Here is a 144179-nt window from a genome sequence, read left to right as displayed (position 1 = left end):
ATAGCAGTTAGTTGTCTTCAAGCAGGTGTCAGGCCTACAGCGTGTACTCTGCCAACCTCTGCCAGTGCACATTGCCACTCATATCTGGTGTCACAATAGCGTGCATTTAAAACCCAAAAACGTTTTTCACTGTTATAGATTGAATAGCAGTTAGTTGTCTTCAAGCGGGTGTCAGGCCTACAGCGTGTACTCTGCCAACCTCTGCCAGTGCACATTGCCACTCATATCTGGTGTCACAATAGTGTGCATTTAAAACCCCAAAACTTTTTTCACTGTTATAGATTGAATAGCAGTTAGTTGTCTTCAAGCGGGTGTCAGGCCTACAGCGTGTACTCTGCCAACCTCTGCCAGTGCACATTGCCACTCATATCTGGTGTCACAACAGCGTGCATTTAAAACCAAAAAACATTTTTCACTGTTATAGATTGAATAGCATTTAGTTGTCTTCAAGCAGGTGTCAGGCCTAGAGCGTGTACTCTTCCAACCTCTGCCAGTGCACATTGCCACTCATATCTGGTGTCACAATAGCGTGCATTTAAAACCCCAAAACTTGTTTCACTGTTATAGATTGAATAGCAGTTAGTTGTCTTCAAGCGGGTGTCAGGCCTACAGCGTGTACTCTGCCAACCTCTGCCAGTGCACATTGCCACTCATATCTGGTGTCACAATAGCGTGCATTTAAAACCAAATTTTTTTTACAGTGTTATAGATTGAATAGCAGTTAGTTGTCTTCAAGCAGGTGTGTCAGGCCTATAGCATGTACTCTGCCAACCTCTGCCAGTGCACAGTGCCACTCATATCTGGTCTGGTGTCACAATAGCGTGCATTTAAAAACCCAAAAACTTTTTTCACTGTTATAGATAGAATAGCAGTTAGTTGTCTTCAAGCGGGTGTCAGGCCTACAGCGTGTACTCTGCCAACCTCTGCCAGCGCACATTGCCACTCATATCTGGTGTCACAATAGCGTGCATTTAAAACCCAAAAACGTTTTTCACTGTTATAGATTGAATAGCAGTTAGTTGTCTTCAAGCGGGTGTCAGGCCTACAGCGTGTACTCTGCCAACCTCTGCCAGTGCACATTGCCACTCATATCTGGTGTCACAATAGCTTGCATTTAAGAACCCAAAAACGTTTTTTTTCACTGTAATAGATTGAATAGCAGTTAGTTGTCTGCAAGCGTCTGTGTGTCAGGCCAACAGCGTGTACTCTGCCAGCCTCTGCCAGTGCACATTGCCACTCATATCTGGTGTAACAATAGCGTGCATTTAAAACCAAATTTTTTTTTACAGTGTTATAGATTGAATAGCAGTTAGTTGTCTTCAAGCGGGTGTGTGAGGCCTATAGCGTGTACTCTGCCAACCTCTGCCAGTGCACATTGCCACTCATATCTGGTGTCACAATAGCATGCATTTAAAACCCAAAAACTTGTTTCACTGTTATAGATTGAATAGCAGTTAGTTGTCTTCAAGCGGGTGTCAGGCCTACAGCGTGTACTCTGCCAACCTCTGCCAGTGCACATTGCCACTCATATCTGGTGTCACAATAGCATGCATTTAAAACCCAAAAAAACTTTTTCACTGTTATAGATTGAATAGCAGTTAGTTGTCTTCAAGCAGGTGTCAGGCCTACAGCGTGTACTCTGCCAACCTCTGCCAGTGCACATTGCCACTCATATCTGGTGTAACAATAGCGTGCATTTAAAACCAAATTTTTTTTACAGTGTTATAGATTGAATAGCAGTTAGTTGTCTTCAAGCGGGTGTGTCAGGCCTATAGCGTGTACTCTGCCAACCTCTGCCAGTGCACATTGCCACTCATATCTGGTGTCACAATAGCATGCATTTAAAACCCAAAAACCTGTTTCACTGTTATAGATTGAATAGCAGTTAGTTGTCTTCAAGCGGGTGTCAGGCCTACAGCGTGTACTCTGCCAACCTCTGCCAGTGCACATTGCCACTCATATCTGTTGTCACAATAGCATGCATTTAAAACCCAAAAAACCTTTTTCACTGTTATAGATTGAATAGCAGTTAGTTGTCTTCAAGCAGGTGTCAGGCCTACAGCGTGTACTCTGCCAACCTCTGCCAGTGCACATTGCCACTCATATCTGGTGTCACAATAGCGTGCATTTAAAACCCAAAAACGTTTTTCACTGTTATAGATTGAATAGCAGTTAGTTGTCTTCAAGCGGGTGTCAGGCCTACAGCGTGTACTCTGCCAACCTCTGCCAGTGCACATTGCCACTCATATCTGGTGTCACAATAGTGTGCATTTAAAACCCCAAAACTTTTTTCACTGTTATAGATTGAATAGCAGTTAGTTGTCTTCAAGCGGGTGTCAGGCCTACAGCGTGTACTCTGCCAACCTCTGCCAGTGCACATTGCCACTCATATCTGGTGTCACAACAGCGTGCATTTAAAACCAAAAAACATTTTTCACTGTTATAGATTGAATAGCATTTAGTTGTCTTCAAGCAGGTGTCAGGCCTAGAGCGTGTACTCTTCCAACCTCTGCCAGTGCACATTGCCACTCATATCTGTTGTCACAATAGCATGCATTTAAAACCCCAAAACTTGTTTCACTGTTATAGATTGAATAGCAGTTAGTTGTCTTCAAGCAGGTGTCAGGCCTACAGCGTGTACTCTGCCAACCTCTGCCAGTGCACATTGCCACTCATATCTGGTGTCACAATAGCGTGCATTTAAAACCAAAAAACTTTTTTCACCGTTATAGATTGAATAGCAGTTAGTTGTCTTCAAGCGGGTGTCAGGCCTACACCGTGTACTCTGCTAACCTCTGCAAGTGCACATTGCCACTCATATCTGGTGTCACAATAGCGTGCATTTAAAACCCAAAAACGTTTTTCACTGTTATAGATTGAATAGCATTTAGTTGTCTTCAAGCAGGTGTCAGGCCTAGAGCGTGTACTCTTCCAACCTCTGCCAGTGCACATTGCCACTCATATCTGGTGTCACAATAGCGTGCATTTAAAACCCCAAAACTTGTTTCACTGTTATAGATTGAATAGCAGTTAGTTGTCTTCAAGCCGGTGTCAGGCCTACAGCGTGTACACTGCCAACCTCTGCCAGTGCACATTGCCACTCATATCTGGTGTCACAATAGCGTGCATTTAAAACCAAATTTTTTTTACAGTGTTATAGATTGAATAGCAGTTAGTTGTCTTCAAGCAGGTGTGTCAGGCCTATAGCATGTACTCTGCCAACCTCTGCCAGTGCACAGTGCCACTCATATCTGGTCTGGTGTCACAATAGCGTGCATTTAAAAACCCAAAAACTTTTTTCACTGTTATAGATAGAATAGCAGTTAGTTGTCTTCAAGCGGGTGTCAGGCCTACAGCGTGTACTCTGCCAACCTCTGCCAGTGCACATTGCCACTCATATCTGGTGTCACAATAGCGTGCATTTAAAACCCAAAAACGTTTTTCACTGTTATAGATTGAATAGCAGTTAGTTGTATTCAAGCGGGTGTCAGGCCTACAGCGTGTACTCTGCCAACCACTGCCAGTGCACATTGCCACTCATATCTGGTGTCACAATAGCGTGCATTTAAAACCAAAAAACTTTTTTCACCGTTATAGATTGAATAGCAGTTAGTTGTCTTCAAGCGGGTGTCAGGCCTACACCGTGTACTCTGCTAACCTCTGCAAGTGCACATTGCCACTCATATCTGGTGTCACAATAGCGTGCATTTAAAACCCAAAAACGTTTTTCACTGTTATAGATTGAATAGCAGTTAGTTGTCTTCAAGCTGGTGTCAGGCCTACAGCGTGTACTCTGCCAACCTCTGCCAGTGCACATTGCCACTCATATCTGGTGTCACAATAGCGTGCATTTAAAACCAAAAAACCTTTTTCACTGTTATAGATTAAATAGCAGTTAGTTTTCTTCAAGCGGGTGTGTCAGGCCTACAGCGTGTACTCTGCCAACCTCTGCCACTGCACAGTGCCACTCATATCTGGTCTCACAGTAGCTTGCACGCATAGTACCACTAATCAAAAAAAAAATGACAGGCAGAGGCAGGCTACCCCGCAGGGGCCATCGTGGTCGTGGTGCTGTGATTCCCTTTTGCCCTAGAATAATGCCCAGTTTTCAGAGGCCACGTACCCTGAACTTGAAAAGTTCTGAGGACATAGTTGACTGGCTAACACAGGACACCCAATCTTCTACAGCTTCCGCTCAGAACCTTGACGCACCATCCTCCTCCAGCTTAGCTTTGGGCACCTCTCAAGATACCACTCACCCGCCTGCCACCACCACCAACACAAGCACCACAGCCGCTTCACTTTATCTGTCAGAGGAGTTATTTACACATCCGTTTGAAGAAATGAGTTATGCACAACCATTATTGCCAGAGGATGTAGATAACAGGGATATGTCTCAGTCATGCAGCATTACACACATGGACGTACGGTGTGATGATGATGATGTTGTACCCGCTGCTGCTTCCTTTGCTGAGTTGTCAGATACAAGTGAAGCGGTTGATGATGACGATGCGTCCATGGACGTCGCGTGGGTGCCCGCTCAGCAAGAAGAAGAACAGGGCGAAAGTTCAGATGGGGAGAAAGAGAGGAGGAGGAGACGAGTTGGAAGCAGGGGGAGGTCGTCGCAGGGAGCTAGTGGCACAGTCAGACAGCATGCATCGGAACCCGGGGTCAGCCCGACAGCACGCCAATCAACGCATGCTGTGTCCACCACAAGAATGCCGTCATTGCAGAGCTCAGCAGTGTGGAATTTTTTTTGTGTGTCTGCCTCTGACAACAGCGATGCCATTTGCAACCTGTGCCAAAAGAAACTGAGTCGTGGGAAGTCCAACACCCACCTAGGTACAACTGCTTTGCATAGGCACATGATCGCACATCACAAATGCCTATGGGATCAACACATGAGTACAAGCAGCACACAAACTCAAAGCCGCCATCCTCCTCCTGGTCCAGCATCTTCAGCCACATCAACCACTGCTGTCCTCCTTGCCCCCTCTCAACCATTCGCCACTCCATCTCTCGCCTTGAGCAGTTCCCGCTCATCTGCCCACAGTCAGGCGTCTGTCAAGGACATGTTTGAGCGTAAGAAGCCAATGTCAGAAAGTCACCCCCTTGCCCAGCGTCTGACAGCTGGCTTGTCTGAACTATTAGCCCGCCAGCTTTTACCATACAAGCTGGTGGAGTCTGAGGCATTCAAAAAATTTGTAGCTATTGGGACACCGTAGTGGAAGGTACCCGGACGAAATTTCTTTTCACAAAAGGCAATCCCCAACCTGTACTCGATTGTGCAAAAGGAAGTAATGGCATGTCTGGCACACAGTGTTGGGGCAAGGGTCCATCTGACCACTGATACCTGGTCTGCAAAGCATGGTCAGGGCAGGTATATCACCTACACTGCGCATTGGGTAAACCTGCTGACGGCTGCCAAGCATGGAATGCGTGGCTCTGCAGAGGAGTTGGTGACACTGCCACGACTTGCAGGCAGGCCTGCTGCCACCTCCTCTACTCCTCCTACTCCATCCTCTTCCATAACCTCCTCGGCTGAGTCCTCTTCTGCTGCTGCGTCTTGCTCCACATCAACGGCACCCCCCCAGCTCCCAATGTACTATTCCACATCCCGGATACGGCAGTGTCACGCCGTCTTGGGTTTGACTTGCTTGAAAGCTGAGAGTCACACCGGACAAGCACTCCTGTTCGCCCTGAACGCACAGGTGGAAAAGTGGCTGACTCCGCAGCAACTGGAGATCGGCAAAGTGGTTTGTGACAACGGAACAAATTTGTTGGCGGCATTGAAGTTGGGCAAGTTGACACATGTGCCGTGCATGGCACATGTGTGTAATCTGATCGTACAACGCTTTGTGCATAAGTACACAGGCTTACAGGACGTCCTGAAGCAGGCCAGGAAGGTGTGTGGCCATTTCAGGCGTTCCTACATGGCCATGGCGCACTTTGCAGATATCCAGCGGTGAAACAACATGCCAGTGAGGCGCTTGATTTGCGACAGCCCGACACGTTGGAATTCAACACTCCTAATGTTTGACCGCCTGCTCCAACAAGAAAAAGCCGTTAATGAATATTTGTATGACCGGGGTGCTAGGACAGCCTTGTTACTGGACGCTCATGTGCAATGCCTGTAGGCTCATGCGTCCTTTTGAGGAGTTGACAAACCTAGTCAGTCGCACCGAAGGCACCATCAGCGACATCATACCATTTGTTTTCTTCCTGGAGCGTGCCCTGCGAAGAGTGCTGGATCAGGCCGTAGATGAGCGTGAAGAGGAAGAGGAAGAGTTGTGGTCACCATCACCACCAGAAACAGCCTTATCAGCATCGCTTGCTGGACCTGCGGCAACGCTGGAAGAGGATTGTGAGGAAGAGGAGTCAGAGGAGGAATGTGGCGAGGAGGAGGAGGAGGAGGAAGACCAACCTCAACAGGCATCTCAAGGTGCTCGTTGTCACCTATCTGGTACCCGTGGTGTTGTACGTGGCTGAGGGGAAGAACATACCTTCATTGAGATCACTGAGTAGGAGGAACGGGAAATGAGTAGCTCGGCATCCAACCTTGTGACAATGGGGTCTTTCATGCTGTCGTGCCTGTTGAGGGACCCTTGTATAAAAAGGCTGAAGGTGAACGACCTGTACTGGGTGTCCACGCTACTAGACCCCCGGTATAAGCAGAAAGTGGCGAATTACAACAAGTCGGAAAGGATGCAGCATTTGCAAAATAAATTAAAAAGTATGCTTTACACAGCGAATAAGGGTGATGTCACAGCACAACGGGAATCTAACAGGGGAAGTGTAGCGATACTTACCCTTTCCAGGGGCTGGCCGGGGTCCTCTGTTCAAGCCGCGCGCTGTTCTGCTGCTGCACGAGCCGTGCGCGGCTCATCCGAAGGCAGGAACAGGAAGGCGGGCAGTGACCGCGAGAAGCGTTCACATGTCCCGCCTGACTCTAAGAGCGTGCCGCGGGTTTCGGGCACGCTCTTAAAGGGACAGTGGGAGCCTAAATTGGAAAAGGCCTCCCATTGGCCCCTGTCATGCCACACTCCCCATACACTTACCTTTTGGGGGCGTGGAGATGACAGGGACCAATCAAAATAGATGTTTAGTTATTTATACTCACCTTTTTCCCTTGGTTCCTTGCCCTATCGTGGTCTCTGTTTCAGTTCCCTTTAGCGCTTGTTGTGTTCAGTTGTGTTCCTTCGTACTTGACCTTGGCTTTGTTTTCTGACTACGTTATCTCTTTAACAAAATGTAAATGTAATATGGACTGACAGTGAGAAATAAATATACCCAATGGGATGAAATAACAGTAGGGCTGCGTCACATACAAGGGAGCGACTTATTAAATGAAACCGAAAAGATATAACTGGTATGTGAGCGCTCCAATTAATTATGCAGATCTACATAACAATCAAGATGAAAATATCAATAAACTTAAAAATGACCAATCTCGCCGAGATCACCACAATGACCACCATAAACCACAATTGAATGTACTGGGTGAGTCTTATCTGAATCAGAATACTCTACACATATATATAAGAGTATAACAAAATATCATTTATTGTATAATAAACCAATCATAAAAAATGAAACAACATCTCAAAACGTCCAGTATCAGATGTAATCGTGATGAATAGTAAGGGGCCCCTTATTCATATTTTTGTCGACAAAGGACTGATGTAAAAAATCCGAGATGTGCACATTAGCTTAAAAACTATATGTGAACTCAAAAAAGTTCAAGCAGTAGGCTCCAGTCCAGTCCGTGAAAAAATATATAAGTGGATAAACGGATAGTGCCCAGACGACCAAGCCGTCTTACGGAGAGGGAGCTCAAACACCAGCCAAACACCCTGGTCAAGACTAAGAGGGAAGCGATAGGGATGGCCCCAAAGGTAAAAAATCACATCCAGATATGGAAAACTATGGGGATATCACTTCAGCAACTTACCCTATCCGTCCGACCATCGGGTGAGAAACTGGGAGCACATAAACTCCAAACCGTGAGGGCTGCAGGAAAAAGGCCGTTCTCGCCAGGTCGCTTGCCGAAAATCAATGGCGGGTCGTAAAGGACGAATCGGCTGGGAAGTTCAAATCCGTCGGCGGTGTGGTGAGGTAGCAGACAGCACGTCTACGCGTTTCGTCCTAGCTGGAGGACTTTTTCAAGACAATGTCTGCTGTCTAAGAGCCGGGTTTATATACCCACTCTTAATTGATTCATAGAATGGTCATGATTGTTAATTGATTCATAGAATGGTCATGATTGTTAATTGATAAACTGAGATCATTACAGATCTAAAGTAAATGGTCATAATTGTTAATTGATAAACTGAGATCATTACAGATCTAAAATAAAATATGCTGCAAGTGGATAGAAAAACACAAAATATAATAAATAAAAACATATATCCTTATTAGGACAATCTCATATTATTAACATCGAAAAATTATATATATATAGACATAAAATAAAGATTAAAAATATATTTTTATTTTTACTTTTATTTTTACTAATAAAGTATTTCAATCTCAAGTTTAACAGAGATAATTAATCAATCTTGATTTGTGAGCCTTTTTTTAAAAATAATAATAATGATAATATAGTTCAATTGTTTTATAAAAATCTGTAATTTATATATATTAGATTAGGAACAAGAACATTAAAATAAATGTTGAGCACTATATTTTTGTATATATATTTATATGTATAATTAAGAAAAAGAACATTGGAAAAAAATGCTGAACACTCATATAGGATTCATATAAGTGTTAAAGAGACCCCATGGTCTCTTTAACACTTATATGAATCCTATATGAGTGTTCAGCATTTTTTTCCAATGTTCTTTTTCTTAATTATACATATAAATATATATACAAAAATATAGTGCTCAACATTTATTTTAATGTTCTTGTTCCTAATCTAATATATATAAATAACAGATTTTTATAAAACAATTGAACTATATTATCATTATTATTATTTTTAAAAAAAGGCTCACAAATCAAGATTGATTAATTATCTCTGTTAAACTTGAGATTGAAATACTTTATTAGTAAAAATAAAAGTAAAAATAAAAATATATTTTTAATCTTTATTTTATGTCTATATATATATAATTTTTCGATGTTAATAATATGAGATTGTCCTAATAAGGATATATGTTTTTATTTATTATATTTTGTGTTTTTCTATCCACTTGCAGCATATTTTATTTTAGATCTGTAATGATCTCAGTTTATCAATTAACAATTATGACCATTTACTTTAGATCTGTAATGATCTCAGTTTATCAATTAACAATCATGACCATTCTATGAATCAATTAACAATCATGACCATTCTATGAATCAATTAAGAGTGGGTATATAAACCCGGCTCTTAGACAGCAGACATTGTCTTGAAAAAGTCCTCCAGCTAGGACGAAACGCGTAGACGTGCTGTCTGCTACCTCACCACACCGCCGACGGATTTGAACTTCCCAGCCGATTCGTCCTTTACGACCCGCCATTGATTTTCGGCAAGCGACCTGGCGAGAACGGCCTTTTTCCTGCAGCCCTCACGGTTTGGAGTTTATGTGCTCCCAGTTTCTCACCCGATGGTCGGACGGATAGGGTAAGTTGCTGAAGTGATATCCCCATAGTTTTCCATATCTGGATGTGATTTTTTACCTTTGGGGCCATCCCTATCGCTTCCCTCTTAGTCTTGACCAGGGTGTTTGGCTGGTGTTTGAGCTCCCTCTCCGTAAGACGGCTTGGTCGTCTGGGCACTATCCGTTTATCCACTTATATATTTTTTCACGGACTGGACTGGAGCCTACTGCTTGAACTTTTTTGAGTTCACATATAGTTTTTAAGCTAATGTGCACATCTCGGATTTTTTACATCAGTCCTTTGTCGACAAGAATATGAATAAGGGGCCCCTTACTATTCATCACGATTACATCTGATACTGGACGTTTTGAGATGTTGTTTCATTTTTTATGATTGGTTTATTATACAATAAATGATATTTTGTTATACTCTTATATATATGTGTAGAGTATTCTGATTCAGATAAGACTCACCCAGTACATTCAATTGTGGTTTATGGTGGTCATTGTGGTGATCTCGGCGAGATTGGTCATTTTTAAGTTTATTGATATTTTCATCTTGATTGTTATGTAGATCTGCATAATTAATTGGAGCGCTCACATACCAGTTATATCTTTACGTTATCTCTTTATCCTTATCTGTTCTGTTAGCCGGCTTGCTGTTTACTGTGTACCAGACCGGGGCTAGTCCTAGTTTTCGCTGTCTCTTTGTGCCCTTGACCTCGGATTGTTCCTGACTCCTATATACATCGAGTCCGGCCACTCTAACGTCCGGGAGACGTATCTCCCCTCTGTGTTGTCTTCTGTTTAGCTGAATCCTGCGTGTTGGGGTATATTTTCATTACATTACGATAGGGCCATGGACCCCGCAGATTTAGCTCAGCAAATGGCATCCCATGAGGCTAGATTTGTAGAGCAGGATCACTGTATAGATCAGATAGCCCAGGCTCTCCAGACGCTCTTATCTAGAACTATTCCAGCAACCACACCTAACCCTCCTACACCTCTTCTTCCTGAAGTATCTACTTTGTCTAATACTTCGGCCTATTTAACACCTCCTCCTAGGTATGGAGGGGACTCTAAGACATGCAGAGGTTTCATTAATCAAATAGAATTCCATTTTGATATGTATCCACGTTCATTTCCCACAGAAAGGTCTAAGGTGGGGTTCTTTATGCACCAACTTACCGATAAAGCACTTGAGTGGGCAAACCCTATTTGGGAGGCTAATGGACCTATGGTGCATGATTTCAACAGTTTTCTTATGGCTTATCGTAGAACTTTTGACACAATGAAAAGGTCAAAAAATGCCGCAAGAGCATTAATGAGAATTAAACAGGTTTCTAGGTCTGTGGCTGACTATGCTATTCAGTTTTGTACCCTTGCTTTACAGGTAGGAGAAGGGATGGACTTTGCCTATACTGTGGTAGGAGAGACCATATGGTAAAGGAATGTCCTTTGCTTCCGGAAAACTCTCGCACCTAAGACCTTATAGGGGACTGGCCTTGGGTGTGATGTCTAAGTCTCCTAAATTGCCTCCTAACCGTTTGCTTCTTCCTGTTTCTTTACATATGGGAGAGAGTTGTATAGCTGAGCACATATACGCTCTGGTTGACTCCAGGGCAGCTGAAAATTTCATAGACTCTGGTTTTGTTAAGAAAAACAACATTCCCATCAGAGAGAAGGAGACACCCTTGGCCGTTGAAGCCATAGATGGTAGACCATTAAGTTCTCCAGTTGTTACTCATGAAACTGTACTGTACCATTACACATGTATACAGGGGGTTTTACACTTTGAAACCATTCGGTTCCAGGTCATCACCTCTCCCTCTTCTCACGTCGTGTTAGGGTACCCATGGTTACGTGCCCACAATCCCATTTTTGACTGGGAGTCAGGGCAAATAAAATCATGGAGCGAAGCCTGCCACAAATCTTGTACTATTGAAGTCACCCTTTTGAATTCTATTAATGTTCCTACTACTCCTCCTTTGTCTACGGTTATACCACCTCAGTATTTATTTCTTAAGACTGTCTTCGATAAAAGGGAGGCTGACAATTACCGCCTCACAGACCCTATGATTGTGGTATCGATTTATTGCCTGGCACTATACCTCCAAAGGGCAGGGTGTACCCTTTATCTGTTCAAGAAAACCGTGTCATGGAAGAGTATATTAAGAAAAGGGGTTTATTAGGAGATCCTCTTCTCTGGCTGGAGCAGGGTTCTTTTTTGTATCAAAGAAAGAAGGTGATTTAGACCGTGTATTGATTATAGAGGTCTAAATAAAATCACTATCAAAAATGCATATCCTATACCTTTAATCACGGAATTGTTCGACAGGCTCAAACATGCGACTGTATTTACCAAATTGGATCTTAGAGGTGCATACAATTTATTACGTATTAAGAAAGACCATGAATGGAAGACGGCATTCAACACTAGATCTGGCCATTACGAGTATACTGTTGTGCCATTTGGTCTCTGTAATGCCCCAGCAGTATTTCAAGAATTTATTAATGATGTCTTAAGAGACTTTATTCACACATTTGTAATTGTGTACTTGGATGACATATTAATATATTCTACAGATTTACACACTCATCACAGACATGTTACTACAGTTCTGAAGACCCTTCTTGCTAATGGTCTTTATTGTAAACTGGAAAAATGACCAATGTTGTCTTCTGTTTAGCCGAATCCTGCGTGTTGGGGTATATTTTCATTACAGGAAGAGGTGAAAGTAATCCCCCTCCTCCCACGACCACGCCGGCAAGGACAGGACGCTTTAAAGACGTGTTGTTGATGGAGGACAAGTCCTATGCATCGCCACAGCCCTTCGGGATCCACCCTTAGAGAACGACTCGACCGACAGGTAGCGCAGACTACCTCGCCTTAACTGCAGATATCGACACTCTGAGGAGCGATGAACCCCTTCACTACTGGGTGTGCAGGCTTGACCTGTGGCCTGAGCTATCCCAATTTGCTATAGAACTTCTGGCCTGCCCCGCTTCAAGTGTCCTGTCAGAAAGGACCTTCAGTGCAGCATGAGGTATTGTCACTGAGAAGAGAAGTCGCCTAGGTCAAAAAAGTCTAGATTACCTCACCTTTATTAAGATGAATGAGGGATGGATCCCGAAGGGACTGACAGTGGGCGATACATTCGACTAAAAAAGGCCTGATGAGATGAGCTGCCTTGGGCTAAAAATGGTCCACACGCTGCTGTATTTTAGCTCTGAATGCCGGTTGACTTGCGTGACTTATCCGCCACCAACTCGGGTTCAAGCCGCAATGTTTTAGGGCACTTTCTGCCTGGGAAACAAACATCAATCTTTCTGGCCGCTGCTACAGCAGCGGCTGCAACAATACCTAATTTTTCAGGCATGTGTACATGCGTAATTTTTCGGGCCTCTGGTGCTGCACTGTGGCTTCAAAAACCAAACCAAAAAAAGGCACATAACAGGGATTAAACTGATAGGAATAGTACTACTTAACACACCACTCCTATCTGGTGGCACATTAGATTGCACGCGCAGTGCCCCAAATTTGAAGTAGGAGGACCGACCAAGCATTTTTTTCCATCTCCCGGTTCCTAAAATCGATGCCATATACACGTCCCCCGATAGGGCGCAAGCTCGTTATTCTCTTGGGCACCAGCTCGTTATTCTCTTTTTCACTTCACTAGGGACACTTTACTGCACTATGGGCACTTAGACCCACTCTTTGTCTTGCACAGTGTTATTCCTAGCCAGCATCTGATAGATTGAGCTTTAGCTTAGAACACCCTTGAAGGTGTTTAAGGAGATTAGGGCTAGTTTAGAGGATTCTTCTTAGACCTCTATGAGTCTTTATAGCCCTTCTACCTATCCAGCATTTCTGGAAACTAGCTAAGAGAAAGGGTGGCTGTGTGTCTGTGATACATTTAACTTTATATCACCTTATTGACACTTGTTATGACAGCATCACTCCGGTCTCCATACTCTCTGCCTATACCCATCTATTTAGAGGGAATTCCCTTGCCCCTTGCAATATTATATAATAGGTAATAGTATTACCATTATTACACAATTAGCCACTATAGGGGAATGAGTATAGTATCCCTTTGTTATTTAAAAATGATACAATAAAGACTTTTGTCCATTACTCAATTTACTTTAACAAAGGGTACTAACCACAGTATTAGGAAGCATTACTCTGCTTTCCCTTTCTCCCTCGATTATACACCTATTATACATGCTCACTAGGATTTGTAGGTATCACTTTATTATAGTTGTCTAACCTTTTTCTATGCCAGTTTTAGATCTCCTTCTTGGGAGATTTTTTCTTTTTTCAGTTTATTAGCCTACCTGGGTACAAGCCCTCGGTGGGGCTGGCACCACCACCTGACCACATTTCCTCGTTTCTTCCACTCATACCGCTTTTATCATCTTTGAAGGGGTTTGGCGAAACAAGGAAATAGTTCTCTACTCGTAAAAGGGATTAAACTGATAAGAATAGTACTACTTAACACACCTTATAATAACGCAGAGAGAGGCAACGCAGAGAGAGGAGTCTGAAGAAGAGGAATCAGAGGAGGAAGGTGGCTTTGAGGAGGTGGAAGACCAAACACAGCAGGCGTCCCAGGGGGCTTGTTGTCACCTTTCGGGGACCCTTGGTGTTGTACTTGGCTGGGTGGAGGAAGAGACCTTTGTGGCGGAACCAACCTCGCCACTGAGAACTGGAGAAGCCTGGTTGCTTGCCTCCTGCCCAGTGATTATGGTCCCTGGGAGGTATTGCCCTTTAAGGGACTGAATTGGGGCTTATGGACTGCTACCATAAGGTACTGACCCTTTAAGAACTACTTTTGGACATGTGGATTGATATAATACTGTCCCTAGCCCTTTAAATACTTTGGGGACAGATTGGTACTTTTGTATATGGCACTTCAGACACAGTCGAAGTTGTCGAAGCTGTCGAAGCTGTCGAAGCGGTCGAAGCTGTCGAAGTTACCGAAGTTGTCGAAGTCGTCGAAGCGGCCGGTATCGGACAAAGGACCACGTGGCGGCGGCCATTTTAACTTCGAACACCGCCGACCCTTAACATCAACTCCACTTCGACACTTCGACCAAAGTCGAAGTACAGGCACACTTCGAATGGGACTTAGCCGTTTTTATGCCGGGAATTGACCGACCGCACAGCCCAAATCTATGGAACGGTTTTGGGCAAGAAAATGTGCTTGCGGTCGGTCATAAAAGGACTTCCGTGTAACTTTTGATCCACTGGAGGGATTTGCCTGAATTTTGGAAGTGTTTATGTTTAAAGTATGCTGAGTCTGAATATGTGATTTGTATGTGAATGTGATGTATGGTTTTGAAGTTACAGATATTGTGTAAAAGTTATGTTTTAAACTGTATAATAAGTGGATTATCTCTCAGGCTAAGGGGACGGGATGTGTGGGTTGTACCATATCTCGGATTGGTTATTTTATGCCTCCCCCTGGGTGTGGCCTGTATGTGTGAGATGGAAATAAAAGCCAGGCTGGATGAGCCAGTCGAGAGTTCCTGTTTTACCCTCAAAGTGAAGTGTCGTCTCATTATTGGGGGAAGGATTTATTGCATGCTGTTCCAGTTGACTGCTAGGAGTACAAGCCTATTCGTATGGTTCCTATTCAATGGTCTACAGCATTCATATGCTTGGGAGAATTTAAAAGGTTTCTTGGATTCGGTGATTGTGGTGTCTGCCAGAGTGCTTGGAGTCCTCAGGAAGCACTAGGAGCATCCTTTAACGGAGGTACCAAGTCGGGGTGCCAGGCGATCCGTTACAACCTTCAATGACATCAGTGAGGACAAGGAACGGACATGGCTAGCTTGGTATCCAACCTTGTGCAAATGGTGAGTTTGCGGTTGTGCAAATGGACTGTTTGCGGTTGTTTGCGGCGCGTTAAACGGGGAGTTTGGTCTGTCACTGTGAAGCAGGCGTATCCCTTACACTACCTGATCGATACAACATCATACAGTAGGTCCCCCCCCTCATTATTTTTATGGCCCCCACCCACCGCTCACGGGTGGGGGCGGGCGGGAAGACAGTAGGTCCCCCATTGTGATTTATGGCTCCCACCCACCTGCAGGGGTGGGGGCTGGGGGGGAGAACAGTGCCCCCCCCTTATCCTTATTTACTGAATATTCCCCTGTATAACAATGTTTGGCATTTAGTGAATATTCCCTATTCTGCTCTGTGTCAGTGTGTATCAGGGACTCTGAGGACAGTTGTCAATCCATATCTGCCAAGTGACCCTATGTAGGAGGAACAGTCCCTATTCTGCTCTGTGTCAGTGTGTATCAGGGTCCCTGAGGACAGGTGTCAATCCATATCTGCCAAGTGACCCTATGTAGGGGGAACAGTCCCTATTCTGCTCTGTGTCAGTGTGTATCAGGGTCTCTGAGGACATGTGTCAATCCATATCTGCCAAGTGGCCCTATGTTGGGGGAACAGTCCCTATTCTGCTCTGTGTCAGTGTGTATCAGGGTCCCTGAGGACAGGTGTCAATCCATATCTGCCAAGTGACCCTATGAAGGGGGAACAGTCCCTATTCTGCTCTGTGTCAGTGTGTATCAGGGTCCCTGAGGACAGGTGTCAATCCATATCTGCCAAGTGACCCTATGTAGGGGGAACAGTCCCTATTCTGCTCTGTGTCGGTGTGTATCAGGGTCTCTGAGGACAGGTGTCAATCCATATGTCAAGGTGTCAATATGTCATATGTCAGGTGTCAATCCATATCCATTGTGATTTAGGAATGTTAGGTGATTTATGCCCTTTATGGATTAAAACCAGACTCTGCATCAACTGTGTAATTTTCCATGGGAGTTTTGCCATGGACCCCCCTCCGGCATGCCACAGTCCAGGTGTTAGTCCCCTTGAAACAACTTTTCCATCACTATTGTGGCCAGAAAGAGTCCCTGTGGGTTTTAAACTTCGCCTGCCCATTGAAGTCTATGGCGGTTTGCCCAGTTCGCCAGTTCGCAAACATTTGCGGAAGTTCGCGTTTGCGAACCAAAATTTTATGTTCACGACATCACTACTTCACATCAATTGCTTGGAACTCCTGGCGGGCTCCTTCGCCATCCCCAGCCTTACACCCACCAACATCACCTGTTGTGTCCTACGCAAAATGGATAATGTGTCAGCGGTGAGGTAAATAAATCACCAGAGTGGCACGAAATCGAAAAAAAATCAAAAACGGGGTGCAAGAGAATACTGAGAACAGGCAGCAGCTGAAATAGCCTGCCCTTCGGTGGGTCTCTGCTCAGATCTCAAGCTGGTTTTAGCTCATCTTGTGCCATTACAGAGAGAACATATCTGAAACATAGCAGACTGGTCCCACCCATATGGGCAGTCCAGATCCGAAATTCCAACAAGTTCCCTCTGCACGAGAGACACAGCAACCCCAGACGATCGTTTCAGCCTTGTTAGGCATCATCAGTGAGGCATAGCTGATATCTCTCTAGGCACCATGAGCAAGGGGTCCATGTCTGGATTACCCTTTAAACTTGTGGAGAGCAAAAACGGGGTGCTAGAGAATACTGAGAATTTTAGCTCTCCTCGCCAAAGAGTTTGGGCACTTTTGTCTCCACGACAACATCTCGGTAATTGCAGAACATATTCCTGGACTGAATAACTCCATGGCGGATTGGAATTCCAGATACCTCTGGGACTCGGGAGATTGGAAGCTAGACAGGCAAACCTTTCATCACCTGCGGACACGGAGGGGACAGTTGGACATTGAGCTATTTTCTTCTCGACTGAACACACAGCTTTCGAGGTTTTACAGCTGGCGATCAGACCCGGCAACCCTAGTGTTCGAGGCGTTCATGCAGAAGCGGCTACAGACAAGGCATTATGCATTCCCACAATTCAATCTCATACCTCGGACCCTCATGCATCTCAGGCGGCACCGATGTTCCATGGTCTTAGTCACCCACTTATGGAGGACACACTCGTGGTTCCCCAGACTTCTGGAGATGTTGATGGATTTCCCGCCTTTGCTCCTGGACCTACCGGAGATGCTGACCAATCCAGATGGGAACTCGCACCATCTAGTGGACAGAGGTTTGTTACGCCTAATGGCTTGGTTCCTTTCCATGGACCCTGGACCATCTCTGATGTTCCACAGTCGACTCTCAAACTTTTGGCAGAGGCATGGGCACCAGGCACTAGAAACGCATACCACTTAGAATAGAGATCATGGACTAGCTGATGCCTGGTGAGGGAGGTGGATCCCATATCTGCCCCTCTGAATAAGATACTAAATTTTCTCACATCCATGTTTAACACAGGCAAGGCATACCGCACGATCAATGTTCATAGATCGGCTATATGGACAGGACACAGGAATTACAGCTGAAAATCATCCTTTTATTTGTCGCCTTATGAAAGGGATTGCATTGTCGAGACCTCCAATGGCTAGATACTCTGCCTTTTGAGACGTCAACATAGTCCTTAATTTCTTGGACAATTGGCCGGTAAATCAAGAACTCTCACTTCAACAACTTTCGGCGAAGTTACTCATCCTCCTTTGCCTAATTTAATGTAAATGGGTTTCAGATGTCAGGACTCTGGACTGGAACGCCATCACCTTCCAACCAGGCGGAGTTTCTTTCAACATTTCTCAGAGAACTAAGTCATCGACCAAACAAGTGGTTTATCCAGAATTTCCTAACAAACCTAAACTGTGTCCAGTACTATGTCTGAAAGAATATCTGGATTGCACGACTCCTCTTCGATCTCCTCAGGAAAGTGCTTTATTTATTTCTCTTCAGAAACCCCATCTTCCACTTTGGCCCGTTGGACCAGATGGATGCTACAGCTGGGATAGATGTATCAAGCTTTTCACCCCATTCTGTGCACCCAAGGCTTCGACGATAGGTTGTCATTTGGATGATATCCGGAAGGCGGACAATTGGTCTAACGAATCTGTGTTTCAAGACTTTTACTGTTGTCCCATCGAACATTTTTCTTTACGGATTATTGCTCAGCTTTAAAACTGCATAATATGAGCCTCCGTGTCTGTAATAAAATTCCAAGATTTTACTATTTACATAATGTAAAGTCATGATTTTATTAACGACACGTAGGCGAGTATTATTCCCTACCGCCCATGGAGGGTGTATACATCTATTCTTTTTATTGCTCCAGGTCTATGGTAAGTTGCATACGGATTGGTTAAGTTCATTTCACAGATTGACTAGTTAGGATTTGGTCGGGGAAGGGTTATCTGTAAGCGGTATATTACGTAGATTCGAGACTATAGATGATTGGTGATATTAGTTTTAAGATGAGATTTTACCATATATTTCACTTTCTCTTACAGCCTGAATGGGATATATGGATGGTTCATTGTTGCCTCTTGGTTATTTTCGTTAAGTCTTCTGAAGGTCGCAGGAGAAAGAGGAAGAACAGGATGTGACAGTTTACTTTGTATGGACACCTGTACCCTGATTGGCTGCCCTGTTTACAGACAGATTTATAATGTTATTTGTTAAATTACTTCGTTTTTTCTGTCAAATGTTTTGCTACCAAGCGAATAAAATAGAAAGAGAATACATAATACTCGCCTCTGTGTCGTTAATAAAATCATTACTTTACGTCATGTAAATAGTAAAATCTTAAATCTTTATTTGCATGGTGACTGGGAATCATAAAAAGCCTAACCTACAACAAATGTGGTGCGCATTGTCATCTATCACTTCCACTAGTACATCAGCTACTATAGATTTTAATTTGTAGCATGTTCAACAAGAGTGATGAAAGACAAAAGTGCGTATCATTTGCAAGGTTTTGCCCATTTTCAATTTGTATCGAGACCTGAAATGTAAATTTGAGTTCCCAAACATCAAGCAAAATGTTGAACTGAGTCCCTGTGTACAATAATTTTCATTAAAGGGACACTATAGGCAGCCAAAATACTTCATCTCATTGAAATGTTCTGGGTACAGTGTCACAGCCCCCTTAACCCTGCAATGTAAAACAATGTAAAACGTCAGCGGATGATAAGACAGACCCAGAGCCGACGGGTTCGGAGCTGGAATTTGGTGTGAGTTTTAAAAGTGTTTTTAACCCTTTCATTGCCACGGAGGGGGGGGGGAGGGGGCTGAGGGACACTATAGTGTTAGGAACACAGCTTTGAATACCTAACACTAAAAAATAAAGCAAAGCTCTAATTCACTCATGCTCAAAATGATGTTTTTTCCTATTATCTAAATTCCAAGAAATATATTTTTTCCACTAGAATACATTTGAAATGAGCATCGTCCTGGATTATTTTAATGTATTTGCATATATTTATGCAATTGCTATGCAAAACTGTCTAACAATAGCCATGTGTTAACATTCAGTAACATGACATACACTGCCTGCTTTGGTTTGCTAACTCCAAGTTCTGCCACTGGCAAATATAATGTATAATATTCTGCATCAGTGATTAGATTTTCCAAGCATTTTGATTCATACAAAGTAATTATTAATGAAAGTGACAAGTAGATGACTGTAGATTCAATATGGCATATATTTGCCTACAATCATAGAATCACCAGTAGATTACGTGTGTCTAAAGCATTGTCCTCAAAGGGCAATATTTTGAAAAAAATGTCAGTCACTCCCCTCTCTGACCTTGAAAAAGCTGTACATTTTCCCTAAAGCCAAAACCACAAGAAAAATGCAAGATTATACACACAATAATTTTTCCTTTGTTTGCATATGTTACTTATTAAACTGCCTCTACAAGGATCAGATGGACTATGGAACTATTTTCTTCCAGCTGTCACTAGAGCCTCTGGCTGGTTGTGGTTGATGGAAATTGTGCTGTAACAATATGTGCTGGGAGATAGGTTTCCCTCCCACACATTATGCAATCAGTAGATTTTGCCTTTATAAAATAATGAACTAGCCAACTAAAACCGCACTTACCAAAACTATGACTCTAGGCACCAAAGCCATTTCATCTTAATAAAATGATTTTGGTGCAAAGATGTTTTACCTCTTTTTAGACTATGTAAAATACTGCTATTTCAGAGATGACGCATTCATGATGACTCTGAATGCTGTAAATGGATTTCATAGAGACATCTGATAGATATGTCATTATTTTCCCAGAGCTTCTCTGTGAGAACCATTGGACTGTATTGAAAGGAAGAACCATATCTTCACTGGAGGTGGAGTGACTGCTCTGTAGAGATTCACCCAGCACTGGAATAAAAGTGACTTGCCCCAAGGCCAGTTTCCTCAATGCACACACACACCCAAACACTGACCCATGCAGACACACACACTCTGATCCATGCAGACACACACACTCTGACCCAAGCAGACACACACATTATCCATACATACACCCAAACACTAAACCATACATACACCCAAACACTGACCCATACAGACATGCGCACACTGACCCATGAAGACACACACACTAACTGAGGAAGACATACACACTCATAATCCCATGCAGACACATACTGACCCATTCAGATCTATGTGGGTATCCAGTGGTCTTTGTGGGTGCTTGGTGGCTTGTCACTGGCCACACAGGTGGCTGGCACATGGGTTGGGCAAGCATCTCCTGGTTTGGCAGGACCCTTGCTTGGCAGACTGGTGGTTGACTAGGTAAACCCTTGGCTTGGGAAGGCTGGTGACAGGGCTAAGCTGGCACTGGACCCTGTTTGAGATTATTTGGAGGGTGAAAAGGGCAGGCTATGTGAGCAAGGTGGAGTCAGGCAGAACAGGGTAACTGCTCTTGGCTGGGCTGCTTGTCTTCTCCCGGCCCTGGCTAAAACACTATCACACATAATCAGTTACTGCTCAATTCAAATTAGATTTATACATCATGACTCATTCTTTCACGAACATTTGATGTCATTAATTTCCATAAATATCTCAAGTGCTGCATATCTCAAGTGCTGCAGGTTAATTTGTAATTTTTGTTTACTGTGCCAGAGAAGGAGATTTTAGTGGAGCTGAGCCCGGCAGGGATCTTTCATGTAAAATTGTTATGGTGTATTGGAAATTGCAATACTAACTTAATCCTGGATTTAACAATTTCTGAATAAATTGTGACTCTATTTGATTAAAGTTCAAGCATACCCGTAGAAAACCCTAACAATCCTTGTCACCAAGGATTATACTCTATTGAACCAATTGTGGAGATTAAAATCCAAATTGCGAATTCAGGTAAAAATGTCCAAAATGTATAGAGTTGTAAATTGTTTTCAATATGCCAAGATTTGACTGTGGGGTCTACTCACTAAACACCAAATTGTAGTAAATCGAAAACGGATTAAAAAAACTTAAGGAACAATACCTGATCTACAAATCATGACAAATTTCATCTAAATTGTCTGGTTTTCAAAGTGCTACATCTAGATACTCTGTGAATAATTATTTGTGACTATAGTTGAGCTGGATTTTTTTTCCAAATCAATTGTTTTTGTCTAAACATTGCCCCTCTGTTTTCAATTCACCACAATTCAGTGTTTACTAAATAAACCTCCATATAGTGAACAAAAGCAAAATTGTAGGTGATTTTCTCAAACTGCAAAACCTAGAAAGGCAATCAATATTCCAGTATATCTGAGTGAATGTCCACCCTGATCTTAAAGTTCTGACCGATCAGCAGATGTAAGTAATGTTACTGTTTCCAGTAACTAGCACCCATATTTAGTATATTGGGGCTACATTTTATGGCACAAATGTGAATAAAAGATTTGTATGACTATTCTGTCCACCAACACATTAACACAATAACTGACAACACTTGATAATTGAGGGGATATTACAATAGGCTAAAGTAATTAATATAATATAGTTACATAGTAGTCTAGATTGAAAAAAAAGACTTAAGTTCATCAAGTAACAATTTATACACATTACTGGGTAAGTGTTGCAAGAAGTGAGATTTGCTTGTCAGAGCAATTTGATTGGTTAGTGCCCAAGCAACAAATCACAGTGGTCATACTGAACATTCAAAATATGAGAAGCTCTGTAAAAAGGCTTTTACTCCTTGAAAGCACTGTCTGTACTGAGCACTCAGTAGGCTCACATGAAAATCATTTTATGTGTTAAAGAACAAAAGAAGTGTGCTAGAGAGGGACTGGGATGAATAAAATACTAGAAGTAGACACCAGAATACCACAAGACACTTCCAGAATAGGAACTAGATTAACAAAAAATAATAAATTCTTTATTGGTATTAAAAACAATAGTAATGCAAAAGAATAGTGCTCGTGTACTACAGGTGTACTAAGCGATAGGTGTAAGGACAATAGCTCTAGCTAAGGATACCAAAACCATGTATGGTGGAAAAGTACCTTATTTTTCGCTCCATATGACGCAACACACCATAAGACGCACCTAGTTTTTAGAGGAGGAAACCCAGAAAAAAAATATTCTGAACAAACTGTCCCATAGTGTTTCTTTATACCCCCCCTTCCCTGTCCCATAGTGTTCCTTACCACCCACTCCCCTTTCCTGTCCCATAGTGATCTTTAAACCCCCCTCCCCTGTCCCATACTGATCTTTAAACCCCCCTCCCCTGTCCCATAGTGATTTTTAACCCCCCCTCCCCTATAGTGATTTTTAACCCCTCCTCCCCTGTCCCATAGTGTTCTTTAACCCCCCTCCCCTGTCCCATAGTGTCCTTTAACCCCCCTCCTCTGTCCCATAGTGTTCTTTTACCCCCCTCCTATTGTCCAATAGTGTTCTCCCCCCCTTGTCCAATAGTGTTCCCCGCCCTCCCCGTCCCATAGTGTTCTTCCCCCCCTCCCCTTGTCCAATAGTGTTCTCCCCCCTCCCCTTGTCCCATAGTGTTCTCCACCCTCTCATCACAGTGTCTCCCCCCTCCCCTCATCCCATAGTGTCCCCCCTCCCCTTGTCCCATAGTGATCTTTCCCTCCCATAGTGTCCCCCCTCTCCTTGTCCCATAGGGATCTTTACCTCCCATTGTGTCCCCCCCTCATTACAGAGAGTCACATCACCTAATATGCTTAATTGGTAGTAGGCTTTCGAGCCTATACAGCTTGGAGTAAGACAACATGCATAAAGAGGATGATGTGGTCAAAATACTCATTTGCCTAATAATTCTGCACTCCCTGTATAGCAAATAAAAATAGCTCACATAGGCTAGCTCAATAGGTATATTTTTTAAAGATAGTATCAAAGAGGCGTTATATCACTGGACTAGTATAGCTATAGCTATTAAGCAGTGTTGGGCTGCCCAATAAGAGTAACAAAATAGTGGGAGATTGTAAGATATTGCTGATAGTAAGGGATGTAAAACCCACTATACTCCTAGAATTACTAGTGTGTTATATAACCTCTGGATATGAGGCTGAGCACGTGCACTCAACGTCTTTGGTCGACCATGGCGAGGCCTGTTCTGAGTGGAACCTGTCCTGTGAAAGCACTGTATAGTCTTGCCCACTGTGCTGCAGCTCAGTTTCAGGGTCTTGGAAATCTTCTTATAGCCTAGGCCATCTTTATGTAGAGCAACAATTCTTTTTTTCAGATCCTCAGAGAGTTCTTTGCCATGAGGTGCCATGCTGAACTTCCAGTGACCAGTATGAGAGCGATAACACCAAATTTAACACACCTGCTCCCCATTCACACCTGAGACCTTGTAACACTAATGAGTCACATGCCACCGGGGAGGAAAAATGGCTAATTGGGCCAAATTTGGACATTTCCACTTAGGGGTGTACTCACATTTGTTGCCAATGGTTTAGACATTAGTGGCTGTGTGTTGAGTTATTTTGAGGAGCAGCAAATTTACACTGTTATACAGACTGTACACTTAATTCTTTATATTGTAGCAGAGTGTCATTTCTTCAGTGTTGTCACATGAAAAGATATAATAAAATATTTACACAAATGTGAGGGGTGTACTCACTTTTGGGAGATGCTGCATATATATATGTATATATGGAAGGCTGGGCCTGTAGTTGTGGGAGGGGCATGATTTCCCATACCTGGACTTCCGGCTGCAGCAGATCACTATTTTGCTTATCTTCCTGGTGGTTACCGTACCTGCTCTTGGAGTGCCTCCCCATTCCTGGTTCAAGTTTCCAGCTGTCCAAGGCCTCCGGGATACTTCCCCTCTCCTCCGGTCGCTTCCACTTACTGTCCCGAAGCTGCAGTAACAGTGAGTTGGTTGACCTTCGCGACCCTGTCGCAGGCGCACAGCGTCATCATGGGCTCATACTTACCTCTGTTTCATATGCATTCGTATAGTCTTTCGTTAAACTTCCAAACGAACGTACAGTTCAGTAGTTTGTCCTCTATTTTACTGCTTGTCTGTTCGCATACTTTGGCTTTCGTGGGATTGCGCTCACCCGTTCGGCAGTTAGTTCGTACGCACGAACAATACTTATGATTGTCACTAACATGTGTGTTATAGGGTTTCGTTGTCCTGGAGCGTTCGGTTGTTATGCGGCTCTTTGCTTCTTTTTTGGAGCCGTTCGTATAATTACAGCCGAATGCCCTATTTTAATAATAGGAATTCCTAGAGTCCATGCGGACATTCGTATAATTACAAGAATATGCTTGGTAGGCTACTGACCCCTAGAGGTCAAAGAAGAGTACTGCACGTGTTATACATTTTGATTAAAATAATGGGTTTAAAAAGTTAAATTAAACTGCGCTTTATTGCTATTTTTGATTCTACCGTTTGATATGTTATAAATATTTTATAGGTTGCTGGGCTTGAACCTTCTTTTTGCTGTGCCTCTGAGATTTTCAAGCCTCATAGGTTCTGATTGACTCAGGTTTCAATTGTCAACTCAATTTAGGTGGGTTCTGTTAACTTTTTGTCAGTTAATAGTCAGTTATGCTCTCTTTGAAGTTCTAATATTTGCCATGTTATATATTACAGATTGAAGTCACTCTGCCATATTCCCTATCATCTCCTCTCTTTCGATTCCTACAATATTACATCAGTTAGTGGTTTAGATTTGTCTTGAGGATCCACATTCTGTCCTTCACTGCTCGGATAATCTAACGGTTTCCTTTTATGTTACTAGGTGCTAGGCCCTACTGGTTATACTACCAATTACGCTCTACCGGGCTTATTTTTAGGCATAGTCTATTGGCTGGTAGGTATTCCATATTACACAGAAATAAGGTATACAAATTATACCAAACAAGTGGAGCCCTCTATACAGTAGAGGGGTTTACTCACCCCTTTGGTACAGTGACAGTCTTGAAAAACTTGAATGTACATATAAAAGGAAACAAAAAAACAAGAAACAAAAAAATATAGTGCAGATGTTCCAAAAATGGATAATTGGTAGTAAGTAATGACTGAAACCACTCACATGGACAGGAGCCTATATGGTATTGGCTCCGTAAAAGGATCCCTTATGCTCTTAGGGCAGCAACACACCCCTTTATCCCAGGTAGTGTCCCTACAGGAGTATACAATGAGAAGAAAAGCAGAAAAACAACTGTGTAGAATTGCACATACTATAATGGTATTATGAGATATAAATAGTTGTGCTCACCTTCTGCAGAGCCCTGAAATCCCGGCTCTGAAGTTGATAAACAATGTGCTACTTTAGAGGGGGAATTGCACTCTCCCCAATGGAGTTCCTGATGGCTAGAAAGGACTTTGGACTAAAGTATAAAATAGTAAATATACATTTATTAACAATCCATTAAAAACAAAATAAATGGGTACTTAGAAAGTAAAAAAGTAAAAGTCCAATAAAAAGTCCAGAATAATCAGCTTAACGCGTTTCACTCTATGAGCTTCCTCAGTAGCTACTGAGGAAGCTCATAGAGTGAAACGCGTTTATCTGATTTTTCTGGAGGCAGCTACTGAAGAAGCTTTATTTATTGGATCTTTTTACTTTCTAAGTACCTATTTATTTTGTTTTTAATGCATTGTTAATAAATGTATATTTACTATTTTATACTTTAGTCCAAAGTCCTTTCTAGCCATCAGGAACTCCATTGGGGAGAAAAAAAATCTTCACCCATGGAGGGCTCCGCGCAGACTGAGCTCTGCAGGGTGGGGGAAGGCTTATAAAGCCTTGCCCCACCCTGCAATTAGGCTCAGAGCACTCTCAATGGTGGGTTTAAGCCAACCAATCAGAGTGCTCTGACAGGTAAATGAAAGTGCTCTGACAGGTAAACGTTTCTACATTTACCTGTCACAGCACTCTGATTGGTTGGCTTGAAATCCACCAATCAGAGTGCTCTGTGTCATTTTACACAGCGTGGTAAAGTTCTTTGGAATTTTCCCACGCTGTGTAATTTGACTCATAACACTCTGGTTACTTAATCCACCAATCAGAGTGTTATGAGTTAAATTACACAGCGTGGGAAAATTCCAGAGAACTTTCCCACGCTGTGTAAAATTACACAGAGCACTCTGATTGGCTGGATTTTAATTTAGGGCCCCCACCCACCGCACAGGGCTGGGGGCCAGGGAGGAGGACATTAGGTCCCCCCCTAATTAGTATTTAGGGCCCCCATCCACCGCTTAGGGGTGGGGGCCAGTGGGGAGGACATTAGGTGACCCCCCTCTTTCTAATTTAGGGCCCCCACGCACCGCACAGGGGTGGGGGCCAAAGTGAGGACAATAGGTCCCCCCCCCATTATTTTACTTTAGGGCCCCCACTTCCGCTCAGGGGTGGGAGCCAGGGGGGGGGGCAATATTAATATTCACCTTCGTATCATTAATAAAATCATAGTAAGATAAAGGAAACCGAACTCACCATGCTGCCAAGGTGCACCGGATCCAGGAATGGCCAAACCCCACGTCAGATATGTGAAATCAAGTAGTGGTCCAGGCACTCAAGGTGATAGCCAAAAATGCAGTTTTATTGGAGCAAAAAACAGCAACATTTCAACCCCACCGGGTTAATCTTGAAAGAGACCTGGTGGGGTCAAAACTGTACTGTTTTTCCTCCAATAAAACAGCTTTTTTTGGCTATCACCTTGAGTTCCTGGACCACTGTTTGATTTCATATATTAATAAAATCATGACTTTACATCATGTTAATAGTAAAATCTGGAAATTTGGGGTGATCTCTCACTAGGACAGATTAATCGAATAAAATGTATATATCACCCCTGAGTAGCCCCACCACCCAGACCTAAATAATCAAATAATGTTTATATTTATATGAACAATTAATCCACTCTTGAGTGGCTTCACCACTCAGACACGATGGGTCTGCCCTTTGCATTCCAACTAGGTACGGGTTAAAATGGCCTCGAGCTGGAGACCCCAAATAAAAGGGTTAATAGTGCTCACTGCATGAGCCCCAAAGTTTGTTGGCACTTTTCTTAGTGATCACTATACCTGGAGAGAACTGCCCTCCTTATGCCATGGACTTTTTGGTTCTGTCAAACAGGAGTACTCCGCCAAAGGCCTTGGGATACCTAATAAAACAGACACTAACATACAATATGAGGTTAAATATGCATACCAATTTATTAGAACAAAGCAAGGGTTCATATAAGCTTGCAAATAGAAGTTTCAAGACTTCAGAGTAATAAGGGGTTCATATCATTAAGCAAACAGGTTGAGACATTTTGTTCACTCATATTGCAGAAAAATATTTTTTTATCATGAGAGGGTTTCTTCTTTTTAGTGCTAGAACATTCGAACGTACATGCAGATTGCATGTTTTTTCTTTTATCTACAATGCTTACATAGCAATAAACTGGTCTGAACTTGCTCTAGCTAGAAATATAAGGGTCTTTTAAGGACACAGTAGCAGAATAGTATATTTAAACCTACAAACACAGAAGATTGTCGTAAAATAAATTCATGGCAAAAGTTCCAAAAACGCAGTTAGCCAAATGGCCAATACCCAATGAAAAAGCATTTTCCAATTAACCAGTCAGAGGCCGGAGTAATGGAAGTACAGGATCACGTCTTTATTGCAATAGAAAGAGAAGCAGTAAATGGTTCTCAGCAGCATAGAGTTTGAAATTTTGCATATATATATATATATATATATATATATACACACACACACACACACACACACACACAAGTTATCAGTTACAAACAAAGAAATGTTAGTTATTACCACCCACTTTCTACCAATTCTCACAAACTAATATACATACTCTTATTAAACATTTATCTTGCAAGGAGGCTGATACATCTGAGAACATCTGTTGGTATTGAGTGCAAACAAGCCTAGGTGCAACAAGACTAGGTGCAACAAGTGAACGTCTCACTGAAAAACATAATTTTATTAAAAACAGATGCTCCTATTATGCATTCTGTCTTTATTTTCTCTCAGCAACAAAGAAGACATTTATGAGAAAAAAAATCATCAGTATAACACAAACATTGCCTAGAAACACTGCAATCAATCATAAAACAGTATAGGCCATACAAAGTGTGACATTCATAGACTCCTCCTCTTTCTTTGCTGCTCCCTCTGACCAGTTAAATACTCCGCTACAGGTGGAATGCATACTTCCTTATAGTGAAACGCAAACGCCCATGGATACAATTGGAGTGAATCGCCAAACCGGAAGTGACATCACACCAACTGCCGAAACCGGAAGTGACATCACGGAAGCAAAACAACCCGGGAAATTTGATTACCCACAGCTGCATCAAGAAATTAACGCCCTGGGAAGCACCAATGAGAAGAATCCAGCATCAATATAAAAGAAAGGACTCAGGGGGGAGGGATTTTACTGCTTACTTTTTATTGTATATCTGTATTTGTAACTGCTGTTACACATTCGAATACCAGGAGGACCCTGAAGAAGTCCATTTGGACGAAACGCGTAGGACCTGGTACCATAACAGCTTGTACATATATTTATTCTTTATATTTTTAAATATATTCCAACTCAATTTTCCTGGGAGCAGAAGCAGTGATTTCGCCCCCCACCTACATCAGGGGAGGCACCCTTGGGCGTTATTAATTCATCCATCCTGTGAGTTATATATAATACAGCGCATTTGTACCCTGTTATACAGTGTTACACTATTATTTGTTCCATATTTTTTTGTAGATCCACAGCTGCATCCTCAATTTTGTGTATACCTATTCTATATTGGAGGGATTATTGCTGGGATATCCCTGGAGGAAGCTGTAACCACTGTCTAATAAGATAAGTGTTTCTCACCTCCTTGTTTTATGTGCAAGGGTGATTGTTTTTGTTCTATATATACAGTTAAATACTCCCTCTTACTTCTCCACTTATAGTTTTGATATAATTGTATATGCTTTTGTGACTGACTCCCTGACTACCGCTCGACTGTCCATACTGTGGCAGTGCAAGGTCTGCGGGTGGCCTCTGGCTACGAATTTCATGGTCTTTGACGCTCTCTGAAGCGTGCCGTGCACATGCGTGACTTTCTCGGTGGCTGTCTTTACTCTTGACCCACCGCGCGTGTGAATACTCCTCCTAGGGCCACCTTTTTTGGTTGCCGTCGCTGCGTATGCGCTCTTGCGGCAGCCATGTTTAAATTCCATCCGTTAGCCATGCCCCCAAAAGAGCACAATTTACGGAGCCTCTTGCTGGACACAATCCCTACCTCTCCCTGGTACACTCTCAGCCTGATTTGTCTAGTATAGTGAGTTATTTGTTGTATGTGTGGTTGGATTACTCAATCCATCAAACCACCTATCTCCTTTAGCTTTTTTACCTTTTCGGGTTTCTGGGCTTAGTTGCTTGTTTATCGTTCTGTTGTGCCACTGGGGCTTCTGTGTAGTGTTGCCCATGTGCTACTATTGTATTTGCTTCTGTGCAAACCTATTGTGCCTGCCTATGCTATATAATGCAGAACAGAGGTATTGGTCCCTCTGGATCTGCATTTCCCCTGCCTGGGGATTCCCCCTCTGACAGGGATGCTAGAGATGGTACCACTCTTATCAGAGGAGTTGCAATCGCTCCTAGAATTCACTATGACACACTCCCTTATGAAGGCATGTCCTCTTCTATTACACACTCTATTACTTAGGCTTTTATATAGGCGCTGAGCAGTAGCCCGCACAGTGTTTTCAGACCCAAATGGTCATTAAACCGTCTCAATCCGGTGCGCAAAGCTCTCCGTAAGCAGTAGCATACGGTAACCCCTCCACCTAAACAGGTCACTCCTGTCACAAATGACATGCATAAAGCTTTCCAATATGGCTCGCTACCTACACTCAAAAGAGCCCTGACCAGGCAAAATTGTCCAAATTGGAACAAAGTCAAGGGGAGAGTTCAGAGGATCCATACATGAACCCGTATAGTGAGGACGGCTCTGAATTTGATGGTTCAAATGAGAAACCAATCTTTTCTGCCTAGAAAGGTGAAGCACAGGGCTCTGAGCCTTCTGAGATGAACGAGGGCAGAGATCTCCAGGACCTACAGGATAACCACCTATGGGACCTGGACGATCTATGTCACCCTTGTTTGGCTGAATGTGAGCCTCCCAAGAACATTGCTCAATACCTCGCGCTTAGAGTTTGCAAACTCCTGTCTAAAGAGGGTTGCAGTAAATATAAAGGTTGAATGTTCATGACCTATTCCCCCGGATGTGGTTGGGAAAACCCCTGTTGTTGATTTTCAGATGGTTCAATTCCTAGGAAACGGCTTGACTTCTCATTGAAGAACTGTCAAGTTAAATTCTTGCACACCCTGGGCCCTTTAACAAAGTTGTACTAACTTATTGAGTCCGCTCAATCAGGTGACATACCTTTTGACTTTGACGTGGCTAAGGGTTGGTAACAACAATTAGTTTGCCTTGTGGGCAATGCTAATACTGCCATCTTTTCTGAACTCTGCAAGGTGATTCTTATCAAAATCTGATCAGCATGGTGACCAATAAGCCAGGGGCGGCTGCTAAAGGCCTTTTGTTCGGGGAACCCTTCATCAAAAACCTCAGTAACGATATAAAGACGTTTACCGCGCATGACAAAGCACAAATGTCACTTAAGAGGGTGTTTGCACCCAAGGTTTTTGGAGGGGCCAGTAAAGGTAGGAACCATCTATCCGGCCATGGATTTAAAGACTGGTACAGGATCGTACCATCCATCCATCCCAACTCACAGACATTGGAGGTCTACCTCTGTAAGGTGACTGTAGTGGTACTTACCCTCTCCAGGGGCCGGCCGAGGTCCTCTGATCGCGCCGCGCGGTCCTGCTGTTGCACGAGCCGCGCGTGGCTCCTCCGACGGCAATACTAGAAAGGTGGGCAGTGACCGCAAGAAGCGGTAACGTGTCCCGCCTGACTCTAAGAACGCGCCGCGTGTCTCGGGCGCGCTCTTAAAGGGACAGTGGGAGCCTAAATCTGAAACGGTCTCCCATTGGCCCCTGTCATGCCACATTCCCCATACACTCACGTTTAGGGGGCGTGGATATGACAGGGGCCTATCAAATTGAATGTTAGGGTATTTATACTCACCTTTTTCCCTTAGTACCTTGCCCTATCGTGGTTTCTATTTCAGTTCCCTTTAGCGCTTGTTCTGTTCAGTTGTGTTCCTTCGTACTTGACCTTGGCTTTGTTTCAGACTCTGTTTATCTCTTGATCCCTATCTGTTCTGTTTGCCGGCCTACTGACTACTGTGTACCAGACCTTGGGTAGTCCTGTTTACGCTGTCTCTTTGTGCCCTTGACCTTGGATCGTTCGTGACTCTGTATTTCTCTCCTTTACGTCGAGTCCGGCCATTCTAAGGACCGGTAGATGTATCTCTGGTCTGTATTGTCATTGTTGAGCTGAATCCTGCGAGTTGGGGTATATTACCATTACAGTGACCTTCTAGTGAGTACTGCTTATGCTTATTCCTATTCTTCCCACATGGAATGGGGGGGGGGGTGAGATTGGCACTGTTTTATCAATCATGGACTGGGATAACATCAGATGTGTAGGTTTTACAGCAGTTGCAGGGGTACCATTTAGAAATCATCTCTCATCCTATACAGGCACTCCCACTTTGGGAAATGATATTGTCCATCGACAATCAAGACTTAATTATGAAGGAAATTTTGGAACTGGGGTCAAAAAACATTATTCAAGAAACACCGGATGGGTTTTGTAAGCACCCTTTTCCTGGTGCCAAAGAAAGGAGGCGGGGTCCTACCGGTCATCAATCTCTGTCCTCTGAACACTTTCATTCGATACCACCACTTCAAGATTATTATTATTGCCATTTTTATAGCGCCAACAGATTCCGTAGCGCTTTACAATATTATGAGAGGGGGAATTTAACTATAAATAGGACAATTACAAGAAAACTTACAGGAATGATAGGTTGAAGAGGACCCTGCTCAAACGAGCTTACATTCTATAGGAGGTGGGGTGTAAAACACAATAGGACAGGAATCTGCAATCAAATAAGGTGGGAGTGAGGCAGAGCTGGAGGAGAGAGTAGAGTGCTGCCCTTTAGTGGAGAGCAAGAGATGTAAGGTAGAGGTTACTCTGGGAGGCCATAAGCTTTCCTAAAGAGATGGGTTTTAAGGCACTTCTTAAAAGATGCAAGACTAGGGGAGTGTCTGATGGCAGTAGGCAGGCTATTCCATAGGAAGGGAGCTGCCCACGAGAAATCCTGCAAGCATGAGTTGGCCATATGGGTGCGAACAACGGACAGGAGAAGGTCATGGGCAGAGCGGAGAGACCGAGAAGGGACATACCTATGGATCTGTGAGGAGATATAAGAGGGGCTAGAGTTGTTCAGTGCTTTATAGGTGTGAATTAGTACCTTGAATTAACTCCTAAAGGATACAGGAAGCCAATGTAAGGACTGGCAGAGGGATGAGGTGTGAGAGAACCGACTAGAGAGGAAGATCAGTCTGGCGGCAGCATTCATTGGGGACTGTAGCGGTGCGGTACCGCTTTTGGGAAGGCCAATCAGGAGAGGGTTACAATAATCCATGCGGAAAATTACTAGAGCATGGACAAGCTCCTTGATAGCATCTTGTGTAAGAAAGGGGCGGATGCGGGCTATGTTTTTAAGATGGAATCTACAGGATTTAGCAACATACTGGATGTGAGGCTCAAAGGTGAGGCCAGAATCAAGTATGACAACAAGACAGCGCGCTTGCAAGGATGGACTGATGTGGGGACCACTAACTTGAAGGGAGAGTGAAAGAGGAGGATCAGTGTTAGGAGGAGGAAAGACAAGGAGCTCAGTTTTAGAGAGATTGAGTTTCAGAAAGCGGGAGGACATGGAAGAAAGGCAAGCAGTGACACATTGCTGGACGGCAGGAGAGAGGTCCGGGGAGGAGAGATATATCTGGGTGTCATCAGCGTACAGGTGGTAGTGGAATCCAAAAGAGGTAATAAGTTTGCCAAGAGAGGCAGTATAAAGAGAAAATAAAAGGGGACCAAGGACAGAGCCTTGGGGGACTCCAACCGAGACAGGATGAGGGGAGGAGGTATCATTAGAAAAGGAGACACTGAAAAGCGTTGGGAGAGATAAGAAAAAAACCACGAGAGGACAGAGTCACAGAGACTCTGATGGAAGGTATCCACTGCCTCCGGGACATTCTGTTGTCCTGCAGACTGGATGGTAGATTTCAGATGTTCAATGAGCCCTCCGAAAATCTCTCTCAGACAACTAGTGAGAATCATAGGGCTCCTAGCGTCTTCCATACAAGCAATCTTCCCAGGTCCTATGCATTATCGAGCTCTACAAACACTCAAAGCTTTGTATCTGCAATCTAGCCACTCTTATGAAACCTGTATCTCCCTAGACACAGAATCCAGAGAAGAACTGGAGTGGTGGCTCACCCACAAAAAGACGTGAAACGGACAACTAATTTTTGGCGCTGCTCCGGATCTAATCATAGAATCGGACACCAACTTACATGGCTGGGGCGCCAAACAGTTTGGAGTTACTGGTGGCATCCTTCGCCATTTGCAGTCGTTCTCCCAAAGACATATCTTTCTCAATTCTCCTCAAGTTAGACAATGTGTCAACTGTTTGTTATATCAATCATCTGGGAGTATCGAAATCCAGGATTTTAGCCGTTATGGCTCAAGAGTTTTGGCATTACTGCTTCCGTCATAGCATATCGGTGATAGTAAACACATTCCAGGCCTGTAAAAGTCTGTAGCGGACTGGAACTCGCTATACCTTCGGGACTCAGGAGATTGGCATCTACATCCGTTCATTTTCCACCGTCTTTCCCAGCTATGGGGACCTCGCCCCACCGATCTCTTCGTGTCTCAGCTGAACACCAAACTCCCTCGGGTCTTCAGCAGGAGGCTAAACCCAGAGGTGATGGTGACAGACACATTCCAACAGGCCTGGCCTATGCATTCCCCTATTCAGCCACATATCCAGGACTCTGGTATATCTCCGATGTGTCAAGGAGACTTTGGTTCTTATCACCTCATTCTTTAAGTCTCAATCTTGGTTCCCTAATCTATTACAGATGTTGATAGATTTTCCTTGTCTGATACTGGACAGACCTTCCCTCCTGACCAACCCAGAGGGAAAGAGTCACGACTTGATCAAGCAAGAACTGTTTGTCTGATAGCATGGGTTATTTCCGGGGATTTACGAGGATGTTTCGTAAACGACTCTCTGCATCCTGGCAAACGCTTTGACACCTGGAACTAGACCATTATACGACTCGGCCTGGAAGATGAGAGCAAGTGACGATCATTGGATCCCGTTTCTGCTCCTCTAAAGATCAATTTACATTTTCCTGCTCATCTGTTTGAGAATGGCAAGGCTTTTCATACCATCAATCTTTGTAGATCAGCAATACCAGCTGGTCAAACAGGATTGGATGGTATTCCTATCGGTAGACACCCCTTTATTTGTCCACTTCTCGTGGGAATTTGATTTTCTCGATCACTTAAACCTCACTATTCCTCCTTTTGAGACGTTAACTTGGTTTTCAATTTTTGAATGCCTGACCTTCGAACCATGAAGTTTTGCTCAAACAGATATCTGCTAAGTTACTCATGCTCTTTTGTTTTACTATTTTCTGGAGAACAAAGTCTTCCACAAAAGAGGTCTTTTATCCGAATGCATAATACTTAACCCCCATGTCATTAATAAAATCATGACTTTACATCACGTTAACAGTAAAATCTGGGAATTATATTGCCGAGCGTACGCTTTTGCCTATTAACCTTTCTATCATCAGACAGCAATCTTATCCAATACATCAGCTGGATTATATTGGTTTGCATTTCATTATTACATAACTATATGGATATTTGCCACAACTGCCACATAGCATCTCAAAATAGCCTTGGGTTTAATAATTCTGCTCCAAAAAAGGAAAAATAATAATAATTCTGCTCCAAAAAAGGAAAAAAAACAAACAAACAAGAGAACAAGCAGCTATCACAACCTTCTGAAATTCAAATTTTAGCACAAAAAAAATCATCAAAAAAATAAATCAAAGCACTGAGAGAGCAAGCAGACCATCGAGCAGTGACAATCTCTCTTCGTGAGGAAATTCAGTTTCGCGCGCATTTTTTTTTTTTTGGTAACTTCTCTGGCGCACGCGCACGCCTTTTAAGAGCCCAGGCACGTGCGTGCACAGGCTGCCCGTAGCGCGCGCACCGGGGGGGGGGGGGTCACGCATGCGCGCTGTTCGCACATGCGCTCTGCTGCCCCGAGTCCGGGCATTATTTGGCTGAGCTGGTATATGGATGATAAAAGTAATTTTGCCGATTGGGAAGAGTGTGGGATTTAAATGATTGTGTGACTGCGTGCATTCGGCAGCGCTGGCCGTATCATGGCAGGAGACACCGCTATCCCCAGGCTCCAGGTCAGTCACAGCTCCTATGTATACCTGTGTTCTGCTCAGATTAATAATCTCCCCCCGCCCCCAGATGCTTTAAAAAAAAAAAAAAAAAACTACAACTCCCATGATGCTTTCCAACTGCCAAGGCTGAGATTGCATCATGGGATTTGTAGTCCTCCACCTGGGAAGCCAGACTCCCCATCACTCCAGGCTCAGTTTTATACGATCTATTTATTCTGTGCTGGGATTTACAGCAGCAGAGGTGGCCTTAAGTAGAGCCCTAGTAGTTGCTGGACTCCAACTCCCATGATGCTCTTTCATCCTTTTAAGCTTGTAGAGCATCATAGGAGTTGTAGTTCTGCAACAACTGTGATACAGGACTAATGCTCAGCTGTGATTTATTGGTGTCATCAGTGTTTTTTTGTTTTTTGTTTTAGAATCTGAGTTAGAAATAGTAGCTAGTATGGTTTTTGTATTACATTATTTGAGTTTGTTAAATATTGGCAACGTTTTAGAAGGGGCTTATGACAACGTAGATATGAAAGAGATGGCATTCATTGGGGAAATCTTCTGTATCGATTAACGCGGCAATTTTTGGAAATAAATACTGGTAAAAATAATAGACTTTTTTTTTTATAAATTAAAAGGACAAAAAAAAAACGCTGTAGATATATCTATTTTATAGTCTGAAAATCCCTGCAAGTTAATCAGGGTATCATCTATTTCGGCTCAACTTCTGCATCAGCAATGTCAGTTTTTTCAAAATTTGGATGGCAGCAATATGGTCAGAGGGCACAGGGTCTAGGCTCCAGGCTCCTGTCACATTAGAACGGTACCCTTCTACCACCATAGCCATAAAAACAGACTACGGTGTATACTATAGAGCAGGGGTCCTCAAACTCTGGCCCCCCAGATGTTGCTGAACTACAACTCCCATGATTCTCTGGCTATCTATGTAATTCAAAGAATCATGGGGGTTGTAGTTCAGCAACATCTGGAGGGTTTGAGGACCCTTGCTATAGAGTGTCCAGTTTCAGGCTTCTATCCATCTGTCCTGTGTTGTTCCCTAGTGTTTCGTAACCAGGGGCTATTCTTACTATTCTGCTACATCCCCTTAATGACCGACCTTTGTCAAACTTTGATGTAATGTTGGCGGCATCATGAAATATGCTTTATCAGGGGGGAAAAAAAATCTGCGTAGTAAAAAGACAATCTTGCTTTATAAATAAACTTCCGAACTATATATCCGCTTACTTCCTAACCTCATAGATTGTAAAATAGTTTAAGCAAGTCTTTCTTCAACTAAAAATATCCTCATTCTAGAATTGTAAAGTGTTGCAGAATATGTTGACGCCACAAAAACAATCATACATTATTTAACCACTTCCAACCTCCACTTTGGCAGTGGTCTAGGAATTCAAAAATGTCCGAATTACATTAGCATAGAATTATCTTAGCATAAAAGGGCAGCATTTCTTTCACATTTTTACAGATTAAAGAAGCAAAGTTTATGTAATCTTAGAACTGAATCTATAAATGCGTACTTTATATTTGTTTACCCTCTTGTAGGCATTAATCCATTACTACAGTCAGGAAAAGTACTTTCATCACGTCCAGATTGCTGCTAATGAAGGTCTCAAGGAGTATGGAAATGATCCTGTCTTTCTGTTTTTCCGGGCTTTTGGGATGTTAATGGAAGGTAATTGCTCTTAGCCTTATTTCCACATTGAATGTAACCATGATTCTTTAACGTTAAATAGAATTTCACTGTTTTTTTTTTTTCTGCCTAAAATAGATAAGGTGCAGGAGTCTATCCGTGAACTGGAGTTGATAAAAGACAAGCCAGAAGTATCACTATGCACTTATATGGCGTTAATTTATGCTCACAAGAAAGCTTCACATCCAGGTAAACAGAATTTTTAAACTCCAGGCTACTCTTTGGTCTGTATAACAACTCACAGTAAAATCACTTTTTAATAAGCCTCCTCTAATTTTGTTGTCTGCCTGCTAAATAAACAATTTTTTTACACATGCTTTGTAACCGCAGCTGGTTCCCCTATTTACCACTATAACGTCTTAAAGCAATTCCTTAAATCCTAAAGAAACTGACCAGAAATTCGTTCAGCTGTTCTACTTCCTGCTTCCTAATATCCCACAAAAGGATTACTGTAGAGGTCAAACAATCAGCCACTAATCCTGTTGTGGGTGGGGGAGGTAGGTAAGTTCGGTACAAAAATTGCACGCATGCATTTTTGTTTTTTTAACTCTTTTTTTAATATTAAGTACCGGTATGTTGCACATTAAATAAAATAGAGGCTTTTCCCCCCTCTTTTTTTATTAAGTGTATTTAACATGTGGTATAGGGGCTTGGAAGAGGTACAGAAGGCAAAATAATGGTAAAGGAGTATAAATGGTTCAGTAATTCAATATTAATATTGTATATGAAACAGAGTACATTTGACAATGAGACAGTTGCATGTTAAGCATACACATAAAATAGACCTCAAATTGGGATGTACTTAAAATACATTAAAGGAGCACTCCAGACACCATAACCACTACAATGCACTGTACTTGATATGGTGCCTGGAGAACCCTGGTACCCCTCATTGTAAAGTGTCAACACATTTTTAGAATGGTTTGCCTTCTTACTGGGGTCCATGGGTGCCATCCTCGACTCCATTATTTCCTATAGAGAGTTGAATGCTCCTGTTAGCACTCCTGAGATAAGCTGTGCAATGTGGAGCTAGCCATTGGCTGAAACCATCAGCTGATCACTTTCAGCCACTGAGCTAAGCTCCGCACTGCTGGGCTTTGCTTAGGTAGAGCGTTTCTGGCTTTCCATAGTAAGTTTTGCATGTAGGGAGTAGCATCTTGCAGTCCCTAGATAAATAACACTGTTCTAAAATGGTTTCACTTCTTGCGCTAGGGGGAACAGGGCACTCCTTGCACCATAACCATATATCACACTGTAGTAGTTATGGTGTTCTAAGAGCTTCTTTTAAGTCGGGTTTAGGCAAAGGTAAGTAGTATACAAATAAGCTACTTAACCTAACAAGGTTTTCCATTCTTAAAGTTTATTTATAGCAGATCATCAGACTTTGGATGACAGCTTGAGAAGGGTGTTAGCATGTTATACTCCTAAAGATGTACTGGTCCCCGAAGACCCATATTAAATGGAACTCTTTGCAATTGTCTGATGTTACCGACATCCTCTCCTACAGTTGAATAAGCACCTACAGGTTTTTAATATGCAATTCAGTAGCAGGGTCAGTGGTAGTTTTCAATGTTGGTTGCTTTTTTAAGGATCCTTGCAAGCTGTATGAGTGCCCTATGCATGTCATGGACTTTCTAGAAGAATTAAAGAGTCTTCCAGATGGTTTTCATGGAATGCTGTCTTAGTTCCTTTCATATGATGTTCCATCTTGAAAATAAAAGCTGAGAATATAACTACAAGCCTGTATGCAGCATCCTGCAAACCAGTCCTGGCAAGAGGATACTTAGAGGTCACTGATGCCTTTGGCTGTTCAGCTGGAAAAGGGATCCAGTGTAGTGAGGAGGTTGAGTTTTCTCATCTTTGTCCTTCTGATCAAAAGAGCGTACATGTTCTGGATGTTAATATATACAAAATGCACCTTTTTATTATTATCCAATGTCACATTAAATAACGTTCAGCCTGGTGTGATGATCCTTTTAATTCTTAAAGTGTAACAGTTACTTTTGAATTTTTCATGAATATAGGATGCCTGCATATATTGCTTTTGTGATTTCAGTAAATTGCAAACAACAATATTTATATAATATTTACTTTTTTAAAATGTTATTCACTAAACCCAGAATTTTAGAAATTGTAAATCTGTATTGCAAACCTGAGGTTAATGTAGCCAAATTGGTGACTAGCTGAGTTGGCTACTGTCTTTTTCCCCTCTCAAATCAGTAATTGTAGCTTGAATTGTACCTGCTATAATGCAGTGTTATATCTTGAAATTGTTATACCTTCTTGTAGGTAAATGAGTGTTTCATTGTATTTCAAATAATTGTGTTAAAAAAAACCCCAAACAACAAACCACACACATTGAACTATACAATCTTTTACATGTAGGGAAGATTAAAAAGTTGGATACACTGTCCCTGAGAGTCCTGAAACTTTATGATAAAGAGTGTATTAAATATACCTGCCTTTTAGTATTTATTATCCTCCTCTTCGTTCTCTGATAATCAGGAAATGCCACTATTCTAAGCCTTAATATTGATGTGCAAGTACAACCTATCTGTACATGATAAATGTTCAGGGTTTCAGTAAACACAGGCACCACAGACCAACTCTGGGTTGCAGGAATGAAACAGCCACAATAAGACTATAAACACTGCCTATGCCTGCATAACCCTATGTTAGCAGAGGGATCCATTAGTTTCAGCTTACAAAAATGTACAGGAGCACATAGGACAACATAGAAAATGAAGGGCATCACATGCAATCCTCTTTGACTTCTATGTAGCATTATTCCATATATTTTTATATATGATATTATGTCTGAACTTGTAGATGCTAGTATTTTTTTTAATTTATTTTTTGTCTGGACATCTGCACTTACTTTATTGAAGAGGAGGTGCTTTTAAAACACCCAGAAATCTGTGTATTGTGGACCTTAAGAATTAGCCATTAATATGGGTACTGTGGGGGCTTGGAAACTCTTTGACTCACCTTGTATATTATTAACCTTTCCATCTTATGGCACAGGGGATAAAAATTAAAAATCTGGAGTTTTTCCATCCAGGCACCATGTCATTTTTGCTGTCAAATAAATACTCTTTTAGTGTGTACAGTGCATGCTCATGGCAAGATCATCATCCGAGAGTGGTGCAGACCCTGCTGAATCATTGCATTCATTATTTATTGCCTCACCCAAGATTCACTCAACTGGGAACAATGCTGTCATACTGTGAACCAATATGCAGGGCATTAACTGTCACACTTTATACAAGGTGATCAACACTGCAACATAAAATTAATGATGAACACATTCTAATCTGTAGAACATTGCATACTAACTAAAGAGTAATAAATGCAATTCCTCCCTGTTTAAAGTGTCATTATTTGCCACCGCAATAAATAACAGCTTAAGAGCTGTAACTATAAATATCCAGACAGAACCTTTCCCTTGGAGCAATATAGCTCATAAGATGGGCATACTCCTATTCTCCACATTAAAAAAATGCCATGGTTTAGGCCTAGTTTTTCATTGTTGAATCACTGCACTTGTCTTGTATATCCACTAAGTTTTTTTATTAAAGGGAAACTACCGACTGTTTGGCTTTTTAATGAATTGTGGTTAAGTATGGTAAAAAAAACAAAATGGAGATGAGTTGTTGGCCTCTGAGTTTATTTTGTTTATCAAACGTGTGCAACTCCTTCAAGAACCATTAAGTGGCTTACAATAATCCTCAAATAATCTTAACACTCCCAATGTTCACAAATGGAGTTCTGTGGACATCGAATAAGCTTCTGGCCAGCAGAAGATCTGGAATATGTAGATCAGTGTACTGCACTGTTCTTGAAAAGGCACATTGGGGAAATCACTGTGCAAGCTGATTGAAGCCATCTTGCAACTGTATTGTTGACCACCATGAGAGGCTGTTAAAAATACCTGGAACATGCATGTCTTGTACCAACACTGTGCATGCAGATGCCATTCATTTACTTGTACAGACAGGGGTAAAAAGCAACACAGTGCAGAATGTTTCTTGCATTATAACCTACCTAAACTGAATAAGTGCTGGTGGTGCATGCAGTGTATTTGTACTTCATCTTGAGCTATGAAAAAACATATTACTAATCAATAAACAATGTTTATATTCTTAGACCGAGAAGCTACTCAAGATTTAGATATAAAAATGAAGGAGCATCGAAAAGTGGCAGGACATCGAGCATTATACAATGCAGGATTGTTTCTCTGGCACGTCGGGCGCCATGACAAAGCTCGTGAATACGTTGACAGGATGATAAAAATATCAAACGGCAGCAGAGAAGTAAGTTAAGTAGTCTATAAAAATTGATCTGTCTGATTCTGAAATATACCAAATGTTATAAGACTCTTGAGTAATAAGTAAGGAATGGAATATAGGAATGGAGTGACGGGTGTCTATTAAGTCAGTGTATTGACATCGTGACCAAGGATTGCCATGTAAGGAGGCTGGCAGGAAGTGTTCCCAATCCAAAAATAAGGTGCGCTATACCTTTAAAACAGTTAGTATGTGTAAAACATAAAATATCATTCCATATGATATATCAATATTATAAAGTGCATGTGCAATGTGTTCCCAAGCAGGGCAACCATATTTCAGGGAGGCAGGAGCTTGGCAGGACTGGAACTTGAGTAACACTCATGAACTTCCAAGCATGACTCTGCTAGTATTCTGGAGAGGAGGTATGTTATACCACCTAAAGCAAATGAATGTGTAATGTGTCAGATGGATGGTATATTTGTTGCTTTAGTATCTGTTGTCTGTTTAGATAAACCTGCCATATGACTGAATTATTCTTCTCTGGGTTTAAAGGGACACTGATGAGGCAGTTGTGGTGTATAGATTATACCCCTATCGTCTCACTGCTCAATTCTCTGCCATTTAGAAGTTAAATCACTTTGTTTATGCACCATAGTCACACCTCCATGCTGTGACCTACGCATACTTTCTAAACATTTCCTGTAAAGAGTCAGCTAAGGTTTAAACTTCCTTTATTGCAGTCTAAGTTAGATTTTCCTATTTCTTGCTCTGTTACTAGGTCGCTAGACCTTGCAGGAGTCTCCTGTGTGTGATTAAACTTAAATTTACAGAGCAGGAGATAAAAGCATTTAGAGTGAGTTAACATGTGATTGTGGTAAACTGAAATTCAAATGCAATTTGTTGAGGCTGCAGAGACTACAAGTTATACTTTGTAAAAAAGATTGTACAAAAATAAATTGCTAAAAAGTAATGCCTTTGTTAAAACTGTGTATAAATAGAGTTTAAAGCTCCTTGCATTTGTGTGGTTTTTTTTATCGTGTTTACTTAAGTGTTTCATATTTTGAAATCAGATGCTTAAAACACATAGTAACTTTGTGATGCAGTTCTGAACATATATTACTTCTAGATGTTTGATGTTTTTGAAAAGTGTAAAGGGAAACTATAGTGCCAGGAAAGCAAACTTCTTTTGCTGGCACTATAGCCTCCCCTTTCTCGCCGTCCCCCCATCCCCATGGTGCAGAAGGGGTTAAAAAAAAACCTTCTCTCACTTACCCGGGTTCAGCGACGATGTCCCTCGGCGCTTGCTTAGGCCCATCTTCACACCCCCCTGCTAACGTGAGCCCGTGGAGGAGACCTAAGGCACATGCGCGGCAATGACCGCGCTCGAATTAAGGATTTCCCAATAGTAAAGCATTGCACAGTGCTTTTCTATGGGGTTTGAAGTGACGCAAGACGTCCCCATGCATAGCATGAGGACATCCAGCGTCAGGCGACCAAAAGTCACCTAACAGCCCGGAAGTCCCTCTAGTGGCTGTCTGGTTGACAGCCACTAGAGGTGGAGTTAACCCTGAAATGTAATTATTGCAGTTTCTTAAAAAATGCAATAATTAACTTTGCAGGGTTACGAGATCTGGGAATATGCACCCAGACCACTTTAATGAGCTGTCCTTTTTATGTGAGAATGCATCAGAACTGCATATTTATTAGACAATACGTATTATACAATAGTTTGTGAACCTAACCACCAGAACCATTTAACATCTAAAAAATAATGCAGTTTAGGTTTTTTGTATGAGAGGACATTCAATAAGAATTGCTCACTTTTCAGGGACTGGTTTTGAAGGCATGGATTGATATGACCAGTGGAAGAGAGGCTTTGGCTAAAAAGGCACTGAAGTACTTAGAGGAAGGACTCCTGGACGAAACAGATGTATTTGCCATGATGGGGAAGGTAAGATGGTTGCACAAATGCTAAATTAATTGAAATATTTATGCTTTAGATCAGTGGTTCCAAATTCAGTCCTCAATTAACCCCTAACAGTCCAGGATTTAGGGATTACTCAGTTGTGTCTAAGGTGTTTTTAGAAGAAGGGGAAAAAAACACTTTAGACCAAACAGAATAAGCCATAAATCTTGGACTGATAGGGGGTACTTGAGGACTGGATTGGAAACCCCTGCTTTACATCATATGTTACCATTAACAGGTAACCAAGGTACATGTTGTTCTGAGCACTAAATGCAGTGGAGGCAGATTTTTATTTGCGGTACAATAAACTCTTTATTTTGTTTATTTTATTTTTTTGCCTTAGTTTGCATGAATCTAAACTTTTAACTTTAAAATTGAAATCCATTTCATTTTGATTTGAGGTTAGAAAAGAAAACAAATGAGAGCAGATCCAGCACATACAAAGTCCCTGAAGAATATGTTTATTGGACACATACAAACAATGTTTTAACTTGATAAAATCCTCTAACTGGGTTGAAATTGTACTTGTATGTTTTCAATAAATCTGCGTGTTCTCAATCCTTTTTATTTGTAATTTTAATGTTTAGATTATCTGAGTCCCTAACTCTTTCTTTTATACTGTATAAAGTTACGCCCATTTTTGGGAGACAGGTGAGCTTTCATATAAAACGTATTCTGTATCATTGCAGTTGCACAGAAGGAGAATTAAGAGTTCACGTGGATCAGCATTAGATTTGCTATATGTCACACATAAAATCCATAATGTCTTCCTTGACAACTGCCATGGAATTTCAGCCCAGACAATTTCCAAATCCAGGCTCTTGAAGCCCTAACTCCATCACTATTTGTTTGAATGTTTAATGGTTGTACTGTAGTATCGGGGCTGTTAAACTTAATTCAGGACTCCATACTTACAATGTTTTAAAGGAACGCAGTATAACCAATACATCACACTATAGTCAGACTGTTTTAAAATAGTTTTACATCTTACCCAGGGTCTAGCTGTGCGTTGCTCCCCACCCCCACTGCTTCCTGTAGAGAGACAGAAGCTCCCAAGCGGTAGCTTCCATTAGCCCTGCAGTGCAGGTCTGATTCCTGAGCAGGGCTTATCTAACACAGAGAGATTACGACTGTGTCGGAAGTAGTGCAAGTGGGTAGCAGTGCTAGGCGGACCCCAGATAAGAAGCCAAGCTGTTCAAAAATAGTTTGACTACTTACAGTTTGGGGTGCAAGGGCAGTCCTGGCACCATAACTACTACAGGGTGCTGTAGTGGTTAAAATGCTCGATTCGTTCCTTTACCAACACCTTGGGATGCCTATTTCTGAGTACCCAGCAATATTCAAAGACATACAAGAGACCTTTTGGTGACTTTGCCTCTTCACATCCTGTGTCAATAGCAATTTGTTCTCAGGCTGTATTTAGAAGGACTTTGGAATCATGTAGCCCACTTAAATTCTTTAAGATACAGCACAAGAGTGTACCAAACATTTGACTATCACCAAGGTAGGATGATTTTAGAAGCATTTGTTAACAGAGATTCTTCATTATCTCTTTGCACTTTTTTCTTGTATAACCCTCTAGCTTGGAGAAAAGACAAGACAGGGGGGATATGATAGAAACATTTAAATACATAAAGGGAATCAACACAGTAAAGGAGGAGACCATATTTAAAAGAAGAAAAACTACCACAACAAGATGAGTCTTAAATTAGAGAATTTAAGTGGGCTACATGATTCTAAAGTCCTTCTAAATACAGCCTGAGAACAAATTACTATTGACATAGGATGTGGAGAGGCAAGCAAAGTCACCAAGAGGTCTCTTGTAGGTCTTTGAATATTGCTGGGTACTCAGAAATAGACATCCCAAGGTGTTGGTAAAGGAACGATTCGAGCATTTTAAAAAAATATCAGGAAGTATTACTTTACTGAGAGGGTAGTGGATGCATGGAATAGCCTTCCAGCTGAAGTGGTAGAGGTTAACACAGTAAAGGAGTTTAAGCATGCGTGGGATAGGTATAAGGCTATCCTAACTATAAGATAAGGCCAGGGACTAATGAAAGTATTTAAAAAATTGGGCAGACTAGATGGGCCGAATGGTTCTTATCTGCCGTCACATTCTATGTTTCTAACCCATGACAGTTTTGGTTATGCTGCTTAAATTGTCAATCATTTCAAGAGATTGTTGGGTAACCTGTAATCTAACATATTTGCCCTTTCCTTTGTGTTTAAGGCATACTATTTTGAGGTACGGCAAAATTATTCAGGAGCCTTGGAATCTGTGAACAAAATCATAGTGAACTATCCGAGCTTTATTCCTGCTTTTATTAAGAAAATGAAGCTTCAGCTGGCTCTGCAAGACTGGGAACAGACTGTAGACACTGCACTGAGGTTCAGTATACAAACTGTGCTTCCTCACCTCACAACTGTCAAATGCTAGCTTTTCAGATTGATAGGCATATTGGGAAACGTGTGGGCTGGTGGCATTTTCTGTTGCTCAAAAAGCAGTAAAGAATTAATTCTGAAATTAAATTGCTGAGCTGAGATGGAGCACACTAGGATTTTGGAAATAGTACAACATTTCAAATGCTTTACACAGAGTTTGAAATCTGTGTTTACATCCAAAATTTGTAGCCAGAAATTATTTCTCTACTAACGCAGGTTGTATCTGGTATAAATATAGCAGATATAGCATTTACAGTGCCCCATTCGTGTAAAAAAAAGATCACAAGTCATTCCGTTGTAGTGTGTGTGTGTGTATTTTTTTAATACTTAAGTTTAGCAAGTTTTCTTTTTTACATATGTGTGTGTCTACAATTATGTGAAAAGAGTGATATAAAAGCAATAACCATTTGTGCTGTAAAAATGACAAAATTCATGGCTTGAAAATTAATTTGCTTACCTCTGCATGCTTAATCAATAAACTGATTTACAAAAAGAAAATAAAAAAAATCACTGCTTGAGAATCTCTTGATGATGTCATATTTAAATACACTTACTGTAGGCAGAGAATTCCATACCTTTATTATTCTTGCTGTAAAGAAACATTTTCTCAGGTCGAGTGGATACTTGTCCTTCGTGTGTCCCTGTACTTTCTTTTGCTCTTTTTATATTATTATCTTGCTCTCTCATTACTGGTTCACAATATACAGATACAATGCTAATGCAGTGTATTTTATTATAACTGCACTCTTCATTTCATTATAAAGTCACCTTCGCCAGCCATTGATCATTCTAAGCACATACTGCATAAAGTGCAGGTGGATCAATGAGACCCTTAGCCAGCCTGGCAGACAGATTTTAGTTGAGGATAACATTTCTCTGCAAAATGTTGATGAAACCTCTAGTAGTTAAAGGTACCAATTCATCATGGTGGAGCAGGGCTTGATTACTGATCAAGAAAATCCTTGCAATTTACCAAACACCCACATACCATGCTTACACAATATGCTTAGCCTTAAGCAGACTACTGCTGAATACAAATTGAGCCTGCCAACTACTACTAGCACAAAGCATCTGTAAACGGTATACGTGCGTGCACTTTATTAATATAGCTACATGCCACTGGTGTCAAGCCTTTTATAAATATATATATATATATATATATATATATATATATATATATAATATGTGTTTTGAAATTTCCCACAAAGGTCAAATGACAATAGTGTGAAAATAATTAATTTCCCTGAATGAGCTCAGATGCACTCATAGGGTATTATTCACTGAACACAGTTTTGTTGTGGTAATAAAGAACATGTGAATTGTAAATGTTTTTTTCCAGTTCCGCTAAATTTGCCTGTCAGTAAATATATCTTTAGGTTTGTTTCTTCTACTTTAGCTCCATTTCAAAATATATGTATATTAGAGTTTATTTTATTTATTAATGTAAATGTGCAAATTATCAGTTAATTTGAGTAAAAGAAGAAATTCATTCACTCTAGGTAAAGTCAATAGGGTTAGAATAGACACAACTGGGTGGGATGGGAGTACCAGAGATCATGGGATATTACACAGCAGCCCTTATGAGTACACTCATAACGACCTTTCATCACACAACGGCGCCGCCATGGCACCAAATCGAAATGGTACAGGTCGGCGGACTTGCTCTGTCCACCCTGGCTTGGATTCCCAAACATAAAAGGCCGAGATATGTAAACGCCAACCCTACCACAACAGCTACACTCGCAGTATGGGACAAATACGTCACAAAGCATTATCCTGCTTCATATTTCTCCCCAGCACTACAAATCCAGGCGTTACAGGTTCTTATCCCTGGGTTTGATCATGGTCTCTGGCATGACCAAGGGATTAAATGCCTATTCCAACTGATGCCGGAGGGTCATCTGTTAACCTACGACTCCCTCTCTACAATGTTTAACTTGCCCCAAAAAGCGTATTTCGCTTACTTACAACTGCACTCGTGGGTGCGGAAACATGTTACCATAGATAAGACGCTTCAACAAGGCACTGCCATGTCATTAATGGAGAAAATATGTGTCATCAACAAACAACCGCAAAAACTATTGTCACTTTTATATAAAATATCTAGACCCCAAACATTACCTAAGACTCTGAAATTTGCACGAGCATGGGAACAAGAACTACACATAGAAATACCCAATGAAGACTGGTCAAAAATAGTATTGGCTCACAAACAGCTAACATTGAATGCGTCCCATATAGAGACAAGCAGAAAAGTGTTATACCGCTGGTACGTAGTACCGACTACACTACAGAAATATGACAGGGGGAAGTCACATTTATGTTGGAGGTGTTTTAAGGAGCCAGGTACGATGCTTCACATATGGTGGACATGCCCAAAACTGAAACCCTTCTGGGAGAGTATCTCGAATGCCATTAAAGAATCCACCGGCAACGATATACCATTCTCACCAGAAACCTACTTGTTATTAGCATTACCTCAGAAATTATGGAAAATATATTCGTATCTTATTTATCATATAATTATCGCAGCCCTTATGTCCATAGGCAAATTGTGGCTTAAGACAAATATCCCGGATGTTAACAAATGCCTGGACTTGGTTGAAACCACCAAATCTTATGAAATAACAGCAAGGCAGATGAGGACAGGGAATAAGTTCTGGCACATAGCGTGGGAAAAGTGGGATACTTGGCGACAATCAGCTCAATAGAGCGAACAATCAGGAAGCAGTGCTGGACGGGGGTCGAACCCCTAACAAACTAGCCGATCTTAAAACTCCCCTCCCCCCCCTCCCCCTTTGCCCTCCACCCCCAACCTTCCCCATTAGTTATTCACATTTCATAAAGAATGTTGGTCAAGCCTACCTGATACTAGAGGAATTGTAAGAGTTGGGTATCCAGACTGGCTGCATTATGCAACTAAGTGACTAACACTTAGACAAATGCATTAGGTTGCTTCAAAACTCGTTGGAAAAACAAGAAATTTCGGGAATGGGATATTCCCCTCTAATGCAACCACTATTACTTTATGTATGCATGTATGATTGTTAACAATGCTAATATATATGGGGAACAGTATCGTACAAGGTTGAACTATTTGTGACAAATATATGTGAAAACTGTTTTAAAAGTGTTCAATTGTGAAGAATGCTTATACATTGAAAACTCAATAAAAACTTATTACACAAAAAAAAAAGAATAGACACAACTGCATACCTGTCACTAGTGGCGGTGCGGAGACCGACACCCCTGTATGCCTGATGATGGTAGGAGTTACAGTGTGGAAAAGGACTATCAGGGTCTGGTGCAGGGTAAACACATGCCCCCTGGTTTTGAGCACCAAGGTTTGTGCGGCCACATACCGAGGCCCAGATGCAGGTACTACGGCTCCCGGGAGATACATGATATGGAGATCTCCCAAGATCTGGATATGGAGGCTCTGCAGCAGATATGTATCCAGTACTAGCAACAAGGCAAGACTAGAATAGGCACCAAACAAGATAACAAAACAAGACAAGAAGAACCCAGAACCGGAGCAGGGCAGAAAGCAAAACCCAAAATATGTACACAAGACATGAGGGAAAACAAGAACAGGAAAGGACTGTACATGAATACAAGACAAGATATAAAAGGCAAAATAAGAGGAGAAATAACTAAGTACTATATATGCAATAAACATTGGAGATTTAGGCATACAGAAATGGCCAAGTTGTATGCAGCCCACCACTGCGCCAAAGTACTCCAATTACGGTGGGTCCTAACTGCCTAGTTATGCACGACTAAAAGTACAATAATAAAACACACACAGTACTTACCTGCAAAGAAAGGAGCAGAGGAGTGAGACCACTGCTAGCAAGAGCATGCTGAAACAAAAAGGATTAATGGCAAAGGAACGGCAACAAAAAACAAACATTTAAAGGAATCCAGGAGACTGGGAATTCCCTGGACGGAATACAGGAATGAACCCAGAAAACCCAGCATAAAGAAAACCAGACATGGAATAGAAAACCAGAAAAAAACAAGAAATACCAAACAAGAATTGTAAAAAGAGTACTGGATATCAGAAGCCATGTCCGGAAATAATCTGCATGACAGGAACAGGATGTGACAATACCTCAGATATGTTATCAGACCTTTTTGTAGGGTTTAACCCCTTAAGGACGGAGGACGGTTCAGGACCGTCATCGGCATTTTTGCGTTGCCGACCGGTGACAGTCCTGAACCGTCCTAACCGTCCAATGTACTTACCCGATCGCCGTCGTTCCCCCGGCGGCGATCGGCGGTGCTCCCGGTGTGGGGAGACTACCTGCAGCCCAGACAGTCTCCCCATGGCGGTTTAGGACCCCTGTGGCCATGTGATCGCCCAACAGGGCGACCACATGGTCACAATAGGTGTCCAAGTATCTGCCTGCAGGGGGACTGTCTGTGCTGACAGGCAGTCTCCCTGCAACTGTAAAATAAAAAAAAAATTTAAAGTGAAAGTTAATAAAAAAAAAAATATTATTATATATGTGTATATATATATATGATATATAGACATATATTATACCTATATAATATATGTCTATATATCATATATATAATGTCATGCTAAGTGTATTTTTATATTAATATGTACATATATTAATATAAAAGTACACTTATAATTAATTTACACACGTGTATATATATATATAGAAGGCGTATGCCTGAAGTTGTGGGAGGGATTTTATGGCTATTTAAACCCAGCAAACCCCTTACTCACCTGTCTTCGACGATTTCGGAAATTCCCGCCTTCATTTCCGCTTCGCAGACCTCTGACGTCAGTCTGCCGCGACGCTTGTACACAGCCCGCCAGTTTTCGTGAGTATTTTCACTCGAACGGTAGCCATCCGACAGTTTTCGTCCAAACTGTAAGTACATTCAATAACCTTCGCTATAAGTATTCGTTTTCTGCATATATCATTCGACGGTATGGTTCATATGTCATAAAAAGGGGAAATACCTCTCGCACTCTGTTCGGTTAATTAGCTTAATACATTCGGCAAACACAATTCGGAGTTCACAAGTACAATCAAGTTACACCTATAAAATAATTCATTTTCATCAGTTCTCACAAACTCGGCCACAAACTGTTTCCGGGATAAACTCTGCGAGTTAACGTTTTCTTACGTAGAGAATAAATTTATATTCCCTGAAGAGCGGTTTGTGAGCCCCTTCTACTCTGTGCTGCATGTTAATTCATTCCGGGCCGTATACTGCATATAGCCTAGCGAGCTATGTATGTTAAAGTCTGTGTCTGTATCACGTAAGCTGGCCGGTGATATGACCCCAGTGTATTGGCTGCATTTGTAACAGTTACTAGTAACGGATCCAGAGGCTGCTCTGAATGCATATTGAGTCAGTAGTCTGTATCCCAGTGAAGCGGTGGACGAAGTGTAAATCACTGGGCTCCCAGGGGAGCCTGTGTATGAGGGCTGCCTAGTCTGGGCCCCTAACTCGACTTCATATGCGACCCATTTATTCTAATCCTGCAGCAGTTAGCGGGAATATCCGAGCGTGTGCTGCTGCTCTAACTTCACTCCTGCGGTTAATTGCTGCTAGGGGTATTTGTGTAGGAATTAGGAAGATTGTTTCCTTAATTTAAGAAAATCATTCAGTAGCTCATTTGCTTCAATGTCTCTCTCTCTCTCTCTCTCTCTCTCTCTCTCTCTCTCTCTCTCTCTCTGTTTTCGATACATCCCATGCAAAGAATTATGTGACCTATGATTCTCTGGTACAAACGATTGATGGCTAAAATGTCCCCCACCCTCAGCCCTTTCCTCATCCCATATAGATCTGTAATCCGTTTTGCTTCAGGTTTTGGCATTTATTTTCAAATTACTTTAGTACGTTACTGGGAAATAACCGTTCATCCATCACAACGTACAACACGTCAACCACGTTTTGGGGGTCCACTGTAACAGTGTCTTCTAGCTGCTACAACTGCAAACGACAACCTATTTTCCGTTGATGTACTTTACAATTTTTTTTTTCTCCTCCCCCTTTTTCCTCTTTCATGATGGCAGAGGAAATTCGTCAAGTACATTACGCAGTGTTCACGCTTTCATTCTGGTTAGTAAAATCCCCTTTCTTTTAAGCTTTCGTCCCCCCCCCCCCCAATCCAGACTATTAAGCATTTAATTATCCAACAGCAGGATAAGTCAATACATACATTTAACTTAAGCAGTTATACAGCGCTCTTCTAATTGGCAGAGTTTTATTTGTGGTTATATTGTTTGATGTCCTTTTGTTTCATGAGTATATATACATTTTAGATAGGAAATCATCCTCAGTATAAACGCAGATGCTCTGACTGTTATGCACGTCTTACATTCATCGGCACGCGCTTGTAGAAACACAGCTATGCATACTTGACAATTATGCCGCGCATTACTTTACTTACCTATTTAATGATCCTAACATATTCAGCGTTGCATTCAGTCCTATCATTGCCTGATTGCTTTGCCTTGTACACCTGCGCAGGCGTGCACATATGTTACTAGACAAGTGCATTTAAGTTGATACGGCAGTTCTGGTGTACAAGCCTCAGCAAAGGCAAGTACGCTTTTTTAACAGTACCATGAACGAGATCCGCATAAAAAAAAAAAAAAAAAAAAAAAAAAAAAAATATAGGTAAATTAACTCGTATTACATTACACAAAAGGCCACGATATGGCACCACAAGCCCCGAGGGCCTTACATACATTAATACACGCATTCTAGTTTAAACGTCCCGACCGTCTGGACTCTGACACGCTCACAGGGCACTCCAGTTTCGGTCAGGCTGTACGATCCTAACTCGTTACCACCCACGTTTCGTTCCATAGTACGTCCTCTCTCACTAACTAACCTTCCCTCTTAGTTAGCAACGGCTGGCTGTCAGGTTCCTAGGTGTCCACTAGTTGTTATTCCCCCTGGCTTCTTCGCCTTAGGTTAGTGGTCCCGCGAGGCCAACACCCATCCTCATACTTGGAGGTACTACGCCCCTCGGGCCAAATCATAGCTAGTCGCCTCGCATTGTGGCATAGAGAGGGCCTCATCTGTCACTCCCATTCTATCTTATGTTTAACTTTCACCGAGAGGCCGACACCCCGCCACAACGTTCAGTGGCCACGCTACCCCCTCGCGCCAACGCATAGATAGAGCCTCTCAAGCCGCTTGGCAAATAGCAGGGCCTCACCTGTCACCAACCTAGAGTAATCGTTTCGCCGCATTGCGGCACTAGCTAGTCAGCCAGCACACACTCGCACACACTCACGCTCGCACTCCTAGTAAGTTGGGGGGGACGGCACACTACAGACCCATCTCGCATAATCACTGTGTTTTGGATCCTGTAAACCAAATCAGGTATCCTAGCGCTTTATTTCGCGCTTTCGTTTCGGTTGTGAGTTACATACTCTTTCAGTAATACAAACAGTATGTCAGAACTATCTCACTAGGCTAATCCGGTGCTTTCAATACGTTATCTCTTACGGGCTAAGGGTCTGCTAGATACTTGCTTATAGCGGTACAAGGATACCAATACATATGTTACCCCAACCTGTCACTCGCTGGTGATCCTTAAATACCACATACACTACGTGCCCAGGCCAAGCTCGTAGAATCCAAGACCAGCGGTTCCTCCAACAACTTGTTTCAGGCATTTCTTACATATATTCAGTTAAATACGTATGTTGGGTCTCACGTTGCCTTTCACGTTACACGTTGTACAGGTTTGGCCTTGTATTGGACCATCGTCAGGTCCTCCAGACGCTGACGTACATACAGTGACTGCTTCCAGACTCATGTATTACAGATATACTATTTATTACTTCGCAACCTATTGGGGCCATTTAGTACGTTGAGTTCTAAATTACCATTTGTCGACTCATACTATCACTTAATTATCACGTCAACGTCACTTATACAAGCAATGCAGGATAGGCATTAGCAATCTAATTAGACCAGGTAAACAGAATTCCCACTTGTTTCATATCAAACATCGAGGCATCACTCTGCCTCCATTTCGACCAAACAAATACCATTCAAATCCTTAATCTACTAATTAGGGACTTGTCTGCATGCTTGACATTCACAGGGTCCTCCATGCGCATTCAATTCATTCATCACGCATTTGACGTTGTTCACGTTTCACTTTATTTAGGTTTAAGAAGTCCATCAGGTGTTACTTTCGGTCATGCTAGATGTTTCGTTTTAAGTTGTAACACCTTAAGCATCCTATAAACCTTTACGGTCTCAAGCCTACCGAGTAACTGCTATAGGGTACTTGCTATACAAAGACATATCGTCTTCGAATTTAAACTACAATCAAAGCTCCTTTTTTCAGGTTACTCTCTTGTGCAAACATTTCCCTACGGTGAGTCACGGCTTTGCATTCTATTCTTCAGTTCACATCACAACGGTTAGTTTCATCAGGGGCCTGTTTCAGTCCTTTTTCGCTGTGGTTCAATGCAGGTAATCACACATGTACGGTCAGGTTAACGCTTGTCCACAAGAGGTTAACACCCTGCTGCGCGTAGTTAGTACAAGGCCACATGGCTCAAATCATAGGTAGGGCCTCTCTCAAACACAGGGCTAATGGCACGGCCTCAACTCTTACGGGATAGTCCTTATCTTCACCTATTGGTACCCGTTAGCTAGCAGCTCTACTACACGAGAGATTCAATGGGCATCTGAGTTTTGCATAATTTAAACATATTACGTTTCCTTCCGCCTCACAGCATGCTATAAGAACTAGCTCCTGGTAGCGTGTTATCGTTAATAAACACTAACCCTGTCGTCTCAAGTCCCCTGCAGTATCCTCCGCCTAAGCCACTTCTGAAGTCAAGTCGGACCTTGCTTAAACGTAACGGTTAAGATAAAAGAACACGCAGTCCAGGATTCCTCTGCAGGTCAGAAAAGGTATCGATCATGCCTGGAGTTAGAGTCTACGCAGGTAAGATTTGTCTACTAATATTAAGCAAACGTACTCTACGGCTTACGATATGTGTAAGTATTGTATGTGGTTCAAGACAATAAGTGCGTTCCGATTATAATGGTTGCTTGTACAATTTTTGCCACATCTCTCAACCAGTTCATGCTATACATTCGCTCCTTGTTTATTAGTCTTGGCCTCAATCCAAATTCCTTCTCGGGACATTCATTCCGTATTAGGGCCGCCACAGCAGCCTCAAGTTGTCAAGTTCCAACTCATCTTGTAGAGAAGATGGGACGCTGGAAGTCCTCGGCATACAACCGGTACATTCCAAGTCCAGAGAAGAAACCAGGCTCACTTTCTATAATATGTCTAAATGATGTTGTTATGTTTAATAAATGTTACATACTTTTTGGCCCTCTTTTTGCAGGCCTAACCTCGCGTCGGTTTCGGCACACCTCAACCGACTCTTATATATTAAAAACTGCACACACTTTAATGTGCGCCCCTTCCATAATCCCGTACACAAATAGAAGGCGTATGCCTGAAGTTGTGGGAGGGATTTTATGGCTATTTAAACCCAGCAAACCCCTTACTCACCTGTCTTCGACGATTTCGGAAATTCCCTCCCACCACACCCTCTTTATATATCATTATATCTGGGTGGGCCCTCTTTTTGCAGGCCTAACCTCGCGTCGGTTTCGGCACACCTCAACCGACTCTTATATATTAAAAACTGCACACACTTTAATGTGCGCCCCTTCCATAATCCCGTACACAAATATAATATATATAATAACTATATATACTGTGTGTGTATATATATTATAAAATACGAATAATAAATAATTTAAATTAAAAAATTAAAAATATTAAAAAAAATTATATATCTATACGAAATTTTATTCTAACAGTATTTTGATATTAATATATATATTTATATCAAAATACACTTAGAATGAAATTGTATATATATCTATGTATATATAAATAAATAAAAAGAATGCAAACTATTCATATGTCCATATACAAAATTATATAAATATACACGTAGACTTCAAATATATAAATATGCATATATATTTAAATTCTACGTGCGTATTTATGTAATATTTTTACATAATTATTTTATTGATTGCAATTTAAGGGACCTGCCTGCCAACCCAGGCCGAAAGTCCAGAGAATTTAATTTGCTATAACTGTATTTTACCCTGTAACGTTCTACGACACCCTAAAACCTGTACATGGGGGGTACTGTTTTACTCAGGAGACTTCGCTGAACACAAATATTAGTGATTCAAAACAGTAAAACATATCACAGTGATGATATTGTCAGTGAAAGTGACTTTTTTTTTGCATTTTTCACACACAAACAGCACTTTTACTGATGATATAATTGTTGTGATACATTTTCCAGTTTTGAAACACTAATATTTGTGTTCCGCAAAGTCTCCTGAGTAGAACAGGACCCCCCATGTACAGGTTTTATAGCATTTTTGAAAGTTACAGGGTCAAATATATGGGTCAAATATTTTTACATTGAAAATGGGCAGGTTGGTTACGTTGCCTTTGAGAGCGTATGGTAGCCCAGGAATGAGAATTACCCCCATGATGGCATACCATTTGCAAAAGAAGACAACCCAAGGTATTGCAAATGGGGTATGTCCAGTCTTTTTTAGTAACCACTTAACACTGGCCAAAACTAGCGTTCAATTTAGTTTTTTACTTTTTTCACACACAAACAAATATGAACGCTAACTTTGGCCAGTGTTTGCGACTAAGTGGCTACTAAAAAAGTCTGGACATACCCCATATTGAATACCCTGGGTTGTCTACTTTAAAAAAAATATGTACATGTGGGGTGTTATTTAGCAATTTATGACAGATAATAGTAACAATGTCACTATTGATACATTTTAAAAATGTATGTTTTGAAACCGCAATATCCTACTTGTACTTATAGCCCTATAACATGCAAAAAAATAGCAAAAAGCATGTAAACACTGGGTATTTTTGAACTCAGGACAACATTTTGAATCTATTTAGCAGTTTTTTTCATTCGCTTTTGTAGATGAGTAAAAGATTTTTCACATAAAATTCAAAAAACGTGTATTTTTTTCAATTTTTCATCATATTTTTTCATTTTTTTTTAAATTAAATTACATGAGATTATATAAATAATGGTATGTAAAGAAAGCCCCTTTTGTCCTGAAAAAAACAATATATAATTTGTATGGGAACAGTAAATGAGAGAGCGGAAAATTACAGCTAAACACAAACACCACAAAAGTGTCAAAAAGATGCCTGGTCGCAAATGTACAACATCGCAAAAAAAGTCCGGTCCTTAAGGGGTTAAGGAATATGTATTTGTTGTCATGAAAACATGAGTAAACATTCTTAAAATATTACGAACGCTCCTCAAGACAGGTAGCTACTCATGAGAATGTTTACAACACTGTTTCTCTGATAGAAGGGAGCCTTTAAAAGTTACCTAGGACTTAAACAGCAAACACACAATGTAGTGTATGATCAAACTAAAAACCTCTTCGACATTGTTTTACCATATGGCATCAAATTTGAGGGCTGAACATTTTATTGTAACTGATAACTGAAAGTAGAGAAGCATGAAGCTCTTTGCAAAAAACATAGGGAATTAAGGGGCTTACTCTCTCTATAAGTTGCTGAAATAAGCTGAGAGCAATGTTAAAGGTAATGAACCAGAAGAGCATACTGTTCACAAATCATAGTTGGAGACTCTGTGATTTTCATAGTGAGAAGCGCGGAAGCGCCTCTAATGGCTATCAATGAGACAGCCACTAGAGGCTGGATTAACCCTAGTTTAACCATAGCAGCTTCTGTGAAACTGCTTTATTTACAGCTGCAGGGTTAACCCTAGCTGGACCTGGCACCCAGACCACTTCATTGAGCTGAAGTGGTCTGAGTGCCTATAGTGGTCCTTTAAGGGACAGAGAGGCGAGAGGTACACTAAGAGACAGGGAGAGGAGGTGAGGGGAGAGTAACACTAAGGGACTGGGATGGGCAGTAAGAGGTACACTAAGGGACAGGTAAGGGAGAGGAACACCATATATTCTTGAAAACAAACATCTGACTGACGTATATTTTGTGCATTTACCACTTAATAAAAAAATAAAAAAAAAATAAACATGTTCAGTTAACAGTAGATTTGTGTAGAAATTGTTTCTTTTTTTCAAAATGGTAAACGTACAGAAAATCGATATCAGTAAGTTATCGGCTATCGGCCTGAAAGTTCACGGATTATTGGTATCTGCTCTAAAATATCAATATTGGTCGATCCCTACTCCTAATATATCCCACCCTTTACAGCTGCCATTGAAACAATATAGTCAATGTTCTTCACTTCACCTGTCAGTGGTTTTAAAGGGACACTATAGTCACCTGAACAACTTCAGCTTAATGAGGTTGTTCAGGTGAGTGCTACAGCTACCCGGAGCCTTTTTCTTGTAAGCACTGTATTTTCTGAGAAAATGCAGTGTTTACATTGGAAGCTTGGAACACCTCTTGTTGCAGTCAATCAGACGGCCACCAGAGGGACTTCCGAGTTCAGAGGCCCTAAAAAGGCCTCTCGTCCGATGCATTCTGGGTGAATGCATCAGACGGGCTATCAGCACACAAAGCACTGTGAACGCGCTTTGTGTGCTGATAGCCTGTCAGCACTGCTGCGGGCGTGGCTTCAGCTGACAGCTTCAGCTTCAGCTGACAGCTGAAGCCCGAACCCACAGGGAGCTGACTGTCCACAATAGTGGTTGAAGGGGGGGGGGGGGAGACCTACTCTCCTTCCCCCCCCCGGCCCCCACCGCTGTGCGGCGGGTGGGGGCCCTAAAATTATCAATAAGGGGGACCTACTGTCCCCCCCCCCGGCCCCCACCCCTGTGCGGCGGGTGGGGGCCCTAAAATTATCAATAAGGGGGACCTACTGTCCCCCCCCCCCGGCCCCCACCCCTGTGCGGCGGGTGGGGGCCCTAAAATTAAAATTATCAATAAGGGGGGGACCTATTGTCCCCCCCCGGCCCCCACCCCTGAGCGGTGGGTGGGGGCCCTAAAATTATCGATAAGGGGGGGCCTACTGTCCCCCCCGGCCCCCACCCCTGTGCGGTGGGTGGGGGCCCTAAAATTATCAATAAGGGGGGGACCTACTGTCCCCCCCGGCCCCCACCCCTGTGCGGCGGGTGGGGGCCCTAAAATTATCAATAAGGGGGGGACCTACTGTCCCCCCCCGGCCCCCACCCCTGTGCGGCGGGTGGGGGCCCTAAAATTATCAATAAGGGGGGGACCTATTGTCCCCCCCCGGCCCCCACCCCTGAGCGGTGGGTGGGGGCCCTAAAATGATCAATAAGGGGGGGACCTACTGTCCCCCCCGGCCCCCACCCCTGAGCGGTGGGTGGGGGCCCTAAATACAAAGGGGGGGGGGACCCTAGTTAACCCTCCCCCCCCCCAAAAAAAAATTATCTCCCTACCTACCCCCCTCACCCTAAAAATAATGAGGGGGGAACATTAACTAAAAACCTGTAAAAAAATAAAAAAATAAAAAGAGATAAAAAAAAACTTACCATTCGATGTTTTCTTTCTTCTAAAATCTTCTTTCTTCAGCCCAAAAAAGGCCAAATAAAAATCCATAATAACCGACGCAATTAAAAAAAAAAAAAAAAAAAAACCGAGCGCAAAAAAAATAATCCATCTTCACCCATGGAGGGCTCCGCGCAGACTGAGCTCCGCAGGGTGGGCAAGGCTTATAAAGCCTTGCCCCGCCCTGCAATTAGGCTAAGAACACTCTGATTGGTGGGTTTAAACCAATCAGAGTGCTCTTTGTCATTTTACAAGCGTGGGAAAGTTCTTTGGAATTTTCCCACGCTTGTAAAATGACACAGAGCACTGTGATTGGATGGATTTCAAGCCATCCAATCACAGTGCTCTGTGTCATTTTACAAGCGTGGGAAAGTTCTTTGGAATTTTCCCACGCTTGTAAAATGACACAGAGCACTGTGATTGGATGGCTTGAAACCCATCCAATCACAGTGCTCTGTGTCATTTTACAAGCGTGGGGAAATTCCAAAGAACTTTCCCACGCTTGTAAAATGACAAAGAGCACTGTGATTGGATGGCTTGAAATCCATCCAATCACAGTGCTCTGTGTCATTTTACAAGCGTGGGAAAATTCCAAAGAACTTTCCCACGCTTGTAAAATGACAAAGAGCACTCTGATTGGCTCAAACCCACCAATCAGAGTGTTCTTAGCCTAATTGCAGGGCGGGGCAAGGCTTTATAAGCCTTCCCCACCCTGCGGAGCTCAGTCTGCGCGGAGCCCTCCATGGGTGAAGATGGATTATTTTTTTTTGCGCTCGGTTTTTTTTTTTTTTTTTTTAATTGCGTCGGTTATTATGGATTTTTATTTGGCCTTTTTTGGGGCTGAAGAAAGAAGATTTTAGAAGAAAGAAAACATCGAATGGTAAGTTGATTTTATCTCATTTTTTCTTTTTTACAGGTTTTTAGTTAATGGTCCCCCCTCATTATTTTTAGGGTGAGGGGGGTAGGTAGGGAGATATTTTTTTTTGGGGGGGGGGGAGGGTTAACTAGGGTCCCCCCCCCTTTGTATTTAGGGCCCCCACCCACCGCTCAGGGGTGGGGGCCGGGGGGGACAGTAGGTCCCCCCCTTATTGATCATTTTAGGGCCCCCACCCACCGCTCAGGGGTGGGGGCCGGGGGGGGACAATAGGTCCCCCCCTTATTGATAATTTTAGGGCCCCCACCCGCCGCACAGGGGTGGGGGCCGGGGGGGGACAGTAGGTCCCCCCCTTATTGATAATTTTAGGGCCCCCACCCGCCGCACAGGGGTGGGGGCCGGGGGGGGACAGTAGGTCCCCTCCTTATTGATAATTGTAGGGCCCCCACCCGCCGCTCAGGGGTGGGGGCCGGGGGGGGGACAGTAGGTCCCCCCCCTCATTGATAATTTTAGGGCCCCCACCCGCCGCACAGGGGTGGGGGCCGGGGGGGGGACAGTAGGTCCCCCCCTTGTTGATAATTGTAGGGCCCCCACCCGCCGCTCAGGGGTGGGGGCCGGGGGGGGACAGTAGGTCCCCCCCCTCATTGATAATTTTAGGGCCCCCACCCGCCGCACAGGGGTGGGGGCCGGGGGGGGACAGTAGGTCCCCCCCTTATTGATAATTTTAGGGCCCCCACCCGCCGCTCAGGGGTGGGGGCCGGGGGGGGCAGTAGGTCCCCCCCCTCATTGATAATTTTAGGGCCCCCACCCGCCGCACAGGGGTGGGGGCCGGGGGGGGACAGTAGGTCCCCCCCCTTATTGATAATTTTAGGGCCCCCACCCGCCGCTCAGGGGTGGGGGCCGGGGGGGGCAGTAGGTCCCCCCCCTCATTGATCATTTTAGGGCCCCCACCCGCCGCACAGGGGTGGGGGCCGGGGGGGGACAGTAGGTCCCCCCCCTTATTGATAATTTTAGAAAGCGAGCTGAGCTGTCAGTCAGACAGCTCAGCTCGCGAACGCGCATTCCGCGCACATGCGCGGTAAAGCGCTCAGGTTCTTCATAGGGCGGCATTCAATGCCGCTCTATGAAGAACGCGATTGGTTCAGCGCGAAGCCGTCCCATTGGGCCCCGCGATTTCGTCATTTTGACGAAAAAGGGGGCGCGGCCTAGCGGGGAGCTCGGCGCTGGAACGGAGGTAAGTTTTTAATATAAAAACACCGATTTTTTTTTTTTTAATGAATGAAAGTTCATATAAAAGCAAGAAGGAAGGCTGGGGGACCTGTCTTTCTTGCTTTTATATGGTGACTATAGAGTCCCTTTAATGTTGTGGCTGATCATTGTATATCCCTGTTGTATATTCTAAAAAGATACAAAATATGTTGGCCCAATATAATTGCTGATAATAATGCGTATTCCCTTTTAGGCTGCTACAGCAGGACAGCCATAACCTGGAAGCTCTGAGAATGTTAGCTCTTCATTATTTGTGCCGAGAGGGGAATGTACATGAGGTATGTTCATATTTTATAAACGTATGAAACTAACCATATGTTGCACAATTGTGTTGACGGCAAGGTTGGCTTCAGATCAGTTATAATATGTATTCTATATATGATGCTAGGGAAGTTAAGAATAACATTTATTATACAGATTAAATTATAAATTGATGTTAATGTCCAGGTCTCTTCTTTGGCAGTGCACGGATGCATGTGCACACTAACTACAGAGACTAGAATCTTACAGTGTATGTAATATTGTATTTCTACATTTGGTAGCATTTCAGGCTGTACAATAGTGTGAATATTACAGTATTCTCTGGAGTGAAATACACTACACTGGTAATTTATAATCTACATTGTTGGAACCACCATTTTTTTTTTTTAGAAATCGTAGTTTTCTGGCACTCCCACACTAAGCAGCTTTCCTTGGCCGGCATTTCCCTGCACGTGGGTTCTCATGGGGATCACTTACATAAAAAAAATGCTTTTCTGTCCCTTTACAGAAAGATGATGGTGGATTATGCATTGTATGTAGATCAATATATCTTTATTCAACTCATCTACCTGTTTCACCCCTGAAAATATTGCAGACGTGTTTATTTATGCTGAATACAGAAAGGAATTGCCGAAAACTATTTTTAAGGATTAAAGATAAAGTCTTATAAGTGCTAGTTCCTGCACTGTTATACTCCATATTTTGTATAGGACTCGTGGATATATTTATTCAGTGTCTTTATAAAAAATAAATAAAAGCATATTACCTCTTAAATAATGCTACATGGTTCCTGCATTCTGTAAATATATATCAGCTATATTGTAAGGTGAATACAAAAATGTGTTAGTAATCTTTTTCAAAGTTACGACAGGTTAATGTTTATAGACCTATAGCAAAGTAATGTTACTTATGTTTTATGTTTGGGGTAAGGCAGAACCATATTCAAGACAGTCAAGTTGGCAAGAAGCTTATTTTCCTTAAAGGGAAATGGAGCAGTTTTTGTGTATATATCATGAGCCTGCGGTCTCCCTTCTCAATTGCCTACTGTTTAGGAGTTTAACCATTTTGTTTATGCAGCACTAGTTACACACCACATACTTGCACAAATGTCCTAAACACATCCTATAAAGAGTTATCTAATGTTTAAATTCCTTTACTGTACATTCTGTTTAATTTAGAATTTTGTATCTCCTGCTCAGTTAATAGCCCTTTAGACCTTGTAGGAGCCTCCTGTGTGTGATTTAAAGTTCAATTTATAGAGCAGGAAATACAAGTTTCCAAAGTGAGTTAACATCTGACTGAAAAGGAAACCATTTTTTTTCATGCAGGCTGTGTGAGTCACAGCTAGGGGAGGTGTGGCTAGGGCTGTATGGACAGAAACAACAGTGTTTTAACTTATACATTGAGAAGTGAGACCGCAGGGGCGTGATCAATACACAAAAACTTCTTCTTTAAGCTTTGATGCCTATAGTATTACTTAAACATTACAATTTCACCAACAGACCTATTCCTTTTTTAGGCTACAACTAAACTGGGGGATCTGATCAATGCTTTGAACCGGTATGAACCACACAATGCTCAGCTATATTATAGCATGTCACTGGCTTTCAGCAGAATGGTAAGTATGGGCGCCATTTACAGTCAAGATTTATGACTGACATTAGCATGCTTTTGCACTGTTTATGCTGTAATGAAAGGTCAATGATATCTGTACTATTAAAAGGTTTTGCAGGTTCATAGAATCTGCAGTGTCTTCCAGACAGTAGCTAGAGGCTCTTCCTGGCTTCTTACGGATATTATCTCAGTGAAATGTTGCTGGACGCCCTCACGGTTTGCATGAGTATGTCTTAAAAATAAGCATAGAAAAACATTGAATCAATGCTTTCCTATGGGGAAAGTATAATGCACGTGGCACTCACTGCGCACAGCATTAGGTCCTCCATCGGCATGGTGTCTCTGAAGGAGGAGACTGATCCAGCTCCGAGGGATCACAGCAGTGGAAACAGGTAACTGAAAAAAGGTTTTTTTAGCCCTTTTGTGGTCGCTTTCATGGGAGCGACACACACACACCTACAGGTAAGGACAGGGGCATGCTATAGCTGTATTCCTGATGCGATAGTGTTCCTTCAACAAACAGTTTGCCAAGAAATGGCAACCAGAAATCATGTTTTTTGGTGCTTTTGGAAAGTAATGGATACATTTTATGTTTCGTTTCAGTATGCATATGCAGCATATTATTTAATGTTAAAAAAAATTTATATATTGATTTTCATTTATGGACAGGAGAAATCCGACAAATCCATTTAATGAAATATCAGATAAGCTAACCGTGTTTTAAATAGTGTGTCAATAAAGAAAGGAAACCATGTCTATGTGTTTAGTGCCGGAACCACTGCTGATAATCCTGCTTGCCATACTGCTTGTGCAAGTAGGATCTTTAGCAGAGCGACATAGACTGAAAGCTAGTCTCTTTGTTCCTTGCTTAGGCAGATGGCTCCCAGTGCTAGGTCTCCCAGTGCTACTGTGATGAGAGCTGACTAGACATAGTAAGGGCAATTTTTTTGTTTGTAAGCATGCTGTGTATGCATAATCCTGGGTTAGGCAAACATACTTTTAAAATCGTGTACATATTTTTTTCTAGAGAAGTGGTTAGTACTACAAAAGGGTTATTTTAAATTTTAGAAAGCAGGTCATGAGAGCTGTTGTTAGAAACATGCAATTGAACACTTGAAAGAAAAGCTGTATTCTGATTTTCTGCTTTACGCAAAGCATGAGAGAAATTCTGGTCAGTGATTAGAAAATGCACTGATTTTTTTTTATTTTTTTATTAATCACATTTTATTGAGGAAAAAAGTTATGTATATCAGTAGATACATTTGGGCACGCAGGCCCGCAGAAAAAACGTAAATATAAAGAGCAGGGTTAACAAAGTAAAAACTGAATACTATACATTACATATCATAAAATATTAACATTTACTGTTGCAGGCTCATGTAGCAGTTGAGCGCCAGTGTCAGGTAATGTCTCGTTCCCTCTCGGGAAGCGCATCATCGTAGCTCTTGTTAGTTATGTTAGTTCCCAGGATCAATCAACTGCGGGCTAGGTCTGGGCGAGTAGATCTATAGGCAACTGGGCCTTGTGTTCATGTTTGTTGTAATGGGTTGTTAGAGAGTGTGGGGTAGTGTGGTGTGTCAGAGTGAGGTATAACCCGAGTGGGTTCGAGGTTGTTGAGTGTGATGGAAGGGAGTGGTATTGTACGGTTAAGGAGTATACGGGAGCAAAGTAGGGTTAGCGGGGGAGCATAGTAGTGTATAGGATCCCTACGAGTTACACGTGTTCCCCCTCATAATTTCTACGGGTGTGTCGTGTCTGCCCCGATGTGTCGTGGGGGAAGCCGGTCAGAGAGGATCCCGCCTCTTCGTTTAAGCTCCTAGATCCCGGCTGGCTTGTGTAGTGGTTATATGGTTTACGTGGCGGGTCATGTATTGTCTGAGTGCGTACCTCTCGGTTAGAGCATGCTAGGGGTATCGTGGGAAAAGGTGTGTGATGATGGAGGTGTGTGAGTCGGGTCAGGTCCGGTCTCATGTGATCCGGTGGGGGTTCTATGTAAGTAGTCAGGGAGTGCGTAGTTGTGGGAGTCCCGTAGGCGAACATCAATGGGTTTCGAGTAGCTCCGAGGGTCATGGTGTGTGTTACGTCTGATTCGGTCTCAGGTGTTCTCCGCTGTCCTGCCTATCGTGGATTTACCGTCTATAAATGCTGGATCAATATGTTGGGCGTCATGCATTTGGTCGGGTGTAGGGGTCGCGTATCGTTAGGTCAGTGTCGTGTCTCCCCGTCCGTCCCGTATGGGCTAGGAGAGTTTGAAGGTTCGGCTTTTCCGTCCCGAGTATACCCATGGTCGTGTTGTTGTTATACATTACAAGTGTGTGCAGACTATGGGTGTGTGTCTGTTGGGTGGTCCTGTGTATGTGGGTATGGTCTCTAAGAGCTTTAGTTAGCCGTGTTTGTGTGTATTTCTTGTCAGAGGGATGCGGGTGATCCGTGGAGTGTGGTAGCGTCCGCGTCAGGTGGTTATGGTTGCTGTAGGTCGTATGAGTGTAAGGTTAGTGGTATTCGGGAGCTGCGTCGCCTTCCAGGTCCAGACCTCCCCTGGCAGATCCCCCCTACAGTCGCGTTCGGAAGGCGAGCCATGGTGCCCAGACAGCCGCGCATTTCGCTACCCTGCCCGTCAGTTCCGCTTGAAGTGTTTCTGCTGCTCTGATGTCGTCGACTCTGTGGATCCACTCGTCCCTGGTGGGGGCGTCTGTTGTCCTCCAGTGTGCCGGGATGAGTGACTTGGCCGCGTTCAAAAGATGGCGTAGGACTGACCTCTTGTAGGCCGAGATTGATTGTGTGGATATGTGCAGTAGGGCCAGCTCCGCCGACCATTCGGTGTCCTCTCCAATGGTCAGGCGAATATCCGATTCAATTTGTTCCCAGAATGGTGCGATAAGTCTACAGTCCCACCAGATGTGCAGGAGGGTCCCATCGTCGTCCAGACATCTCCAGCACGTCGGTGGTGTGGCAGGAAAGATCCTATGTAGTAGCGCCGGTGTTCTATACCACATGGATATCAGTTTGTAGTTTACTTCCTGATAGCGAGAGCTAGAGGAGCTCTTATGTTGCCATATTAGGGCTGTCTCCCATTGTGTCTGGGTGAAGGTCTTGTTCATGGCCCATTCCCATCGTCGTTGGAAGGTATTGGCGTTTGTTGTGGGTTCGGTCAGCAGGTACTGATAGAGATTCGAGATGGTCCTTTCAAGCGGTGTGCCTCGGGTACAGAGCTTCTCATAGCGTGTCAGTTCCCTCTGTAGTTTGTCCTTATGAGGTAGGGAGGCTAAGTAGTGTTTAAGTTGAATATACCGGAGAGTGACCATCGGGGTTCTTTGTCGGCCTTCTAGCAGTGTGTCCAGTGTCTTTATGGTGCCGTCTTGAGTGACCTTCCGTATCGGGATGTAGTCCTCGTCCCCCAAGAACCTCCAGGCTTCTGTGGGTAGTCCCCCTCCTATGTTGGGGTTGTGGGCGATTGGTATCAGGGGGCTCGGGGTCGGGGAGATCCCGTGTGTCTCCCTAAGGTTCTCCCACGTGATGAGTGTGTTTGCCACTGGACCCTCGTCTTGTCTCCTGCTGCCCCTCGTCGCCCGTCTCTGCCATACCAATGCCTTCAGTTTTGCTGTGTCGCCCTCCCTGTCCAGGTCCACCCATTGTTTGTCCGAGGTTGTCTCGTGCCACTCGAGAATACGCTGTAGTGTTGCTGCCTGGTGGTATTTTTTGAAGTCCGGCAGTGCCAGGCCCCCTCTGTGTCTGGGTAGGCACAATAGGTCGTGGCGCAGCCTAGGTCTTTCCCCCCTCCATATGTAGCGGATGACCGCCGTTTTAAGTCTCGAGAAGAATGTCGGTGGTAAAGCTATGGGTGTGGTTTGGAATAAGTAGAGGACCCTCGGGAGAATGTTCATTTTGAGGACCGCTACGCGGCCGTGCCAGGTTATATGCGAGTGTGCCCATCTGTTCAGGTCCAGTTCAATCTTTTCCAGGAGCGGTGTGAAATTAAGAGTGTAGATGTCTCGAGGGTCCGAGGGGATCCACACTCCCAAGTATTTCATCGCCTTTGTACACCAGCGGAAGGGGAATAGAGGGCCCAAGGCCTCATATTCCGCCTGTTGGGTGGTTATGTTGAGTGCCTCGCATTTTGCTAGGTTCAACTTGAATCCAGAGATCTGGCCGAATTTGTCTATTTCGGAGAGTATGCTAGGTAGTGAGATCCGTGGTTGGGAGACAAAAAATAGGAGGTCATCCGCGTATGCAGCTACTTTATGTTCCGTGTTTTGCCATGAGTATCCATGTATGTCCGGATGATTTCGGATCGCTTGTAGAAGTGGCTCCAGGGAGAGGGCGAATAGGAGAGGCGACAAGGGGCAGCCTTGTCTAGTGCCGTTCGCGATACTAAAGGTAGTAGTTAGTGCGCCGTTGACCCGTACTGACGCCCTTGGGGAGCTGTATAAGGCCGCGATCCATGTCATGGTCCGCTGTCCAACGCCCAAATGCCGGAGAGTTCGGGACATATATGACCAATCCACCCGATCAAACGCTTTTTCCGCGTCTGTGGAGAGTAATAGCAGAGGTTTCCGGTATTTCCGTGCGTGGTGTTGTATGGAAAACAAGCGTAATGTACTGTCCCGTGCCTCTCGGCCCGGGATAAATCCTGTCTGGTCAACATGGATAATGTGCGGTAGGACCCTTTGGAGTCTGGTAGCTAGGACCTTTGTGAGGAGCTTCGTATCGACGTTCAGCAGGGAGATCGGGCGATAGCTGCTGCATTGTTCTGGATTCTTCCCTGGTTTGAGTATCACCGTGATAGTAGCCGTTAAGGATTCCATGCCAAACTGTGCCCCATCTGCTATCCTGTTAATAGCTTTAGTTAGCCATGGTAGTAATAGTGGGGCGAAGTGTTTGTAATAGCCCGTGGAGAGTCCGTCCGGTCCCGGGGCCTTTCCCGATTTCGTACCTTTGAGTGCCGCGGCTAGGTCGTCGGTCGTAATTAGCTCGTCAAGCATGAGTGCCGCATCTGGGTTTATCCTCGTTCGGATGTTGTCCTGTAGGTATGTCTGTTCTTGTTGTTCCAGGGCTCGTCGATGTGGCGTGTCTCGGGGTCGGTGTAGGTTATATAGCGAGGCGTAGTAGTCCCGAAACTCCCGTGCTATGTCCTCGGGGAATTGTGAGGTGGCTCCCGAAGCCAGGCGAATCTTGCGTACCTGTGTGCGTGTTGTTTCTCCCCTTAGTAGCCGTGCTAGGTATTTTCCTCCTTTGTTCGCGTGCGTGTAAAAGAAGTTTTTCAATCTCTGGAGCGAACGTAGGTGTCGTTGTGTGAGGAGGGTTGTTAGGTTGCGTCGGGCTTCTGTGAGTTCAGTATAGATTTCGACTAGTTGAGAGCGTTTGTGTTGAAGCTCGAGGCGTGAGATGGTACCGTAAAGGGCAGACATCGCTTGTGTTGTTTCTTTTCTTTTGCGGGTTGCGATACTGATAAGGGTGCCACGTATGACACTTTTATGTGCTTCCCATACGGATACCGGAGATGTTTCGTCGGTCCCGTTTTCCTCAAAGTAGTGTTTCAAGGTTTGAGAGATCTCAGCCCGCACCGCTAGATCTTGGAGTAGGGACTCGTTTAGGCGCCAGGACCGGATCGCCGGTTTGAATAGTGGGGATTCCAGTTCTATCTGGACCGAGCCATGGTCCGACCACGTTGCTGGCTCAATGGATGCCTTTCTCAATCGCGATAGGCCTTCTTGTCGAATGAAAATATAGTCGATCCGGGAGTATCGGTTATGGATGGTCGAGTAGTATGTATAGTCTTTGCTAGCGGGGTGTAGTGTTCTCCAGCAATCGACTAAGGACAATTCCCCCAGGGACTTCCGTATGGATCTGATGTGGGTCTGAGGAAGGCTGCTGTGTCCCGTGGAGGAGTCCGTAAGTGGGTCCAAGGGGGTATTGAAGTCGCCTCCTACGATCAGGGCGCCCTCCGAGAAGTCGTGTAGTTTACGTAATGTTGTTTGTAGAAACCGTGCCTGCTTTGAGTTGGGTGCGTAAATTGATGCGAATGTGAATATTCTATCGGCTATTGTTCCCTTGAGGAAGAGGAAACGGCCCTGGTCGTCTGCCATCTTGTTTAATTCTTGGAATCCTAGGTCGGCAGCTATAAGTATCGCTACTCCTGCCCGTCGAGCCAGCGGGTGATTGTTATAGTAGTTGGTCGGGTAGTAGGTGTTACGGAGCTTGGGCGCCGCTCCGTCTCTGAAATGGGTTTCTTGGAGCATTGCGATTGATATGTGCTTCCGCCGAAGTGTCCTCAGTAGGTGGGAGCGCCGTTCTGGTATATTTAATCCTCTGCAGTTAAGCGTCATGACTGTCATAGGGGAGTTTTGGTACGCCATGGTCTCTTCCGTTACTAGGTGTTTCCGACTTCAGGAGGTCCGCCTAAGCGGCGCTAGGTACCCAGTCGGCGGCGCAGCCCCGTGAGGGTGTGTGTGTAGCGCTGTCCTATGGGTGTCCGTGTGTCCGGTCAGAGTCTATGTAGTAGTTCTCGGTTATTGTCTGTCTTGTCCCTGTTCCTTCCCCTGTAGTGCCAGCGTCCAGTCCTTTCGTGTGTGGGTTTGAGTGTGGGTGTAGGGTAGGTAGTTGTCAGGATCGGGTCAGGGATCCAACACGCAGAGTACAAAGAGTAGCAGATACGTATACCGGTCCTAAGAATGGCCGGACTTAACGTATAACTACGATAGAATGGTCAGAGACAAGCCGAGGTCGAGGGAACGAGAAGACAGGTAAGCGAAAGACAAGCCGGGTCAAGGATAACAGAAAGACAGGAGAGCAAATATCAAAGCCGGGTCGGAACCAAAAGACAAGAGAATAACAAAGCACTGTGTGACTAGGCGGACTAGAACCACGACAGGGCAATGAGTGAATGAGAGAGCCACTGTTAAGTATGCTGGTTAGAGAGAGAGGACACGCCTCCGGCGAGTCCTGATTCGTCTCCACTGATTTGAGTGACAGGGTGTTCCGGGTTGGCGTCATGACGTCGGCCTCTGAGCCTCCTGCTATAAAAGGAAGTGGCTCCCTCGCGGCCGGCGTTTGCAAGACCGTGTGAACCGCGAGGAACCGAGGAGACATGCCGTCCGGACGGATAAACTTCTAAGTCTCTACCTCTCTTAGAGGTAGAGGCTTCAGGTACCCTGACAGTAGTGTAGGTTGGGGGGTTAAAATAGGGGTGGGCAAAGGAGGCCCCCCTGTGGGGAAGTATCCCCGATGGATAGACGTTAGTACTATCCCGGTATCTCCTTCGAGAAGGAGTAACACTTACGCCTCGGCGTGAGTGACCAGGCGTCACCCCGATGACCAGATCGGTGAGTGAGTGTGCCTGTGGCTCCGTCGAGATGTTCGCGCAAGTGGTTATGTGGAGCGATGACTGGGGTCGAACCCTAGATCGTGAAGCGTGGCTAGATGTGTAGTTAGATATAGGTCAATAGTGTCCGCTCCAACCGGTTCCTAGCCCGAGTGTTGTTGATCATGGGAGATGTGGGTGTACCCAAAGGTGTCCAGTCCAGCAACATATACAAGTGAAGAAAAAAGATTAGTTAACAGCAATAACAGTTGACAAATATAAGGTCCTTAACATTTTCCGTTGGTCATATCAGCTACCACTCGTTCCCATCGTGGTTCCCTATCAAGGTGTGGATGTTTCGTTCTGTCCCCCCTTTCCTCCCCGTCCCATCCCATGTTTCTGCTGGCCTAGAACGTTATGTGTAGCGGAGTTTAAATAAGTTATGGTAGCTCGCTTTCCCCCCGTCTCCTATCCCACGTTTAGTGCCCTCAGGTGCGGGAGGTCCCACTAGGTATACGGGTATAGCATGTAGGGGTGAGTCTCGTCCCCTCGTAGGTCACCGGGGTATGCGTGGTTGTGATGTCTGTACCACAGTGAGTGGGGGCTACTGTAAGAGGTAGTGGTAGAGGTGCGGTCTAACCTGCGTCGTGGGTACCACGGTGGTTCTCGTCTCTAAGTCCCATCCCCATCCTCCCCCCCCCCGCAACGGCCCCCCCCCGTAGCGTGTTTCTTTTCCCCCTGCTACTTCTCTTATTCCTCTCCCTCCCCCCCCCGCCTCCCCCCCCCCCGCAGAGCCCCACCCCCCACTGTGCGTCCCCCAGGTTTCCCTTCTTCATCGTAATATGGTCCCAATTACAATAGTGACATACAGAGCCGACCCTCCGGATCCCCCCCACCTCCCCAACTCCCGCCCCCCTGTTTGCAGTACAGAGCTGATGTAGTGTGGTGCTAGCAAGATAATTAATGCGTGGTGTGCTTAAAAATGGCATGCATCAGCTTATGTTAACATATTGAATTCAAACAACCAGTGTTGTAAAGAAAAGCAATGATACTTATCACGTCCGATAATCAGATTCTGAGATGTAGTATATTGTTACAGTCCCGGTGTGCGAGTCAGAGAGTTCAGTCCCACAATACTGGGCCTTGAGTCAAGGCGGGGGTCCAGCCCGATGGGGGGTGATCCGTTCAGCTTGTCCCGCCATTACCCCCCGCCCCAAAAATGTCTGTTGGGAGCCCTTGAGTAGGTGACTGTGGGTCAGGCCCCGCTTGTATGGGAGAGAGGGCAAGAGGGGGGGGGGGGGGGGAAACAGAGTCCGGAGATGGCAGCAAACGTGGTCGTCAGGTAGAGCATCATCATGGAGGGATATGGGCCTAGTCCATGGCGTTTGGCAAGTGTTGCAGAGAAAATGCACTGATGAGAATAAACATGTGGTAGTCAATCAGACAGCCACTAGAGGCACTTCCTGGTTGCCTACGGACTTTGGCACTGGATATCCTCACGGTCTGCATGAGGATGTCTAGCATCAGTAAGCTTTCCTATGGGTAGAGCCTAATGCGCTTGCGTTGGATGAGGACGGAGGAGGCGGAGAGCAAACCCAGTGCTGAGCAAGTGAGAGAGACTTGCGCTGGAATCAAGTAAGTAACTTTTAGCTCGGGGGGGGGGAGAGGAAGAGGGGGCTAGGTAGGGGGGAACTAGAGGGCTCTATAGTGTTAGGAATACAGATTTGTTAGAAGTGTTATTTTATATAACTTATATAGTATTAGTGTACCTTAACTTTTTGTGATATATTGCTCGTAATCATTTCAAGAGTAATAAGTTAACATTTTTTTTTTTTTCTCTTAGTGTGAGCGTAATTCACCCATTCTCCAACAAACTCAAATTCTAGTGGAGTGTGCTTTCAACATGGCTGCTCACGATGCTTCAATCGCCACTGAGCTTGGCTACCAACATATATTGCAAGGCAAAGTGAAGGATGCTTTAAAATGGTACAGGACAGCTATGGCCCTTGATGAGAGCAGTGTGCCTGCCCTTACTGGTGAGTATATGGTCTATGTATGTGTATATATATATATATATATATATATATATATATAGTGTATATAATTCAACCCCTGCTTGATGCATTTTATTGCTGTCCAAATTAAGGCCATGTTTTAATATTGTTGGATAAGCTTTTCAAATTATTTAATATTTTTGGATACACTTTTCAAATTATTTCATATTTTTGCATAAACTTTTAAAATTGATATAACATTTTGAAAACTGTTTTGATATTTGTTGACACAGTGATAATTGTTTATATTTATATATATATATATATATATATAATACATTTTTTTACATTTTAATATTTTGAAAAATAATCTATTTAAAAGTTTATCCAAAAATCTTAAATACTTTGAAAATCTTTTTCGAAAATAAATTACATTTAGGCCTAAGTTCTAATACATAAATTATGCTTTTATTATGAACTTTGGTAGCTCTCTTTTTTTACTGACCTATTTTTGCATAATAGACCTAGTAAAACATAGTGTTTAATTTATAATTTTAGTTACAGTCAGTGATAAAATCTACTGTCAGACATTTGGTTAGTAGACTCCACTGGAGAGACAAATAAGGATATTTACTAAAGTGAGAATTGTTTGGAATCCAAAGTGAATTTCAAATTTAAGACCAAAGTAGCAAAAAGGGAAAAACAAGGAAGAGGGGGGTGCAGAAGATAAAACCGTAATATACTTATAACAGGTGAGTCTCTGGATTGGGATATAAAGCTTTTACTTACATAAAAAAATTATAGTACAATAAAACAGTAAAATATTAGCACAATGCGTTTCGACTTCTGTCTTTTTCAAAGTGCATATAGACTGACCACTCTTGGCGTCATTTAAATCAGTCCTTTCCGGAAATTCAATCTCCCGCGGAAGTAAATGGAATCGGGTGGGAGATTGAATTTCCGGAAAGGACTGATTTAAATGACGCCAAGAGTGGTCAGTCTATATGCACTTTGAAAAAGACGGAAGTCGAAACGCATTGTGCTAATATTTTACTGTTTTATTGTACTATTATTTTTTATGCAAGTAAAAGCTTTATATCCCAATCCATTTGGTCGTGGTATCCGTGGTGTGGGGAGAAACAATCTGATAACAAGACATCAGTGGAGACAGCGTGAATAAGCTTATTATTCAAAGCTTTCATAGTAAGAGCCTGCTTTCTAAGGCGCTACATATCGTGAGTGACCCATTACCTCTGATTTATATTGTATCAAAGGCTTTACAGTATTATGCTATGTATATTTTTTTATCCTTTTTAGGCTGATCCAGTGACTGACCTATTATAAGTATATTACTGTTTTATCTTCTGCACCCCCTCTTCCTTGTTTTTCCCATTTTGATGTATTTCTATAGTGCCCTTTGGTGATTTTTTGGCACCTGGGTGTTGTTGCTTTGTTCTTCTTTATTGATAGCGCCAATCTACCTATATATATATATTTCACTTGTCTAAAGGAAATATATTTTGTTTGTTTCAAAGTAGCAAAAAGTATAGCTGAATGGGAGAAGTTTTCCACTTTGCCTAATTTTAAATTCACTTTCAATTCCCAGCAATTCTCACTTTATGGAATACTAAGTTTGTGTTTCAGATTGTTGGTTTATATACAAGTGAGTGATGTTTACTTTTGTTCATGACACTTTTGTTCCTTGAGTGGAATTGTCAGTGGGTTTCATAATAAGGTTAAACATTTTAACTTGGTCAAATATGAAAGGATTGTTAAATGTTCTGTAAACCCGATGGTAGGTGTTCTAACATTTCCTTTCTCAAACACCAGTGCAAGGATAGTTTTTATTCTATTATTGCTAGAGTTGTTTTTCAGTCTCTTTGCCACGGTCTTAAAGGGAAACTCCAGTTCCAGGAAAACAATGCCGCGCATGCGCATTAGAGCTCCCCATAGGAAAGCATTGAAAATGCTTTTCAATGCTTTCCTATGGGGAATTGAGCGACGCTGGAGGTCCTCACACAGCGTGAGGACGTCCAGCGACACTCTAGCACAGGTTTTCTGTGCTATAGAGCAGGAAGTGCCCTCTAGTGGCTGTCTAGTCTAGTAGACAGCCACTAGAGGTGGAGTTAACCCTGCAAGTCAATTATTGCAGTTTATAAAACTGCAATAATTACACTTGCAGGGTTAAGGGTAGAGGGAGTTGGCACCCAGACCACTCCAATGGGCAGAAGTGGTCTGGGTGCCTGGAGTGTCCCTTTAAGTTATATGTTGTAACTATCATTGGCAGCAGATATATTCATTCAAAGGGTGTGTTTGCTGATCAATGCGTTTTGGTGATTTCCAACAAAATTTAGGCTGAAATAATAAAGTTGGACAAATATCTAAATCTAGACACTTAGACGTTTTTGGGTGATTTTAATTTTTTTGTTGGGCATGGGGTTTGTGATAGCTTTTTGACGAAGCTTTCCAAGTTCTTTTTCAAGTAACCACAACTCTTCATTTAGTGACTAGACCACATTGATTCAACTACAGTGCTAATACATGCAAAATGTGTATAGTGTCACACTGTGATTATTTGTAGGTATCATTCGATGCCAGCTCCTAGAAGGCCAGTTACAAGATGCTGATCAGCAGTTGGAATTTCTCATGGAGATTCAACAGTCCATTGGAAAATCTGCAGTAAGTTAAAGCTGATGTTTTCTGTTTGTAAGATTTTAGCTACCATTTTTTATGATTATTAGTTTCTTGTACAGTTCTAGAAGGTGTGAATTATAGATTATACTAGCTTTAGTGTAACTATAATCTTAATTTTATTAATGACAGGAGGCGAATATTTGCTTAAGTCTCTCTTTACTAAAACTCCACAGCAGCACATTAACAGAGAGAAAAACACCAAAGACAAAAACATAAGGCATCTATAAAAGGCTCCTCCTAACCAACCATTTCCTCTTTCACGCTGCGACAAGACATAAGGTACACAAAATGCAATAAACTAATAAAAGGAAGAAACATAACACAACAATGAACGCCATCTGTAAAAGGACTTCGAATAACAGATGTAATCTTGCGTTTCATCCAGCGAAACCGTCGAGATAAACGAGATAAACAGAGTCGAAAACACTGATTAGTGAATGAAATATACTGAGAAAACATAAATCCCACGGTACAGTACTGATAGTACAAAAACATAAAACCCCAGTATATAATTACTGACAATACCAATATAACAGACACCTCCCCTAACTTCCCCAGGTAGCACCCTAGACTACCATATCTAGCCCAGGCGACTCAACAACCCGTAGAAAATCAACCAACAATCAATCTAAACAAAGGGAGGGAAAGAAAAACCGGGTGGGAAATATTCGCCTCCTGTCATTAATAAAATTAAGATTATAGTTACACTAAAGCTAGTATAATCTACAATTTTATATCATGACAGGAGGCTTCATATTTGCTGTTTTAACGCTCCGACAGCAAAACCAAAGAAACATAGTCCGACGGTCTAAAGTAAAACTGGCGCAAAATCTCCTCACGGGACTGGACCGCCACATACAAAACGTCCCGAAGAGAAACAGCCGCTAACCGAATGCTCTCCAAAGGTCGCATTCACCCCGCCAGTGTCAATAACCATCTCATCCATCGAGTCGGGACAGGGGCGAAGGGCCGGACATCAGAAACACGTCTGAACGAAACCAGACACAACAAGAGGGCAAACACAGCAGAAAGCAGGCGAAGGGAAAAGTCAAGGAACCCCGGCCAAATCCCGAAGAAAACGTTAAAACCACACTTACCTCCCAGAGGGAAGAGTATATAGGTGCCGGAGGACGTACCAGCCGCATCCCACGTACAAATCTGCAGACCAGCGGGTCCTGGACGATGGGAAAAAACCTCCAAACGGAACAGGCGCCGCCTAAATAATAGACCAGCCACATTAACCAGACGGCACAACCGTCCCAAATCACCGAGGAGGGACAAGACACTCAGCTTGTTGGTCACGGGCCGGTAAAGGGCTCGGTATCCCGTCCCAAGCACCAACGACACCATGAAATCCATGCTGAGAGATAACATCTCCTCGTCTCGGGAGCCCAGGAATCCCAGAGAAGGTCCCTGGCCAATAGCGATGACGCCTCGACATACCAGGCACTCCCGAAAGAGACCAAGAGGAGTATACGAGAGGACGGTAAGAGAAGAGGATTCCGACAGGAAAGATCCAGAAGCTCCGTGAACCAGACTGATCCCGCCATAGCGGAGTCAACAACACTAAAGACACACGTCGACCTCAAACTTGAAGTAATACCTGGGGGATCGAGGCGAACGGAGGAAACACCTATGCTTCCTGAGAAAAAAACATACCCGTCGAAACGCAACCACCGCCGCGCACGCAGGGTCCGGGAGCCAACTAAAGTACGTCCGAATCTGATGGTCGTCCCGGAAGGCGAATAGACCCACCGTGAACGAACCCTTTGCGACGCTCAAGTACGAGTTAGATGGGTCGAAAGAGTTCCCAGTCGCTGGCATCCTTCCAATGTCTGGAGAACCAATCCGCCCCCAGGTTCGACTCCCACGGCAGATATTCTGTCTGTAAGGCGATGTTGCGCTGGAAGCAGAAGCTGGAAATCCCCTTCGTCACCTCCAGTGTGCGAGACCGAACGCCCCACAAGCGGTCGGTATAGTGCACCGCTGAGACCTTGTCCCTCCGAAGGAGGACGCAGCAGTCCGACAGGTGACTTGCCAGGCTCCGAACTGCCAACGAACCCGCTATCAATCCAGGCAATTGATGTGGAACTCCCGATTCCTTGTCCGACTATGGGTCGCCCGTGGACCCGGTCGCACACGTGGCACCCCAACCCCAAAGGCTTGCAGTCGATTCCAGCACAAAATCCAGGGTTGGTACGAATATTGCCTTGCCGTGCCATGCGGCCATGCGCAGAAGCCACCAGCGCAGTCCGGCCTTCACGTCCGGGAACAGAGAAATCATCCGGTCCGAAGAAGGTCACTTGCGTAGAACAGGGGCCTTCAGCCGTTGCATGGTCCAGTAGTGTAGTGGGCCCGGGATAATTGCCTGTATGCAGAGGAGGCCCACCACGCGAGCAAACATTTGAAGGGGAATACGGACTTGCCGTAATAACCTTCACATCACCTCCTGGGCGGATGCCATCTGTGCCAAAGGCAGACAGAGAACGCATTCCGTCGCATCGACCACGACACCCAAGAACTCCACCGTCTGGGAAGGTTTCAAAGCTGATTTCTTCAGAGTAACTACGAATCCAAGGAGCCCCAATAAGGAGATCGCCGAGCGCGTTTGATATCTGAGCCTGGAGGGATCTTCGCAGAGGACCAGCAAATCATCCAGAAATAACAGGAAACGGATGCCCCCAGACCAGAATCGGGTGACCACAGGTGTCCGCAGCTTGGCGAAGCACCAAGGGGCCGAGCTGAGGCCGAACGGGAGGCATGTGAATTGACGAGGGACGCCATTCCAGGAGAAGCAAAGCAACCCGCGACCGCTGTTGTCCGCCAGGACGGAGAGGTAAGCATCCCTCAGGTCCAGTCACATGAACAAGTCTCCCGGCCGGGGAAGGTCCCGAAGGAGATGAATGCCCTCCAACTTGAAGTGGTAGCAGACAACGAAGGTGTTCAATTCCCGAAATTGATCACCGGGCGGAAATCCCCCGACTTCATCTTCACTAGAAAATCGAGCTGAGGAAGCCCCCCAAATCCGGGGCTCGCTGGATAGCGCCAATGGTGAGCAGAGTCCGAACCTCCGAATCTATCAAGGAACGTTGAACTCTCGCGATGAAGGAGACAATTGGAGTTCCAACCTGCGTCAGTGGGGAGTGGAAGTCCATGACATAACCCCGTACAGTCTGATGGACCCCTGCATTTGAAGCCACTTCCTGCCACCTGTCTCTGCAGTGAAACAATCTGTCTGTATGCAATAGAGGGGAATTGAAAGTGGCAGGAGTTGTACTCACCCGTAGGAAATCTCGCTCGTCCTCTGGCACGGTCTCCACGACCTCTACCCGCCCTTCGATTGTAGGGAGGTCTGGGCTGGTATGGTGGAAAAAAGGATGGGCCACGGGATCTGTGGGGGTCCGAAGACCAGCCGGGATAACAGTGAGCGAAACACTTTCTTTAGAGAGGACTGTGCTTTATCCAGGGAAGCAAATAAATTGATGCGTTTCTGTAGCTCCTTAATGAAAGGTTCCCTGAACAGTAGGTCTTATTGCCAGGAGGCCCAATTCTTTGGACCCTAGCTCCGATAGCTTGTTGTCCATACGGAACAGAGCCGTTTACCTGCGTTCGGTGCAGAACCACATTAGCATCGCCTAGAAGGCAAATGGGGCGTAGCGCCCAATCCCGCATGACGGCTGGGTCCAGGCTCATACCATCCGTGTAGGCCACGTCCGTCAGGGCCAACATCCTGCACAAAAGGGGCCCAGCCTATCCAGCTGTTTACCTTGCGCTGAGCGGAGGCGACGCTCGACCCCTTTCGTGGGGACCCGACCCGTACGATTCAAGTACGAGGCCACCAGGGGTCAAAATCCGGGTCCCCCGCCACCTTGTCCGGCAGGACGGTCAGGGGCATTCCGCCCGTAGTTTCTTGCGGGCCTCCCTTTCCAGGGGTCTACGAATTGTGCTAAGTGGTCGGGCCGTGACCATTTTTGAGGACCTGGGGTGCCAGATAGAGCGAGGGTCAGACAGAGGATCACCTGTAGTATCTAGAAAGGTGTGGTCTCCGGGCACCACCGTGGGGGCCTCTGTTCCCGGCGCGTCTTCATCCTCCTAGCGCCAACCCGGGCCAACACTACGGTCCTCGTCCCAATCATCTTCTGCCACTGAAGGGGATTGGTCTGCCCGCCACTCGTCCAGTACGGCCATGGTAGGGGGGAGCAAGGGGGCTTCCCCCCCTGCACCCGATAGACGGCGGCGCGAGGCCGGCGAGGTTGATGACCTCGAACCATGTTGCTTCGCCGGAACCTTGCCCTACCGGGAGCGTGGTTTAGGGTCTTCGCCCTTCCAATAGCGCATTTGCGCACTTGCCTGCTCTCTCCCATGAGAGTCTGACTCAGTCGAGTCGTCTGCCAAGCGGGGGGTTCCACTCGCACCTCTGTCCGGTTGTGATTGAGGGAGGGCCCTAGCCAGGGCTGTCTCCACAGAGGCGGACCCCGCCGCATAAATCAATGCCTGCAACTTCTGCTCCTGTGCAGAGGCATCCATAATATCCGAGATGATGGTACGTGATACCTAAGGAGATAGAGAACAGGTATCACTAGTAGGCAGTAGGGGCCGCACCCCTATAGTTGGCAGAGGCAAGTATTATACGCTCAACAATCAGGGGTCCAGGAGTGGAGCCGCCAGGCCAGTAGCATGCGTAAAATGGCACAGACAACACAGGCCAAATCATGGGGCACCGACAAAGCTGGCCAATCATAAGGGCACAGACACAGCTGGCCAGCATCTGGGCGCGGGTAGCATCGGCCCAGCGGTATATGGAGGCAAAACGTAAATCCGTAGAGGTGACAGGCAGGCATAGAGGCGAGACAGGGGAAAAATCTACACAGAGGCGTGCAGATTAAAGATGTACCAGGGTCCCCAGGACAGGCCCAGAACAGCGAGGGATAGTGTCACCAAGCAGGGTCCCATGCAGGAAATATGCGGATGTAATGCATTAACCAATCCTAAATAGGCCCAGGCAGCATGCATAGTGTAAGCCACAAGGGCACAGAATCCATGCACCGAGAGTACTGCAGTCGGCAGTGTTATAGGCCAATATGCATCGCACCGCTACATGTAGCGAGACAGGGGAAAAAACCCGCACCTGGAAAAAAAACTCAAATCGCACCTTGGCCATAAAGTACCTAGGGAAGTTGAGCAGTGAAACATGGCACATAAAAAACAAAAGTGTAAATCTCAAAACATACAAGGTGGCAGAATGTGTCACAGAAAGGTATCCAGAATGCTATAGGCACATACAAAAACAAGAGTCCTGCACCCTTAAATGAAGGGCGCACATGCGGCAGGCACATCAGCAAGCCGCGCACCCCCGGACCCGGTCACGGGGGAGAGGGTGCACGGAAGCCGCATCCCGCGGCAACAGTGAGGCTCCCTGTACCCTCCCCACGCCGCCCGAGTATGGTAGAATGCGAGCGAGGCGTGGGAGGGACAGGGAAGCAGGTAGAGGATTCCCGCCTGGCGGACGAAGACGGCGGGCGGGAATCAGTACACGGCGCATGAGGGACCGCCGCAGTCGGAAGACTGCTTCTCGGCGACCGTAAAGCAAACAGGCACACGGAAAAAAACAGAAAAACATAGAGCATAAAAACGGAAAGAAAAAATAGGCAAAGTAAGAACTAAGTAAGAAATGAAAGTAATACTTCAATCACAATGCAGGAGAATGAGGGAAAAAAATATGCCTGTAAACAGTTTGTATAGTCAAAAGGGTATATATATAATAAACCCACAGCCACCCAGGAAAAACCAGGAGGCAGTGGTACTCTGACCTGTACTGTCTGCGGAGCAGCAAAGAAAGAGGAAATGGTTGGTTAGGAGGAGCCTTTTATAGATGCCTTATGTTTTTGTCTTTGGTGTTTTTCTCTCTATGTTAATGTGCTGCTGTGGAGTTCTAGTAAAGAGAGACTTAAGCAAATATGAAGCCTCCTGTCATGATATAAAATTCCATTCAACAAATTCAATACATGTCTCATACCTAGGGAAAATATGTAGGGAATTCAAATTTCCAAGTAGTTCAGACTTTTGTTATATCTGTTTATTATTAGATAGACATATTTAGAATTTCCCATAAGCCTGAACACAAAAGAATATCACAGCTCCACAGGATGTTAGTGTATCACAAAAGCCACATGTAAATAAAAGGTCAACAGCATGCATGATAGATATCAGAGATTATATCTTATATAATCAGAGATCACAGTTTATATAATGGTATAATGAAGTCAGTGTGTATTGGTTTGTAAGTTTGTAACTGCGTGTGTATTAGTGTATATCATTTGCTTTATATGTTCGTCTATACAGAACTAGGTTGTGTGCTTTTCAGTAGTGTGTGGAGCTCCACAGCATGTATAGAAATATATCATAGAGCTTTACAGCTTGTATGTTATGTATCTAGTTCTCCATAGGATTAATAATATATTAGTGAAAAAAGAGCTCCACAACATGTATATTAATGTAGCACAGAACTCCACTTACTGTATTTTTCCATGTATAAGAATATGTTTTTTTCTAAAAGATTTTTAGTCTAAAATTGGGGGTCATCTTATACATGGAATGTCACTGCAGGAGTTAAAAAACAAAACATTTGTGCCCGGGACCTGACAGTCACATGTGGTTGGAGCTCCTTCAAAAATGTAATTATTAATTTTGAGTAAGTACTTACGATACTTGCGCAGCGCAATTTGGGCACAAAACTTGGCTACTCAATGACAGAACACTCAGCTGTACTTTGGGTTTGCTACTGCCAGGTTCCTGCAGGCATAGACTGTGTTATACACCTCTGTGTCCTGCTGACGTACTTGAAGCAGAGGAGGCATTCCTCCGTGAATTTGGTCGATTTATGTGCGAGGGAGATCTTGCGTAACCGCATGTATCCTCGCATCACTCTGTACCACACCAAGACCTCGCGGCTCCGAAATACAGATAGATGCCACAGGGTGAGGCCTTGCCCGGACATCCCCCGCAGTGTACCGCAGGCAGAGGGCATCGTTGTCACCAACAGCAGGATGACGGACCAGGAAACCAGTGTCCGGACATAACCGAACCTCGGGGAGCGGCCTAAAGGAGTGGGTGGGGGCCTGGTGGGTTACCTCTTCAGCCAAACTGGACTTCAGTGCAATAGATGTTTAAAATATGTATTTCTTAATTTTGGGCTAAAAAAATAGGGATCGTCTCATACATGGAAAAATATGGTAATTTAAAATTTACATTGTACGTTTTTATACTGATCTAAACACAAATTAGTTTTTGTTAATACATTCTCCTTGTCTAGTTGTAATCCACATATAAACTTGTTATAGAACATTTCACCTATTTTCATTTACCATACTTCACTCTTCCAGGTCCATTTATATATTACATAGTGTGAACTATATTCGCTTATAAGCTGCAGTCCTCAAATTGTAATAGGGTGAATAGTAACAGTATTTCTTTTCTACAACTTAATTGTAATCGGCTTATAGTAAATAATGAAACCTGTATGTATTTATAATTGGTCTTTAACTTCCGCAGTCAACCAGCTAAACTTCTAACCAGCGCCAGCTGGACAGATAACTCTTAATTTAGACCAGTGTCCGTTTTCTTTCCTTTTTTGTTTATGAAGGAATTGTTGTATTTGCGTGCCGTGCTGGCTATGAAGAAACACAAGAAGCAGGAAGAAGTTATTCACTTGCTTAATGATGTCCTGGATACCCACTTCTCCTCCCTACAAGGGTTACCACTTGGCATTCAGTACTTTGAGAGACTCAATCCAGACTTTCTGCTTGAGATTATAAGGGAATATCTAAATTTTTGCCCAACACAAGTAAGTGCAACATAACAGTTTGTACTTTAAATTTGAAATGCTTATCATTTTAATTGCCCTTGTTAAAAAAGCGAGATTAATTTCTTATTTTATTTCAGTCTAGATAATGAATGCTGCAGTAATCTGAATATGCTATCCTAATTTAATTCAGACTTAAAGTTGTGGTTGATTTGTATAGAGGCCAGTTACAAGCATTATCTCTCCAATAATTTAACCCCTTAAGGACACAACTTCTGGAATAAAAAGGAATCATGACAGAATATTTCCGTTGTGTGTCCTTAAGGGGTTAACATTGAAATTATAGGCTTGTATGTTGTAGGCTGACAGATCCTGTGACTGAAAACCTGCTAACTGATTCAATGAAAGAAAGCTACTGTCTTGTAGCTTTGTCAATGGGTCTGATCTGCCCACTCTGTTTCTAAGTACCAGATAACCTCTACTCTGTAATGATGTTCTAGGGGAAAGTAGTGGTTTATTATAACCGAATTGCCAATAAGGCAAGTGCCTACGGTCTGGAGAAATGATCGCGCAGTGAGGCCAAAGAAAATGGATAAACATATACAGGTTCTCATGTACATGAGAATACACTCCAAGAGCACAGTAAAAGCATATATGTTAGTGCGCTCAAAATCCTTTCAACAATTCACATAGTGACTAAATATATTTAAAATGCACAATCTCTGTTCCTACACAGATAATGTATGAGTCATTCCTAGGGGTATGTGCATTGAGTAATGTATCAGAAGAAGTCCCTTGAGTTACAGTACTGAATGCCGCAAAAATACTTTTTTGATCAACATAGCATGCATTCATGGAAAGTAATAAATATGCAAAGCTACTGTCAGTAGACATGCTCAATAGATTATAGCATATAACAATGACATTGTTTTGTAATTTAAAAGTTTGTGTATTTTTACTGAGCGACTTAATGTGATTTTGTTTGAGCAAGATAGGCAACGTTTGCACAAAGTACAATATCCAAGGCAATAAGATGATTTTAACCAAATAACACTTGTCAAAATATGTCAATGGAAAAAAACAAAGACTGGCAAAGCATCATAAGAGTTGTAATTCAACAATATATGGTTATCTGTCATTTGGCACCACTGATGAATGCAGGGTTTAATTTCCCATTACCTGTAGTTATCTGCCTACAGGTGCATGGGTGATGGGGCCATGCCTGTTAATAGCCCCATACTTATTTCCTGCCAAGTGTCTGCTATTTTCTGATGGAACAGAGGCTGCTGGACTCTATGATTAATGTATTCAGTTGGAAGGCATCTGATCTGTGCATGGCCCCTTCCTTTCAGAATGAACACGGGGATCTCCTGGAGGGAGAGGACTGGCAGGAGAAGGCTCACTATGGCCAACTGAAAAAATGTCAGGGACATACACAGCTAAACATACTGCTAGCCAGACTGTAGATACACTACTGCACATACTGCAGCCCACACTGTTACACAAACATGATGCTGCCTACACTGTCCACACACAATGCTGCACATACTGCTATTACCCACACTATTACACACAGTACTATACATGCTGCTACCCACACTACTACAAACACACACCATAGACAAAACCTTTTCACACACTAATACATATGTGCACACCCTATACATACATATATACATACATGAACAAACTCCATATCTGTGTGTACATACAAAATATATTTAACCAGTCAAGTTATTATTTTTTGTTTATATTATTATTATTCGTTTGGAAGTGGGAATGGAGGTTTGCTTGAGAATTCTGTGCCTACGTGATGTAAAGCATCTGTTATGTACACCTATTACATAATGTTTTGCTGATTCCATGTGCATGTCAGTGCTGAATGTTGTGCACGTGTTTGTCTCCCAAGCCTCCTGCTCCTGGTCAGCCCATGTCTCCACTGCTAAGACATTGTGCCTCTGTCCTTGAAACCATTGTGAAGACAGCACCAGGTCTTCAGCAGGCTGTGTTCCTAATTGCAAAGGTGAAGTACTTGGCAGGTAAGTAATGGTTATGGTAAAATATCTATTCCTAAATACAAAATTTATTTATATTTGATGTTTTTCTTGTATCATGTGTTTTACTATTATGTATAAAATTATTGTGATTTGGTTTTGTTTTATTTTTCATTAGGTGATATTGCAGCAGCTCAAAGTAGTCTTCAACATTGTCTCGATCAGAATCCTTCATATGCTGATGCACATCTTCTAATGGCACAAGTGTACTTATCCCAGGATAATGTAAAACTTTGTTCTCAGTCTTTGGAACTCGCTTTGAGTTACAGTTTTGAGGTGAGTTAACTTGACATTTACCAAAACATTAATTATAGATTATGAATAAGTAGCCCTTCAGTCCTAAGAATATGAGATCAATGCCAATATTAGGTCATCTTGGCACAACCGGTGATTGTGGACTATATTTAACAAACTTTAGACTGGCTGAGTAGCTTGGGAAATCTAATCCATACAAATCTGCAGTGGCAGCATTACTCACCATAGGGTTTTGTCCCTTACTTTGTGGTGTCGGGTGATTGCAGTACTTCCAGTGTGAGACGATCTGCTGAAGCACATTATCATACTAACTCATACCAGGTGTAGACAGTATTCATTAGCTGAGAGTGTCAGCCAATGTTTAGACTCCTAGCCTGAATACTATTTAGACATAGTTGGTGTGAAAATGCAAAATATGCAACTTCTGCTTTATCAGATTAACTCACACAGAAAGAGCCATGAGTGCAATGAACCTTTCATATCTGGTAAAAAACTTAAATATTTTCACAGATCACCGGTAGCTGGCACTCGGGGACCATAAGAGCACTGTAGTGGTTATGGAGACTAAAGTGACCCTTTAACAATAATAATAAAATAGATTGCAATGGTATGTGTTTTACATGGTTTTATAAAGTTTAGTGTGTGGGTAAATATATTTACATTACAACTAGACTGGAATCTATCAGTCTAAAACTCTGGTAGTTCTGGCTCTAAATATGGGGAAATACAACATAAAACATCCAACTGAATTATTTGGAACGTTTCATCCAGGTAAATATGGAGCAAGCACTTTACTTTATGTTGATAAATGTAGGTCAGCAGGTTAAGGATAATGTTAGCATTGATTACAAGGATTTCTCTCTTATTCTGCTTAGCTTTTGTGCTTTGGATTTTACCAGGTACGGGAATTACCATTGTATAATCTAATAAAAGCCCAGACCCAGAAACGGATGGGTGAAGTGCAAGAAGCAATAAAGACACTACAGATAGCAATGAACCTACCAGGAATGAGAAAAACGGGATCCAACCTAAAATCAAAAGCAAAGAAATTAGAAATTGGTGCAAGCAACCGTGTATCCATATTTCTTGAACTTGTTGATGCTCATCGCATGAATGGAGAGCAGGTAACACAAAGCTTAAATTAGCTTCTGTCTTTAATCTACAGTCACACTCCAAAATATTTGCAAAAAAAATATTAGTTTCACACAAAACTATTTATGAAAATATATAATAGATATTTTCAAAAATCATTTTTAAAATGTAAAAAAAATAATAATAACCTTTAACCCCTTAAGGACCAAACTTTTGGAATAAAAATGAATCATGACATGTCACATGTCATGTGTCCTTAAGGGGTTAAAGGAACACTATATTTGTGAGATGTGAAAAAAAAAGTGAAATGTAGAAACCTACACCTCCTTATGGGCTGCCTCCATCTTCGTTCCCTAACAGTTATTATTATGAGCTGTGTCCTTTGCACCTAGACAAAATATTGTTGAGCATCGCCTGCATTTCAAGGTGGACCTTGGAAAGTCCTTGAGCATAGAAATTCAAGAAATCATATTTCCTAATCCATCACAGAATTCCTAGCCTGATATGCATGTGAGCACAGACAGGAATTGTGTTTTAGACTTCATTCTGAATTTCTGCAGGCACCCTTACCAATTGATGCTGTTTTAAACACAGCTTGTTATAATAAGCCATACTACGGGCTGTAATACAAAAAGATCTATAAACAGAAGCCAGACGTGGACTGCTGTTTTGACCCTATGAACCTCATCAGCATGTCGCCAGTTCTGGTATGGAATTTAAAGTCTCTCTGAGAGCATATAGCTAGGTGCTAAGAAGATTGTGGTGAGTCCAAACACAATACAATGCACCACAGTAAAATTAGAGAAATATATTATTGTGCATAACAAAGTTGGACTTTGGAAAGTCATTCTTCGGCATAAAAACTTTAAAAATCATGTTCACACAACTAACCCCGAGTTCCCAGCTTGACATGTAAATGAGCCCAGGCAAGCATTTTAGACTTAATACTGCATCTCTGCATGTACCCTTTGCAAATAGACGCTGTTTTAAACCACAGCATGGGTTGTGATCCAAAAGGACCAGTGACCACCTGACAGACAGGATAGAGAAAGCATTTTGTAGTGTTTGCCCTGGCTTTGCCTTGTCTGAACTGGAATATGTTATAGTATAAATGTAAAAGAGAACGGATAATCTCATGAAAAATATATGAACACAAACTTTTGTTTTGTTTGTTTTCAATGCTTTATTCAATAGTGTAAACTCCAGGTAAGTGACAGTAATGAAACTGTTTCTTTGCTGAAGCTGCTGTTTTGATTCCCAGGATAAAATGAAAATAAACCTGAGACAAACATGCTTTTGTTTTGGCTAAATACTACTATGATACATAGACGTGGCCAGTGCACGTTTTTGTTAGAACTTTATGTTTGTAATTCTTTACAGCACGAAGCTACCAAGGTCTTGCAAGATGCTATCAATGAATTTTCTGGCACCCCTGAAGAACTGCGCTTAGTGATTGCTAATGCTGAGCTGGCATTGGCACATGGTGATGTTGAGCAGTCTTTATCCATGCTTAGAAATATCTCTCCAGAGCAGCCCTATTTTGTGCAAGCCAAAGAGAAAATGGCTGATATTTATCTGCACTATAGAAAAGATAAGAAGCTCTATGCCAGTTGCTACAGGTCAGTAGTATTCATGTATTTTCATTTTATTTACCTTCTAGTTGTGGAAGGTTAGCTTGTCTATCCTGCTCTGCTCACTTTTTCTCCTTAACCCCTTAAGGACCGGACTGTTTTTGCGATGTTGTACATTTGCGACCAGGCATCTTTTTACACTTTTGTGGTGTTTGTGTTTAGCTGTAATTTTCCGCTCTCTCATTTACTGTTCCCATACAAATTATATATTGTTTTTTTCAGGACAAAAGGGGCTTTCTTTACATACCATTATTTATATAATCTCATGTAATTTAATTTTTTAAAAATGAAAAAATATGATGAAAAATTGAAAAAAATACATGTTTTTTTTTACTTTTATGTGAAAAATCTTTTACTCATCTACAAAAGCGAATGAAAAAAACTGCTAAATAGATTCAAAGTTTTGTTTAAAAATACCCAGTGTTTACATGCTTTTTGCTATTTTTTTGCATGTTATAGGGCTATAAGTACAAGTAGGATATTGCGGTTTCAAAACATACATTTTTAAAATGTATCAATAGTGACATTGTAACACTATTATCTGTCATAAATCTAAATTGAACGCTAATTTTGGCCAGTGTTTGTGACTAAGTGGTTACTAAAAAAGACTGGACATACCCCATTTGCAATACCTTGGGTTGTCTTCTTTTGCAAATGGTATGCCATCATGGGGGTAATTCTCATTCCTGGGCTACCATACGCTCTCAAAGGCAACGTAACCAACCTGGCCATTTTCAATGTAAAAATATTTGACCCATATATTTGACCCTGTAACTTTCAAAAATGCTAAAAAACCTGTACATGGGGGGTACTGTTATACTCAGGAGACTTTGCTGAACACAAATATTAGTGTTTCAAAACTGGAAAATGTATTACAACAATTATATCATCAGTAAAAGTGCTGTTTGTGTGTGAAAAATGCAAAAAAGTCACTTTCACGGACAATATCATCGCTGTGATATGTTTTACTGTTTTGAATCACTAATATTTGTGTTCAGCGAAGTCTCCCGAGTAAAACAGTACCCCCCATGTAAAGGTTTTAGGGTGTCGTAGAGCGTTGCAGGGTAAAATACAGTGATAACAAATTAAATTCTCTGGACTTTCAGCCTGGGTTGGCAGGCAGGTCCCTTAACCCCTTAAGGACCAAACTTCTGGAATAAAAGGGAATCATGACATGTCACACATGTCATGTGTCCTTAAGGGGTTAAATTGCAATCAATAAAATAACTTAATTATGTAAAAATATTACATAAATACGCACGTAGAATTTAAATATATATGCATATTTATATATTTGAAGTCTACGTGTATATTTATATAATTATTTATGTAATTTTGTATATGGACATATGAATAGTTTGTATTCTTTTTATTTATTTATATATACATAGATATATATACAATTTCATTCTAAGTGTATTTTGATATAAATATTTATATATTAATATCAAAATACAGTTAGAATAAAATTTCGTATAGATATATAATTTTTTTTACATTTTTATTATTTTTTTTACATGTTTAATTTAATTTAAATTACTTATTATTTGTATTTTATAATATATATATATATATATATATATATATATATATACAATATATATAGTTATTATATATATTATATATATATATACACGTGTGTAATTTAATTATAAGTGTATTTTTATATTAATATATGTACATAATAATATAAAAATACACTTAGCATGACATTATATATATGATATATAGACATATATTATATAGGTATAATATATGTCTATATATCATATATATATATATATATATATATATATATATATATATATATATATATATATATAAAAATTATTTGAAATCCCCAGCACTCACGTGTACCATAAGCCAATGCCGGGCGCCAGACCAAAGCTCCAAAATGATAAATAATCCAAATGAAATAGGCTGCTCTCCGGGCTTAAAAATTCCAATTTTTATTAAAGTTGATTAAAAGGTCGTAATTTTTAATCAACTTTAATAAAAATTGGAATTTTTAAGCCCGGAGAGCAGCCTATTTCATTTGGATTATATATATATATATATATATATATATATATATATATATATATATATATATATATATATATATATATATATATATACACATATATAATAATAATTTTTTTTTATTAACTTTAATTTTTTTTATAATTTTACACTAGCAGGGAGACTGCCTGTCAGCTCACCCTGTTGAGCGATCACATGGCCACAGGGGTCCTAATTCGCCATGGGGAGACTGTCTGGGCTGCAGGCAGTCTCCCCACAACGGGAGCACCGCCGATCGCCGCCGGGGGAACGACGGCGATCGGGTAAGTAAATCTTAAAGTTAGGACGGTTCAGGACCGTCATCGGTCGGCAATGGAAAAATGCCAATGACGGTCCTGAACCGTCGTCCGTCCGGGTTAAGGAAAGCTAGTGTTATCGATATTATTATTATTATTATTATTGCAATTTATATAGCGCCAACAGATTCCGTAGCGCTTTACAATATTATGAGAGGGGATTTAACTATAAATAGGACAATTACAAATAAACTTACAGGAACAATAGGTTGAAGAGGACCCTGCTCGATCGAGCTTACATTCTATAGGAGGTGGGGTGTAAAACACATTAGGACAGGAATTTGCAATCAAATAAGGTGGACTGCATAAGGGAAAGGTATTGTATCTATACAATCAACACTTTTTTCATCACAGGTATTTCGGATAGTGCGCAAGTAACTTTTTTTTATGTTTTTTATTTTCATTGCATGGGGCTGATGTGTACTATAGCCAGTGCTGCTGCCCAGTAGTGGCATTTTGAGCACAGGGCTTAGTTTTGTATGTTTTTACCTTTTTCATCTGACCTAACCCAAACTGAAATTCTGCCTGTTTGTTCCACAGTGACCTTCTAGTACATAGTTTGTTGTATAGACATGTCTTCCTGAATTCAAGCATTGCTTCCAGGAAACATGCAGCTTGGTTTTCCGGTTTTGAAGGAAAGAAATGACATATTGGCATAATACTAATGGGGCTATTTACTTAACTAGGAATTGGGTCGGATTGACAGATTTTAAGCCAAAATAGCCCAATTGGGAAAATTCTTCAACTCACATAAAATGTGCTTTTCACATGTTAGTTGTATCTAACTCTAAATTTAGTGAATTATGAATTATATTATGATTGTGGTTTTTTTTTCACTCCATTGTCCTGGGAGTTGAATATTAAAATTGTATTGTATATTATTGTGCTGCGTTAACAGAAAATAGTGCAATACACCAAGTATAACAAGGTCATGGTTGCAGTAAGGAGTTTTAATAATTACATCAAACCTGTTTTTTAGAGACTTGGTGGAGAAAATTCCCAGTTCCCACTCGTACCTTCTTCTAGGTGATGCTTACATGAACATTCAGGAGGTAAGTTACATTGACATATCCATGTTGTGTGCACATGTTTTGGTTGGCATATGACACCTTTTCACTGACACTCAATTTCAATGCACTCTACTCAACAAGATTAATGTAATGGTCTATAACAATACAGTTAAACTACACATGTATTAGAAGAGGGCTTGACTAATATAATTGTTCATTGCCACTGCACCCAAGACTCCCACGCACAGCAGGAACATCACAAACAGCACTCCTCTCGCCCACGTAACATCCATATCACATACAACACCCACATAACATACAGCATGCATTTGTTTCCAAATGGGCATAACAAATAGCTGCACAGAGCAGGGGGAAGTGAAGCATCAGTACATGCGATGTTGCTATGTACTGCAATTGTGTACCACAATACTGCCCAATGTGCTTTGTTTTCCCCACAAAAGTACAGCACATTTCTTTCCTTTTTGTGTACAGCGGAACAAATGTGTTGAAGATCTTAATGCCTTTAGCCAAGTTCTAGATGCCCTATCACCTCCTATTTAGCATTTGTGAAACTCAATAGTAAATATCCACATTATCTCTTTGCCGCTGAAAACAGTTGCAGGATTTTCCACTGAATTTCTTTCTCAAGTTTGGCAGTGGATGATTGGCTGTGGCAGATTTATGGGGAGTTTAAATAGTAGATTGAATAATCTCTACCTTTTAAACCTCATAATCTCTGAAATTTAAACACGAGCTAAAAAATACATTTGTAAGTTACAGATCATTTACACGAATGCACTTAATAACGTTAAATAAATAATGTTAATAATGTTAAAAGCTGCATTAGTTCTAGGTTCATATAGAACTGTGCAGTAAAGAAGCACTGTTCTTTATAGCGGACTGCGTAGTATAAGTGTCTCAAACTTTCAGTGGTTGTGGTTCTTCAAACAAATCATACAGTTAGAAATCCGCTGCTAAAGGTAAAATATGTGTATCTAGTAGCTACTTCTATTATAGCAAAGCCCGATGATCTTTACTTTAACCTGAAATGGCTGAGATATATCATCCAGTCTCGGACTTTCCACATATTGCCATGGAAAGAGTGCAATGCACCTGCAATCAACATATAGCACATAGCAAAAATATACTGTAGGTGTCCATTAAAGATAAGTATTGCATTGTTTATTTGTTCCAGTTCTTTTAACTGTGATCACTCTCTCAAAACATTACCAGACGAAGACAGGCATTGTAATCATAATGTGTCAAATTATGCACATTTTTAAACAGTCTTTTCACAAAGGCACTTATATATTTTTTGTTAGGCGTACACAAATGTGAAGAAAATTATGTTTTTAAAAACAAGATTATTTTTAGTTTTTATTCAAAGTACCAAAACAACGTTAGCTTAATGAAGCAGTTTTAGTATATAGATCAGTGGTAGGCCCTTGGCACTCCAGATGTTGTGGACTACAAGACCCCTGATGCTTTGCATAAGAGCATTACTGGAGATGCAGTCCACAATACCTGGACTGCTGAAGGTTGCCTACCCCTGGTATAGACTGTGCCCCTGCAGTATCACTGCTCAATTCTATGCCATTTCAGAATTAAATCTTTTGTTTCTTTTTTTTATTCAGCCCAATCCACAACTCCCCTGGCTGTGGCTCACACAGCCTACATGGAAAAAATGAATCATTTTCAATCAGATCTGCCAGCAAGTGTGTGTTAACTTTAGAAAGTTTTATCTCCTAATATCTGAATTGAAATTAATTACATACATGAGGCTCGAGCAGGCTATAAACAGAGACCATAAGAAATTCTAAATTAAGGGAATAATATAGCATTAAGAATACAAACCTGGGCTTAGGGCCCTTGTCCCTAGTTATATACTGTATATCCCCCTGCCAATAAATTTAATTTAAAAAAGCATTTAACTCACTTTTTGCCAACACTTCGACCCCCTTAGCCCTGCTCATCTCTCTCCCTTCTGCAAAATCAGCAAGGAGGCATGGCTTCTAGCGTGGTCTAATCCAATAGAGGAGCATTGGGGATGTGATGTGCATGTGCCCCCAGATAACTTCATCGAGAAAGGGAATGGTACTTATCTGGTGTCATCTGGTTTTGAAGTAGGTAAATAACCAAATAGACATTAAAGGAACACTATAGTCACCTAAATCACTTTAGCTAAATAAAGCAGTTTTAGTGTATAGATCATTCCCCTGCAATTTTACTGCTCAATTCACTGTCATTTAGGAGTTAAATCACTTTGTTTCTGTTTATGAAGCCCTAGCCACACCTCCCCTGGCTATGATTGCCAGAGCCTGCATGAAAAAAAAAACTGGTTTCACTTTTAAACATATGTAATTTACCTTAAATAATTGTATCTCAATCTCTAAATTGAACTTTAATCACATACAGGAGGCTCTTGCAGGGTCTAGCAAGCTATTAACATAGCAGGGGATAAGAAAATCTTAATTAAACAGAACTTGCAATAAAGAAAGCCTAAATAGGGCTCTCTTTACAGGAAGTGTTTATGGAAGGCTGTGCAAGTCACATGCAAGGAGGCGTGACTAGGGTTCATAAACAAAGGGATTTAACTCCTAAATGGCAGAGGATTGAGCAGTGAGGCTGCAGGGGCATGTTCTATACACCAAAACTGCTTCATTAAGCTAAAGTTGTTCAGGTGACTATAGTGTCCCTTTAAGACGCTAAGCCAAATGCTAATTTAACTCTTGAGCTCTTAGTGTGTGCTTTGATTCATTATAACTAATTGTGTGATATGGCCTGGTATGTTTTTTTTTTTTCCAATTTGACAATTTTTATTGGTTTTCAAGAATTAGTTCACAGTGGTCATATTTCCATCGGATCGTACAATTGCATTTCATACAGTCTTTTGTACAGTATTCAATACATTTGGTGTTATGCCTCAGGTATACAATAGGTTACAAATTCTTTAACATCTATGCAACTTATGGAGTATATGGTATCCTTGGCACATTGTCTGTTCCTGTACTCTGGCTCATGTGTGCATCAGTCATTTGAACTGATTGGCGTTGGGTATGTGAACAAACAGATTAACATATTAACTATATACATTGTGGGTTGCCTTGTGGGATCTTTTTGTGCGTGCGAGCACCTGATTTTGTAGGCCTGAAGACTCGTGTGTCGGTGTGATGTTACAGGTGTAAACGTGATCCAGTCTTGCGTGCGTTCGCCTCCCCCCAGGTTCCCACCTCTCTTCCCTGTACCTGGGATTTAGGCAGGTAGTGTAGCTTTTTTGTCACCTGTGCGTGGTGTAACATAGGTGTTCCATTGTGCTCTGGCCTCAGCGTGGACTGGCCGTGCCCGTGATTGGAGCATGGTCATTGTTTCATAGTCCAGGTTTGTTGAAACCTGTTTGATCAAGAGATGCTGCAGAGGCGTCTCTGTTGATTTCCACGCTCTAGCAATAAGCGTGTTGGCTGCGATCAATATGTGGAAGAGCAGTATAGAGTTTGGTTTGGTGTATGTATTTAATGTCATAAAAAGTAGGCACAATTCAGGTGTGAGCGATATATGTTGGTGCAGTGCTTCTGAGAGTACCTCTCCCACCATCTTCCAGTATGTTTTGATTTTAGTGCATGAGCACCATATGTGGTACATAGAGCTCCTATCTTTTTGGCACCTCCAGCACTGATCAGTGGTTCCCGGGTATATCCGCGCTAGCCTGGTCGGAACCATGTACCAACGGTATTGCAGTTTCCGCATGAGCTCCAGGTGTGAGGCACAATTGGACCTGCCTCTATGTGCTGTAAATGCCTGTTTCCAGGCAGTCTTGTCGAAGGTGCAGCCTATGTCCATCTGCCACTCGTGTACATGTGTGTCTACGGTGTCTCCCCCCTGGTTATTTAGTAGGTTGTAGGTCATTGCAAGTATTTTTCGGGGGGTGCGGTGAGAAAGGCAGGCTAGCTCAAATTGAGTCAGCTGTTGTGCTGAGGTGTCCATGTCAGTGTCGGTTAACATGGATTTCACCTGGAGGTAGGAGAATATTAGTCTGGAGGGTAATTGAAATGTGCTCTGTAGGTCGGGGAATTGCGCTAGTTGATTGTTTACGTATAGGTGTCTCACGTATGTGCATCCCCCCGACATCCACTGGCGATGGTCGAATGAGGGGTTGGCTATATGCATGCTGTGCAGGGGGGCAGCCAGGGACCAGTGTTTTCGAGAGCATAGAGTTCCCCTGTGTGCGTCCCATATTTTAAGTAAGAGGTCCGTGGGGGGCAGCTTCTCTGGCAACTCCGGTCTCAATCGCCGTGGCACCCAGAAGAGGCGATTTAACGGGATCTTGGCAGTCCAGGTGGACTCAATGTCTACCCATTGTGGTTGGTTTTCTGTCGCGTGTGAGGTGATCATTGTAGCAAGCAAAGCTGCTTTGTAGTAGAGTCGTATGTTTGGCATGCCCAGTCCCCCCCTATCTATGTGTTTGTGTAGGGTTGATGATGCTACTCTAATTTTGCGGTGTCCCCAGATAAATTTGGTAAACATCCTCTGTAGGGTGTCAATATAAGATTTGGGAAGCGCTATTTGTAAGGTCCGCAGTAAATATTGGAGCTTAGGTAGGAGGGTCATTTTAATGGCCGCTATTCTGCCCAGCCAGGAGAGGAACTTCCCCTCCCATGATTTTAATGTGGCCGACAATTTTTCAGCTAGTGTTCCATAATTGCTGTGGAACAGTGCATCAGGGTTTTTGGTGATAGTGAGTCCTAGGAAGGTAACATTATCTGTCCTCCAATCTAACGTATATGCAGTCTGTAGTGTTGTCAAGATGTCTCTGGGTATACCCACTCCTAACGCTTGGGTTTTAGTCGCGTTAAGTTTATAGTAGGACTGTTTTCCATATGTGGCCACCTCTTCTAGGAGGTTCGGTAGTGATGTCTGGGGTTGGGTCAAAGTCAATAAGATATCATCAGCAAATAAATTGGCTTTGTATTCTTTATTCCCAACGCGGACCCCGTGAATATCTGAGTTATTCCTAATTCTGGTTACTAGTGGTTCCAGCGCCACAACGTATAGCAGGGGAGATAGTGGACATCCCTGGCGCGTCCCATTGGAGATGGTAAACGGGTCGGACACGAAGCCCGCGTTTAGTACTTGTGCTGAGGGCGAACTATATAGGGCCCTGACCACTGATGTAAATTCTGTCGGGAAGCCGAACTTAGAGAGTACCCTCTCCAGAAAGGTCCAATGCAAACGGTCAAAGGCCTTTTCTGCGTCAAGGGAGAGTATCAGGCCGCCCCGATCGTCCCGTCTTAAGCTGTGCAGGAGATCTAGGACTTTGCGTGTGTTGTCTGTGCCCTGTCTGCCAGCTACAAATCCCACCTGATCATTGTGTATGATGTGGGGGAGGATGTCACTCATCCTCCTCGCGTATATTTTGGCGAACAGCTTTGCGTCTGTGTTTAAGAGCGAAATCGGTCTAAAGTTTTGGGGATGTGTGGGGGTTTTTCCCGGTTTTGGTAATGTGACAATGTGGGCAGCTAATATCTCCCTTCCAAGTGATTCGGAGTTGACTGCTTCTGTGAAAGCTTGAACTAGGTGTGGTGTTAGTGTTGTTTGGAATGTTTTGTAATAAAAATTGTCGAAGCCGTCCGGGCCAGGTGATTTCCCTGTTGGTAGAGCTCTAATAGCTTCTTCCACCTCTTTATCTGTGATGGGGTTGGACAGAGTAGTTTGTTGGGCTAGCGATAGTCGGGGTAGGTGGATTGTGTCTAGATAGGTGTTGATGCTGTCTGTCAGCGGTTGATGGGTGTTAGTGTCTTTGTTGAGGTTGTATAGGTCTGCATAATACCTGGCGAACTCATTGCTGATTTCCCGAGGCATCATACATTTTTCCCCGTTTGGTTTGAGGAGGTATGCTATTTTTTGTTTGACTTGTTGGTCCCTGAGCCTGGTGGCCAAGAGCTTGCTTGCCTTATTACCTTGCGTGTAATTTGTGGCTTTTAATTTTGTAAGGTAAAAGTTTGTACGTTCCAGTGCATGTTGTTGAACCTTCCTGGTGAGGGACACGATCTTGTCTCTCAGCTCAGTGCTGGGTGTGAGTTGGTTTTGTGTGTTTAGGTGGCACAGCTCTTGCTGCCATATTCGCAGTTGGGTTTGCGATTGTTTTTTCAAGTAAGACGCCCTCCTAATGAGCAGTCCTCTGATCACCGGCTTATGTGCGACCCATCGGGTGCTGGGGGAAATATCTGGGGTGTTGTTGTCCTCGAAGTAGTGCTGAAGGGCCATGTCTAATTCTGTTTTGAATTGTGTGTTTTGTAATAGGGACGTGTTTAAGCGCCACGGACTACGGTGTTTAAAATCGTAGAGGTCTTTAAGATCTAGGGTGAGGGGTGCATGGTCAGACCATGTGATGTCTCCTATGTCACACTTAATAATTTGGTTGAGGAAGTTACCCTGCAAGAGGAACCCATCTATCCTGGAGTAGGAGTTATGTACCGGTGAAAAGAAGGTGTAGGATTTTTCTGTGGTATGTGTCGGCCTCCATGCATCATAATAGTGATGTAGCATGAGGAGCTTTTGTATCGCCTTGCTTTGTCGTTTTAGGGTGTGATATCTAGCGCTATGGGGTGAGAGAGTGGTATCCATCTGGGGGTTCAAGACGTGGTTGAAATCCCCACAGATGATTGTTATTCCCTGCTGTATTGCTGACACTTTGTGCAGTATCTTGTGCAGAAAGTTCCGTTGGTTTGTGTTGGGTGCATACAGATTTACAATTGTGTACAGGACGTCATTAATGTGGCCTACGATTATAACATACCGTCCGTTGGAGTCAATGTCTTGTGTGACCAGTGAAAAGGATACTGCTGCACTAAACAGTACGGTGGCGCCTTTCGATTTTGTCGGGGAAGTGGCGTGGAATTGGTGTGGATATGTGGTTGTCAGTATCTTCGGGTGGTCGCCTGTGCGGAAGTGCGTTTCTTGCAGACACGCTACATCCGCTCCCTGAGACTTCATCTCCTTAGCAAGTGCATGTCGTTTGTGAGGGACATTAAGTCCTTTTACATTCAGAGAGCAAAATCTCATGGGGGGTCATCTTTCAGAATGTATGGTAATGTTATGTGTGGCTTATCTATGGTGGGGTCCGCTGCCCATCCCAGCTCAGTCCAGCTAGGCAGCGGGGTCCCCTCAGGTTGTTCAGATGGTACTCGCAGTGTGGCATATATCCCAGATGGGTAAGTAGCGTTGTGATGTGTGTGGTCAGCTCGTGTGTGAACATCCGCTGCTAAGGGGCTACCCACATAGCCCACAAACAATAAACAACGGTAATAAACATAACATTGTGGCTTATATACATTTTGCAGTATTTGGTTGTCAATGAGAGCATAGTCACAATTAAAACAATAATAACAATATAAACTTAACTGAAACAGTACTAGTGCCAATATGATGGCTTGGCTCTGCGCAGCAGTGCCGTGGGGGATGAAGCTTATGGCTTCAACAGGAGACAGGCGCTCCGCCGCGCCGGCCCATTTTGGATAAGCTTAGTGAACATAGTTATGTGACCCATTCGTGCAAATGAGGAGGGGGGAGGAAGGGGGGTGGTGGGTGGGGGAAGTGCCCTATGGCCAATATACAGTGATGAAATATGCAGTCTGTTGCGAATTCTTACAAAGTATATTCCAGTCTCCGTGACTGTGTTGGTATTTCCTTTACTTTTATTTATATATCTTTTTATTTTATTTATTTATTTATTATAATTTTTTTTTATTTATTTATTTTTTTTTTTAATGAGGAAGAGCAACATGTGAGCCCAGGTATAGGGGCTTCTAGAGTGTAAGGTAGGAGGGGTGTGGGGCAGGTGTGGGGGAACCTAGGATGGCTGTGCAATTGTCCCTTTATGTGTGTATGGGTTACCGCTTGTTTTTCCTCCACTCTGGGGACAGTCTCCGCATCTCCGGTGGTCTTTTGTGCGTGGTGGGAACTGTTATGCCCCATTCTCTCAACAGGTTGCTGCCCTCTTCTGGTGTGGAGATGGTGAAGTTTTTCCCCCCACGATGTACCAGCAGTTTAACAGGGAATCCCCACCGGTAGGCGATGTGTTGTTCTCGGAGTTGCGCTGTGATGTCTTGGTAGTCCCTCCGGCGTTTCAGCGTTGCTGGGGAGATGTCCGCAAATATCTGGATGCCGTGAAATTTATCCGGCAGGGCTCTGTTTGCTCTGCTGCCCCTTAGTATGATTTCCTTTGCATGAAAATAGTGCATACGCACCAGTATGTCCCTGGGGCTGTCCGGTGGTAAGAACCTCGGCCGTGCTGTTCTGTGGGCTCGGTCCATCAGCAGGACATCGGAAGGTAAGTCAGGGGCCAGACTTCTGAGCAGTTCCGCTATATAGGTTGGAAGGTCCGTCGCCCCAACCGTTTCTTTCACGCCCCGGAGCCTCAGGTTGTTACGCCTGGCTCTGTCTTCCATGTCGGCAAGCTTATTTTCGTATGATTCCATGCGTGCAGCGAGATCATCCACCGCGTGTGTCAGGGTGTTGTGGGCTTCGGCATGGTCCGCCATTTTATCCTCCATAGCGGAGGTTCTCGCGCCCAAATCTTGGAGGTCTTTCCTGAGGTCTCCGATGGACGTTTGTAGGGTGGTAAGGATTTTGTGGGACATGGTATCCAGCATGCCTTGTAGCAGGTCTTTAGTGAGCTGGGGCTCAGGATGTGGCGACCCGCGGGCCTGCTCTTCTTCCTCCTCTGCGCCATCTTGGCTATGTTCCAGGGGCTGGATAGTTTTCCCCTGGTGTGCTTTGGAGGTGAAGAAGTTCGCCTTTTCTTGCTTCTCGGTGGCTCTCTTGCTTTTTGCCTGGGACATGATGGTATTTTCGGATGGTATGGGTCACAATTGTGGTTATGTGGGCCTTTTGACGGCGGAGCTAGTGCTACATGCGACCGTTCTCCATGGGTGTCAGGACACGCCCCCTGGCCTGGTATGTTTTTAATAAATAAAGCTGGAAGACATCTGGTACTCGACCTCTCCTTGCTGCTATGCAAGGATTTAAAAATGACTTTAATATGAGTCAGAAAACATAAGATAACTTTTTACAATCTCTCAATTAGATTTTTGATAGTCAACATCAAATGTTAACATTTATTAAAAAAATATACATGCATTTAGTATTAACATTTTTATTCAGTTTCTCAAAGCGTTTGATTATCAGCCTCGCAGTCAACTGCCTGGTGGCAGCTGATAATATGAAGTTACTGCACATGATTGTACTTTTTCTTATGTTTTTTTTCTAAATTAGTTTTTGTTTTCTAATTTAGAACTGATAACTGATCTACTATTATCCTCTTCCACAGCCTGAAAAAGCAATTGACATTTATGAGCAAGCTTTAAAAAAGAATCCTAAAGATGGGACACTGGCAAGTAAAATTGGAAAAGCGTTAATCAAGACTCACAACTATGCAAAGGTATTTAACTTCTCTCTATGGGTTTCCTTCTGAGATGCCACCCATTATAATCCTTCAGAAATTAACAATGTCAAATTATGTTTTATAGGCCATCAGCTACTATGAAGCTGCTATAAAAAGTGGGCAACAGAATTCTCTCCGTTATGACTTAGCTGAGCTATTGTTAAAGCTAAAACAATATGAAAAAGCCGAGAAAGTGCTTAAGCAAGCATTGGATCATGAAACCGGTATGATATATGAGTGATAGTTGTTTTTCTTTCATGAAATTAAACATATATTTAGGGACACCGCATGGTGGATCCTACAACCCATTTGTAGTGTGTTGGTTATGTAGTATTTTAAAAAATCATGCAGGTAGGCTGTAGGGCTACTATGAGATCTAAATGGCAAATAGTGATATGAGCAGCAGTCAGAAAGGTGTTGGAATATGCAAGCCAATCCCTGGTGTCTCATTGAAACCCACGGGAGAAGTGATGCACACCACGCAAGCTTGTGGGATCCTATAATACATGCCATAACAGAAGGAAAAGTTATTTTTAAACTTTGTTGGTCCTTTAAAACTTGTTGGAATTACAGATTTTGACAAACTAATGACTTAACGTGACCTTTTTTGTTATTCAAACTGCTAAATACACACCAGACACACAGGAGGCTGTAGTTCACAATGATTTCCCCAGAGTATTGCTGTACTTGACTTGCAAAAATCACTGGAAATTCAGATTTGGGGATTTATTTCTTTATTTCATTTTTAAATGGCAACATAAATTAACTAAAAACCTGTCTGTGCTATCATGGCCATAACTGAATTTCATGCTTTGTGTCTGTGCTGCATACATCTGAACAGCTGTCCGTGCAGGTATACTAGCAGACAATTTAATGTTTACTAAAAACGTCAAGTTATAGTTTGCCATCATTCAGCTGTCATTAATTGGAATGGTAAAAAGGAATTTATCTTGAATTGATTGCTATTCTACAGATCTGATCATCCTTTGCTTGTTGTGTTACATTCCAAACAAACAAAATAAGTGCGCTAGAATTTAAAGTGCAAATTTTTCTTACTGCATTAAGTTTTTGACAGTAAGTGCAAAATGTGGTTTAACTTTAAGAAAGTGCAATGTGCATCTACATACTCTAAGAAAGTGCAAATTGCAGAAAAAACACTTACAAAGTGATCATGTGCATAAATATATAAAGTAAACTTACTTTACTATTTCATCTGAAGTACCCTCAAATTCAGACAATAATACATAGAAAAGAAAAATACAAAAAACATATATACTTCAGTTTGGATTGCAATTTGTGTTTTTTTTTTTAGCTAAGTACACGTTTAAGTGCTGCTATATTTATTAAGGCTATCACAATTTGGATATAAGCGCCACTTTGTCACTTGTATATTGGATTTCTATTTTGTTGTGTTACATTGTCAAATGAATTGCTTGGTGCAGTTTAATATGACATACAAAGTCACTTGCTAGTAGACTGGAATATCTCTAACCCAGCATGATGCTTTAACCATACTAGTAAACGGATTGCATTAAAGAATGTATGTGAATAATAGAGAATTTAAAAATGCTCTCATGTGGCAAATGTTTTTACCAACTTCTAGCACTAATATAAAAAAGTGATTATAAAAAATGCTAATGTAGGATATTCTATAAAGAACCAATGTGCATTATTTTTCTGTCGGCTAGTTTAATTCCGTGAGTAATAAGCTGCATTTGTATAGTTCTTTGTTGACCACTAAAGTCACAGAAGGGCAAAAAGATAACAGAAAATTCTTACCATACTTCCTGGAATTTTAATTTTCTGGCCATTCCCACAGCATCATCATCAATAGGTTAAATGCTACCACTCAGCATGCAGGACAGGAAGCAATTAAAGGGACATTATAGTCACCCAGACCACTTCAGCTCAATGAAGTGGTCTGGGTGCCAGGTCCCTCAGGTTTTAACCCTTCAGATGCAGACATAGCAGTTTTAGAGAAACTGCTATGTTTACGTTTGGGATTAATCCAGCCTCTAGTGGCTGTCTTCCTGACAGCCACTAGAGGCGCATCTGCGACGCTGAAGGCGTATTATGCCTCCATCGCGCAGAGCGTCCATAGGAAAGCATTGAGGAATGCTTTCCTATGGACACTTTGAATGCGCGCGGCACTTGCCGCGCATGCGCATTCGGCTCCAGTGACGTCGGACAGGGGGAGCTGATGTCGGACAGGGAGGAGAGGTCACCAGGGCAGAGGGAGCTCGGCGCTGGAATAAGGTAAGCTGCCTCAGGGCACTATAGTGTCAGGAAAACCGCTTTGTTTACTTGACACTATGGTGATCCTTTTAGCTTAATTTGAATAAACCCACTGCCCCACATTAGAGGTTATTAGTAAGTCTAGTTTTAAAGAAAATCCAGAAGGTAGGGACACTTGATGCAGCTATGGGAATGGCGAGGACATCAAAATTCTTCAAAGTATGGTAAACATTTTTTGTTTTTCTAGCCAACCACAGCAGCATCACTAATGGGATTACCCACACGAAAGAAGGGAGGGAGACCAAACTGCTGCAAGATATATTTGTTTTGATAAATACTGAGACACTACAGAAAGGACACTATATCTTTATTAGTATTATTAAACATACAATTTAGATGTGTTTATAATACAATTAGCATTATTCAATTATACAATATGAAGCTACCTATAAACATATAAAACACACACACTCTTCCCACTTCTCCCATCCCAGCCACTACTTTTCCTATCATTCTTATATTTATTTGCCTACTACATTATCCTTTCTTTCCTTAATTTTCCCTAATTTCTAATTTAATTAGTTCTATCTCTTGGAATATTATGCTAATATTTTAAATCTTGAGCTAGTTATAAGCTCTCTTTATATCTTTGCCAAGCTATCCACCTTTCATTATGTTCCTTGCGCCTCCCTTTATTCAAGAGTATTATCTGTTCCACTGAACAGATTTCATCAACTGTATCTATCCATTCTTTCAATGAGGGGATCTGTGATTGTCTCCAATATTTAGGAATCAATATTTTAGCAGAGTTTATTATTCTAATTGTTAGAGAACTCACATAAGACCTTATTGATTGGTTTGTATTATGAATTAATGTCAAAGCAGGATTTATATTCAGCACGCTGTCATCTATCAAATTTATTATACTTATAATTTTTTCCCAAAAAGGTTTAATAAGGGAGCATGCCCACCAAATATGTACATATGTACCCTCCTCTTCTAGGCACCCGCAAACATTGATCTATTTTACTTTTTTTTATTTTGTGTAAAAGATGGAACCCAATGCCATCTAGTCAAGACCATATATGAGTTCTCTTGTATTATAGATATTGAACATTCGTGTGTTGTTTCTGTCATTTTGTTCCATTGTTCATTTAAGAGTGTTATTCCAAAATCATCCACTTCCTAATATAATAAGGTTTATTAGACATTTAATTTTCATTTAAATTTCTATATACTTTAGAAAGTTCTTGTGAACTACATAATTTTTGACTCCCTTTTGACTCCTAAATAAATATCTCCTATAAGTATTTATGTCCATAGTCTCATTGTTCTTGAGAGTGCTCATGGCTACGGCCGGATGTAGATAGGCTCCCGAGGGTAGATAAGCTTCCTATCCAAAAATGTTTCCATCCTTTTAGGGAGGACGCACTATCAATAGGCAATGCAGCTCTTTTAGCTAGCCTGATGATTCTAGGAGCTGAATTGCAATGTTTGATTGTAAATTTAGGTAACTTTACTCTGGAGTAGGCTTCTTTTCTCTGGCTTTATCCATTCTGGGATTATTATCTCTTTGATGGTAGCCAGCAGAGGAAATAATTTCATTTGTTTCCATAGGTCTTCAAAGAATTTATCTTAAGCTTCAATCGAGGATTTCTCTTCTGTTATTCTTAAACTTTCTCTAATCATCAGAATAAGCTTCTAAATCTCTTTATTCTCTATATTTCTGAAGGATGCTCCTGACTACTGTTCTGTATCTGATCGTATGAATCTAGCTCTCCTTCTAAACTAGAGTTGGCCTTTGGTTCTCTCTTTCCTTTGGTTTGGGCTTGTGCTGTAATGGAATGGAATCCCTCTGCTATTGTTTGCTATTTACTTGTGTAGTCCAGTCTTTTAGCTCATTCGGGTCTGTATCTGTGTCTCTTGGGTTATCAGCAAGCTCTCTGAGGCATTGAATACAAAGATTCTTTCTTTGTGGAGCATTAGAATTACAGCCCACACATATGTTCGTTTTCTGATTTTTTTTTTGAAGGTGATTGTGAGGTTTTCTTGGGGCTAAAGATTTAAGCCAGTTAGGTATTGTGTTGGTTCTGCACTCTCTGCTATCCTATATCAACATTATGTAAGTGGATTACCTCTCTCTCTCTCTCTCTCTCTCTCTCTCTCTCTCTCTCATGTACAGCTGGTGAGGACATTAAAAAAATAAAGGTAACATGAAATTAATTCCATGACATTGCACCCATGAACTTACTTCGGGTGCCTGGGTGGGGGAATTTAACCTATAAGTGATGTTGCAGTGGATGGCCAGGAAAAACAATAGGAATGCAAGGGACATCACTGATAATCACTTATCTCTTTATTTGCATGCCAGACTACTAACCAAGTACATTTTGCATTCTAAAACAAGCGCATAGAATTAGAATATCCAAATGTCTTAATTAGTCCTGCTTGTATTTTTGTCAGTAAATGATCTATCTTCACTCATGGATGACAGCCGGAACCAAGTGCTACTAGCAAAAATTTACAGCAAAATGGAAAAGGCAGAAGAAGCTATAATTTCATTACAACGGGTAATTCTCTTTGATTTTTTTTTTTTAATGTATTGCCCATTTCAAGTGCCAACAAACCTCCATTGTTTCTTTGTTTAACAAAGAAATTTAAATCAGTAGCATAACCTAGAGGTCGTAACTCAGGGCAGGTGCACACTGTGATTGCTCACCTCATCTGATAGTCTTCTTTGCGTTCTGTGGAAAGCTTGTGCTGATGCAATAATGTTGTAGTGTCATCTGTTGCATGGAGGCACATCCTGGTGTTTAATGATGCCAGTGGTAGATTCTCAGATCCCAGATTCAAATCCCAACAAGATCATCTCAGCCTTCAATCCTTCTGAAGTCAATAAAATTAGTGCCTTTAAACTGGTGCCAAAAACATGTAGACTCCAGGAGCTACTTGAGAACTAGTGACAACATAAATGTACTTTTCCAGGTTAGCTACTTTGATATTATTTAACATTTTATAGTTCTTTACTCATTATAAACCATTTGCTTGAAGCATCAAAATGGCATTCCATGTGATTACTCAAAGATTGCTCACACAAGCCTAACCCCCCCCTCCCCCCCAAAAAAAAACAAAAACAAAATTCCTGTGTTTTTCCACCATACATGAAAGTTAGTATTGGTAGCATGTTTATTTTGTTTCTTACAGTTTAAACCTTTCAGTTTACTCAATACATCAAGACCAAGACCATACAATTTAAATATACACCAGAAATATAACATATGCTCCTGTTTAAAACTACAGAATAGCTTAGCTATTTATAAATACAATTAATAATAATGTATCAGGTACAGATAAAATAGGGAAAGCTGTTAAAATTATTGCATTGTACATGAATTACATACTTGACTTTTTATGTTCACTTCAAACAAAAGGGATTTGTCTTTGATGTGTAAGAGACCAGATGGCGTTTTACTGTCAAGCTGTTTAAGATTTGTTTCCAATCATCACATTATCTCTGTTTACTCATAAAGAACTAGGCCTTAAAATGAGAGCCACAGTTACAGTCATAGCATTAATTTGTTTTGTAAGCAATATATAGTCTAGACTTTAGACCATTGTTCTCATATCTTCCTAAAAGTATGTTCCTTGAGCAATATATATATATATGCAGTGTTTTCTGAAATTGACTTTTTTGTTAATATTATTTATCTGACTCCAAAACATTTTGCAGTGGGTTACATAAAGGAATATATAGTGCAAACAATTACAGAATAACAAGTTACAGGACAATGGGTGATAAGGGCCTTGATAAAAAATACATTACTGGCTAAAAGGTTAATTACCGTATATACTCGAGTATAAGCCGACCCGAATATAAGCCGAGGCCCCTAATTTTACCCCCAAAAACTGGGAAAACTTATTGACTCGAGTATAAGACTAGGGTGGGAAATGCAGCAGCTACTGGTAAATTTCTAAATAAAATTAGATCCTAAAAAAATGATATTAATTGAATTTTTATTTGCAGAGTGTGTGTATGAGTGCAGAGTGTGTGTATGAGTGCAGAGTGTGTGTATGAGTGCAGAGTGTGTGTATGAGTGCAGAGTGTGTGTATGAGTGCAGAGTGTGTGTATGAGTGCAGAGTGTGTGTATGAGTGCAGTGTGTGTGTGTGAATGCAGTGTGTATATGAGTGCAGTGTGTATATGAGTGCGTGTATGAATGCAGTGTGAGTGCAGTGTGTGCAGTGTATGTATGAGTGCAGTGTGTGTGTGTGAATGCAGTGTGTGTGTGTGTGAATGCAGTGTGTATATGAATGCAGTGTGAGTGCAGTGTGTGTGTGAATGCAGTGTGTATATGAGTGCAGTGTGTGTGTGTATGAGTGCAGTGTGTGCAGTGTATGTATGAGTGCAGTGTGTGTGTATGAATGCAGTGTGTATATGAATGCAGTGTGAGTGCAGTGTGTGTGTGTGAATGCAGTGTGTATATGAATGCAGTGTGTGTGTGTGAATGCAGTGTGTATATGAGTGCAGTATGTGTGTGTGAATGCAGTGTGTATATGAGTGCAGTGTGTGTGTGTGAATGCAGTGTGTATATGAGTGCAGTGTGTGTGTGAGTGCAGTGTGTGTGTGTGTGTGATGCACAGCCTTGGTGGGGGGTGGGCTTTTTAATATATTTTTTATTATTATTATTTTAATTTTTTTTGTTATATTATTATTATTTTTTTATTACTCTTTTTATTATTATTGTATTATTATTTTTTTTTTTTGTTATATTATTTTTTATTATTATTGTATTATTATTATTTTCATGTTTTTTGTTATATTATTATTTTTTTATTACTCTTTTTATTATTATTGTATTATTATTATTTAATTTTTTTTGGTTATATTATTAATTTATTTATTTTTATTACTATTATAATTTTTTTTGTCCCCCCTCCCTGCTTGCTAGCGTTCCAGGGAGGGGGGCTCCTTCCCTGGTGGTCCAATGGGATTGGTAGTTCAGTGGGGGGGAGGAGGGGGGCTGTGAGAGATGTTACTTACCTCTCCTGCAGCTCCTGTCAGCTCTCTCCTCCTCCACGCCGTCCGGTCAGCTCTTCTGTCAGCTCACACTGTAAGTCTCGCGAGAGCCGCGGCTCTCGCGAGATTTACACTGGGAGCTGACCGAGGTGCTGAACGGACGGCGCGGAGGAGGAGAGAGCTGACAGGAGCTGCAGGAGAGGTAAGTAACATCTCTCACAGCCCCTGTCTGTATTATGGCAATGCAAATTGCCATAATACAGACTATTGACTCGAGTATAAGCCGAGTTGGGGTTTTTCAGCACAAAAAATGTGCTGAAAAACTCGGCTTATACTCGAGTATATACGGTATTATCATTTATAAAACGCCAACAAATTCCGCTGTGCTATACAATAGGTGGACTATCGTCGGACTAGAACAGACAAGTATTTGCAACAAGACATGTATGGATGCACAGGAACAGAGGGTGTTAAGTGCCAAGCTCAAACGAGTTTACATTCTAGCGTTATTGGGGTAAAGTGACACAAGAGGTAAGGGCAGGATGTATTTCATGTACGGGAAAAAGTAGGTTGCTAGATTAATGAACAATGAATGGTTAGGGTTTTTTGGGTGACACAGTTGTAAGAGAGCAAGCTGGGTGGGTAACCAAAGTGCTGGGAGGAAAGATATTAACAGTTAACAGATATTAACAGATATTAACAGTTTAATTGCTATGCTTTCCTAAGGAAGTGGGTTTTTTGAAGGAATGGAGACTAGGTGAGAGTCTAAGGTGGGTGTCATAGGTGCGAGTGTGAGCAGAGGATAGACTCAGGTCTTTGGCAGAGCATAAAAGCCTGCATGAGGCATACTTGTACATTAGTGAGGATAGGTAGGTAGGGTCAGTGTTATGTCCAGATTTGTAAGCAAGTACCAGAATTTTAAAATTGAACTTTTAAATTTGAACTTAAATCCTACAGGACATCTGACAGACTGATGACAGAGGGGGAAGGCACAGGAGGTGACTGTAGCGGGGCAAGCTGGGAAGCAGATTACAGTAGTCCAGGCGAGGAGAGCAACATGGGCCAGCACCTTAGCCGCCTCCAGCATTAGATAGAGCAATTAAGCTACGTTTTTGAGATGGAAACCGTAGGATTTAGCGAGTGACTGGACATGAAGGGGCAAAGAGAAGCTTGAGTCAAAGAGAACTGCTAGGCAGCGAGCCTGTGAGAGAGAGAGCTGATGGTAGTGGAGTAGTAACAGAGGGGAGAAAGACAAGAAGTTATGTTTTGGACAAGTTAGGTTTAAAGAAATGAGCAGCCATCCAGTTAGAGATAACAGAGAGGCAGTCAGTGATACGAATCAAGAGGGACAGCATGAGATCAGGAGAGGACAGATAGATTTGCATGTCATTTGCATTGAATTAATATTGAAGCCAAAGGAGCTGATGATTTTATATGGGAAACAATACAGATCGAGAACAGTATCATATAGTGCCAACAAATTATGCACATCAACACAAACCGAGAATATGAGAACAGGTAAAATATCAGAGAGACCTCGATACAGGCAATTTCCCTTTGCACCAGACGTACAACACCCGACAATCACCATGACCTTCTTTGGGCCTTCTTAGCAAAGTGTTGCTGATAACCCTCTAGGCACAAGGTCCACATCTGGATCACCCTTTTAACTTATGGAGAGCCTGAGCAAATGCAAACAGAGAATATGGGAACTCTGAAAACAGGAAAACGATGAGAAATATCTCAATAGCTTACCCTTCGGTTAGGCCCTGCTCAGGTCTCAAAAATGTTTTGGCTCACTTGTGCCATTACAGACAGAACCTATACCATTTGCATATCAGACTGAGCCGGTTCATTAAAGCAGTCCAGATCCGTAGTGCACGCAGGTTCCCTCTGCACGAGGGATACAGTAACACTGGATGATTGTTTCAGTCTTCTTTTGGTCTCGCCCGTGAGGTGTAGCTTATATCCCTCTAGGCACAGTGAGCAAAGGGAGGCAGGACCTCCAATTGAATAGTATCAAAGACAATTTATTAAAAGTAAATGGTTAAAAACTCTTACTTTGCGAGTGGTGGGTTATGCTAACATAGCTACCCACATAAAAGCATGTAAACAGCAAGTATAAAATCACTTCCTGGTTTCGTCCATCCCGATCACGTGATCACTTCCGGGTCCGCCTCTCGTGTGACGCGTTTCGCCCGCCTCCACAGGCTTCCTCTGACAACGTCATTGGTGTCCAGCCCTGTCTTTTAAGTGTCTCACTCCTCCCCTTCTGTTATTTCATTGGTCCGGGGGCGTGGTTTCCTCAGAAAGGCTGGTATTATACATCCGATGGATTTTAAATCTATAGTCCAGCTTACTCATACGTGTGTAATTTTCAATCAGGTAACCAACGTTAAAGGGCTAGTGTCCAACCTATTATTGCACATAACTACTCATACAGAATGTCATATATAAATCTGTCATCATGTTAAGACTACATTGATACAAAAAATATGTAATAAAAAACTTATGTCATAAGATACAGGATCAATACAGTATAATATACAGCTTATGTGGGCAGAAACCTCACCTAGAGATCCAAGTGTAGGAAGCTGGATAATAATTGTAAGAAATATTTCTATATTGGAATAGTGAAAAAATCAAAATTACTATATTACATAATTTAAAGGGATATTCAGTTCAAATTATCACGCATTATTATTACATACCGATACATGACTCAATGCAATATAAGGATCTGTGATTATCCATCCCAAGAGAGTAATGGATACCAACTCTGGTCACTTTAGATCTATAGGAGAAGTTCTGCTGTCTTGGAGAAAAAGTTTTCTGCATAGATGCAGTCACACTATATTATATCTTTTCAAATAATATTTATACTAGAGGAGTGCTATAGATATGGCAAAAATGTGTACACTTAAAAGGAATTCATCCAATTTCAAACTCTATTCTCAGGAGGTATATATTATGCACACATCTAACTAACATGCAAGTATTGACAGCTTCTCCTCTAGAGAAAAAAGAAAAAAATGTTAAACATCATAACAAAAGTACATAACAGGCTTTGCGATTTAATTATCCATTAGAGGAAATGGCAGACCTCAAAATCACCATTTAAACCTCTAGGGAATAACGACTTCAACTTAAACACCCACCTCATCTCTTGTTTTGCTAGTTTGTTATCCAAATTCTCCCCCCTCCAATTTCTATTAACCCTTTCAATTCCAATAAACTGGAGTTTGGTCGCGTCTCCTGGATGCTTGTGTATGAAGTGCGAAGACAAAGGGTGCTCCTTGAAGCCCCTTTTAATGTTACGTAGATGTTCCTCAATGCGGATATGTATCTGTCTAGTAGTTTTCCCCACATAGTGCATGTTGCATGGACATGTGAGGACATAGACACAATTAGTGGTATGACACGTTATTAACTGTTTGATTTGATATATCTGTTTTGTGTTTCCCCCTCTTAATTCTTTTCTCACACTTTTCGGCGCTCCTGTGGTCCTGCAGGCTAGACAGTATCCGCATTGAAAAAAAAACCACGCCTTGATCCAAAAAGGTTTTAGTACGATTACCCTGTTTAAAGCTACTTCTCACGAGATGATTTTTAATACTGGGTGTCCCTCTATAAATGATCCTAGGCTTTTTGGGGACTATTTGATCCAGAAGAGGTTCCTCCTGTAAAATAAACCAATACTTATTTACAATTCTCTTCAATTCTTTATTTTTCCCTGAATAATCGAAAATAAGTGGGACCTCATTAATCTTATTCTCTCCCCCTTTGGTTTGCTTTTTATCGTTCTTTAAAAGATCATCCCTACTTACAATGCTTGTTTCCTTATATGCCTTGTCCAATACTGCTTTTGGATAGTTCTTGACTGTAAAGTCATTCATTAGCTTGTGCACCTGGGATTCATAAGAGTCTGTATTGGTGCAGTTTCTCTTAATCCTCATCATTTGTCCTTTGGGAATGTTATCCAACCAGGGACCATAGTGGCAGCTGTCGTAAAAAATAAAACTATTTACATCTACCTTCTTGAAGAAGGTTTCAGTGCAGATCTTGGTATTAGAAATAAAAATTCGCAGGTCCAAAAAATTGACCTGGCTGTCACTATGGTCCATGGTCAGTCTAACAACCCAAGAGTTTGAATTTAAATATGAAAAAAATGCAGTAAGATCCTCCCTAGAGCCTCTCCAAATCCAAAACAGATCGTCGATGTAACGGCGATAGGTGACCAAATTCTGCACCCAGCTATGTCCCGCATAAATGAAGGACTCCTCCCAATGGGACATGAATAAATTTGCATAGCTGGGTGCGAATCTGGTCCCCATCGCCGTCCCGAGGATCTGCAAATAAAACGAATCTATATGATGAAAATAGTTGTTAGTCAATATAAGATGGATGCCCTCTAAAATGAAGGCTTGATGGTTAGAGGATAAATTGGAGGTGGACAGAAAATGTTTAACGGCCTCAATGCCTTTCTGATGTGGAATGATCGAGTAGAGGGATGAGACATCCGCTGTAACAAGAATATCCCCATCCCTCCACTCTACCCCCTCCAACAGTCGGAGGATCTGACCGGTGTCCCTCAAATAAGCCTTGGTCTCTTTAACTATAGGCTGCAAAAATAGGTCGATATATTCCGACAAGGGGGCTGACACTGAACCTATGCCCGAAATGATGGGTCTTCCTGGTGGGTTGGTTTCATGCTTGTGGATCTTAGGAAGGAAGTAATACACAGGTATCCTCGGGTGCAAGACCGCCAGATATTCATACTCCGTTTTTGATATGACCTCCATCATTAGGCCCCTCCCTAAAAATTCCAAAAATATATCTTTCTTATCATTAGTTGGGTCACCTTTCAATTTGGTGTATGTAACCCCGTCATTCAGTTGCCTAAGTGATTCTTCTATGTAGTACTCCCTATCCATTATTACTATGCCACCCCCCTTGTCGGCAGGTTTGATAACGACCTCTGTGTTATCACGCAGTTCTATCAGGGCTTCTTGTTCCTCTCTATTTAAATTCATTAATTCTCTCCACCTCCCTCATCACTAGTTCCTCAAACGCATTCATTGAGTTCGTCTTACAGTTTCTTGGAAAAAATGTGGATTTCTTTTTCAATGTGGTGAAATTTCTTATTTCTGTACATTGGGTGTCACTTTGAGACTCCTCTCTTTTGTCTAATTTGTCTGCAAAAAAACGTTTCGAACATAATTTTCTTACAAACTTTTTAAGATCTATATAGACTGAAAAATTGTCTAAATTGGCAGTAGGGCAGAACTTAATCCCTCTAGCTAAAACTCTGCTTTGCATTGTAGTAAGGGAGATCTTAGAGAGGTTATATATTCCCTTAATATCTATAACCTTCCTCTTTTTCCTTCTCTGTATCTGGGTCCCCCCTCTTGTTCCTCTCTTTCTATTCTTCTTTTTAATGGGGAGCTTGGAATGTTTAATTTTATCCTTTCTTTTCTTTTTCGGTCCCATTCTAAAAAATCTTTGGGTTGTTCTCCTTGACTACAGACTGAATGCTTGTTATCAGTATGTGTATCAGATCTAGGGGGATCCGATTTTTCCACTCTAGACTGAGTGGTTTTCCAGACATTGGCGTCTGATCTGTAGTTGAGGTCTCCATTTTCTCTAAATTGTGTCTTTCTTACCTGAGTGATGTTCCTCATTCGTTGATTAGTAACCTGTTCCCCACTGTCTTTACTTGGGGTCTCATTTATCTGGGTATTATTTCTCTGACGTTGATGGGGATTATAGCCCCTCTGGTACTTTCTACTATCATTAAATGATTCTCTCCTCTTATTTTGTTGATATGTACCCATATTGCGTTGGGTATATTGTTGTTTAAATTGACGTCTGGGCTCATTATACTCTCTTTTGAAATTCCCTGATCTAGTTAAATTGTGTCGGGGTTCTGTCCATCTTCTCCTGTTCTCAAATTTTCCTCTATGAAAAGCATGTACCTTATTCTCCATATAATCCTGTTTATCCCTAAAATATTTATTTTTCTTAATCAAAATAGTCTCATTCTCCACTCTATTCATATCATTCATGATTTCCTCAGAGTGTGTCTCCATTGCCTTGGATTCTAAAAAAGGTTGTAGGAGCTCTTTAATAGATCTTATCTTACTTACTCGATCATTCCACATCAGAAAGGCATTGAGGCCGTTAAACATTTTCTGTCCACCTCCAATTTATCCTCTAACCATCAAGCCTTCATTTTAGAGGGCATCCATCTTATATTGACTAACAACTATTTTCATCATATAGATTCGTTTTATTTGCAGATCCTCGGGACGGCGATGGGGACCAGATTCGCACCCAGCTATGCAAATTTATTCATGTCCCATTGGGAGGAGTCCTTCATTTATGCGGGACATAGCTGGGTGCAGAATCTGGTCACCTATCGCCGTTACATCGACGATCTGTTTTGGATTTGGAGAGGCTCTAGGGAGGATCTTACTGCATTTTTTTCATATTTAAATTCAAACTCTTGGGTTGTTAGACTGACCATGGACCATAGTGACAGCCAGGTCAATTTTTTGGACCTGCGAATTTTTATTTCTAATACCAAGATCTGCACTGAAACCTTCTTCAAGAAGGTAGATGTAAATAGTTTTATTTTTTACGACAGCTGCCACTATGGTCCCTGGTTGGATAACATTCCCAAAGGACAAATGATGAGGATTAAGAGAAACTGCACCAATACAGACTCTTATGAATCCCAGGTGCACAAGCTAATGAATGACTTTACAGTCAAGAACTATCCAAAAGCAGTATTGGACAAGGCATATAAGGAAACAAGCATTGTAAGTAGGGATGATCTTTTAAAGAACGATAAAAAGCAAACCAAAGGGGGAGAGAATAAGATTAATGAGGTCCCACTTATTTTCGATTATTCAGGGAAAAATAAAGAATTGAAGAGAATTGTAAATAAGTATTGGTTTATTTTACAGGAGGACCCTCTTCTGGATCAAATAGTCCCCAAAAAGCCTAGGATCATTTATAGAGGGACACCCAGTATTAAAAATCATCTCGTGAGAAGTAGCTTTAAACAGGGTAATCGTACTAAAACCTTTTTGGATCAAGGCGTGGTTTTTTTTTCAATGCGGATACTGTCTAGCCTGCAGGACCACAGGAGCGCCGAAAAGTGTGAGAAAAGAATTAAGAGGGGGAAACACAAAACAGATATATCAAATCAAACAGTTAATAACGTGTCATACCACTAATTGTGTCTATGTCCTCACATGTCCATGCAACATGCACTATGTGGGGAAAACTACTAGACAGATACATATCCGCATTGAGGAACATCTACGTAACATTAAAAGGGGCTTCAAGGAGCACCCTTTGTCTTCGCACTTCATACACAAGCATCCAGGAGACGCGACCAAACTCCAGTTTATTGGAATTGAAAGGGTTAATAGAAATTGGAGGGGGGAGAATTTGGATAACAAACTAGCAAAACAAGAGATGAGGTGGGTGTTTAAGTTGAAGTCGTTATTCCCTAGAGGTTTAAATGGTGATTTTGAGGTCTGCCATTTCCTCTAATGGATAATTAAATCGCAAAGCCTGTTATGTACTTTTGTTATGATGTTTAACATTTTTTTCTTTTTTCTCTAGAGGAGAAGCTGTCAATACTTGCATGTTAGTTAGATGTGTGCATAATATATACCTCCTGAGAATAGAGTTTGAAATTGGATGAATTCCTTTTAAGTGTACACATTTTTGCCATATCTATAGCACTCCTCTAGTATAAATATTATTTGAAAAGATATAATATAGTGTGACTGCATCTATGCAGAAAACTTTTTCTCCAAGACAGCAGAACTTCTCCTATAGATCTAAAGTGACCAGAGTTGGTATCCATTACTCTCTTGGGATGGATAATCACAGATCCTTATATTGCATTGAGTCATGTATCGGTATGTAATAATAATGCGTGATAATTTGAACTGAATATCCCTTTAAATTATGTAATATAGTAATTTAGATTTTTTCACTATTCCAATATAGAAATATTTCTTACAATTATTATCCAGCTTCCTACACTTGGATCTCTAGGTGAGGTTTCTGCCCACATAAGCTGTATATTATACTGTATTGATCCTGTATCTTATGACATAAGTTTTTTATTACATATTTTTTGTATCAATGTAGTCTTAACATGATGACAGATTTATATATGACATTCTGTATGAGTAGTTATGTGCAATAATAGGTTGGACACTAGCCCTTTAACGTTGGTTACCTGATTGAAAATTACACACGTATGAGTAAGCTGGACTATAGATTTAAAATCCATCGGATGTATAATACCAGCCTTTCTGAGGAAACCACGCCCCCGGACCAATGAAATAACAGAAGGGGAGGAGTGAGACACTTAAAAGACAGGGCTGGACACCAATGACGTTGTCAGAGGAAGCCTGTGGAGGCGGGCGAAACGCGTCACACACACGTCACGAGAGAGGCGGACCCGGAAGTGATCACGTGATCGGGACGGACGAAACCAGGAAGTGATTTTATACTTGCTGTTTACATGCTTTTATGTGGGTGGCTATGTTAGCATAACCCACCACTCGCAAAGTAAGAGTTTTTAACCATTTACTTTTAATAAATTGTCTTTGATACTATTCAATTGGAGGTCCTGCCTCTCTCTGTCCTATATTGCACAGCTTTATCGGTTTCCAGTGAGCTTGGAGCCTAACCAGTGTGGGAATCTTCCCTCTTAAGTGGAGCATTGCAAACCCAGAGCCTGGGGTGATAGGGCTCTGGTAAATGTGAGTTTTTTTCCCCACATCCCCCATTTTCACATATTTTGGACCTTGTCCAGATAGTCTGCACTATATGTTGTTATTCTCTATTTACAGATCAGTTTAGCGCGCTTTCTTTGGTAAATATCTGTTATTTAATCTGTGTGTACTTCTGTATCACTGGTTTGGAGTGCTGCCATACTGTATGTTTTATATCCTATAGCGCTGACACCCTGTTGGTTCTTAACAGTGAGCAAAGGGTTCATGTGCGGATTACCCTTTTAACTTAGGGGAAGAGAATAACCGAGAAAGAGAGAATAAGACAGAGAATTCTGCCTATCGCATACTTGTATTTAATAATTTATTTTTTGTTCTCTATTTATTTTCTCTTTTATTTTCAGGCCCGGGAGCTACAGGCCAGAGTACTGAAGAGAGCTCAGATAGAGCAGCCTGATGTTATCCCAGTTCAGAAGTGTCTGACAGCAGAAATTTGTGCAGAAATTGCAAAGCATTGCACAGGCCAGCGAGATTATGAAAAAGCAATCAAATTTTACAAAGAAGCACTTGTATATTGTGAAACAGACAGTAAGGTGATTCACTCTCTCCTGTTATAATGTCAGTCTTTATTTGACAGACTTGCTTTAGATTCTTCACTCTTCCAGGATAAAGAAATAATAGGGAAACTGATACAATCTCAACATTTCTAAAAGGATGTTTATCTCCTATATCGAACAAATGTATGTTTAAGATGTCTAAAAACATAGATAAAAGTACAAATACACATTTCTGTATTTACTTCTACATTGGGACTTAGTACTTCCATTTTAGCTAACCCTGCTAACCATTGCTATAAGCTCTGCCCATTGCTATTGTCAGCATAGAGAGATCATAGTGAGATGTACAGAAATGGAATATTGCTCAGGTTTCACCAGAGCAATATTTGACCTGGCTGTACAAGGGCTGAGCTTGACTGTAATGTCATTTTCAAACTCTTTAATATGCATTTAAAAGAAAAAGGAGCATAAAATGAGAAAACATAATATTCATGTAATTTTTCATGTTTGAATAGTTTGTCGTGATTTCGGCTCTCATTTAAAGAGACAGTACTGTGACTTAAAGGATATCTCCAGACACCATAACAACTTAATCATGATTAAGTTGTTATGGTGGCAGGGGGTCCTTGGGTGTTTTCTTACCGGAAAAGGTTAAACCATTATCAAACTGTTTAACGCCAAAGGATGGCTTCTAGTTCCAATTCCCCCGGCGGCATCCAGCTTCCGCAATTGACTTTCAGGAAGTGTGCAGTGCTGCCAGGTAAGGGTCTTCTGATTGGCTAAAGTGGTCATCTGATGATCTAAGCCAATCAGTAGATCCCTATTCATAAAAATGGTATGCACCTTTTTATTTTATCTATTTTTTTTAGAAAGGAATATTGTAATAACAGCAGGGAGTGCCAGAATCTAAACCATTTAAAAAGTGCCCTCTGGCCAGCTGTTTCTTCTTGTGTTGAGTAAAATACAGCAAATATTAAAATAGCGATCAGTGACCAGAAACATTACAGTTGGAATAATAAAGCAAACACAGCCTTCTAAAGTACATGCAGATAAAGTAAATTATATATCTAATAGTTTGGGAGTACAATCATACAAACTGAAGTTAAGCATTACTGTCTCTTTAAGTAGACGTTCTAAAAACGTTTTCAAAGAACACGTTTTTAAGTATTATTCTCTGTTGATCATTCCTAATAGGTTTTGTTATTTATTTTGTGGGGAAGTAATTTACTCACCATATAGGCAGTATATATTTGAAATAGTGCATATTTTATACCATCGTACTTTATCTGTCTTCAGACAGACAATAAACGTGTTCCACTAATCGTTCACGTTTCCAATATTCTCTGCAGGTGATGTTGGAGCTAGCACACCTTTACCTCGCTCAAGATGACACAGATTCTTGCCAGCAACAGTGCGCCCTGCTTTTAAAGAATGACCAGGACAATGAATCAGCTACAATGGTGCGTGAAAATTAAAGTAACTTAAGATTAAAAAAAAAACTTCAAGATGTTTTTATTTAATTATCTCATTATCGATGAAAGGAAGGAATTCTGGCGCTTGTTTTGTATAAATTTGGCAGTTAATACTTCCCCAACCAGTGTCTCTTCTTTCTGGCCGTAGAATAGTGATACTGAAAAGGGTGTAGGGAAGCAGCGCCTTCTGAGTGCTCACAGGTCCGTATAGGTGTTGCGTGGTATATAAAAAAGAGCAATAGATCGCATATAGTGTAATATTTCTTTAGACTGATGAATAAAGTCAGTGGGTCGCTTTGGTGTCACGAGTGGATGTATTTATTTGCACGCTGCAATTCAATTGCAGCATGAAATTTTCCAGTATAGAAATTTAAATAAAACCGGATATATTGCCCAAGGAAATAAAAGGGTGAATCCTCCAAATAAAATCTTGAATGGTAAAATCAGGAAGGTCCAATTTTAGTGAAAACTAGTTTTATTTAAAGACAACTTAATCAAACCAAAATACAGCTAAAACACTTAAGCGTTTTGCTACAGAGGCTTACTCAAAGTGTTCAAAATCTGGCTTGCTAAAAATATATAAATAAAATCTGTGCTTACCTAACTAAACTAATTTTGTAAGTCGTGCTTTTTACTCCAACTTGCAATGCTGCAGATGATGGCGGACCTCATGTTCAGAAAGCAGGACTATGAGCAGGCTGTGTTCCATTTTCAGCAGCTTCTGGAACGCAAGCCAGGTATTGTTATGGGCTCGCTAAACATAAATGTGTGAGTTTGCAGAGTGCACAGGAACTGAGCTTTAATTTTCCAGGACATTTGATATGTAACTGTGTAACTGTTTAGGGAACAAAAATGAAAATTGCAGTTTAGTATTGGTTTGCAAATATTTCCCTTGCATCCTCTCAGAACTATTAATCCCCCTGGCTGTCTATAATTTGTTTAACCGACTTAGTACAGAGGCAATTGCCCAACTTAAGAAGCAAAACAAAACCTAGAATTGTTTTTCTCTTTACGTGTGCACAGACATATTATATACTATTTCTTTAAAGAGCAGAAATAGCTTTCTTTAAATATTTCTTTTAATATCCTGTGTATATATAGATATAGATATGTGTATATCTAGCACAACATTAAATATGAATAAAATGTTCTAAATTTACAAAAATGCATTGTTTTACAGTTTTGCTTATAATAATGTGTACACAGCAAGTGCAACTAAAGATAAAGAACTCAATAGATTCATGTATTAGCCTTGGTTAAATGCCTCATATGTCTAGGATCTAAATTAATTTTGATAGCTAACACTAACCCAATCTCGACCTTTCCCTTAATCCTACCCTTAACTCTAACCATACACCTAACCTGACCTTACACCTAACATTAAGCCATCATAAAATTGACCCTCCAGACCCCTAAAGCAGTGAAGACTGTGTCCTTTTTTATTTTAACAAAAAGTGAAGATTTCTATATATATTAGCACTTTTATAAATTTTGCTTGTTACACCCCCCTGGCTGTCTATCAGACAACCAGTCCTGTTACTTCCTTAGACTCATGGCAGGCTGAGAATCACTGCAGCTGGGCGCGATTGCTCGGCCGCGGTGATTTAAATAGACATAAAGGGCTATATGAGGAGAGCTCATTTTGAGCGCTGCATACAGCTCATCTGTCAGTCTGGAGCCACTAAATATGGCCCAGCTGACATAGGGGATCCCCAGGTGTTGATTAGTAACTGGGTCTCCCTGGTGAGCGTAAGGATTTAAGATTTATGAAAGGGCGTTCTAACGGCTTTGAGACAACTATTTGTAGCACTTGATGGAATGTTCTAATGCCACTAAGGGATTAAGACTTGAATATTTATTGAGTTAAAAGAACATGAGCTGTTAACTAACCTAGACAATAAGTTTCTGTGAGGAAGAGTGACATTAAACATAATGGGATTTTGATATAAACAATGTATATGTAGATCGCTCCTTAGGATAGTGACTATATGTTGTACCAGTTTTAGAAAAGTCTACAATTTAACTACATTGAGTTGTATTTCTTCTTCTAGATAACTACGCTACACTCTCTCGCTTGATTGATCTTCTAAGAAGAGCTGGAAAACTAGAAGAAATACCAAAGTTTCTGGATCTTGCAGAAAACCATTCTTCTAGAGCTAAACTAGAACCTGGGTTTCATTACTGCAAAGGGCTATACCTGTGGTATGTGAAAGCTTCATGTATCAAGTTCAGTCAAAATGCGGCCTATCGACAACAGCCTTTAGTCTTTCTTCAGCCTTTGGATTGTATTTAAAAGAAAGAATAGAATAGATTGTTTTATATAGCACCAACATTTTATGAGGCACTGTACAACAGTTAATATATATAGAAGCCCTTTAGAGTTGCAATCCTATGCAAGTGCTTGTTTTTAGGACTACCATGCAGTCTGCTTAACATCACATCGTAGTTGGATAGTATCATAGAATGTTTTTCTATAATATTAAAAGTTGTATTTCTTTCCCCAGGAACACTGGAAACCCCAATGATGCCTTACGCCATTTCAATAAAGCCCGAAAGGACAGTGACTGGGGGCAGAATGCTGTATACAACATGATTGAGATCTGTCTAAACCCAGATAACGAAACAGTCGGTGGCGAAGTATTTGACAATCTAGATGGTGATATTGGGTAAGGACATTAATACAGTGAGGGAAAAAAAGTATTTGATCCCCTGCTGATTATGAAATGATCAGTCTATAATTTTAATGTTAGGTGTATTTTAACAGTGAGAGACAGAATAACAAAAACAAAATCCAGAAAAACGCATGTCAAAAAAGTTTTGCATGATTTGCATGTCAATGAGTGAAATAAGTATTTGATCCCCTATCAATCAGCAAGATTTCTGGCTCCCAGGTGTCTTTTATACAGATAACGAGCTTAGATTAGGAGTATTCTCTTAAAGGGAGTGCTCCTAATCTCAGCTCGGTACATGTGTAAAAGACACCTGTCCACAGAAGCAATCAATCAGATTCCAAACTCTCCACCATGGCCAAGACCAAAGAGCTATCCAAGGATGTCGGGGACAAGATTGTAGACCTACACAAGGCTGGAATGGGCTACAGGACCATCGCCAAGCAGCTTGGTGAGAAGGTGACAACAGTTGGTGCGATTATTCGCAAATGGACGAAACACAAAACTGTCAGTCTCCCTCGGTCTGGTGCTCCATGCAAGATCTTACCTTGTGGAGTTTCAATGATCATGAGAATGCTGAGGAATCAGCCGAGAACTACACAGCAGGATCTTGTTAATGACCTCAGGGCAGCTGGGACCATAGTCACCAAGAAAACAATTGGTAACACACTACGCCGTAAAGGACTGAAGTGGCCTAGCCAGTCTCCAGACCTTGATCCCATGTAAAATCTGACATCAGCCTCGAAACCTTAATGACTTGGAGAGGATCTGCAAAGAGGAGTGGGACAAAATGCCTCCTGAGATGTGTGCAAACCATGTGGCCAACTACAAGAAATGTCTGACCTCTGTGATTGCCAACAAGGGTTTTGCCACCAAGTATTAGGTTGAAGGGGTCAAATACTTATTTCACTCATTGACATGCAAATCAATGTATAATTTTTTTGACATGCTTTTTTTTCTAAATTTTGTTTTTTGTTATTCTGTCTCTCACTGTCAAAATACACCTACCATTATAATTATAGACTGATCATTTGTTTGTCAGTTGGCAAACGTTCAAAATAAGCAGGGGATCAAATGCTTTTTTCCCCTCACTATAAAGTCTGCATTTTATGTTTCTGTAATCAAATACTGCACTGACATTCTTAATTCACAAAGTACCGTATATACTCGAGTATAAGCCGACCCGAATATAAGCCGAGGCCCCTAATTTTACCCCCAAAAACTGGGAAAACGTATTGACTCGAGTATAAGACTAGGGTGGGAAATGCAGCAGCTACTGGTAAGTTTCTTAATAAAATTAGATCCTAAAAAAATTACATTCATTTAATATTTATTTACAGTGTGTATATAATTAATGCTGTGTGTGTGTGTATGAGTGCAGTGTGTGTATGAGTGCAGTGTGTGTGAGTGCAGTGTGTGTGTGTATGAGTGCAGTGTGTGTGTATGAGTGCAGTGTGTATGAGTGCAGTGTGTGTGTGTATGAGTGCAGTGTGTGTGTGTATGAGTGCAGTGTGTGTGTGAGTGCAGTGTGTGTGTGTGAGTGCAGTGTGTATTAATGCAGTGTGTGTGAGTGCAGTGTGTGTATGAGTGCAGTGTGTATTAATGCAGTGTGTATGAGTGCAGTGTGTGTGTATGTGCAGTGTGTGTGTATGAGTGCAGTGTGTGTGTATGAGTGCAGTGTGTGTGTATGAGTGCAGTGTGTGTGTATGAGTGCAGTGTGTGTATGAGTGCAGTGTGTGTGTGAGTGCAGTGTGTGTGTGTGAGTGCAGTGTGTGTGTGTGTATGAATGCAGTGTGTATTAATGCAGTGTGTGTATGAGTGCAGTGTGTGTGTATGAGTGCAGTGTGTGTGTATGAGTGCAGTGTGAGTGTGTGTGATGCAGTGTGTGTTTGTGTGTGTTACAGAGCCTTGGTGGGCGGTGGGCATTTTTATTATTATTAGTTTTTTATTATTATTTTAATAATTTTTTTTGGTTATATTTTTATTTTATTATTATTATTTTTAAATTATTTTATTATTATTTAAAGATTAATTTATTTTTTTCGTCCCCCCTCCCTGCTTGATACATGGCAGGGAGGGGGGCTCTCACTCCCTGGTGGTCCAGTGGCATTGGCAGTTCAGTGGAGGAGGGCTGGCAGGAAGCGCTTACCTCTCCTGCAGCTCCTGTCAGCTCCCTTCTCCTCCGCACGGTGTCCAGTCAGCTCCCTCTGCAAGTCTCGCAGTGTAAGTCTCGCGAGAGCCGCACTATGACCCCGCGGCTCTCGCGAGACTTACACTGGGAGCTGACAGGGGAGCTGAACGGACCGGCACGGAGGAGAAGGGAGTTGACAGGAGCTGCAGGAGAGGTAAGCGCTCTCTGCCAGCCCCCCTCCTGCACAGCCCCAGTCTGTATTATGGCAATGCAAATTGCCATAATACAGACTATTGACTCGAGTATAAGTCGAGTTGGGGTCTTTCAGCACAAAAAATGTGCTGAAAAACTCGGCTTATACTCGAGTATATACGGTACCTAACTCTCTAAGACATACATATTGCTGTTTACTTCAATGTTGTAATGGGGCAATGTCAAAATTAGCAAATGGCTATGGTACACCTTACCATAATAATAAAAGACACATCTTTAGTTTGTCTGAATTTATAGATATTAATCTTCTAATAGGTCAAAAAATAAGCAGGAATTTAATTTTGCTGTCTAGTGTTTCTGAGCAGCCATTCCCTACATGTTCTTCAATAGCTTGTTCTAAACACTTGTGTCCTGTGCACATTCAGTAGAAATCCCTACTTCACATTTAGAAGAGGTTTAAACTCCATGCATGTGCATCAGTATGCGCTGCTCTTACTAAGGGAAATTGATTATTGTGTTTTTGTGAATGTTTCTTAGAAGCCCTTCCTTCATTCTTTGGGGCCACACCATTAATGAAGAACATGGCAAAGTAATCCACGGGGACACTAGATCAACTGATCTATTCTAATTCATAGTTTAACTGTGTTTAAAAGGAATTCCACAGAAAAACAAGAGTCTGTCCAACTTGCCGTACGAACTGCAGAAAAACTTCTTAAAGAGCTGAAGCCCCAGACACTTCAGGGTCATATACAGCTGAGAATCATGGAGAACTATTGCTTATTGGCAACCAAACAAAAGGCAAATGTGGAGCGTGCACTTAATACATTTACAGACGTTGCAGCAGCAGAAGTAAGCTATATTTTGCATGTGTCAAATGTAGACATTGTTCAAATGTTCTATAACTCTGTAATGTTCTGCTACCTTTACATCAAACAAGTATTTATATGGTAAAAAAACCTTCCCAAAGACTCCGTAAAAAAAATCATACTAGGATTAAAAGTTTAGATTAATCAAATATTCTGTATATCAATTGTATTAAACCTATCTTCATTTGTTGTTTAATTAAAGGACCACTATAGGCACCCATACCATTTCAGCTCAATGAAGTGTCTGGGTGCCAGGCCCCCTCAGAGAAATTGTTATGTTTACATTGCAGGGTTAATCCAGCCTCTAGTGGCTGTCTCCCTGACAGTAATGCTTTCCTATAGGCGGGTTTGAAAGCGCGAGCACCTCTAAAAAAGCTCCCACTTGGGGAGCTGACGTCGATGGAGGAGGAGAGGTCACCAGTGCCAAGGGAGCCCGGCGCTGGATTAAAGTAAGCAAATAAATTGTTAATTAACCATTTATTTGCCGCGGAACGGGGCCCTAGTCACCATTTAGGTAACCAGGCCTCTACAGCGTTAGGAATACATTTTTGTATCCCTTACGCCAGGGCTGTCCAACCTGCGGGCCCCCAGATGTTGCTGAACTACAACTCCCATGATTCCCTGGCTATCTGTTTCATTGAAAGAATCATGGGAGTTGGCAACATCTGGGGGGCCGCAGGTTGGACAGGCCTGCCTTACGCTATAGTGTTCCTTTAAAGCTCATGTGATGCACATGGGTCGTTCCACTGCATTTGAAAAGCAACCTAATCAGTAGCTCAGATCTACCAATTGCTTGAATACCTTTGCATCCCTAGGTTATACTTTCTATGCATAAAAGCTACATTACCTTTTTTTTTTTTTACACCAGCCAATACCAATTCAGAGGATTGTCCTGTGCACAATTTACCACTCCAAAAAGGAATGTAGCAATGTTTTGTCAGTTTATTATAATATTCATACTGTTATGATTTGTAAAGGAATAGCAGCTGCAGAGACCCTTAAACAAAAGTTAACAATACAATAACACAGACTGAATGGACAACTGGCTTATGCAAAATCAGTGAATGGGATACTGGAGTGCACAAATTACCACTTCACAAATACAATGTGGAAATGTTTGAGTATAGTTTTATTTTTTAAAACCAGTACCTTTTCACATTTCTTTTTGGTGCGTTTAATAGTGCAAGTTTAAAATAGCCAGTGTCATTACATGGATGTTGTAACTGTGTTGCACTGATTAGAACACTGTGCTGACCATAACACAATGCCTAATTACTGCATGAGGAATACAAGTGTTCCCTAGGCTGCCACATTTTGTCCTTTATAGAGTACAATGTAGGGTCAGGAACACAAACATGTATTCCTGACCCTATAGTGTTAAAACCACTATTTAGGTGGATTGCCACCCTTAGCTCCCTTAGAAAGGGTGGAGATGCTGAACAGCAGTGCTGTACAGTGTGCAGCACTGACCCAGGAAGCACTTCCAGTAGCCATCCAGTACATTTTACCAGTGGTTATAATTGCTAGCCATTGCTTAACCCTGTGCACCTCCTAACCACACCAAAAATAGCACTATTATGAATGGCATGTTTGTCAGTTATTTACTAAATTGTGACTTGTGACTCAAATTGTGAAAATGGAAATTGTTTGTCAGTTATTTACTAAATTGTAAATTGCAAACTTTACTAAATAGACCAGTCTACATTACACTTTTGAGCACCATTTAGCTACACTACTTAATATTTCAAGATTTTTGCCAAATATGATATGATGCTTGCTTGAGTGTAATAATATTTTGAGTGAACTATCATTAATATTGGTGTGATTTAAATACCTCCAGAAGGACCACGTTCCAGCGCTTTTGGGAATGGCCACTGCCTACATGATCTTGAAACAAACTCCAAAGGCAAGAAACCAGTTGAAACGAATTTCCAAAATGAACTGGAATCCGATAGATGCAGAAGAGTTTGAAAAGAGTTGGCTTCTTCTAGCAGATATTTATATTCAGTCCGGGAAATACGACATGGCTGGCGAGCTTCTGAAGCGATGTCTTCGGCATAACAGGGTAAGTGTCAAGTTTGATGGAAAACTTAACTGGACCTCTGGTATTGTAAATAAATATGTAAAATCTCTTAATAAAAACACTTTGGAAACATTGGTGCTTAGTATTTAATCTGCATAGAAATTTAAAATTGGGTAAGTAAATGGTTCACATAGTTTGCCGACTATCACTCGTCATCTCAGCAGCTGCAGAGGGACACCCTTTAGGTGATGGAGAGTCCCGATTTTTGTTAATGGCTCAAAACACTTTGATAAAACCCAAAAGGGACTATGTGTACCATAACCACTAAAATAAGCTCTTTAATATTCATTGGAAAGCCTACAAATTCTGCAATGTGCATATTCAAAAAAATACAATTTATCAAAGAGGAATTCTCTAAGGGCTTGTGCTGTTCCGATTCTCGAAGCAATTAAACTGACAATACAAACTGTTCTGCACAGTAGCTTATTTCTCATTTGTATCCCATACCTCAAACCCAGCAATCTAATTGGCATGCGATTCATGTTATGACTTATATTGGCTATAGCCATATTCAGGTTTTTTCTCCCTAGGTAGAGTATGAATTTGATATAGTCAGAGTCCTAGTCCATCATACAAATAATAGAGGCTATATGGTTTTCTGGCAGGTTAAATTATTTTTTTAACAAGGAAAAAAGATGGAATAGAGTTGGAATAAGTAAATGCTTAATGCTAATGCAAGTTAGCCTCATTGGCTCTTAACAGTTTATGTTAATATGGCACACATTTTAGTGAATATATCCTGAAAAAGCCAAAGAGTGGACCGGATTCTCGTTTAAAGGCACCGTAACAGGTGTACTTATCTCCTCCACTAAATACATTTAGTTTGTACTATGAAATGTTTTGCTAACTTGTGTTCCCTTTCTGTTTCTTACTATATTGCTACGGTACTCATATTTCTACATGTTTAGAGTCACAAGATATATATTATTGCTACAATTTATGATGCATGTTACATAGTAAGAGGCTTTATCTCTGAAGGTATTTTATATTGTTTGCACAGTAACACTTATTTTTTAAAAATAAAATCTTTATTAAACACAATCCATTCTTAAATGTCCGTTTATTATTATTATTATTCTTTTTGTATGGAAAGTCATTTGATGATACATAAAGTTTAGTAAAACTTGCACGATAATACATCAATACCATCAGTACCATCTTTGTGATTGATGTGCTCGCAGACTCAAAAAATAGCACGTGTATAACATCACATAGCCAGACATGTTTTTGCACAATTGAATTTCGTAACGTGTATGTATGTTCTTTCACTTGAAGACAACAAAAAAACTGCATTTTTTTTAAGAATAATAAACAGAACAAAAATTAACATTTATTCCATGTTGCTTCATTGATTAAGGTATGTTAAACGATCTGTCAGTTTACCCTTTGTATAAAAAGGTGTCACCTTACCTGTAGGGTAAATGAATCAGCTCCAGTGACCTTAGCAATATCAGTTTTTAAAATTTTGACACTCTCAGCCAATGAGAGATGGACAGAATTGACATTGCTAGTGAGGAAGTAGGACGTTTGATTTAGGGATGTGAAAGGATCCTGAACTGCAGGCACTCTGGGACCCTAGTAAGTGTCAAACTGTTTCTAACAAAATTGTGCAAATTTGTCACATAAACACACATTATTACGCAGCACCCGGTTACAGTAAATGTGTGCTACTAGTAGTTTGCATCATGTGATATGTTCTCTAGCACCATCATACACAACAAAATTATGCAAGGAGTGAAATTTGCAAGATTTATTCATCTTTTGATTGCCTCAACCTTGCAAAACACCCTTATCATTTTTGCATCTATTTAAAACTCATCATTCTTGTTTTCCAGTCTTGCTGCAAAGCTTATGAATACAATGGCTACATAATGGAAAAGGAACAAGCTTACAAGGATGCAGCCAACAACTATGAAATGGCCTGGAAGTATGGAAACAAAGCAAATCCGACCGTGGGTAAGAGCAGTAAAATGACAAAATACACATTGTGTTTGAAAATAAACTAGACATTTATTTTCGAAGAATGATGAGAAACATTTGTTTCTACTTGTTGGTAAATTGAAATCCAGTCCAAACACTACCCAAGTAGTAGTATTTTGACCATAGTTACTATGAAATGAATGGATTCTTGTTAAAGGGTGTCACTTCCCCCGATACCACACCATTGAATAGAATACTGAAAATCATTTGTATCTTGTGTTTCCCCCCGTGAGATCCTACATTTTCTTTTAAGTGTATGCATAAGATTTAAAAATGTATAAAATGATATAATAATCCAGTTCAGACAAGGTAAGCGTGCCGTGCAAACATGGCAGACGAGGAGGAGAAATGTAAACAAGTTTTGATCTTCTGTGTATCGTTCTTTATGCTGACTGCCGGACAGAGCTGAAAGCAATGATTGACAGGCAGCGAACATGGAGGCGCCCAGATAAAGAGATGTGAATTTCTACATTTAATTACATTTTTTACACATAACAAATGCATATTTGTTAAAAAAATATTATGAAAAAGTAAGCATAATATTAAAAACCACGGGAAGTGGCTGTTCCCTTTTAATGCACAGGGCACCACACTGAATAGTAGCCTGAAGCTTGTGGGATCTTCACAAAATGGGATAACTTGCTAAATGCAAACCAAAATAGATAGCTTAAAAAAGAAAAGAAAACTATGATTGAACTAAGAGAGAGTTAACTGTTTAATAGAGTATGTATCCTTTTTCTTTTAGGGTATAAACTGGCATTTAACTATTTGAAGGCCAAGCGATATGTTGATGCAATTGATGTTTGTCACAAGGTAAGAATACAAAACTAAAAAAAAAAAAAAAAAAAAAAAAAATATTCACCATAAGCAAAGAATGTCTGGGGTTAAGTTCACGATGATGGTTATAATTATAAACACCATACATCAAAATATGTCTGGGCACCCATATCACCATGAGTTCTTTGTCTCAACCTGAACCAGCTATTTCAACCTTAAAGGGACTCTCCAGTGCCAGGAAAACAAACCGTTTTCCTGGCACTGCAGATTCCCTCTCCCTTCCACCCCACATCCCAGGTTGCTGAAGGGGTTAAAACCCCTCCAGTGACTTACCTGTATCCAGCGCCGAGGGACATCATCCGGCGGGGGAGACCTATTGCGCATGCGCGGCCGGAGACATTAGACCCCCGGCACGCGCATTAGACCTCCCTATAGGAAAGCCTTGAAAATGCTTTCAATGCTTTCCTATGGTGATTTCAGCGACGCTGGAGGTCCTCACATAGCGTGAGGACGTCCAGCAACACTATAGCACAGAAAATCTGTGCTATAAACCTGGAATTTCCCTCTAGTAGACAGCCACTAGAGGAGGAGTTAACCCTACATAGTAAATATTACAGTTTATGAAAACTGCAATATTTACAGTTGCAGGGTTAAGGGTAGTGGGAGTTGGCACCCAGACCACTCTAATGGGCAGAAGTGGTCTGGGTGCCTGGAGTGTCCCTTTAATTGTGAAATTCCCTTCACTCTTCCCAGTTTATTGAACAACCTTCTGAGATTGTGATAGCAAAAGAAAAAAAAAACATATTGGCACATATATTTCAAACATTCCCTATCTTAACCCCTTAACGACGAGTGACGGACGAGGTCCGTCACTCTGGGGATTGCCTTAACGACGAGTGACGGACCTCGTCCGTCACCCGTTAAAATTAACCCCAGATCGCCGCAATCGCGGCGATCGTGGGGTTAATGGTGCTCCGGTCTGCCTCTGCATTAGAGGCAGACCGGGAGCACCGGATCGGGCTGTCAGAGTACATGTGCCCGCTCTGACAGCATGCCAGAGCGGGCACATGTGCTCTCTATACTCACCTCCGCCTCCCTGCACTTCCTGGTTCTGTGTGAAGGGCAGGGAGCCGGATCTTCAGTGATCCTGCCCCCTGGTGACAAAACAATAAAGTTAAATTAAAATCCCACCCCCCTTTACCCCCCTTTACCCATTTTAATATAAAATTAACCCCTTCCCTGCCAATTGATCATTGACTACAGTGATCAATTGGTAGGGATTACATTTTACTATGATCTGATTTTTTTTTTTAACCCCTGAGGGTTAATTATTATTTTTTTTAACCCTCAGGGGTTAAATTTATTTTATTAATTAATTAAAAAATTTTAAAGTTATAAATTTAGCTAGCTGGGGAGGGTGGAAGTTAGTGGGGAATTGGGGGATTTAGTATTAGGCTAACTAGGGGTTAACGTTAAAAAAAGTTTAAAAATAAGCTTTAAAAAGTTAAAAAATTAAGTTTAAAAAAAAGTTTTAATAACGTTTAAGTAAAAAATTTAAAAAAATAAACCCTTTACCCAGTCCAAATAAAAATTAACCCCTTCCCTGCCAGTCGATCACTGCCTACAGTGATCAAAATACAGATCACAGTATTATACTGTGATCTAATTTTTTTTTAACCCCTGACGATTAACTTTTATTTATTGTTTAACCCTCAGGGGTTAAATTTATTTAATTAACTAATTTAAATATTGTATAATTAAATATTTTGCTAGCTGGGGTGGGTGGGAGTTATGGGAAAATGGGGAATTTACTGTTAGTGCTGCTTACTGCTAGTTAGGGGTTAACGTAAAAAAAAAGCTTAGAAAAATGTTAAATCTGTAAAAAAAAGTTTTACGAAAGTTTAGGAAACTTTAAAAAAATTAATAAGCAAAACAAAAGTTTAAAAAATAGTTTTAAAAAGTAAAAAAAGTTTTAAAAAGTAAAAAAATACATTTAATAACGCTCATTACCACTACACCTGGTACAAGCTAGCGGAAAAATGATCCCACGCTAAGGTTCAAAATATGCCTTTTAAAATACCCTGGGATGTCTTCTTTAAGAAATGGTATGGCTTTATGGGGTATTTGGTTTATATAGCCTGGTAAAATACTCTAAAATGGGACATGGGCACAGCGTAAAAATGTAAAGTTTGGAAAAAAATGGAATGGCTGTGTCCCAAATGTGCCCCTCCGATGTCCACATATACCTGGCAAAGGTACATACGGGGGTATTTTTGTACTCAGCAGACATAGCTGAGCAACATATGAAGTATTATACAGTGGTAGTACACATAAGGTTTGCAAAATATACTGTGCAAACTCACTTTGTGTGTCAAAAAGGCAGAAAAAACGCTTATTACCACTACACCTGGTACAAGCTAGCGGAAAAATGATCCCACGCTAAGGTTCAAAATATGCCTTTTGAAATACCCTGGGATGTCTTCTTTAAGAAATGGTATGGCTTTATGGGGTATTTGGATTATATAGCCTGGTAAAATACTCTAAAATGGGACATGGGCACAGCGTAAAAATTGAAAGTTGGAAAAAAAAATGGAATGGCTGTGTCCCAAATGTGCCCCTCCGATGTCCACATATACCTGGCAAAGGTACATACGGGGGTGTTTTTGTACTCAGCAGACATAGCTGAGCAACATATGAAGTATTATACAGTGGTAGTACACATATGGTTTGCAAAATATACTGTGCAAACTCACTTTGTGTGTCAAAAAGGCAGAAAAAAACGCTTATTACCACTACACCTGGTACACGCTAGCGGAAAAATGATCCCACGCTAAGGTTCAAAATACGCCTTTTGAAATACCCTGGGGTGTCTACTTTAAGAAATGGTAGGCCTTTGTGGGGTAGTTTGAATTTAAAACCTGCGAAGATGCTTGGAAATTGCACTTAGGCCCGGCGTCAAAATTCAAAGTTCGGTAAAAACTGATATGGCTTGGTCTCCTATATGGCACTGTAGCTTCACGAAATAGTGCCATAGACATACAATGGGGGTGTCCTTTTACTCAGAAGACTTAGCTGAGCATAATTTGGGGGGTTTGAACTTAGTGGCACATATGAAATATACAAAATGCCCAGCAAAAATGCAATCCGTATGTAAAAAATGCACAAAATTATTTTTTACCACATACTTTGGCATGTAATGGTAAAAAAAATGGGGGCATGTTAAGGCACAATATGCACCTTATGACATACCCTGGGGTGTCTACTTTTATAAATGGTAGGCCTTTGTGGGGTTTTTTTGAACAGTCAAACTGTTATAATACCCCAAATGGAAGCATAGGCTCATTAAATCCGTCTCTCAAAATTCTACTGTGAATACTGAAAAGGACAGGTCTCCTATATGGCACTGTAGCTTCACGAAATAGTGCCATAGACATACAATGGGGGTGTCCTTTTACTCAGAAGACTTAGCTGAGCATAATTTGGGGGGTTTGAACTTAGTGGCACATATGAAATATACAAAATGCCCAGCAAAAATGCAATCCGTATGTAAAAAATGAACAAAATTATTTTTTACCACATACTTTGGCATGTAATGGTAAAAAAATGGGGGCATGTTAAGGCACAATATGCACCTTATGACATACCCTGGGGTGTCTACTTTTACAAATGGTAGGCCTTTGTGGGGTTTTTTTGAACAGTCAAACTATTATAATACCCCAAATGGAAGCATAGGCTCATTAAATCAGTCTCTCAAAATTCTACTGTGAATACTGAAAAGGACAGGTCTCCTATATGGCACTGCAGCTTCACGAAATAGTGCCAAAGACATACAATGGGGGTACCGTTGTACTCAGCAGAAGTAACTGAACACATAATAAAACTTTGTACAGGAATAGCACACACCAACTTTACAAAATACACATGAGAAGTTCTTTGTTATAAGTTTGTGTGCGAAAACCCCCAAAAAACACAATTTTACTCCAATATTTAGCAGAGGTTGGCGGTAAAATGGCTACGTAGAAAGTGTCAAAACAACCTTAGGTAAATAGCCTGTGGTGTCTACTTTATATAAATATATACTTTTGTGTGGCAATTTTGTTTTCTTTTATGGCTATTAGGCTTACAAGACAAACATACCAAATTCTAAAATCGCTCCACATAAAAAGTGTATTTTACTCCTTGTGCTTTGTGACCTGTAACTACCAAAAAAAACTTAAAATCCCAGACACATTAAATATTCTGTAATTCAGAACAACTAAATGAATTTATTTTTAATTACTTTCCTTAACCTGCACTAATTATGTACACATTATTATTGCAAAAACTGTAAAAAAAACACACAAAAATTCATTTTTTTGCATATTTCTGTATTTTTTTAATAATAAATAAGCATTTATATATATATGTGTTACATCAAATTAAAGCCCTTTCTGTCCTTTAAAAAACGGTATATAATATGTGTCGGTGCAATGAATAAGTAAAAAGCAAATTGCAGTTGAACGCAAATAGCAAAAAATGCAAAAAATGCCGTTGTCATTAAGTGAAAGACAAGCTTCTGAAGCTCTGTCCTTAAGGGGTTAAAAAGAAACACAGAGGTTTATATTGGATTTTATTTCACAACCAAGCATTCTAGAACTTCTCCATGTTTGGTTTTCATTCAGCAGACTGGTACAATCCCCTCATCTATAGTTCACTTGCTTGAGCAAAAATTACCATTTCATGACTAATTGTAATGGATTTTTTCTTTTAACACTAGTTACAATAATTCAAGTCGAGTCAATTGGATGACAGCAGCCACTCAAACCACACTGCACTTTACAACAAATGACTCATGTTCTCACTGAAATCACAGAACTATAATGATTATATATTATGTAAAAGAATGTTGGTGACTATTTCTTTTGATAGACATGTATAATGTTAGGCTTATTCTTTTAAACACAGAAATCCAAAAAAGTTAGAACTGAACGTGCTGGACGTGGCGATGTGTCACTCATACTTTATTTTACGAAAATAATTTATGATTCTTGTCTCGTGTCAAATAATTGTACACCACCAAACAATAAATGTAAGAGGAAACAATCTTTTTAGTGGGCAGACTGTGTTTTCAATCCCCGTAGTGAACAGAGGATGATGTAATCTGTTCAATTTATCCGCACTGTACACTGCATGGGGCAAATAAGTTAGTTGAGAGTGTGGCTGTCTTTATTATATCTGTACTGTGGCAACATACAGTGATAAAGATGTCATGCATGGCTAATAATACCGGGAGTTTAGTTAGACCGATATACAAAGATACATCATAACAACACAGCTTTAAAGATCATGTATCAAAATGGAATGTCCCATTTCAAGGAACACTGTGAGTACCATAACTACTACATAGAGTGTCAACATTTTAGAAAGGTTTGACTTCTTACCTGGGGTACATCAGCTCTCCTGAGCACTGAGCCAGTCAGAACGGTCCAATCAAATGCAGTGAAGTCGGACAGGGCATGGAAATCCGTGAGGTGAGTGAAATAGGGCATTTTAAAATTAAAAAAAATAAGTCCTGCGCTCACTCCCATCACTCCCGGGCCGCAGCAATGACCACAGTACACATCAGCCCCGATACGTACAGTAAAAACCAAAGAAAAAGTTACCTGCACTCTCTCCTAAATCCCTATGTATATTTAAACAAATGGAGGTCGTTTAGTTACTCCAAACATAAACCTAAATATGATCTGTTTAATAATTTTTCACCTAAATATCTGTTCACTAACTGCATTTTTTTTTATTGAACAGGTTTTAGAACTCCACCCAAGTTATCCTAAAATAAGAAAAGACATACTTGACAAGTCCAGAGCTGCATTACGAACCTAAGGAAGTGAATATTGTTGAGCAGTCAAATCGTGTATTTATTTATTCTCGGTTATTGCCATTCCATTTATACAATTAAAACATGGCATTATTTTTTTAATGACGCAAACTGTATTTGGAGGGGGAACCTCCTTGAAATCTTGGGACAACGCTGCAAGATATAGAATTAATTTGTCCCTGTTTCAAGCTGAGAGCAGAATAGTAAATGGACAGAATGGATATTTTACAATATACTTCTATGACTTTATAGTCCAGCAACATAAAAATTTATGTAAAATCCAAATACTTTTTTTTGCAAAGTGAATTTATAGAATGTTTTTTTTTTTGTTTGTTTTAACACCATTTATTTTTATTTTTTTAAAGCAAAAAGAGAGACATAAAGAAATTTTGGTATAGATAACTATATTTTCTCCCTTTTTTTGTACAGTACCTCATAATATGTGCATATAGCCACTTTGTCCACTAGAGGGTGCTGCTGCTTTTAGGAAGATAGAATGTTGTAATTTTTTTTGTGTGTGTCTGGTAGCATGTGTACATTTTTTATCTAACAAAAACAGTACTGCATTTTAAATTTTTTTTCAATATGGTTTTATGGACATTTGTGTTTGTGTGTATATATATATATATATATATATATACACACAATAAACCAAGAGGGCTGTACTCACCTGAACATGCATACATTATAGGGTGCTGCTGGGGCCAAAATATACAAAATACAGAATGTTCAGGTGAGTGCAGCCCTCTTGGTTTCTTTTACATATTTGGGAGTCCCAGGCCAACTCCTTGGTTTTGCACCCCTCCCTGTTACAGGTGCATCATTCCAGGACCCTATTAAGCCTTGACTTGCAGAGAGTCCCAGTAAGGAAGTATTTCCCAAGTAAGTGGCTTAATCTCATAAGAGCAAGCATTAGGCTACTATTAGGATAGGACCTGCCGAATATGGGGTACTTTGACGTAGGTAGTTGGCAGGCTTATGCAATGTATGATCATATAATGTAACTAAACCCCCATCATTTTTTGCCTAGCTGAGGTGTTTTTAAATAAAACTATTACAATCTCTAAGATTTGAAATCACGGTTTAGTTAATAAGTGAGTGCGCTGGATTCTGTATTCTGTATTTTACACACATTTTATTTATTTATATATATATATATATATATATATATATATATATATATATATATATATATAGGGAGAGAGAGAAAGATAAACCAGGGGGCTGCACTTTCCTAACCATACATAATGGGGTGCTGCTGGGGGCTTGTGTACTTTTCACAAAAGTACTTACCGTATTTATCGGCGTATAACACGCACCGGCGTATAACACGCACCTCATTTTTAGAAAGAAATTCCAGGAAATTTCCCCCCTCATCCCATAGTGTTCCCCCCTCATCCCATAGTGTCCCCCCCTTTCCATAGTATTCCCCCCCTCCCCTCCCATAGTATTCTCCCCCCCTCCCCTCCCATAGTATTCTCCCCCCCTCCCCTCCCATAGTATTCTCCCCCCCTCCCCTCCCATAGTATTCTCCCCCTCCCCTCCCATAGTATTCTCCCCCTCCCATAGTATTCTCCCCCTCCCATAGTATTCCCCCCCTCCCCTCCCATAGTATTCTCCCCCCCCATAGTATTCTCCCCCCCTCCCCTCCCATAGTATTCTCCCCCCTCCCCTCCCATAGTATTCTCCCCCCCTCCCCTCCCATAGTATTCTCCCCCTCCCCTCCCATAGTATTCTCCCCCTCCCCTCCCATAGTATTCTCCCCCTCCCATAGTATTCCCCCCCCTCCCCTCCCATAGTATTCTCCCCCCCATAGTATTCTCCCCCCCTCCCCTCCCATAGTATTCTCCCCCCTCCCCTCCCATAGTATTCTCCCCCCTCCCCTCCCATAGTATTCTCCCCCCTCCCCTCCCATAGTATTCTCCCCCCTCCCCTCCCCTAGTATTCTCCCCCCTCCCCTCCCATAGTATTCTCCCCCCTCCCCTCCCATAGTATTCTCCCCCCTCCCCTCCCATAGTATTCTCCCCCCTCCCCTCCCATAGTATTCTCCCCCTCCCCTCCCATAGTATTCTCCCCCTCCCCTCCCATAGTATTCTCCCCCACCCCTCCCATAGTGTACTTCCCCCCCTCCCCTCCCATAGTGTACTTCCCCCCTCCCCTCCCATAGTGTACTTCCCCCCCCTCCCCTCCCATAGTGTACTTCCCCCCCTCCCCTCCCCTCCCCTCCCATAGTGTACTTTCCCTCCCATAATTACTTACCTGTCCTGAAGCGTGGGCCGGCTTCACAGCTTGCACCGCGGTACAGGAACTTTAATTTCATGTTCCGGTTTCCGGCGGGACTGAAAGGAAGTGTGCACACTATTGTGCACACTTCCTTTCAGTCCCGCCGGAAACCGGAACATGAAATTAAAGTTCCTGTACCGCGGTGCAAGCTGTGAAGCCGGCCCACGCTTCAGGACAGGTAAGTAATTATGGGATATCGGCGTATAACACGCACCCACGATTTTTCCCCTATTTTCAGGGGAAAAAAAGTGCGTGTTATACGCCGATAAATACGGTATTTCCTTTATTACCTTGTCCTAGGATCAGGGTTTTACACATAGCCTTTTCAAGCTTCAGAGATACTTCACATGCTGAATATGGTAAAATAACTTTTTATTGTGGCTCCAAAATTTAACAAGGTATAGCAAATTATAACATAATAAACCAAAATCCTTGCTCTTCTGAGTACATACTTAACAAAATAAAGTGATTGGGTTAGATGGTTTGTCTATTTCCCAACAGAAATATCAACCTTCTGGTTCTGAGGTTCGTTCAGTGGCTTCTCTTACACCTCACAGGAAGCAAAACACAATCTGATCTCCTAGGCAGGGGACCTGCAATTAATTATCTTTTGCAAGTGAGGTAAACCTGTTGCGTTCGAACTCTGGAACTGGACTCCTCACCTGCTGTCTCCTGGCAATTTCCAAAATGTGGAGTGGAGCACTAGCCCACCCTACTCTCTAAGTGCTCCACCCCAGGGTCCAAACACACACTTATATAAAGTGCAATATTCGTTTTAACATAACTCATTCCCTGGGGCAAATCTTCTACATTACACAAAGTAGAAACTTTGCAGAATTTGGGGAAACATTTAGACTACCAGCACAATTCCTTGCTTTTGGGGTGTGTGTGTGTGTGTATATATATATATATACATACACACACTGAGGTTTGTTAACAATTCAGGTTTTTTTGTTGTTGTTGTTTTTTTGTATAATATATGTTTGTAAATATTGTTGGTGTTATATGTTCTAGGTTGTTGTGCTATAATAACCCTGCATTGCAACAGTTCACTAGGACATACTGTATTAATTGAAATCGTTGCGTAGGTTACAAGTACATATTCAGATAGCTTTATGTTTTATACAAAGGTGTGTATATATAATAGATTGGAGTTACAGCCTGCAAGCATAAACATTATAAGATACGCTTACCTGAAGTTTGCTTCTTGGTGTCAGTTGACAGTGCAGTCCTGCACATATCTGCCTTGCCTCTAAATGACATGAGGCATGTGCACTCTACTACCCTACTGATCCCCTAACAATTCAATGATCTGAAGCTATTATGGGGGTGAGAATGTTCCTTTAAAAGATGAATACAAATATTGAGTGTTGGAGAATCCAGTCTAGGTATAGTATGTAGACTCCATCCCTGCCTAATACACTGTATTAAACTTATAGCAAAGTATATGTAAAGTTAGTAACATAGAAACATAGAAACATAGAATGTGACGGCAGATAAGAACCATTCGGCCCATCTAGTCTGCCCAGTTTTCTAAATACTTTCATTAGTCCCTGGCCTTATCTTATAGTTAGGATAGCCTTATGCCTATCCCACACATGCTTAAGTACATTTGTTACATTTGATTGATGCTGCTACATTGGATAATACTTATTTATTTCAGGTGTGGCATTATTGTTTGTGGGCCCTTTAAATGGAGTGCACTATTTAGTAATGGCCTCCTATGTCAGTCATTACTTGCTTGTTGGCTCTGCTTTGTTCCCTGCAGTTTCTTCTTGGGAGAGATCATGGGGGCATGATTGCTAATGCTTTTATACCTTCATGTAGGACGTTATTTACACGAACGCCATATTTTATTACTCTGATGACCAGCCATTGCCAGCTCTGCCTGCCTCTTCTGATATCCTCGCACTGTAGCGTTGTTTCCTGCAATCCTGCCACTGCTATTCGCCTCCAGCGTTGCAGATGCGCCTCTAGTAACTGTCCAGAAGACAGACACTAGAGGCTGGATTAACCTTCATTATCTGTCTCTCTGCTATATTTGGGAATATGATCCTCAACCCTTGCATTTCTGGATACCTTTGTGGATGAGGTGACTTTTTTGGTTCCTGTTTGGGGTTACTATATGCAGGGTGTCTAAGATCCAGCTATGTCTCAATCTGCTCCTATTAGCAGTTCTATTTAGCCCAAAGTCTACATTCTGGCACTTTGTCCCTGACAGATGTTCCTGCCTTAACTATATCTGTGGAACCTGAGATTTCCAGGCTATATTTGCCTATATAGAGTCCAACGTTGGCAAACTGCCCAGTGTAAACTTTTTAACGTAACATACACACAGGTTTATTTTTATTTATTTTGGTCCAAATTGAATATTTTATTGTTAAGCTTTTCAAATGATTCAATATTCCTTGATGAACTTTTAAAAGGATTACATATTTAGATTTCATTTCTAACTAAGCTCATCTTAAAGACAAAAGGCAGGACTCTGATTGGGACTAGCTTGGCAAAATCTGAGCATAGGAAACATTACATTCACTGAACTTTCTGTGTTTCAGCTATTCTTTATGGTAAATAGATCTGCCATCCAACATACGATTTCATGAATATATTAACAGGCTAAAAGCTATCAGTTCAAAGACTCCTAAGAATATTACATACACATCAAAGGAGAATACTGATTATTGATTGCTGACTCAGCAATGTCCCATGTATTTCCTCCATTGTTCTCTGAAATACGGTTTTAAAGTGCATAGTGTACGTTATTTTAATTTATTTATTTTTGCCAGTAGTTCTCCAAGTGCAGATTAAGGTTTTTGCTGACCATTCTGAGAATTCAAATGGGTATCCAACTAATGTTTTTTCCTGTAAATTGTAATCTGCTTTGCTTTAGTACACGTAAGCAACCGGATAGAAAGGTGTGGAACACATACGCAGTGAAAGATTAGCAAACACACTGATAACATAGAGTAAACTGTTGTCTATGGGTTGGGCACTGCTATGCTTGGCTTCATACATATCCTTCATAACAGGAGAGTAGTTACATTTACTTAAAGGAACATGCCAAACACCATGACCACTACATCCTGTTGTAGTGATTATGTTGCTAGTAGTAGCCTGGTGCCAAACCTGAGTAAGTAGTCAAAATGCCTTATAGTAGTTTGAGATATTTCCTGGTGTCCAGTGGGTGCGTGCCACTGCTTCCTCTGAAGCTCCTGCACTGCTAAACCAAGCGTGTAAATGTGACTTCAGGTGCCTTTGTGTGGCAAATGCTGAGCAGATAGTTGAAAATGTTTTACTATGTATCCTAGTGTCCAATGTGAAGATTGAAAACTTACATTTCGTTACACATTTTTCTTTGTATTTCTACTAAATCCTATATCTGAGGAGTCAAGTTTTAGGTTTATGGGTAGCGTGTCCACATGTGGAGTCTCCCTGTTCCCCAATGACGTGCACAGCTCCTAATAGTGACCAAAATGTGGGTGCATACTAGGAGGTTTCAGAATACAGGGTGCTGTTGACTGGGGGCTCTGTAATTTTAGTAATCTTTAGAGACCTAGTGATTCATAGCTGAGACTTAGTGTAGCAGATGAATCAGAGAGTGGATGCCATGTGCCCAATCAAACTACGACATCAGCAGAGTCCAAATATTCCGTGTCCCCTGTTGCAATAACCATAAGTTCTCCAGAGTCCCATTTATTGTTGTTTAACAAGCGGTGCATGCTACTCTGTAGATACGTGGAAAGTAATAACAAATATAAAATACAAAAATATTAGGAATGTCATAAAAGGAACCATGGTGAAAGTATTTTAGAATGGGGGTGGAACAGAGGAGGAAATGCTAAAAGGTAGAATGCTGCTAAATACTTTTTCTTTGTCTCTTTTGTGTGATGAAATTGGGCATGTGAAAATAAAACTAATTATTTAGAACAAAATCTGTTTTGTTGGTGCCTGGAGAGTCCCTTTAACCCCTTGAGGACGCAGGACGGTTCAGGACCGTCATCGGCATTTTTGCGTTGCCGACCGACGACGGTCCTGAACCGTCCTAAATTTAAAATGTACTTACCCGATCGCCGTCGTTCCCCCGGCGGCGATCGGCGGTGCTCCCGGTGTGGGGAGACTGCCTGCAGCCCAGACAGTCTCCCCATGGCGCTTTAGGACCCCTGGGGCCATGTGATCGCCCAACAGGGCGACCACATGGTCACAATAGGTGTCCTAGTCTCTGCCTGCAGGGGGACTGTCTGTGCTGACAGGCAGTCTCCCTGCCAGTGTAAAATCATAAAAAAAAATTAAAGTGAAAGGTAATAAAAAAAAAATATTATTATATATGTGTATATATATATGATATATAGACATATATTATACCTATATAATATATGTCTATATATCATATATATAATGTCATGCTAAGTGTATTTTTATATTAATATGTACATATATTAATATAAAAATACACTTATAATTAATTTGCACACGTATATATATAATATATATAATAACTATATATATTGTATATATATTATTATAAAATACGAATAATAAATAATTTAAATTAAATTAAAAAAATTAAAAATAATAATAAAAAATTGAAAAAAAATTATATATCTATACGAAATTTTATTCTAACTGTATTTTGATATTAATATATATATATTTATATCAAAATACACTTAGAATGAAATTGTATATATATCTATGTATATTTAAATAAATAAAAAGAATGCGAACTATTCATATGTCGATATACAAAATTACATAAATAATTATATAAATATACACGTAGACTTCAAATATATAAATATGCATATATATTTAAATTCTACGTGCGTATTTAGGTAATATTTTTACATAATTAAGTTATTTTATTGATTGCAATTTAAGGGACCTGCCTGCCAACCCAGGCCGAAAGACCAGAGAATTTAATTTGCTATCACTGTATTTTACCCTGTAACGTTCTACGACACCCTAAAACATGTACATGGGGGGTACTGTTTTACTCGGGAGACTTCGCTGAACACAAATATTAGTGATTCAAAACAGTAAAACATATCACAGCGATGATATGGTCAGTGAAAGTGACTTTTTTTGCATTTTTCACACACAAACAGCACTTTTACTGATGATATAATTGTTGTGATACATTTTCCAGTTTTGAAACACTAATATTTGTGTTCAGCAAAGTCTCCTGAGTAGAACAGGACCCCCCATGTACAGGTTTTATAGCCTTTTTGAAAGTTACAGGGTCAAATATATAGGTCAAATATTTTTACATTGAAAATGGCCAGGTTGGTTACGTTGCCTTTGAGAGCGTATGGTAGCCCAGGAATGAGAATTACCCCCATGATGGCATACCATTTGCAAAAGTAGACAACCCAAGGTATTGCAAATGGGGTAAGT

The 144179-nt window shown here is 41.5% G+C and overlaps 1 protein-coding gene across 1 annotated transcript; it reads left to right on the top strand.

Annotated features, from left to right (window-relative positions):
- The first annotated feature begins 36200 nt into the window (after window positions 1-36200).
- On the top strand, window positions 36201-136792 carry TTC21B (tetratricopeptide repeat domain 21B). The gene is made up of 29 exons (XM_063429693.1): window positions 36201-36309; window positions 37855-37984; window positions 38081-38191; window positions 42149-42315; window positions 44120-44242; window positions 46488-46645; window positions 62576-62660; window positions 64163-64261; window positions 73401-73593; window positions 76133-76230; window positions 83888-84088; window positions 85956-86085; window positions 86219-86376; window positions 87255-87479; window positions 88828-89066; window positions 92415-92487; window positions 101771-101881; window positions 101970-102108; window positions 106583-106689; window positions 118302-118490; window positions 119804-119914; window positions 120582-120663; window positions 121978-122128; window positions 122431-122592; window positions 125593-125788; window positions 127646-127870; window positions 129724-129844; window positions 130614-130681; window positions 136430-136792. The coding sequence occupies exons 1-29, from the start codon at window positions 36277-36279 to the stop codon at window positions 136505-136507; spliced, it is 3963 nt and encodes a 1320-aa protein (XP_063285763.1). The 5' UTR covers window positions 36201-36276; the 3' UTR covers window positions 136508-136792.
- Window positions 136793-144179: the final 7387 nt, after the last annotated feature.

The sequence above is a fragment of the Pelobates fuscus genome, chromosome 8 (genome assembly GCF_036172605.1).
Source record: "Pelobates fuscus isolate aPelFus1 chromosome 8, aPelFus1.pri, whole genome shotgun sequence".
Classification (NCBI taxonomy): Eukaryota; Metazoa; Chordata; class Amphibia; order Anura; family Pelobatidae; genus Pelobates; species Pelobates fuscus.
The sequence above is the reverse complement of the archived record's forward strand: the minus strand, read 5'-3'. Positions and strand labels throughout refer to the sequence as shown.

Coding starts and splice junctions, on each gene's coding strand:
- TTC21B (XM_063429693.1), top strand. CDS start 36,277: ATGGCAGGAGACACCGCTATCCCCAGGCTCCAG. Junction 101,882..101,969: donor AGACTCACAACTATGCAAAG/GTATTTAACTTC, acceptor TATGTTTTATAG/GCCATCAGCTACTATGAAGC. Junction 102,109..106,582: donor AGCATTGGATCATGAAACCG/GTATGATATATG, acceptor TATTTTTGTCAG/TAAATGATCTATCTTCACTC.